The sequence below is a fragment of the Pelodiscus sinensis genome, chromosome 2, assembly GCF_049634645.1.
Source record: "Pelodiscus sinensis isolate JC-2024 chromosome 2, ASM4963464v1, whole genome shotgun sequence".
Classification (NCBI taxonomy): Eukaryota; Metazoa; Chordata; order Testudines; family Trionychidae; genus Pelodiscus; species Pelodiscus sinensis.
This window is the reverse complement of record NC_134712.1, coordinates 150,518,997-150,640,892: the sequence shown is the minus strand read 5'-3', so window position 1 is coordinate 150,640,892 and position 121,896 is coordinate 150,518,997. Positions and strand designations below refer to the sequence as shown.

At 45.6% G+C, this 121,896-nt stretch overlaps 2 protein-coding genes across 9 annotated transcripts; one reads left to right on the top strand and one right to left on the bottom strand.

Moving 5' to 3' along the window:
- Nucleotides 1-9,859: 9,859 nt before the first annotated feature.
- Nucleotides 9,860-19,618, bottom strand: CCDC127 (coiled-coil domain containing 127). Of its 5 annotated transcripts, none has more exons than XM_006114218.4 (4): nt 19,444-19,583; nt 17,693-17,759; nt 16,430-16,558; nt 9,860-14,125 (listed from the first exon to the last, which is right to left on the bottom strand). In XM_006114218.4, the coding sequence occupies exons 2-4, from the start codon at nt 17,706-17,708 to the stop codon at nt 13,455-13,457; spliced, it is 816 nt and encodes a 271-aa protein (XP_006114280.1). In that variant the 5' UTR covers nt 17,709-17,759; nt 19,444-19,583; the 3' UTR covers nt 9,860-13,454. The 5 variants fall into 5 exon arrangements, with proteins under 5 accessions (XP_006114280.1, XP_006114282.1, XP_006114281.1 ...); XM_006114220.4 differs by having other exon boundaries at nt 19,395-19,458; XM_006114219.4 differs by lacking the exon at nt 19,444-19,583 and adding an exon at nt 18,904-19,437.
- LOC102455030 (succinate dehydrogenase [ubiquinone] flavoprotein subunit, mitochondrial) lies at nt 19,607-62,199 on the top strand. Of its 4 annotated transcripts, none has more exons than XM_075921635.1 (15): nt 19,607-19,742; nt 31,522-31,608; nt 32,014-32,175; nt 32,774-32,917; nt 33,163-33,327; nt 37,869-38,017; nt 39,845-39,969; nt 45,282-45,450; nt 46,371-46,566; nt 48,206-48,377; nt 52,235-52,353; nt 58,157-58,268; nt 59,743-59,873; nt 60,527-60,640; nt 61,791-62,199. In XM_075921635.1, exons 1-15 carry the CDS (start codon nt 19,683-19,685, stop codon nt 61,875-61,877), a joined length of 1,992 nt encoding a protein of 663 aa, XP_075777750.1. In that variant the 5' UTR covers nt 19,607-19,682; the 3' UTR covers nt 61,878-62,199. The 4 variants fall into 4 exon arrangements, with proteins under 4 accessions (XP_075777750.1, XP_075777749.1, XP_075777747.1 ...); XM_075921634.1 differs by having other exon boundaries at nt 19,620-19,751; XM_075921632.1 differs by having other exon boundaries at nt 19,649-19,751; nt 31,498-31,608.
- The last annotated feature ends 59,697 nt before the right edge of the window (nt 62,200-121,896 follow it).

Below are 121,896 nucleotides of genomic sequence, written 5' to 3'. Positions count from 1 at the left end.
TAATGGCATTTCTGTAAATAGAGTTCCCACCTAGCTTTAGAATGCATTATTAAAGAAGGAATTCAGTCTATTTCTGACTTAAAATTTTAAGGCCCAATTATATCCCCAGTTATTTATGTCCAGCTTCCTTTGCTGGAAGTTAAAGTTGTTCCTGTGTAACTCGGCGAAGAATTGAGCCCTTAGTTGCTCATGCTTCTGTTGGAGAAGACCAATACAGATAAAGGCAGCAACTGTGAGACTAAGGGTCTAAGTTGGAACAGAGAGGAGCCATAGAAGGGATTGTGCCTCTTCCACACAACACAGCATGCCATTGTGCAGAGCAACTGTATAAGCTGATTGATCCCCATGTGTGGACTGCCCACTCTGCCGGCTGGTGCAGAATAGAGGCTCTGGTGCCACCACCTTCCCGCCTGTTCTTGGGTCAATGTGGACTCTGGGAGCACACTTGGGGTTAGGGTTACCAGGTGTCTGGTATTCTACCAGACAGTCCAGTTTTTGCACCCTCTGTCCAGTAAAAAAAAAAATCAGAAAATACCGGACGTGTGCAATGTCCGGAATTTTCTGTTTTTCCAGCTGGGTGCTGGACGGAAGCCTGGTGGGGGGGGGGGGGGGGCGGGAGTGGCTGGGAGGCGGGGCTGCAATCGGCACTGGGAGCCTGTGTTAGCATGCAAAAGCCTGGTGGGAGTTGGGGGAGTGGCTGGTACTCCCAGCCACTCCCCCCATCCAGCTTCTGCATGCCACCCAGCGCCGATCGCGGCCCCACCTCCCAGCTAGGAGCCTGTGGTTGTGTGCAGAAGCTGGGCGGGGGGAGCGGCTGGGGGCTGCCAAGCTTCTGCATGCAACCAGAGGGAGTCCCAGGCTGGGAGATGGGGCGCAATCGGCACTGGCAGCCCTCAGCTGATTGTGTCTGAGGAGGAGTGATGCCTTGGGGAGGAGGAGACGCCCTGTCCCTGCTCCTGAGCACTGATCAAGCGCATTGTGGCGCCGTAGTCCAGGAGAGGAGCCCACAGATGGTTTGTAGTTGCGTTTAGGCGTCTTCCGTGGGCTCTCAACCAAAACTGACTGGGGTGGAATTTCTGCTTCTTCCCGCTGGGACACCCAAAGACTTGGCTATGGGGGAGTCACCCTCCGCCCTGCCATTGTGTTGCCCGGGGGTCTGCCTCTCTCTGCTTTGGGTAGCAGGCGGCTGCTTTGCAGAGCAGGCTCTGCTGCCTTCCCCTTTGTTCCCAGCTTGGTAGTAGCCGCACAGGATGTGTGTTCGGTGTGGGTGGGCTTTTTTTCTTTTTTGCTCGACAAATTTTTAGCCCGTGTATTTGGTAATTTTTGTGAGACCATCTGGCAATCCTACTTGGGGGCCAGATTTAGTTCCCAGCTGAAAATGGGATCTTTCCAATGAGTGGCAGCCCTCAACCTTACCAATGCTGAGTATGGTATAGCTAACATTGTGTCATGTTTATTTTTAGTAAAAGTCACATACAGGTCATGAGCAATAAACAAAAATTAATGGAAGTCCATGATCCATCTGTACCTTTTACTAAAAAAAAACCCACCCACGGGGAGGGGCACTGATAGTTATTGGGGTCTGAAGCCTAAGCCCTGGAAGGTGGGGACTGACAGACAAACCCCACCATCTCAGGGGAGCTCTAGCCTCACCATAGCCAAGAGGCCTCACAGCCCCAGTCCCTGCCTCAACTGTGAGAGATCACAGCTACAGCCCTGTGGCAGGAGTTGAAGCCAAAGAAATCATTATGAATCCATTACTTCCATGATTAAATCATATCCTTAAGTATTGCCAACCTGAGCTATTCACAAACCATTTGTCAAAACCTCAAAATCATGAACATTTCTTATGTTCCTTCTGCTGCATGAGCCTTTAGGAAATACTGTTTTCATTTTCAACCTTTCCTCTGCAACCACAAGTGCTAGGAAACTACTGATTTGTAAAAAAATGAATCTCTCATAATCCCATGATTCCAATAGCTGAAGTTTTTGGGAAAGCACCAAATATTGCAAGATTTACAATAAAATCACACCACACTGTTTAGTAATACAGGCAGCAGCATTTCTGCTTAGTTATTTTCATAGGGATTTAAAATGCAAAGTCAGAGTTAGTGATATGTACAATTAAAAGCCTTTTAAAAGCTGGAATATATAAAGTGAAGAAGCATAATAAAAACCAAAACAATTTCAGTAATATGAGAAGTTTGACAATGATTAACTTTTAATTATTTTCAAAACATGTAAATAATATTTTGATTCAGCAGCTGAAAATGGGAACATTATAACTCACTTGAAGTTATACCTTTCTTCTTAGCTGCCCTTCACAATAAATATGTTGTAGCTTTTTATATAGTCCAATGACAGTATTACATACAACACATTAAAAAATAAAAAATAAACAAATACATTTAAATTAAACACATTTTATGTACAAAACATATTCTGACAAAAAAAAAAAAAAAACCAAAAACAAAACCCCTGTACTGATCAAGTCCAGAACGCTTATTGCAATTTTAGAAGTAGTTGTTATGCCAAGATCTCAGGCTCATGCTACATTAATATATCAGACTGCCACCTACTGGAACTGGATTTAACTCACACTGGAAATTTGACTTGAAATTTGGCCAGATACCCTGGTCAATTCCTGTTCACCTCACCTAAAAGTGAGTATTGTCATTGATATCAACGCAATTTTCCATGGGTACAAAGCAAGTAGGATTTGACATCAAGTATGCAACGTTTCTGAAAATGTCTGTCATACTGCAAATATTTAAAAAGGTGAAACTAAAACAACCATATCATTCAAGGGTGACAAAATAAATCATTAAAAAACACTATCGCAGTGGCATTTAAAATTGTGGCTGGACAGATTCATCCACTCAAAACCTTAAAAGAATGGAAATAAGTTCAAAGAAAATATTTGTGCATTTTTTTCCACTTTCACATGGCCTACAACAGCACTGTCAATAGAACATATTCACGCTCCACAAAGCTTTCTTTTCCATCCTCCAATGGGTACCAAAAAGCAATACATACTCCAGGTTACTCATACCTGCCCTCTATTGCAAAATCTCAGTATGCTTTCACATCAGTTCTATCAGCAGATATCTGAACGTCACACATTCCATGCACTTGGTAAGCTAGTCTACCTGAGGTTATGGTCATATTTCCTGTCATGGCTAAAAGTTATAAAACGTTAAATATATTAAACATTGCCTATGTGTAAATGATATTCTAAGCTATCAGCGTATGAGAAGCAACAGTGTGTCCAAAGGATGCCTAGGGTGTTAAAAATCTTGCAAAGGAGTTACAAAGAAAAGTGAGATAATCCAGTGAAAATTTGTCAAAAGAGTGCATGTCCGTTTGGGAAATCTATCAATATTCAATTATGAATTCTATTTGATACCGGGGGGGGCTCTTACTTTATATCATTGTCACACTATAAAGTCTATTTTGAATTTTTCCTGTCTCTGTTGTCTTTTTCACCCAGGTTGCACTGTAGCTCGAGCAGGTAGTGACACAGGACTCACAAGAAAGTGATAAGGGCGCTCTAGTTGAAATAGAACTGCCCCAAGAGAAGAGGCTTGTTCCTACCTAGGAGAACTGTTTTGTTAGGAGAGAAGTTGTCTGGCAACAAAGCTATCTGTCTGTGGTCACATGCTGAGACTGACCAGGAGATCACATGACAGAGGAGAGGGGATGGTTATACAGTACAAGAGCTATGCTCTTCTTTTGCTTTTTGGCTATTTTCACTAGCTCAAGGTGAGGGAAGCTGCTGCAGGAGTCTAATAAGGCTGGAGAAACCCTGCCTACCTAAACTCTGCTGGATCCCTCAGGAATTTCCAGGTGAAGGGTGGACCAAAGTAAGGGGCATACATTCAGAGTGGGTTTTGTTTTCTAATTGACATGTACTCTGTTGTGCTTCATCTTTCATTAGAGAATATCTGAACTGGAAAGTTTTTGCTAAGCCTGGGTCTGTTTGCTTTCACCAGCATCTACCACTGAAGCAGTAACCCCATTTGCGGGATTCTGGGATAGGAGCAAGAGCTGCTCAGAAGACTTGGAGGACATAGCAAAGTTTCAGGAGCCAGATTATTGGACTCAGGCGTTCATGGCCCAGAGGGTGACAGATACAAGATCTGTAGCTGGACTGCATGCCTAGAGGCCCTAAGCCAGGACAGTGCCTAGATCTCTAGCTGGCAACAGCAAACAAAAGGCAAATGGAATTCAGCTTTTGGATTCATTGTGCTCTGGAGAGTCTTCATCAGGGAGACCTTACCAGAAGTGTGGCAGAGTGGTTTCTTAACTTGTATTAGTTTCTGGGTATTAATTCATTTTTCATTATAGCTGTGAAAAATTCAAAATGTGATAAGATTTTATAGTCACTGTCAATTTTTTGGTTTTTGCCATTTCAATGAGGTTTTTACAAAAACAAGGTTTAGCGCTTCTATTAAAATTTACATAAGCTTAAAGCTGCACCATAACCATAGTCACAGCAATGTAGAAAAGGTATGTCTAGACTACATGCCTTTGCTGACAGAGGCATGTAGATTAGGCTACTCAGCACAGGAAAATGAAGTGGCGATTTAAATAATCGCTGCTTCATTTAAATTTAAATGGCTGCCGCGCTGAGCCGATCAGCTGTTTGTCGGCTCAGCACGGTAGTCTGGACGCTCCGCGGTCGACATCAAAGGTATTTGTCGACCTACCAGGTATGCCTCCTGGGATGAGGTTTACCTGGGAGGTCGACAAATGCCTTTGATGTTGACCGCAAAGCGTCCAGACTACTGTACTGAGCCAACAAACAGCTGATCGGCTCAGAGCGGCAGCCATTTAAATTTAAATGAAGCGGCGATTATTTAAATCGCCGCTTCATTTTCTTATGCCGAGTAGCCTAATCTACATGCCTCTGTTGCCAGAGGCATGTAGTCGAGACTTAGGGATAAGAATAACTGTGCAGACATTCATGTTTGGACTCTGAAACCCATCCCACAACCTGGGCTTCAAAACCTGAGTTCTAGCCAGAACCTGGACATCTACACCGCTGTTTTTAGCACTGTATCATGAACCCTATGAGCCCAACTCAGCAGATCAGGACTTTGAGACTTCCTGCCATGTTTTTTTTGTTTTTGCGGGTAGACATGCCTTGTGGTGGGCATCCCCAACCTTTGTGTACCTGTAAAACTTGTGCTGAGTTTGTAAGGGGAATTTTCTGTTCCCCGGAGTACATTATTCCCATATACAAAGTATAGTATTCCATATACTTAGTCATTGTACAGGGGGCTGAAAATTTCACTCTACTTGCTTATCTCTTAGAAAAATCATGACTTGGCCAGGGAGGGACATTAATAAAATTCTTCCATGGGTCTTACATTTACTTTGTAAAGAAATCCATGACTATGGAAAAGTATTTGCATTTAAAGTACTTTATGCAAAATCTGAAATGCTAGCTATCTATATATTTGCCAGACACTGAAAAGTAATTCCTCTAGAAAACAATACATTTTATGAAATGCTTGAAAGACAAGGTGGATAACTTATTTGGACTAACTTCTGTTGGTAAAAGAGACAAGCTTTCAAGCTTACACAGCGCTCTGCTTCAGCTTCTCTCTCTTACCAACAGAACCAGTAAAAGATATTACCTCACCAAGCTTATCTTTTCTAATATCCTGGGACCAATATGGCTACAACTACATTACAAACACAAAATACTATGGAATTCAGACCTCAAAAAACACAGAAATGCTCTACGACTGAAATGTCAGATCACTACTTATGCAAATAATAAAAAGAACATTTTTTTATCAAAGATACCTTTTTTGTTTCAAAATCTTTGTGATCATCCCAAATAAAATCCTAGCAGGATTACAGATGATGATGTTAGAATTAATATGGACTAAGAAAAAGTCCAAGAAAGAATGAGTGGTATTTTGCCTGATTCATGAAAAAAGGTGGGGATCGGCTGTTCCAAATATGCTGTGGTACTGGCAAGTCAGGTACCTCAAAACACAAATGGATTGCAGGCACACTAACTCAGCCAAGTGTTTGTCTTTATTAAACACAAAAATTGTGGCAGCGTAAACATTGCTAGGTGATGAAGTAATTAAAAAAAGAAAGAAAAAATAAAACATACCCTCAAGAAATGTATACATACCTTTTAGGAAAGGCTATTCTATGGATTTAGGATAGAACTACAGGCAGTCCCCGGGTTACGTACAAGATAGGGACTGTAGGTTTGTTCTTAAGTTGAATTTGTATGTAAGTCGGAACTGGTACATATTGTAGGGGAAACTCTAGCCAAACATTTTTTTTAGTTTTGGATTGCATAGGGAAAGGTTAACTCCCCTCTAATGTTTGTTTTGCTGTCTGTTCCCCTGTTCAGAAGATTTCACATCTATTTCTGTCCCTGTGACAAACTCAGGACTAAAGGAGTAACTCATCAAATACCAAACAGCTCTGCACCATGCTTTGAGCTAATAGCTTTATTTCCACACACCACCCAGGGTTCTAGGAGGAGGGTCCTTTTTTTGCTAACACAATGAGGCCAGCACTTTGTTTGTTTTGGTGGAGTCTTTGTTTGCCCAGGGAGCCCAGCATGTATAGGGGGAGGAGGGGCGGAGAGGCTGCTTTTGTTTGCTGTTCCGCAGCCTGTTGCTCAGGGGAGGGGGCAGCCTGTTGCTGGCAGGGGGGGAGGGGGGAGGCGTGCAGGATGCGAGGCCGCGGGGGTGGGGGGGCAGCGGGCGTGGGGAGGCACTTTTCCTCTGCCCGGCAGCTCTGCGGGATCCCTGTCCCTGTGGCCAGCTGCTGCAGGCAGAGGCCAGTTGGAGCCGGCCGAAGAGGAGGAGGAGGTGGATTCTAGGACCCAGGTGCAGCAGCAGCCCGGAATGTATAGAGGGGAGGAGGGGCAGAGAGGCTGCTTTTGTCTGTTCGGCAGCCTGTTGCTCAGGGGAGGGGGCAGCCTGTTGCTGGCAGGGGGGTGGGGGGAGGCACTTTTCCTCTGCCCGGCAGCTCTGCGGGACCCCAGTCGGAGCCGGCCCGAGGAGGAGGAGGATCCTAGGACCCAGGTGAGCGAGCCCTGGGAATGCTGCTGCGCATGTGCGGGAGTTGCCTCACCCCGTTCGTATCTAGGGATCCGACGTTAGTCGGATCCACGTAAGTCGGGGACTGTCTGTATAGGTAAAATACATTATTTTCTCTCACCAAATTACATTCATTTAAATAATCCAGCTCTGATCCCTTATCACAACTCATCTTTAAAAATTGGGATGGTTGGGCAGCTATTCAGTAAATATTTTTCTGACTTATTTAGAGATCAAAGCTAAGTTTAATTAGCCCATTCTCCTATGCCACAAGTACTTTCAATTGGGCATTATTTTTCTCAAATTTCTAGAAAAACAGAAATACAGAAAACTACATTTTATAGAAACAAAGGCGTCTAGTCACATAGGAAACAACTGTATTACCAATTCATATCAATCTTTGCAGACAACTTTCCTAACCAAAATATGTCCATGTATGATATGCTGGAAAAAGGATCTGCACCGATACATTACCTGGTAAGAATGGTACAGGCAGTCCCCGAGTTACGCGGATCCGACTTACGTCGGATCTGCAGTTACGAACGGGGCTTTTCTCGCCCCGGAGGATGGGAGCAGCGGGACACCCAGATGCGCCGCGGTCCGCCGTCCCCGTCCTCCAGGGCGAGAAAAGCTGCTCCCCGTCTCCCTGGTCTGCAGGAAGACAGGGAGCAAAGCCTTGGAGCACACCCGCAGTGGGACAGCCCGGGCGCGCTTGAGCTGTCCCCCTGCGGGCGTGCTCCGCGGCTTTGCTCCCCGTCTCCCGACCAGCAGACCAGGGAGATGGGGAGCAAAGCCTCGGAGCACGCCCGCAGTGGGACAGCCGTGGCGCGCCTGGGCTGTCCCGCTGCGGGCGTGCTCCGCGGCTTTGCTCCCCGTCTCCCTGCAGATCAGGGAGACGGGGAGCAAAGCCGCGGAGCTCGCCCGCAGGGGGACAGCCCAAGAGCGCCTGGGCTGTCCTGCTGCGGGCATGCTCCGCGGCTTTGCTCCCCGTCTCCCTGGTCTGACCAGCAGACCAGGGAAATGGAGAGCAAAGCCTTGGAGCACACCAGCAGTGGGACAGCCGCGGCACGCCTGAACTGTCCTGCTGCGCGCGTGCTCCAAGGCTTTGCTCCACGTCTCCCAGGTCAGCAGACCAGGGAGACGGAGCAAAGCCGTGGAGGACTTGGGCGGTCCCGCCACCCCCGCCTCCCTGGTCTGCTGGGGGGGGTGCAGCTAGTGGCCCCCCCCCAGCAGACCAGGCTTTTCTTGCCTACCCCTGTGGTAGAGCAGCTGGGGGCTGCCGGGTTGGTCAGTTTCAGCAGCAGCTGAATCAGGACGCCTGGGGCAGAGCAGCTGGGGTGCTGCTGGGTTGCTCCAGTAGCGCCGAGGAGCCGCGCTACTGGAGCAACCCAGAAGCACCCCAGCTGTTCTGCCCCAGGCGTCCCCAATTCAGCCGCTGCTGAAACTGACCAGTGGCTGACTACAGGAAGCCCGAGGCAGAGTTGCTCTGCCCCAGGCTTCCTGGAATCAGCCGCTGATCAATTTCAGCAGCAGCTGACTTGGGGACGCCTGGGTTTCTTAAGTTGAATCTGTATGTAAGTCAGAACTGGCGTCCAGATTCAGCCACGGTTGAAACTGATCAGTTTCAGCAGCGGCTGACGCCAGTTCCGACTTACATACAGATTCAATTTAAGAACAAACCTACAGTCCCTATCTTGTACGTAACCCGGGGACTGCCTGTACTTGATCTGGAAAAGAGGACTACAAAGCCAGTCTGTAGCATAATAATGAAAAATGAATTTAAGATGTTATTTCAATGATACCTTATGCCAATTAAGTAAAAAAATAGAGAGATTAAATGAGGATAAATGCTGGAGAAATTATGGTGAACGAGGAGATTTTATGCATATAAGCTGGATCTATCTAGTAATTAGAGTCTATTGGGATGAAATCTGTAACCAATATCACAAACTGTTGGATGTTTATTACCAAATGATCATTTGGTATTCTTTGGGATTTTCTAGAAGAAATGGTCACACAAAAGGAAATGGAGGCTTTATCTCTTATCTGCTAGTAGCTGCTCAGTTACTGATAGCCTTTTCCTGGAAAAAAAAATTACTCCAACCTCAGAGAAATGGTTCAAAAATATGTGAGGCAGTTGTGATGGGATAATTAACAGATCAATTATGTACCCGGTAAAATAAAAGACAGATACTTAGTTGTTTACCCTTTATTCAATACTAAAAGTGCATTCACCTGCCAAAAATAAGGCAGTACACCTGTCTAATTTTTTAAAATACGAGGAGTTATACAGGTAAATAAAGTAAACAATAAGTAACAGAGGAATATTAATATGCCACTGTTAAACCAACAGTGAGGGAATGGACGGGCCCCCCAGGGAGCCTCTGAACACTGGACTGGGATGATGTGAGGTTCCATGGGAGGGGAATATTGGATATTGGGAACTAAGGTATGTGGAGAAGCTGAATGGGAAGGAAGCACGAGGGAAGGCAAGCAATGTTATCTAATAAATACACTAACTGGGTGGCTGAGGTGTTTCTCTCTCATGACAGCTGATGTGTCTATTTAAATACAAGCTCCACTGTCAGCGATCAATTTGGTGACCATTATTTGTTATTTCTTTTTCTTAAAAGAAAAAATTCTTAAGAGTTTCCAAAGTGCATGAGACCTCAGACTAAATTATGCAAGTGTCAATTTGGAATGTAATGATCTGTCCTACACCAAAATATCAGCCACCCAAATTGTTCTGCAAACAAACCAACTAGAGGAAACAGCGCAGCAAAATTTAATTTTTTATTAATAGTTATTTGAAAACAGTAGCTTATGGTACCTCTATATAGCAGCATTATTTCGAAATAACAAAATGTGCATTTACGCAAGCCATTATTTTAAAATAATGTCGAGCTGGAGGACTTCTTACACTGACATTTCATGAGGGCTACATCTACACTGGCATGAATTTCCTAAAATGCTTTTAATGGAAAAGTTTTCTGTTCAAAGCATTTTCGGAAAAGCACGTCTAGATTGGCAGGATGCTTTTCCGCAAAAGCACTTTTTCACGATTGGGGCTTTTTTGCAGAAAACAGTAATATGCTGTCTACACTGGCCCTTTTGTGCAAAAGTCTTTCGGAAAAAGAATTTTGCCCGAACGGGAGCAGCATAGTTTTTCCGGCAAAGCACTGATGATTTTACATGAGATCATCAGTGCTTTTCCAGAAATTCAAGCGGCCAGTGTAGACAGCTGGCAAGTTTTTCCGCAAAAGCAGATGATTTTGCGGAAAAACTTGCCCGTCTAGACACAGCCGAGGAGTAAGGGAAGTCAAAGGAAGAGTGTTCTTCCTTCGACTTCCTGCTGTGTGGACAGCACCAAAAGCCAAATTAAGCTATTTCAACTTCACCTACACAATTGACATAGCAGAAGTTGCATATCTTAATTCAACTTTTGCCCTGCAGTGTAGACATACCCTAATTATAGAGATAATATTCTGAAACAGATCCTTATACCATACTAGGTAGGGGCTTACGTCCTCTGCTTACTACATTCACCTACTCCCCTCTCTCTGGCCGCTTTCACTTCACTGAGAGAGCCTGTTGATATTGATGACCCTGATGACATTACAACATCATTCTGTTGTCCAGCAGGAAAAACTTTTTAGATAGACAGACAGACAGACAGATATTATATAGGGACACTGCAAATCAATCTTTTACCTAGATCAAAATTTGAAGAGCCAGAGACAAAATAAAGCATACAGCACAACTTCCAACACAGTCTTATTTATTACGAGAGTTACGAAAGAGCCTAAGAGATTTAGGAGCACAAGTCCCATTGAAAGTCAGTTGGAGTTGTACTCCTAAATCTATTATGTGCTTCTGGACTTCAAGTCACTGCCATGCCACCATTAACTAAACCTAATGTTACACAAATGTAACCTCAAAGAATCTTATTTTTACAAAAATAACTCTACTAATTGGTATTTAGATACACTGATTAATTACAACATTGTATTAGGAATAAAACAAACAGTGCCACAATTTAAATATTAATATAAACTGAAAAATATTTTTCCCTCTTATCTCTGTGCCATCTTTGTAAATATTTTTGAGTTGATATCAGTGACAAACTATAGAAAAATGTAAGTCAAGATGACAAATAATTTTGGTATTTTTCAAAGAGATAATACAAATTTACAACATTTTAGTAGGTGTACTGGGTATATATTTCTTTCATTTCTATCAACATAAAAACCTGCTTCTTCAGATGAACTTTTGCTCACAAAAATTTAATCAAATTAAAACAAAAATGAAAAAAAAAAAACCACCCACTGCCTGAGTACTTCAGTGGAAATACAAAGGAGACACTGATACAGTGCAAAAGTCTTTTGTATTTGTTCTGTCCCTTAGGAGGCAGCCGGCTACTACAGTGATGCACACAGTTATAAGAATACAGACATAACCTTCGATACTGAAAAATATCCATGGATACTCTTCTGTTGATCTTAGTTTTTGTAAATGATAGTTGTTACAAAAAACTCTATCATGGACCAAATTTAGCCCAAGTTTGTCACTTTAGCGTATTTAATTTTCTTTCTGTTCGACATATTATAATAGCATCCTAGAGATCAGTAAAATTAATTCTGAAATAATCAGTTATTCCCCTTCTGGCTGTAATGTAAACAATTTTTAATAGAAATTGACAATTACAAACATCTACATAAATCAATTTAAATACAGATTTACATTACTTCCCACTAAGGGTATGTCTAGACTACAGGCTTTTGTCAAAAGAATTTTTGTTGACAGATACTGTCGACAAAGCTTCTGTCGGCAAAGAGCAACTAGACTACATCCAGTTCTGTTGACAAAGCAATCTGCTTTGTCGAAATGACAGTGTAGATGCAAAGGACAGTATACATGCAATAATGCCTTCTGTCGACAGAAGGCATTATTCCTCGTAGAATGAGGTTTACAGCCGTCGACAAAACTGCTGAGTCTACAAAACTCAGCGCCAGTGTAGACGCAGGTATAGTTTTGTCGACAAAAGTCCACTTTTGTCGACAAAACCTTGTAGTCTAGACACACCCATATTGTATATCCATTTTCCTTTTGCTTCTCTTTTATCCTTTGGCAGAAAAAACCAAACTTGTCAAGAGGCACTTTACATAGGATAGATTTGAAAAATGAAAGGGTTTTTTTTTTTTTATCCTCTGTTGTTTTTACTTATGAATAAGTAACTGCTTCTTTTTAATTCTACAATAAGGTCAGAATCCTGGGCTAATTACCCCACCATGACTAAAATATCTAGAAGAGAGGCATCAAAGAGGAAAATTCAATGAGAATTCCTTTTCTCTGTTACTTCCCCAAAATCAATCCAGGGGATAATTTTGCTCCCCACCTATCTTCTCACTGTACATGAGCCAAGGTCCCACTTTTGATCTGGAGGGACTACATATAAGGATAAGAGAGTTGTTTGTCTTTACCTCCAGTCAATCCTTGAAATCTCTGTTGAATGCGATGATGGCTTTTATGATGTGGACATCTGTCTACTAAGGATGGGCTTAAAATAATCAATCTGTTACAGATCAATCAGTCAAAACAATAGGGCCTTCGGCACTACCATGGTGGACAAAATCCAAATTGGTAACCTAGATCTAAAAGGCAAAGTAAGTGATTAAATGTTTTACTTTTCCATTGTATGAATACCCCTTAAAGTGACAACTTTTAGATTAAAACTCATACGCAATCCTGATTAAGAAACAATCATGCCCTCATTATCATTAACTTCAGTAGGCATGAGACTGAAGTCTTTGCATTTATTTTCCGTCTGTATTATTTTAAATATCATCTGCAGTCTTTATATGTCATGCAAATATTTTATGCATAAGGTAGTGTAAAGTAGCATTTGCACACCAAACCTGGAAGACAAGGCAAATCTAATTTGAAAACTTGATTGCACACTTTTTTCACTGGTACAGAAAAAGTCTCTCACACCTAAATATAACAAAAACAATTTCACTGTTAGTACAGTCACCTCCAAGTGTTTTCCTGAGTTCCACAAAAAGATGTTGCACTGCCATGCAGGAAATCAGGAGTTGGGAGCACACTCAGCTATCCTCACTATGAATACAAAGTGTATCTTTCAGCTGACACAGTCTTAAAGTAAACTGCACTGCTTTAATGCACATTTATTGTTGGCACATCCATGGAAAAGCACCAACAGTAGACACACTTGCCTGGATAGCTGTAAATGTGGCTGCAAGGAGGAAGTGAAAACAGATGAATGTACTATAGGAAATTAGTAGTTTCAGAATACCAGTGAGTCATTGTATACTACACATGCCATTGTGCTTGAAATGCCACTACTTTTCTCATACATCACTTTTCCAATATGGCCTTTTCTACTCTCTTGAACTTTTTTAATTCAACTGTTAGTTCCCAATATCTGAGATAAAGCCACATTAGTCTTCCATTTTGACGTTTGTTTGTGTTCAACACATTACCACAATATGTATCATATTTAAAAATATCTTTTAAACCACTTTCAATTTCTAGATCCATAGCAACAGGATCAGTTGCTGCTCTAATTAGCAATTTTTTCTCTATTTCTAGTCGCTGGTTTCTGGGCAGCACAAAACTACAGTAGATGTCTTGTCTTTCTAAAAGTGCTTCTTCAAATTCTTTTATTACAATATTAGCTCTCTTTTGCCACTGTGCTTCCTTTTCAAGATAATTATGATACAAGGCACCTGCTGCCCCTGAGCGCAGCAGAACCTGTTTTTCTTGTTCTAACTTTTCATGTTCTTGTTCTAGAATTCTTCTTTCTTCTACTAATTTGCGACTCTGGGAGACTAGGGCTTCACGATAGCTTAGGCTTCTTTTTTGTTCCTTTTCAAGCTCCAACTCCAAGCGAGCAACTGTGTGACGATTTTCTGTGATTATGTCACGATATTTTGATTCAAGATCTCTTCGTACAGATGTTAATTTTCTATAATAATCTCTTTTTTCTTTTTCTATCTCTTTCTGAGACTCTCTGGTCCAGATCCATCCTGTCATACATAAAACAAATTTCATGTGTAAACAAAACATGTTAACATGGATAATCAAAAATATTTAAGTACTTCATTAAGAAGTTTCTGTGGCCACTATTATTAGTAGTAATTTTTTTCTTCACAAAGACAAAGGGTACGTCTGGACTACATTCCTCTGGCGACAGAGGCATGTAGATTAGACTACCCGGCATAGGAAAATGAAGTGGTGATTTAAATAATCGGCACTTCATTTAAATGTACATGGCTGCCGCGCTGAACCGATCAGCTGTTTGTCGGCTCAGCACAGTAGTCTGGACATTCCGCGGTCAACATCAAAGGCATCTGTCGACCTCCAAGGTCGACCTCCTGGGAGGTTGACAAATGCCTTTGATGTCGACCGCGGAGCATCCCGACTACCGCGCTGAGCCGACAAACAGCTGATCGGCTCAGCGCGGCAGCCATGTAAATTAAAATGACGTGCCGATTATTTAAATCGCCGCTTTATTTTCCTATGCCGGGTAGTCTAATCTACATGCCTCTGTCGCCAGAGGCATGTAGTCTAGACATACCCAAAGAGTTGAACTTCTCTTCAGTTCACATATCATACAAAACTGAGAAGTTGTATGGTCTGTATTATACAGAAGATCAGACTTGATGATCATAACAGTCTCTTCTAGCCTTAAAGTCTATGAATCTACAGTTTTAAAACATAAAGAATGGCCATACTGGGTCAGACCAATGGTCCATCTAGCTGAATCTTCTGACAGTGGCTGATGCCAGATGCTTTAGAGGGAATGAATGCAACAGAGCAATATATAAAGTAATCCATCTATCCTCTCCCATCATCCACTCCCATCTTCTCGCAATCAGAGGTTTAGGTACACAAAGACCCTTTTTCCCCTACTATCTTGGCTAATAGTGACTGATGGATCTTTCCTCAACAAATTTATCTAATTCATTTTTGAACTCAGCTATACTTTTTGTCTTCACAACATCCCCTGGCAACAAGTTCCACAGGTTGAGCGTAAGTTGTGTGAAGAAATATTTCTTTATGTTCATTTTAAATCTGCCTCCTATTAATTTTCTTAGGTGACTGCTGGTTCGTAAATAACAATACTGTATTTACTTTCTCCACACCATTCATGATTTTATAGACCTCCAGAGTCACCTGTTTTTTAAACGGAATAGTCTCAGTCTTTTCAGTTTCTCTGCACGTGGAAGCTGTTTTATACTGCCATACTGGGTCAGACCAAAGGTCCATCTAGCCCAGTAGCCTGTCTTCTGGCAGTGGCCAATGCCAGATGCCCCAGAGGGAGTGAACAGAAACAGGTAATCATCAAGTGATCCCTCTCCTGCCATTCGTTTCCATCCCCAGTCAAACAAAGGCTAGGGACACCATTCCTATCCATTTTGGCTAATAAGTATTGATGGACTTAACCTCCATGAATTTATCTAGTTCTATCTAGTCTACAATAGCCACCCTTCTAACGACACAGTACATTGAAGTCTTGCATACAACGGGGACATGCACCTTGAACTTTACAAAATCAGGTGGTAAAAAATCGACCTTAATAAATTCAGCCTTATCTCTCCATGTAGGCAAGGCCTATCTGTTATCTGATGATAATAATGAATAGTGAGGTTAAATGACTTTCCCAGGACCATTCAGTCTATGGCAGAATTAGGAACAGAACAAAGGTCTCCTTCCTCCAATTAGCATGCTTCAACCATAAACCTTTCCAATTCCCTGAATGGAGGCAAACTGTGGAGGAGTAGAATGGATGAGTGAAAAAAGGATACTTTGCACCGGCTTACATATTTCCCCCCCAAAAAAGATATGGTAAGTTAACTTGTGTAGAAAAACATGTATATTAGTATTTGAATGTATTGGCCTCCCTAAATACATATCCCTTCCCTGCCAAGTTTGACCTCATGACATTTTCTTGGAATTACATCCTGCTCTCAAGTCTGGGGCACATTATGTGTTATGGAATATTTATACTTGGACAGTGTGATTTTACTTTCGCCAAATAAAGTTATTCACCAAATTCTCTCCTTTTCTGATATGCTGAAATGACCCCCTTCCTGACCTTCTAGCCAGTAAAGACGGTTGCAATTGACTTTCCCCTGGATTGTGGAAATGTCACTCCAATCAGCTGGGTAGAAGGGGGGTTCTTGGAGCAATCTAATGCCACATTTTGGTTCAGAAAAGTCAGCAGTCAGTTCTGACATTCTCCACCCCCCACGCATAGCAAAACATTGTATTTCCATTAGAATGCTGGGGCTGGTCAGAAAAATCTGATTACTGAAAATATTACTTACGAAATGCAGCCAATCCCAGCATTGGAACCAATAAAGCATAATTCCATTTGTTTCCATCACCACCATTATCCCTTGGATTAGGCTGGATATTCCAGTTTGGAGGATCATTTAAATTATTCATGGAGTCACCTTTAGAATCATAGAGGAAAAAGAAGTCATGTCAGTGATACCAGTAATTGAGGGAGGGTGCTGATGTACCCATCAAAAACACATCCGTTACTTTATTCAGTATTTCTATTTTAAATGCTTGATCAAATTGGAAATATAGAGGGGGATTTTTAATGGTTACATGACTATTCAATAGTGCTCGAGGCAGGGCCAGCAGCCAGTTGAAAAAACAGCTCTCCGTACAGATCAGCTGCCTGCTGCCTCGCACTGCTGCCTTTGATACAGAAGCAGCAGCATGGGGTGGTAACAGAACCTGTCCGTGGGGGGTCCAAGCTCCCCATGGACAGAGGCTGCTCTGTGAGGTGCCCACTATGAAGAGAGACTGCTTCGCGGCAGCCACTGCTGCCTCTGATAAAGACAGTAGTGTGGGGGGGCACCTCCAAGCCGGTGTTGGGGGGGAACTTGCTTTTAAGCTGGCTCCCTCCAGCATTGGCTCCTGCTCCCCTCCTTGCTGCCTCTGATACTAATTGGAAAATTTATTTAAAACATGGCTGCATTTGGCTCTCCATGGCATTGCCATTCTTTTAATCAGTCACACAAAAGAGGGCCTGTGGAAGCAATGAGGTCCTAGCTGCTGCATCTACCATGCGCCATCAATCTGTTGGTACAGAGACGTCTGGTACAAAGGTAAATACAATTTAAAGTAGAATAGCGTAGTAGGAACTGCTTATACATCTGAAGACGACTTGTGAAAGATGTGATCTCAGTGGGAATCAATAGACAAGTCTTTTGCAAGCATGGAACAGGTGAGTTTTGGGCAGTGGCAGTGTGAGTTGCTCCCTCTCACCCCCACACCAACCATCAATCCAATATGTTCATTACATTGTATAGAATTATCAAGGGGAGAGAGAAGTTCATCTCCATGCTATTTCAGACGTGTGTCTGTGGAGACTGTCAACATAGATCACAACTATTATTTGTATGACTATAGCACCTAGGAGCCCTAGCCTTGGACTGCACTATATTAGGTACTATATTGACACACCAAAATCATCTCAGTCCCAAAGTCCATACAATCTAAAATTTGCTGTCAATATGTTCACTGAGAACTGGATGCAAATGTCCATATCTGAAAAAAGATATGCAGTTACCCACCTCCACTCCTGTGCATTACACAAATATAATGAGCTGTCGCTCTCTCACAAAGATGCCAAAACAAGTACTGTTAAAAAAGCAAATAAATTTTCAGAGTTTCAGGGTTTTTCAAATGTGTTTAAGCAAGTGTTTACAATACAACTCCATTACCAAATACATATTAACATTTTATTATATCAGAAAGTTAATATTTTTCATTTTTAAGGATTGTTCAAGACAAGCAATTCCCAACCGCCGGGCCGTGGAAGTTCTGGGGGTCAGGGCAGGGGTACACCACTCTCACCATGGCAGTTGGAAGAGGCAGATCCTGCCCTGCCTCTCAGCCAACCAGCTCCAGGCAGGGGTGGGGTCTCCTCCCAGCTGCAGAAGAGCGCTTCCCTATGCAGCGGTAGGGCCACATGGAGCCGCTTGGCACAGCCCTCCTGCCACGCAAAGAAGTGCTCTTCCATGGCTGGAGACCCTGTCCCTGCCCAGCACTGGCTGGTTGAGAGGCAGGACAGGACACGCCTCTCCCAATAGCCACAGCAGGAGGGGGGGTGCTGGGTGGTGTGCCCCAGCCCCCAGAGCTGTCGTGACATGGGCAACATCGCAGGGCTAAGTGAGGGGAACCTGGCAGGCACTGGGGGCTCCAGAAGCGGGTCTAGGGGGACTTGGGAGACAGAGCTAGTTGGGGGAGAGGTTATGGAGGGAGGGCTGGACTGGGGGATGCTGGGGGGGGAGGGTTGGGTGCAGGGGTGCTCAAAATAGGAGGCTGGTCTTGCGGGATCTGGTGAGGGGGCATGGGACTGGCACTGAGTTTGGAATGGGGGCCTGGCATTGGGGGGCTCAGTGTGGGAGGCTGGCACTGGGGGGGGGGGTTCAGTACAGGGGACTCTGGGATCTGTGGCTGGCGCTAGGACTAGTGGAAAGGTGCACTGGGTTAGGGCTGGCACTGGGAGCTCTGAGGGCTGGGCTTTTGGCAGACCGGTAATGTTTTAGTTGCATATTCATTATTTACATAACGAATATGCATAATTTATATGAATATGCAACTAAAATGTTACCCCTCTGCTGACAGTTTGTGAATGGGCTTGGGATCCACTGTTCTAGACCATGATGGTTTGTAAACGGGAAGCGCAAACGCAGACTATATTTTTTCTGCCATTCAGGCCAGTAGGAAGCGAAACGTCATCCAATGAAGTGCTTATACTGCTCTGGTCCCACGCACTGACCTGCACGGACACGTCTTTTCCAGTTAGTGCATGCGAGGAACCCAAGGAGCCCCCGGCGCGTTTCCAGCAGCAGCGCGCTGTGGCAGCTGCGCGCGATCACGGCGGACGGGGCGAGGGAGCCGCTCTACAGCCGGGCGCGCCTCGGCGCCCGCAGACACGTCAGACTCCCCGAGGGGCGCAGCACGGGGCCTGCGCAGGGTGACCGCCCCCCCCCCCGAGTGGGAGCGGCCCGTAGCGGGAGGCGCTGTAAGCGGGGCGCTGCCCGGAGCATGTTTCGCTGCGGCGCCCCCCAGCGCTCGGGGCCGGTGCTGCGGCAGCGGGGACGTTGGGCCCTTGGCGGAACCCGGGGCCAGTGACGCGGTTGCACCGGCCGCGCGCTCGGAGTCCCATCGCGGCCAGACCGATCCGCGCGCGGGGCCCTACAGGGCCGGACAGTCCCTAGGTCCCGGCACCCCCCAGACTCGCGCTGGGGGGCGGGGCTGGAGACTCACCCTCCGACCCCCAAGGGCCAAGCTGAGAGTAGCCGACACGATCACTCACCTGCCAGCAGGCCCAGCCCCCGCCTCTCCGGACGAGCCCATTGAAAGGGGGAGAGAAGTAACAGCATCCGTTTGAGGGTCAGACTTTCCCCCACTCCCTGTACTGCGTAAGCCTAAACGCACGTCACGCTATCCTCCCCCCACCAGTTGGTCTTTCCCGGAGGCTCGCGCCGGTAACGGCGTGGGCAGGCCCGCCTCCACGCATGCGCAGTCAACCCGTGGCTGTCTGGGGAGGTCGAAATGGCGGTGTCAACCGGCGTCGCGTCGCGGGGGCTCGTGAAGCGATTGTTCCGACACCCGGTGGGAGTGGTGAGCGCGCGCCCCGCCTCGCGTGCAGCTGCGGGGGGGGGGGGGGGTCTGGATCCGCGTCTCCCCGGACGGGAGCTGGTCAACCCGCGTGCGGGGGATGGGCGCTCGGGCTTGTGTAACCGCTCGCTCGGCGCGCGCATGCGGGGGGGGGGGGGGGGTGGAGGCAACCGCCCCTTTTCTCCCGCTCCGGGCGGGAGGCCGCTGACTTGGCCCCTCCGCGTCTTGGCTGTGCGGGGCGGCTGCCGCACGTGCCTCGTCCTGAGCTAACCCGGCGCCGCCGGTGGGACCCGGGATGTTATAGCCCCGGGCAGAGTAGGCACGAGCAAGGAGAAGAACGGGGGTGCAGGGAAGCGAGGCGCTGCGGGGTGAAGTGACTTGCCCAAGGTCACTCCGCTGGCGGGAGGCAGCGAGCGCCAGGTACAGAACCCAGCCCTGCTTGCCCGCTGGTCCCTGCTCTCTCCCCAGCGGCCCCTTTCGCTTCTGTGTTAACTTGGAATGGCTTGTGTGTCTGTACAATTTGTAGCTCCTCGGGGTTTGTCCTCAAGGTATCAGGGATTTCACCTGCTGCAGGAGAAGCAACGTCTTTTTTTCGTGACCTTATTTTAAAAAAGTGAGCAAAATATAGCAGTCATGATGGTGTATTAGCAGAAAGGTTTTCAAAGGAAACTTCTGTATTCTATAGCAGACCAATGTGGTCTGGCAATTTTAAATACCCTGGTATTGTATTAAACAAAAAGGCAATGTGTATGAGGTTTTGTTGAGAGAACATCTAATCACTTGCTTTAAATGAATTGATAGTATTCCTCTATAAGCAGATATATGAAAATTACATACATCTAAAGTGAGACGGGGTTGTTAATAATTTAAAGTATTTCATGTTTTGGTCTGAGTGGATAAAGCAAGGAATTGTATATGAAAACAAATAATGTGCATCCGGCTTCCCCTGAAACTATCCTTGATCCTTCCTGTTCCCCTTCATTTTTTCCCCTCCACCTGCAATGATCCTGGTTCTTATTTTTACTCCATTGTTACATGGAAATTAACAAAGGCAGGGTAACTAGCCCTTTAATTGTGTCTCTTAAATGAAGAGTTAAGCACAAACTTTTGTGATGAATGACCTCAAGACTACTGTTTGTGTATTACAGTAGTAACAGGAGGCTCTAAGCAGGATTGGTACCCCATTATGTGGTAGGAACAGTAGCAAAATGACAGTCCCTTCCAAGACAGATTAACAGGATGGTAGAGGCACAAAGAAGAGCAATATCATGTTTCACTGGTTAACTTAACTAAATGGGCTTTTACAGAGTAACATGGCTTCCCTTCTGATAGTTAAAGCATAAGATAATTGTTGTGTAAATGTTTTAAAACTTAGGCCTGGTCTACATTACAAAGTTAGGTAGATGTTAAGACAGTAGGGATGTAAGAGTGTAGCCATTTAAATGGGTAGCTGATAAGCATGAGCTTATGGGTTACCCAAACAGTTCCACACACCTCTTGGTTTGGCTCCTGGGGAGCCTGCTGCTGCCCCACACTGTTGCTTCTGTACCAGGGACAGCAGCTAGTTCCCTTGGGAGAGGGGTGAAATGTGGGCCCCAGTATACAGAGAGTTAGCTTCTGTTTGAGGCAGCAGCACAGGACAGCAGGCGGGAGCTGGTACATGTAGAGAGCTGGCTTAAAAGCTCTTTCCTGATGCTCACCGGCTCCCTGGGAATTGGCTGCTGCCCCTCTTTGTGATTGTGTGTAAATGCTGAAATGTTCTGCAGTTGCACCGTTAGCCAATTACCCACATTTTAACATCCCTAAAGACCTAACTATGTAAACATATACACTAAAATTTTGCTCCTGACAACCTAACTCACCTGCTACTCTGCCTTAACTCCACCTCTGAGAAGAAGTCAGTGTACTTTTAGCTCAGGATAGATTTTGCTTTATTTGCATCCGCTGTTACTAGCTTTCAGAAGCCACAATGACTGTATGATCAGTGAAAATGATCTTGGTGAGCATGCACACCACTGGTAAAAGCAAAGTATAGATAAGCACGGGCAATGCAATTGTCATGGTGGATGTATGTATGGGTGTAAATTAGGTTGACTTAATTGTGTACTGTAGAAGTACGTAGTTACTGTATTATGTAGCAAAGTGTTTCTGTAAAATAAGGATATTGAAGTTTTCAGAACTGCACAGTATTACGGGTTTTTCTTGGTCTGAATCCTGATGATCATCTCCAGCCTCCCATACAGTTCCATGTTGGATATTATGTTGTCAGCTAAGACCCTGATTCTATGGCAGAATGTTGTGTTGGGATGTCATATAGTTACAGTTTGGCTTTGATTTTAAAATCTGTAAAAGGAGGAAAGTAGGTCCCATAACTTCCTCCTGCATTTTAGAGTGTTAATGTGTTGGAAGACTACAAAAATAATTGCAGGTCACCTTTGTAAAACAAAGCAAAAAATAAACTGCTTGGAATGGTTTGATTGCCAGTTATGAGTTTTCTTTCTGCACAATAAAGCTGTGCTATCAATCACACTGAGCCATAAAAGTAAAGTTATGTTACCTTTCACTAAGCAAATAAAAGTACATAGATATTATTGTTGCAGTATATCCATTATATTTAACTATCTGGAACGAGGTTTTGGTGCCATGCAAACTGCTGCTGTATGCATTTCCCACTAAGAGATAGGGAAAGGGTAAAAGAAGGGATTTAACATCTTTTTTTGGACTAGCTTTGTTCTGTGACTGCATGGGTGTTAACAACCCACTTATGTTGCCTGAAACCAGGGCTTTGGAGCGGAGTCCGGAGCTGGAGCGCAGAGCAGTGGAGCTGCGGATTTTTACTTGGAGCTGGAGCAGAGTCTGCACAGAAAATATTGACTGCTCCACTGCTCCATTTTCTTTTTCATTTTCAATCCAGAATGAATGATATTTTAGCAAGAAAGTCCTAAAGGTGCCAAAAAGTTTCAGATTGTATAACAATTGATATTAACATCTACTTTACCACTTTACGTAATATATCACAGTTATTCTCACTTTGGCTGAAATCAAGATTTAATGTACAGATACAAAATTACAAAGTTTTTCAGAGATATGTTTTATTACAGAATCAGATAATTATCAGACAACCGGCAACACTGCAGACTGTTCCCACCCTTGTGCCAAGGTTAGGCGAGTACGTACTCACATAGATTAGTTAGTTAGATTAGTATGTGTTTATTTTCAACCTTGTAACATATAGCCTTGTTACTTCCTGTAGCCAAACAGGAACCCCCCCGTAACATCCATTTTTTTCTTGCCTGGGGGGCACAGAGCAGTAAGCCTTGAACAGAAGGCCTGGATGTGCAGGCTGCTGTGTAACCCTGGATAGCTGTAAACAGAGATACACCAATTGCTGACCAAAAGCCTGCCAAGGAGTGCCCTTTACTGAAACCCATATTAATACAAATACACAGCCGTCTGCGGGGGAAGGAATCTCTCGCCCAGTAAAAAAAATAAAATAAAGCAGAGTACTTCCAATTTATCTCTTACAAGTGTAAATTAAGTTCACAACTTGCTTGTAAAAACTGGCGTCACAAAAACGGACCAGTACAATTTGGCATCTTGGATAAGACAGAGGATACGGGCCCCTATAGGTATAAAGATGGGTCCAGCAGCACATTTACTTTGTCGGGTTAGGTGTTTGACCTCCCGAGGTTCCACGGGGACGCCCACCTCGTATTCATCTTTCCTAGGAATTGAGGGACCGGCCCTGGCCTGACATGCTGGAGTCGGGAGACACAGACGGGGGTAAAAATTGTACCTGGATGTGGTCCTTTGTCTTAAATGTACACATAGACTTAGAGCTCTTTAAAGATTAAGCTGTCACTTGGTACCATTATTTCTATTTTCTATCTTTATTTTCTTTGTAACCATTTTTAAGATCTATATTTGCTAGCAGTTAAGAAATAGAGCAATAGCCATTGTAACCATATGATTTATAAGCTTCTTGAATAAACCTGTAACTGTTTAAGCTTGAACCTGACTCCTTCAGTTGCTGTAACAGAACCAAGCACAATTTTAAAAAACTTCAGCCGGTCATAAGGAACAGGTATAGGAAAAGCTTGGGCGTTTTGGATCATATCACTCCTAGGTGACAGATCTGTTGGGGCATCTCTGTCTTCCCTAGACTGCCTGCTGTGAAGAAATCGTGTATACTAGCAGCTAAAATCTAAAATGTAATAAGCTCTTCCTATAAACTCTGGGGCGTCTGTCAGCCTATTGGCTGCCCTCCGTGAAGGGATCCTGATCCTAACGGACAAAGACACGGACGTTAAACTTCTCGGGGCCTTGTGTCCCTGCAGTTAAGGACTCGGGTGTCACACACACACACTGCCCTAACCATCGGCTGACACTTCTCAACAATTAATATTGTAGAACAGCGATAGCACGTACTAACGCTATGGCATATACCAAATTTCATTGATATATCTATATTAAAGCATTTTTTAGATTAATTAAAAACTTGAATATTTTTGAATATTTTTATTGAAAAATTTCATAAACTAACTTGCAATTTATAAATAAAAATTTATATTATGTTAAAAATATTGTTAAAAATAAAAAACTGCGAGAAACATGTTAAAGTATATTTTAATATTTTAATAATAATATTGTGTAAAAAGAAAATATCGTCACTTTTGTCCAGAAGATCCAAAATAAATTCAAAATACCTTAAGTGGTTAAGATATCACAAGCAGGTACATTATAAAAAAAGTAATGCTTTTGTTCATTGCTTTTTGAAGATCATAACGAGACATTTGGATGCAGTAGCAGCACAAGAAGATTTGGCCATGGCTTGAACAAAAAAATCAAATCTGCCCCCCATGATTGATAGCCGATTTACAGAAAAGGAGCTCAGCAACATCTTTACTTTTTAATTTGAAAAGCCCAAATTTGGACTTTTGGGAAAAGCAAAGAAGAAATTGGCAACGTGAACGGTGGAAAAGGAAGTGAATGGTGAGCTCAAACCATGTAGCTTCAAGACAAGTGAAGCAAGTGCTGTGAAAAGTTTCAACTTTTGGCGGCATGTAAAACGTAACCATCCTGAAAACTATGCAGCTCTGGTTACAAGAAGATGAGGCAAAACAGAAAGCTGAAGCGGCTAAATGACGTTCATTTGTGTCTTTGAAAACTCCTGGAGAAAAGATTTTTTTTTTTTTTTTTTTTTTTTTGCGGAGCTTCATCTGAAAAGAAACCCAAAATTGAGCAAACAAAACTTGACTCATATTTGAAGTCCTCAAAGGTTATAGTCACCATGGATGCCAATACTTTCCGTGAAGGGCTGATGGAAATGGTTTGCTTGAGTTCAACGCTGCTTACTACCTTCAGGCTAAAGAACAAAGAATTTCAAAAAATTGCAGGTGAAATGGGTCGGCAGCTTGGGGTTTTGACGGGGCACGATGCGGTTCGTCATTTAGTTGTCAGCACAGCTCAATCTGGTCGCAAAGAACTCAAGAAAGCTTTGGAACAAAAATTGTGTACCTGAAAATGGATGCAGTAACCCGTGGAAACAGAAATTTCCTTGTAATCAATGCTCAGTACTATGAAAAAACCTTGGACATAATCGACACTGAAGGGCGTCACAATTCTTCCTATGTGAAAAGTCAAGTAAAAGCTATTTTAGAAAAATTTGGGATAAGTGAAATGCAAGTGCTGAGCATCTGCGTTGACAATGCAGCAAACATGACATATGCTGTAAAAAATTTCAGCAAGGACAATGAAACCATTTCTACCTCTGACAACAGGAATGTGGACAGAACGAAAGCTATTTTGCCTGATGAAGGAACTAAAGGAATGGATGAAATCAAACTCAACATGGATGCTGCGGTGGAATGGGTTAATGACCCTTGCTTCATACTTCCAACATGGCTTCATGAGGGTGACTTGAAAGTCCAACTGATGAGGTGTGGTATTCACACTCTTCAGTTGGCAATCTGTGATAGAGTGAACAAAACATGAGAAGAAATTTCTGGTAAACATTCGACAAGTTGTCAAACTACAAACCCTAAGTATTCGAAGTGTTATGCTTGATCTACATGGAGTAACTCAATCATTGGATACTGTGACTCACTGGGGTTCAACATTTGCGATGATTGATCGGCTTCTCGTTTTTTCAGTTTTACTGTACACAAGTGGCTGCTACTGGAACAAGAGAACTCAAGTTAACAAAAGCTGAATGGGACGAAGTGAAAAACCTGTGAGACCCCTTGGCAAAGCCAAACCAAACAACCGTGAATCTTCAAGCTGTCAATGTAACACCGCGTGTTTTAATGAAGGAATGTTGAAAACTGTCAAAATTCTTGCAAATAAATGGGGGACAAATTGCAGAAGGAATTCTATCCTCCATGCAGAAACGTGAAGAGAAGCTTTTTGACAATATTCATTTCCTTGCTGGAGTTTGTTGACCCACGGTATTGGATTCTTCTTACTTCAAGGGAAGTACCAAAGGCAAAGGAAGGGCTCCTTGATATTGCTCGACGACTTTTAAAAACAAAATCTATTGCTACATTTGAACTTGGCGAAAGAGGCTGAAGAAAACAAAACACAACAAAAGGAGTCGTCAACCATCGAATTTGCGGTTTTGGAAAGTTCACATCCTTCAGAAATAGCAGGCTGTTCTCAAACTTCCATCTCCACTCTTAACTTGTTTGAGCATCCATCCCTGAGACATCTTCAACCATCACAGGGAAATGGAGATAATTCAAGCACCAATTCTTCAGAAAATGATGACTTCAAAAAGGAATTGGACAAACAAGCAAGACGCCGGTGAGTTTCTGTGATTCATAATTGTAATGAAGCATTATTCGAGAGAAACTTTTGGGAAGATTGTGAGGCAGTGGAGTCTATTGGTAGGCTAAAAGCTTCAAAAACAGACAACCATTCACAGCTACCCACGCCACATTCAGGCTGCCTGTAGAATTGCTTCGAGCATGCCAACAACTCAAGCTAGTATAGAGCGACTGTTTTCGGCTTTAAAGTTAATTTTAAATGATCTGCGGCAGGCTATGAAAGAAGACTTGATTGCTGCAATAATTGTTTACAGATTGAATTATGAATGATTCTAGTTTGTATTGTTGATGGCATTTAGTTTGTTTTAAAACTCTGAATAAAAATAGTGTCTTTTCAAAATTACAGTATGCACTTTTTTATTTAGCTAAAAATTAATTTGAGGCTAAGTGGAGTCGGAGCAGAGCTGGAGCAGTCACTATTGGTGCCGGAGTGGAGCTGGAGCAGAGCAATTAAAAAACTTGATTGCTCCAAACCCCTGCCCGAAACAATTTAAAATTGAATTAACTCCTTATGCTTAACTATCTACCACACTATATTTCACTTCACGGGTAGCCATGTTAGTCTGCAACTTCTAAAATGAGTAGTCCTGTGGCACCTTAAAGATTAACAAAAAATATATAGAATCCTTGTAGTTAGCTTTGAGAATCTGAAGTCTGGAGAGATTAAACTGTCATTGTGAGATGGCTTCATTAAAGTGCTAATGCCAGTGCAGCATTTTTACTATACATTTGCCCGAGTACCTTTCCCAGAGATAGGGCTTGTTTTCACCTACAGTGACGCAGTCGTGCTATTGTAACACTTCAGTGAAGATGCTTCTTTGCAGATGTGAGAGCTTCTCTCAGTGGTATAGTTAATCTACATCCCTGAAAGATGGTATTTATGTTGACAGAAGCTTTCCCACTGATCTATACAGAGTATCCTCCATATCTCTGAGCAACATATTTATACCAACATAGGTCTGTAGTGTAGATGTAGCCCTGAAGAACACTGTGTGGCTTGAAGGCTTGTCTGTTTCAGTAATTGAAGTGGGTCCAATAAGAGATTCTCACCCACCATATACGTCTCATATTCTGGGTCCAACACAACTACAATAATACTGGAAAACAATTTACAGTGTGTCCTGTGTGCTTAACATCTGTACTAAAAGACAGTGATTAATGGGAGAAATGCATAGTGACTAATTATTGAACAGCTCTTCTTGCGTTGGAGACCAGGATGCAAATTCTTCCTTAAGCTTCCAGTGAATTTGATCTCACCCTGTTTTGCAATGGAATCTAGTCCACATTATAAAACTTTTTCATGGTTGTTACTAGGGATGTGACCGTGTACCCTTTTACATGATTAACCCATGCGCCTGAGCTTATGGGTTAATGCTTACAGTTATACACAGCTTCCCCTTGCTGCCTCTATATCAGAGGCAGGTGGGAGCTGGTGTTTGTCAGCTCCCCACAATTACCAGCTCCCACAGAGCTACCTGCCCCTTCCTGCTATCTCTGATATGGCAGTGCAGGGATGGGGCGGGGAGCAGGCGGGAGCCCGCTTAAAAGCTGGCTCCCCATGAGCATCAGCTCTCACCCAGTCCCCCATGTGTAAATGTGTAACTGTGGCAAATTTATAGCAGTTACTTTTTTTTGTAAACATGTATCATCCCTAATTGTTACTGACATGATTTGACTTCTAGTTGGTTTCAGTCTTTGTTCAAGATACTAGATATTTGTGTTATTCTTTTTCTCTGGTTTAATAAAGCTCATTTTAGTTGCTTTACTCTTCCACACCTAAATGATTGAATCTTGTAGTCAAGGGACTAGAAACTTCTTATGTAATTCATTAACATAGAATAGAATACTAGAACTGGAAGGGACCTTGAGAAGTCATCAAGTCTAGTCCCCTGTACTCATGGCAGGACAAAGCACCAGCTAGATCTTGGAGTGGGCCTCTGTCAAAAATCATTGCCCACCCCTGACTTTGGAAAGTGGTCGAGAGCTATGCTGTTCCATGGCATTAATGGAAGAGATGAGGGGTGTGAGATGGAGGTTGGGTGCAGAAGGGAGCTTGGGGTAAGGGATTGGGGTGCAGGAGAGAAACTGGAGCCTGGGAGGGAGTTTGGGTGAAGGAGGCGGTTGTCACCTAGGGCAGGGGACTGGAGTGGGGTTTGGGATAGGACCTAGGATAGAAGGGGATTGTGATCTGGGGCAGAGGAATGGGATACCATATCTGGGAGGGAGCATGGGTGCAAGAGGGGGACAGAGGGTTTGAGTATGTTGAGTGGGAGGCAGAGGGCTGGAGCTGGGAGGGACTGGGGTGCCAGAGATGGGCTGTGGCTAGGAGACTTACTAGCCAGCAGCCAAATCAACCAGCCTGCCTGGCTGCAGAACTAAAGGTTGCAGAGCTTAAAACGTTTCCCTGCCTGCCTGTTTGCCTCGCCATGTGCTTCAGTGAATAACTGAGCCGAGGAGAGGGGGCATGGTTCTTCTTGACTGCCTGTTATTCAAATAAGCATCTCCCATTGGCTGGGGGTAAGGCAGCTTCTGACGCTTCCCCCATTTCCGCCACTTTTGAAATAAATGAAACCTGGCAGCCACGTTTCTGCACAGGGAAGCAAGGGAGCCTGCTTGGGGCTCCCCAATGCCTCTGTGGGCTAGATCCGACCCGTGGGCCGTATTTTGCCCAGGCCTGATCTAGATCATCCCTGATATGTCTATCTAACCTTCTCTTAAATATCTCCAGAGATGGAGATTCTATAACATCCCTAGGCAATTTATTTCAGTGTTTAACCATCCTGACAGGAAGTTTTTCCTAATGTCCAGCCTAAGCCTCCCTTCCTGTAATTTAAACCCATTGCTTCTTGTCCTATTATCAGTGGTCAAGGAGAACAATTTTTCCCTCCTTGTTGTAACACCCTTTTAGATACTTGAAAACTGCTATAATTGGCTGGTTCCTTTTTCCCTTTTCCTTTCTAAACCAAACAAACCCAATTCTTTCAGTCTCCCCTCATATGTCACATTTTCTAGATCTTTAATCCCTTTTGTTGCTCTTCTCTGGACCTCCAATTTCTCCACATCTTTCTTGAAATGTGATTCCCAGAGCTGGACACAGTACTCCAACTGAAACTTAATTAGCACAGAGTAGAGTGGAAGAATGACTTCTCGTGTCTTGCTCACAATACTTCTGTTAATGTATCCCAGAATCCTGTTTGCTTTTTTTTGTGACAGTGTCACACTGTTGGCTCATATTTAGCTTGTGGTCTACTATGACCCCTAGGTCTCTTTCTGCAGTACTCCTTCCTAGACAATCACTTCCCATTCTATATGTGTGAAACTGATTGTTCCTTCCTGAGTGGAGTACTTTGTATTTGTCCTTATTAAACTTCATCATATTTACCTCAGATCATTTCTCTAGTTTGTCCAGATCATTTTGAATTTTGACCCTATCCTCCAAAGCACTTGCAACCTCTCCCATCTTGATATTGTCTGCAAACCTAATAAGTGTCCTCTCTATGCCATTATCTACTCAACTTTGGAAGCCCCGGGGGTCACAGTGATACTCCCAGCACATGCTGAGGGCCATAACTTTAGTGTGGTTGCATGAACAGGCAAATATATATGCAGATAGGTTCTTTCGCTCTAATAGGTATGAATACAAAGATTAAAGCAAGACTACACAACACGCATGCCCCATTTAAGTTAGTTCTGCTGATATTAATAAAATGCAATATTTACCTCATTTCCACCCAGTTGACAGCACTTTTAATGAGTCCAGGAATTTAACTACTAAAACACATATCAACAGAAGGCTATTATATTGACCATTATGGAGGCCACGTTCAAAGGATCCCACCCATGGGCCACGTGTTGAGCCCTGTGTAAACCCAAACTGTTTGTGGCCCACAGAGCAAACAGGTATGATTTGTGTTGAAGCCCTGATCTAAGTTGTTGATGAAGATATTGAATAGAACTGATTCCAAAACAGGCTCCTGCAGAACTCCACTTATTATGCCCTTCTAGCCTGTTTGTGAACGGTTAATAACTACTCTCTGAGAATGGTTATCCAGCTATTTATGCACCCACCTTATAGTAGCCCCATGTAGGTTGTAGTTCCCTAGTTTATTGACAAGGTCATACAAGACCATTTCGTATAGCTATGACTAAGGGGAGCGTTCCAAAGTTCATTACCATAAAATCTTTTTTCTAAATGCCTTTTGATGGCCTTGAATCTTCTTTAATAAATATTTCATTTATGTTTCTTACCTCTAGTATCAGTACCTCCTGGTATGGGATGCATGTTATAGTAGCATGGGAGCACTCCTATGGTTAAGGTTACGTCATGACATCTATTTAAAGGTCAACCATTTAAATAATTTTACAATGTCAATCAAAATCTGTGGTGTATTGTACTTCCTGCAACTCTAATCACTTCAGTTTACATTGTAGATTGGTTCTGTCTTCCTTTGTGTGCACTTCTTCACAAGTTTGTATTATTTGCAGATTTGGAAAGTGCAGAATTTCCCATAAAGGAAATACCTGATAGATCTGGTGACTGTATACAATGTACAGGAGTTTGGTTACTCAAAAATACTACTTCTAGAAGGTGGATACAACAGAAATCTGAGCAGAGCTACAGAGAGCAGGGAGCATTACTGCTTGAAAATCTGAAATGCTTCACCTTGTAACAAAAGCAGATTTGTAATTATTGATGACATCTCCTACACTTGTCTATTTTTAAAATCTCGGGTAGATTTTTTTTGTCACATCCTGTCTTTAGAAACAAGTAGGACTGTTCCCCTAAAATTATCTTAAAAGTATTTTTAGCAGCATATTCTAACAGATTAGTCAGAAGTAGAGCATATTTGTTTTAGACACCCTGAATTTCCAATTACACAATGTCTGGCTCATAAAACATTTCTAAAGTAGAATATTTATTTTAGATAATTTTGAACATGTTTCAACAGTGGCCAGCAGCTTGCCAGACTCTTGCACGTAACTTTCACTTCACGGTCTATGGAAAGAAGAATGCATCTGCTAAAGTTTCTGATTCGGTAAGTTAATGTTTATCTTTGAGGTGGTCGTCTTTCCTCAGTGTATAATTGTAATGTTTCTGGAATTTGAAAGAAGAGCATAGACCTGCATTATCAGAGGTTTTTTTGTGGGGAGGGGAGGTTGTTTTTGTTTGGAAGAAAATTTCAGTATGGGCTATGAATTGTTAAATGGAGCATGCATTGACTTTAGTAATACTGCATTGACTAGAAACTTCTTACATGATATATTCTCACTATATTAAGCTTGTGATACAGGTAAAATCAGTGATGTGCACAGTACCAGAAACTTAACATGTATACTGGATGATATAAACTAAAATAAGTGTATTTTGTAGTTAAACGGACACGCAGTTTGAGAGAGAATTGTTTGACTTACTGTCTTAATACGGTAATCTTTCTCCTCAGATTTCTACACAATATCCCGTAGTGGACCATGAATTTGATGCTGTTGTTGTGGGCGCTGGTGGGGCGGGCTTGCGGGCTGCATTTGGTTTGTCAGAGGCTGGATTTAATACAGCATGTGTTACAAAGCTGTTCCCAACCAGATCCCATACTGTTGCTGCACAGGTAAGAATTTAAATACAATTAGTTTGACATTAAATGTTCTGATATTTTCATATCAGAGTTGGTGTATGTAGCATTATGATTCGTAAGTTGTCTGAATTTCAGTCCCATTTCCATTAGTAAAAATGGATATTAGGATCTAAGTAAAACAGTCTAGGGAAATTGTATATGTTTGACTCATATTCCGTGTCTTAAAACAGAAAATATATTAACATGCCACTTCATTGTATGCATGAGTGTCTATATTGTTGTAATGAAACATTCTCCTATACAAAATGTTTTAGCCTAAAAGGAATGAGATGTTAACCATTGTGTAGTTGATTATCATAATTTCTACTGTATAAATGAAAGATAATGTGGGCTAAGTAATATCTCTTATTGAACTAAAATCTTTTGGTGAGGGAGACATGCTTTTGAGCTTAGAATTTTTTCAGGTTTGCATGCTGTATGAGATGAGACATAAATTTAACTTGAAAATAATTTGTCCATTATCCTAAATGCTATTTAATATTGTGTGTTTTAATGGGATTGAGGACTGGATTGGCTTTTAAGATTATGCGATTTAAGTGTCACTTTGGGGAGATACATATTTCATTTTCAGGGAGGGATCAATGCTGCTTTGGGAAACATGGAAGAAGATAACTGGAGATGGCACTTCTATGACACTGTGAAAGGATCTGACTGGTTGGGGGATCAGGATGCTATTCATTACATGACAGAGGAAGCACCTGCTGCAGTTGTAGAGGTAAAGCTATTCATACTGAGATTGATTTCAATGATCTGCAACACAAATCAGTATCCACACGGATGTTTTAATGATACAGAGATTAGACTGGAATAGCAAACTTTGTATAAAGAGAAACTCCTTCTTTGGCTCCTTTCTTGAGGGTGGATGATAGATTTGTTAGTGTTACAAAGCAGCCGTAACAGTAACTTGCCTATTGTTGAAGTCCACAGCTATATCTCTAATACTTTGTTTGTACTCACCAGCTGGAAAATTATGGAATGCCATTTAGCAGAACAGAAGAAGGGAAGATCTATCAACGTGCCTTTGGTGGACAGAGCCTCCAGTTTGGGAAAGGGGGACAGGCTCATCGATGTTGTTGTGTCGCGGACAGGACAGGACACTCACTGTTGCACACCTTGTATGGCAGGGTAAGAGGCTATGAAATGGGGGAGAAAAGTTTGACTTTTGTTTAACTAGTGGGAACTGTAGGCGTTTAAAAAGCAATGCTATTGATTCTAACAATTACTTATGGGCTCTATTTTACTAGAGTTTAGAGTCAACAGGGAATCCAGGAGAACTCCTAATCTTCATTCCAGGCCCCCTTTTTCTTCCTGTGGCATGCCTCTGCCTGATATCAGCATGACAAACAGAAGAAGCCTGAGAAAAGAATGTGCTTCTCCAGCATGTCTTCCTAGGGAAAATGCATAGATAGTAAGGTCTACTCATTACACTGCTCTACAGCCAAAATGCTTCTGAAATAAATATAGTCAAACTTTACTAGTTCTGGGTCACTGAGAACGAAAATGATGCTTAAAATTGTTGATTGGCTCTAGTTTTCAAGATATGCTATTGGGTCACTATATACGACCCTTGACTTGCGAATGGCGGAGGATAAGTGAGTTATAAAGGGAAGGGATCTCAATTTAAACCAGAAATGACTAAAATACATCTTTGACTGGATCTATGAATAAATCTATGACTGGGTTTGGACAGTACTTGCTTTTTAGGCAAAACAATGAATGATGCAATCTGAAGCTGGTATTGCATCATACATTCTAGGAATAACATGATGCAATTCATATAAGTCATGGATGATGCAATCATAACGAAGCTTACATCACTCTGCTGAACAAATTGCCCTATATCAGCTCTAGAAATCATACAGTCTCATGCTATCTTATTTGTCAGTGTTTGATTTTTGCAAAGGGACACATTTCTGTTTAGCCAAAGTGAGCAGAGATGCCTCATACTTGTGTGAACAGTGCAGATAACTTCTGCTACATTTGTGGTGAAGTGACTTTTGCATCACAAAAGCTCAGTATAACCACTATGGTTAAGAGAGCCTATCACCTTTATTTTGGCTGCAAAATTGGAGATCAGGACAAGAGGTGGGCCCCACACATCCTGCAACAGTTGTGCAACAAATCTTTGCCAGTGGTTGTACAGGAAAGGGAAATCTATACCTTTTGGCAGTGCCAATGATTTGGAGAAAGCCAACAGATCATACCAGCAATTGTTACTTCTGCATGGTGCCTCCAGTTGGGAAAGGTGTGTCAAAGAAGAAAAAGTGGACTGTGCATTATCCAAACATTCCATCAGCTATACACCCAGTACCCCACTGAAAAGGACTGCTGGTTCCTGATGCACCAGAATCATTCTCACTTGAGTCAGACAGGAAGAGGATGAAACTTCTGGTCCTGAACCATCAATGTCACAGGACCCACATTTTCTCCCATCCTCCTCCTCTGAACCCCACCTCATAACACAAGGTGAACTGAATGACCTTGTCAGGGATTTGGAACTACTCATGAATAAGGCAGAGCTGTTGGGTTCCAGACTACAGCAGTGGAATCTCCTGGCAGGTGATGTTAGGGTTTCCATGTTCCGTGACCGTCAAAAGGATCTTGTCCCATTCTTCTTCATGGAAGGTGATCTTGTAGCCTGCAACAACATCCATGGTATGATGGCAGCCCTCAACATCGTTCACGATCTAAATGAGTGGAGACAGTTCATTGATTCATCGAAGACGAGTCTTAAAGCTGTTTTGCTGCATAATGGCAATGTTTTGCCATCAATTCCAGTTGGTCATGCAGTCCATATGAAGTAAACCTATGACAACATGAAACAACTTTTGAGGTTCATAAACTATGACCAATGTCAGTGGCAGCTTTGTGGCGATTTGAAGGTTGTTGCTCTCTTGCTTGGTCTGCAGACTGGATACACAAAGTACTGCTGTTTTCTCTGCGAATGGGATAGTCATGCAAGAGAGTCCCACTACATCAAGATAGATTGGCCACTCAGTCATTGGAGCCTGGGAGGAGAAGTGTTCAGCATCCACCACTTGTTGAATCAAGGAAGATTTTGTTACCACCCTTACACATCAAGCTGGGTCTGATAAAGAACTTTGTCAAGGCCATGGACAGAACACAAGCAGCTTTCAAGTACCTCCGGGGAAAATTTCCAAGGTTAAGTGAAGCTAAGATAAAGGAAGGTGTCTTTGTTGGTCCTCAGATTCGTGAACTTCTTCGAGATGATGCATTTGACCATGCACTACGTGGCAAGGAAAAGATGGCATGGAAAGCCTTCCAGTTAGTGGCAATAAATTTTCTCGGAAACAACAAGGCAGACAACTGCAGGTTGTTGGTGGAAAACCTCCTCAATGCATACAAAAGCCTTGGTTGCAACATGTCACTAAATATACATTTTTTGCACACTCATCTAGATTTTTTTTTTCCCCCACCGAACTGCGGAGCAGTTCGCGACGAGCACGGCGAGCGATTTCACCAGAACATGGCAACAATGGAGAAACGCTATCAGGGCAAATGGAGCCCATCAGTGCTTGCAGACTATTGCTGGACAGTGACAAGAGATGCTCCATTTAATAATACAAGAGACAATCCAAGAAGTTCCGAGTAGACACTGAATAGGCTTAAACTATGTACATAGTAGTTTTTTGCCTTTTGTTTCATAATTTTTATTTATATAACCCGTTTTCTGATTTTTAAAGTGTTACATAAACCGGACAGGTGAAATATTATCATGTAAAGCAACCATAAACACATGAAAAGACCTAGGTTTACAATTTGATTAAAACTCTATCTACACAATATACATAGACGTAAAATGTAAAAACTTAAATATCTTTGAAACAGTAGCCAATCAGTTGTTTTAATTGTCATATTTGAATTCAGCACATCAAAAAACATAATAAATAGCACATTTTATCTCTGAAGCAGACGGCGTCTAAAAAATTGTAGACCGGTGTTGTGTCCAGAGAAAGCTACTGTTTCTTCCTTTTGCTGCTGTCATGATACACTCGCCTACTGCTGCTCTCTCACACACTCACGCACTCACTCTCTCTCCTACCCTGGCAACTCAGAAGGAGAGCTTCAGAGGGTAGCCGAGTTAGTCTGTTACAGAAAAAAAAAACAAATAATGGTCTGGTAACACTTTATACACTAACAAAACATGTAGATGGTATCATGAGCTTTCGTGGGCACAGCCCACTTCTTCAGATGACTGGAGTTTTGTGTTTGGGATGTGAACACTCGGAGGGAGGAGGAGAGGGAGAGTGTGTGTGTGTGTGTGTGTGTGTGTGTGTGTGTGTGTGTGTGTGTGTGTCAGTAAGTATCTGGAGAATGGGTACTTAAACCTAAGCAGATAAAAATCACGGTTGATAGATCGATTCCTATGTCAGGAAGGACTGACTTTGATTTTTATCTGCTTATGTTTAAGTATCCATTCTCCAGATACTTACTGATCTGTCTCCCAGCCCCTCCCTTATTCCTCCTCCCCCTCTTCCCTGCTCCTATTTATTTCGAGTGTTCACATCCCAAACTCATAACTCCGGTCATCCGAAGAAGTGGGCTTTGCCCACGAAAGCTCATGATACCATTTACATATTTTGTTAGTCTATAAACTGCTGCCAGACCATTTGTTGGTTGGTGGGGTTTTTTGTTTTTTTTTTAAATCAGAGTTCATCTTGATCTTTTCATGGGTCAAGTAGAGTGGCAGGACACCCCAACAAGGAAGTATCAAGTAAAACTAGCCTCCACGATCACAGCAAGAAAAATGGGCAATTACAGTAAGCGTGATTCTGACAATGAAAAAATGCTACCACCACGCTGCTGTGCAAGGCCATAAAAAAGAACAAATACCCAGCATACCATTAAGAACTAGTAAATGGCTTCTAGACCTAATTTAACAGCCCATGTACTTCATGCATTGTTTACTGAGCCTTAGCTAATTGTTCCTCTCAATCTTGAATGAAGTCTGTATGTGGAACCATAATACAGAGAAATAGTATGGGGGTGGGTGAGGGAAGGTGAAGAGAGATCAGAAACCTGCTTCAATTTGCTATCTGGTTCTTTCAGAAATGAAGGGAGCTCCAGGGATCCACTTATTGCTGGCACTCTGTATCCTCAAAGTGGCATTTGAAATGCAAAATCTCAAAAGCCAGTCCATTCCTCAGTCCCATTAAAACACACACCATTAACACCCCCTTATAGTGCTTGAAGTGTAAAGTGAAGTTTCCCCTTGGTAAATTGAGGGATAACATGCTAGTAGTGTATGGGATAGAAACAGATCACCTAAAAAGAGAGATTCACCATATACTAGGTATTGTCAAACACACAAAGTAGAATGAAAAATGTATTTTTTTTTCTCACCTAACTTCATGTTGATAGGTTAAACATTTTCAGACAAGTTTGATGTGAGACTGTATTCCTTTAAATGGTTTGGTAATTAAATGTGACCTCTTCAATCTAAAAGTTTTTTATATTCTAGAATACAATCATCCTAAAAGAGCCGCAGACTTTCTGCATACAGGCTTATCTGGAAAATAGTTTCCATGAAAACGGAGTCTGATTTTATTCTTATGTTAACTAAGCCCTTTAATGAGACATTGAAAAAGTGGGGTGGCTTTAACTTTTGCACATTCCTTAACTGTTACAAATGTTTTCTTTTCTAGTCTCTACGATATGATACCAGCTACTTTGTTGAGTATTTTGCCTTGGATCTCCTGATGGAAAATGGTGAATGTTGTGGGGTCATTGCACTTTGCATAGAAGATGGATCGATACATCGTTTAAGAGCAAAGAACACTGTTATTGCCACTGGGTAATGTAATGGAAAAATGTTTTATAATGTGAGGTAGCATAATCTAGAAGCTAGAGGAGAAAAATACGGTTGTAGGCAAGGGTTCGAGTTCAAATTATGCTATTGGAACACTGTGACCTAGCACAATACGTATTACTTCATATTTCTTCATTTCCCTATCTGTTAAATGAGAATAATACTGCCTGTAGTTCAGTGGTTCCCAACCTTTTCTAGATGGGGACCCATTTTGACAATTCAGGAAGACTTGGTGACCCAAGGCAATTCAAAAACGGGGTGAGTAGGGAGGGCAGAACTACCTGGGGGAGACACTTGGCGATCCTTTTGAAATGTAATGGCGACCCATATTTGGGTCCCGACCCATAGGTTGGGAAACCCTGCTCTAGTTAAATCACTTTTTATCTTTTGGGTAAAAAAACAGAATACATGCAATTTAATTACTCTAATTAGTTTTAGTTCCATGCTTTAATATACTGCATTGATTGAAGTTTGAATTTTAAGGTTGAGTAATTTAAAAGGCTTTAAGTTATGAAGCTAGAGTCTGTGGAGGCAGTTAATGTAGTCTGTGAAGTGAAGGATAATCTTTAAATATTTTAGTTACATTGTACTTTCTTCTTTTACTTAAAATGCTAGATGTAAACTGGCTATGGCAGGAAAACATATATGTAGGGCCTACTGCAGGCCTGGGCAGAATATGGCCCATGGGCTGGATCCGTTTCGCCAAGCCACTGGCTCCGGCCCATGAACGCTGCGAGGAGTGCCAGGCAGGCTTCCTGCTTGCCTCGCCTCACCCACACAAACTGCTCAGAAATGCAGCTGTGGGGCAGTTTTTCTTTAAGCTTCAGGAGTTGCTTCTACCCCCAGCACAATGCCATTGACTGGTTTCTAGCCAGAAACTGGCCAATGGGAGCTGCCCATTTAAATAATGGGCAGCCATGAAGCACAAGGTGCTCCAGAGCACATGGCTGCAGCCTGTGCAGGGGCGGAGCAGGCAGGGAGGATGATTCGGGAACTGCTGCTGGCTGGTAAGTCTCCTGACAGAGCCTACCTCTGGCACCCCAATCCCTCCCTTCCCCAACCCTCTGCCCCCCTCCTATATCCATATTACCTCCCAGATCTGGCGCCCCAGTCCCCTGCCCCAGATCAGTCCCCTCCTGCCCTAGCTCACAACTCAAATTTCTGCATCCTTTCCTGTACCCCGATTCCCTCCACTAGGTCACAATCCAGCCCCCTCCACCCGTGTCCAGTGGATTCTATTGACAGTTTATGGATTCTATTGACAGTTTATGAAAAGAACTCTGGTTAGAAATTGTGAAGAAAGGGTAGTGCTATTGCTCTGCCACCTGCTGGTCTCAAGTTATTTCTCAGATACTAATTGAGCTAGATCAGCAGTTCCCAACCTTTTCCAGATGGGCACCCATTTTGACAATTCAGGAAGATTTGGTGGCACAGGGCAATTCAAAAAATGTGTGAATGGTTCCTTAAGAGCCACCTGGGGACCCTTTTGAAATGTAAAGGCCACCCATAGTTTGGGAAACCCTGCGCTAGATGATGCTCTCTGTGGTCAAGTTACATAGCAGATAATCTATCAGTTTTGTTCACCGTTGATTCAATTTAAATGTGTGAATATCTTAATTGTGTGATAAATGATTACAGTGGCTGACTGAATGCTGTGTTGAAATTATCCTCTGCTTTAGTTGAATTATAAATCTGCATTGCACAAAGTGCAGTGAATAAGCTGAATATCCTAATGATATCTGACTGCTTCTCTACTGATTTCTTAAGGAGACTATTGCAGACAAATTTTAATTTTTGAAATGTTTTCTCTAGTGGATATGGCCGCACCTTCTTCAGTTGCACATCTGCTCATACCAGCACAGGTGATGGCACAGCTCTGGTCACACGAGCTGGCCTTCCTTGCCAGGACCTAGAATTTGTACAGTTCCATCCTACAGGTACAATATAACATTGGCTCTCAACCTTTCCAGACTACTGTATCCCTTTCAGGAGTCTGATTTGGTGTGCATACACCTACGTTACATCTCACTTGAAAACAATTAGTTTACAAAATCAGATATAAAAATATATGTGTCACTGCACACTATTACTCAAATTGTATACTTTCTGACTTTTACCATATAAAGCTATTGGAATATAAATATTGTACTTTTCAGTATATAGAGAAGTATGAATAGATAATTGTATGAAATTTTAGTTCTATCTTTGATAGTGCTTTTTGTGTAGATGATTGTTAAATCTAGAGAAAAATTTAGATGAGTTGATGTACAGTACCCAGGAAGGTCCCTATGTTCTCCCCTAGGGTATGTGTGTCCCTGGTTGAGAACCACTTGATTACAAGTCTAGGAAGGCAATCTTTGTTTTCCAGGAACTTAAAATATTCAGAAAGAACATCTCTGAAATATTAAGCCTCACAGTTTTACATTATTAAGATCTGTAGTGTTAAACAGCTTAAAAGCTTTACCACTTACCCTTACCACCTCTTTTCAGGCTACAGATTCTCATGCAGAAGTTAACATTGTAAGCAACTAAATGGAGCAAAGAATTTCCATTCATTGAAATTGTTTAGATGTTTTTGATATCTGCAATTGTTGTAGGAGAAATATAGATCCCTCAATTCAGGAGTCTTATGAAGTAAAGTGGGAGAAACTTTTACAATTGCATAGAAATGTACTTACGTACTTTTGGTACTTGCATTCCATTAATTTTGGGCTTCAAATACTGTAACAAATCTCTCTCTATATAGTAAAGTTTTTTCCTGCGGGACAACAGGGTGATGTCATCACGTCACTCTGCATCCTGCCTCCTCCTTCCCCCAGCTGAAGCTTGACCTCGCTGCTTCCTCTCACCACTTGCAATTGTTTCTTTAAACCAAGCACCTACTCACCTTCCTCTATCCCACCCCATAGGTTTTTCAGTGACAAGAAACATGGCACATTGCAGCTGTGATAGACCGGGGTGGGAGTGTTTGTGCAGTGCTTGGGACAGCAGCCTGGTGACAAGTACTAAGAGTAAGGCTCCTCTGCCACCAGGCTCTTGGGGAGCTGGAGCGTGGTGCCCGACTTCCTGGAATCCATCTACCCCCATGGAGACTGACCCCCTCTCCAGCAGCTGCACTTGCCGCAGCTGACAAAGCACCCGAGCCATCCGGGGAGCCATCACACTGGCCTGTAGGCTCTTTCCCTTCTGCTCTCGGTGGGTGGATGGCAACCCTGGGCTCTGTGGGTAGGGATAGGGCAGTGAGCAGCACAGGCAGGACTTCATGGGGAAGAGGTCGGGACAGTGGCCCTCACGCTGCTGCTTTTCCCACCTCAGCTGGCTGCAGTGCCCCAAAGCACTGTGTGTGCACAGCACTACCTGTGCCTCCCTGGCCACCAGGGTTAGACCTGAGCCTGGCACACACCGCAGCTGGGAGAGGCGAGGTGGGGGGGAGGCATGGGGGAGAGAAGGGGCCTGGGCTGGCTGGGGAGTGGGGGGAGGGAGAAAGGGCCCAGGCTAGCTTGGCGGGGGGGAGGGGAGAGGGATGGAAAAGAGGTCCAGGCTCGCGGGGGGCAGGGGCCTGGACCATCAGAGGGAAGGGAGAAGAGAAGGGGCCTGGGTTAGCGGAGCCACAGCCCAACCTCCCCGGTGGCTGTGGGGAGAGTTGGGTTTGCCTAACCCCCACAAGAAGGGGGATTGGTGAGCATGGGGCGCAGCCCCCTAGTAATAATTTTATACATCAATTTATATTCACCTTTCAGAATTGTAATTTATTGCCTCCATTTGAGTCTTTCTTTAAAATAACAAATGAATTCTTCTTTTCATGTTTTAAATTTTAGATTGTACACTTTAATCTTATTTCTTTAGGAATTATCAACTGATTTCTTGACACTAATGCTTCCCAGAATTAAGAAACAAATTAATCAATACTGTATTTTTGAACTTTAAAGACATCCTAATAACTGAAGTCAGGGTTTTCATAGTTCAGGCCCCTGCACGTTTGCCTTTGTATTTTCCATGTTACGTCCATTTCATTCATCAAGTATTCTGGAGGAAGTTTTAAGTATTAATATACATTATTTTCACAGTTGTGGGAAATTAAAGGGAATTTTGGGATTAGAGCAGGGCTGCAGGGGGCTCTCTCCATGGCCAAGGGGTTAGACGCACCCAGACAGAAGTTGTAGGAGACTCTGGTCCTGGTCTGGGGAAGAGAGATCCTTGGCCAGGGATGTTAAGGAGAGTGATGAACCCCCAGTTGTAGAGAAGGCCACACAGCTGCTGAAAGGGTCTTCCTTTGACAGTCCCAGTGCCCTCCAGTGAGTGAGCAGGCTTTGACCAGTGTTCCCTCTAAGCCCATGGTCACCAACCAGTAGATTGAGCTCTACTGATAGATCTTAGAGCCTCTGACAGGTGATCGTGACTGGCTGGCTAAGAGGCTATCAAGCACAGCACTTGAGCTGCACTCCCCCCACTGCCATGCTGCTCCTGCCCTCTGCCCTTGGAGCTCTCCCCTCCGCCCTCCCACCCAGAGCCTCCTGCTTGTAGTGCAGAGGAGGGGCACTGATGTCAGGGTGCCCCTTCCCACCATGTATTCTATCCCCACAGAACGGATGGGGGGCACAATAGGGCTTGGGCTGTAGGGAGTTTGCTAGCTGCTTTTGAGAGTGGGGCAGGGCAGGGGTGAGCCTACCTTAGCCCCACTGCACCACCACCCAGGAGCCACAAGAGGTATGAACCCCCTTCTGCACCCTAAACTCCTGTCCTAGTCCTGAGCCCCCTGGACTCAAACTCTTACACATTCTGTAACCTGAACCCTTTCCTGCACCCCCAACTCTGTGGTCAAGGCTCCGCTCAAAGCCCCTGACGCTCCAAATCCCTTAGTCCAAGACCAGAGCCTGTGCCCAAACCCATCTGCCCCTACCTGGTGAAAGGGAGGGAGGATGGAGTGAGCAGGGGCAGGACCTCGGAGAGGAGAGGCATGAAGGAGGAAGAGCAAGGGTATTTGGGTTTGAGCTATATCCTGGGTTGCATTTACATTCAAAAAGTGATCTTGGGCTTAAAAAGGTTGGAAACTGCTGCTCTAAGCTGTGTGGTGGCACCAGCTTCCCAGGGCTCCTTGCATGGAGCTGACTGACTAATTAATCACCTGTGAAGCTCTGCTGCCAGGCAGCTTAGAGAAAACACTGACTGGATCCTTGCAGGTGCAAGGTATGGAGAAAACTCTGGTGATGGCAGAGAGAGCAGAAGCAGTTGGTGAGGGCCATGATGACTAACCCACAGCCATAGGGAAGTCCAACCCAGCTGCTTAGTGGATTCTGTCTGAAAGCAGCCTCTGTGCTCCTAGCAGTTAGCAAGTGGAATCATAACATCAGGACTGTAAAAATTGCCTATATGATTGCAGGGCCTACAACATGAATTCCTGTGGGTGCTATGTGAGAGGGAGGATGTGTTTGAGACTGTCATCTATTTATTTTCCATTAATTTCTATTAGGAGAAGCCCACCTTTATGGACAACTATCAATTTAAATTGCATCCTGCCAGGCCTGTCATAAGTTTATTGTTGTGCAGTTTGTGTGATTTCAGAAGGTGTGGGGACATAATTACCAAGTAAATTGGCTAGATATCTGAATTGTAGTGAGAGTGGGAAGGGGAAGATGTATTGAAATATCATGACGTCTTCCAGCAATTGTTCATTTTTAGGGTAGGTGGAAATCTGTTGGACTGCTTCTTATATTGTAATTATAAAAATGTTTATGGAAGCTAAGAAACTAGGTGTTGTACAGTGTGTCTTTCGGATTATCCTTGTTATTTGTAGTAAAGAACCTGTATTTAACGTAGGGGTAATGAAGGCTAATGGTCCACATTGAAAAGTGAATGAGATATGGTTACTTGATCTTTGAATTTCTTAACTGTCAAAGGTGTTATAACTACAATTTTCTGACTATTTCATTGTGTGGTGGTACATATAATATATATACACATGTATAACATTAAGATTTTTTTGGTCAAAGAATGTTAATTAAGCTTTTGAATTATCAAAACCAGTATTCCTTTAAATTTTGTAAATCAGTCAACACTGTCACTTCCCAGGATCACCCAGAGGAATGAAGAGGGTCTTGCTAAATTTGAGGGAAGAGAAGATAATACTGAGCTAAGTCTTTACTCCCTGGGTGATCCAGGGAGCCACAGAAGCATATCTGTTGCACTCCTCCTCCTTCCTTTTAGCTGTAAGGAGTAGAGCAGCAATGATGTGGAATTGCAGACTGTCATAAAATCAGTCCAAGGGTGGAATATAATAGAAAGCAATTTAAAATATTAACTTTATAATATTCAGAGGTGTAACAGTTCTCGTGGTAGCCAGTACTGTGAGTGACCTTATTATTCCCTGCTTCTGGGAAAAGGGACTGTCTTTTATTGTGCTGGGTGTCAGGTTTCTGACACCTTCAGCCTTTCAAACACATAAGCATTCTTCTCTGGGCTATGTCAGCCCTGTATTTACCTTGCTTGAACAGGTCATCACTAAGACACAATACCCCATGACTAATTTTTACTCCAAGTCCATAAAGCATACTTTCAGAATAAATACATTTTCAGTAAATATTACTTTTGTATACATCTCACAAGTATTGAGTCTTAACAAGTCAAACATTTCTGTAGATACCTTAGGGTACATCTAGACTACATGCCTCTGTGGACGGAGCCATGTAAACTAGTTTACCCAGCATAGTCAATGAAGTGGGGATTGAAATAATCCCAGCTTCATTAAAATAAAAATGGCCACCATGCTGTGCTGACGATCAGCTCATCCGGCACAGCGCGGTAGTCTAGATGCGGCATGGTCGACAAGGGAAGCCTTTGTTGACTGCTCTAGTATGCCTCGTGAAACGCTGCTGTGCTGTGCCAGATCACCTGATCGTTGGCACAGCGCAGTGGCCATTTTTATTTTAATGAAGCGAGGATTACTTAAATCCCTGCTTCATTGACTATGCCGGGTAAACTAGTTTACATGGTTTTGTCGACGGAGCCATGTAGTCTAGACGTACCCTTACATTTTACTGTTTTATAGATAAACATCCTATAAGATATTTTTGTCCGTCTGAAGTGAGAGCAGTTTGCAAAGAACAGGGGACCTTTTGCCAAGAGATCTGTGTCACTTTTGTCTTATGGAATCCTCCGTATCTTTTAAATTAAATACTTTTGTTTTTACAATAACTTGATTACAAAATTATCTTGTAAGTATTTCATAACATTGCTGCTTCTTGCTTTGCAGGCATCTATGGTGCTGGCTGTCTTATTACAGAAGGTTGTCGTGGTGAAGGAGGTATTCTTATTAACAGTGAAGGTGAAAGATTTATGGAGAGATATGCGCCTGTTGCAAAGGACCTTGCTTCCAGAGATGTTGTGTCTCGTTCTATGACGATTGAAATCCGCGAAGGAAGGTTTGTTTAATTTTTCAGTGACATAAGTTTTTGTATTTGGTAAAAGCAGATAGGGAGTTGCAATAGTTCATGGAAGATTTTGGATCATCTCGAGCAGCCATGTTAAACTGGTAGAAGGCTGAAGATTTTACATATATTTTAGGCAAAAATCTTGATTTTTGAAATCTAGTTCCCTTTTAAAAGGGTAATCAGAAAAGTTCTCTAGTCTTTTTTGTTTTAGTAAAATTAAAGCTTTAAGCCAGATTTTCAAAAACACTCAGAACGCATCAGCTCTCATTGGAGACAGCAAGAGCTGCTGTGCTCTTGAAAATCTGGCCCATACCTGTTTGATATTTTTCTGAAGTCAAAAGATACCACAGATGTTCTTAACATTCACCTGATGATTCACTAGATAATTTCTAAATGGTCTGATAACTGTAATCTACAAATTGTAAATTGCTGTAACATCAACATCTTTGCAGGACACTAGGAGACTTCATATTAAAGTTGTTTTAGAAATTCATTTAAAATACAGGAATTTCATAATTATGGTAGGAAAGACAGTAGAATGGGGAACATTTTACGTGTACTAAGGTTGGGGAAGGAGGTCAGTTATTGATGCTCTTCTGTGCTTCCAGATGCATGTTTTCTAAATAGGATGCATCTGTAAGCGCACACACACACACACACATTTGGTTGTGAATATCTGTTTTGAACTCCCAAATGATTATTCAAAGCAGAAATAAAATGACTTAAATTCTGTTTTTCTGGTGTTTTTTGTGGTTCATGTTACCATGCAGATGACTGGATAAAATTGAAGTCTTTATATATAGTGTCTAGATAATATGGTCAAGATACTTTAGAAATGAGTGCTTTTATATAGGGGAAATTCTGTGGAGAGCAGTATTCCAACCTTTCACTCCTATTTCCTTTCACATTAGGGGTTGTGGCCCTGAGAAAGATCATGTATATTTGCAGTTGCACCATTTACCACCACAACAGCTAGCAATGCGCCTCCCTGGAATTTCAGAAACAGCTATGATATTTGCTGGTGTGGATGTCACAAAAGAACCTATTCCTGTTCTTCCTACTGTGCATTACAATATGGGAGGTATTCCTACTAACTACAAAGGGCAGGTAACTATCATAGATCAGTATCGTGAAATCTTGTTTTCTCTAGTAGAAATGAAATATTGGGTTCCTTATAAAATTAGTCTGAAGTGAGCTTGCTACTAAATTTATATGTACAAGTATGTTAAATGATATAATATTAAGATAACTTGAAAAAGTTATAACTTTGTTTGTCTTGTAAACAAGTTGTCACAGCATTCTTGGGATGTTTGCATAGGGATGGAACTCCAGAGACAATATGCAAAATATGAAATGTAGTCTTTTCAATATGCATTAAGTATACAGGCGTTCTTTAAACTGTCCATGTGAAAGTTTATTCAGACGAGGGTAATACTGTATAGTTAAAAATGGCTGTATAGATGGGCTTGAACTATAAATCATTAAAGGTTTAGGTGATATGGATTATTAGCTCCATTACTGCATTCTCTGCACTAAAATTGGTAACTTAAGTTCACTGCTGTGTAAATACCAATTTTAATGGCAACCAGTCCCTGTGTCAGGCTAAGCAAATCTGAGAATTTACCAGTCTGATTTCTTGGATTAGTTTATTTAGATCAGTTTTTAAAATAAATATAAAATTCTGCCTTGTCAACATGGTCTGGCATTATAGAGTCCAATTTTCTTCCCACTCTGCTCTGAATTTTACTACAAAAATATTTTGGTGAGCCATGCTGCTTTGTCTCACATTGATGCCGGTAAAACATCATAATTAACAAGGCTCGACAAATCACTGTTTCTACTCGCCCATGGTGAGTAGATTTCATCCGGTCACCCCGTTCACCAGCGGCGTGCGCATGCACAATGCGGGTCTTGCGCATCTGCAGCACGGAGCTGGCTAGTAGATTTCGCCCCGTTTGTCAAGCCCTGATAATTAAATTGCATAAAAGAATGTGATATTTTCAGTTAATAAATTATTTTCATGGTGTTCCCTTTCCCACCTTTAAATTGGTTGCTTACTATTTGAACTGACTTTGTGCTTTCAAGATAAATAACTGATATTCAAATACAATGAAACTTTGATGCTGTACTACAAATCTGTTACATATTTTGAAGAGTGAGTTTCTGGATTTATTAGTGCCAAATAGTCATACTTCATGCTTTCCTACAGATACCAAATTTTTCATAAAATCCTGCCACTTAAATTTGCTGAATGCACTACTTTTTACACCAGAATATGCTGAGTGAAAGATTTAAATAATTATTTTGTTTTCCATCAGAAAAAAGTCCTGGCTATTATGAGTAGAGTTCATCAAAATATTTGCTAACAAAATTAACATTGAGTCACCTATTCTACTGTAATTTTAGTGCAAAGAAAAGTTTTACTGTTGCAAATCACAAAATAATTCAAATTAATTACAGAAAGAGTAATGAAAGCTTTACAGGTTTCTGATTTCAAATTTACTATATATGGTAAATCAATAAAATGAATCTTTGAAGTTGAATTTTGCAGGATTTCAAAACTCTTTTACCTCTTGCAAGTACATGAATAAAATTTTCTATTACGTATATTTAATTTCTTGAACTTTCCTATGTTAATTTAGGCAATAAGATTTTGCCCAGACAAAAACGGGCCTCATCTGCTAGTGATCCTTATTTTACAGATGGTTTTGCAAACATGTTGAGTGAATTTCTTTTGAAATTACAGGTAATTACACATGTGAATGGCAAAGATCAAGTTGTTCCAGGCTTGTATGCTTGTGGTGAAGCAGCTTCTGCATCTGTTCATGGTGCTAATCGACTTGGAGCAAACTCTCTCTTGGACTTGGTGGTCTTCGGTCGTGCTTGTGCCCTTACTATTGCAGAATTATGCAAGCCTGGTAAGACTGTTCAAGTTTAACTCCTTAAATATTGTCAGAACAAATTGTTATCAATTCCCATCCTCTAAAAGGCATTCTATTACTTTATATCTTTACATCTTAGCAAGTAATTATAGGGTTAATAGCTAGACTATTGAAAATATAAAGCTATTGCAATTTTCTATTGTTGCTGTACATAATGTGCAGTGTTACTAACGTCAAGAATTCACCATACTGCATTAGGGATGTTAAATTTAGATGAATAAACTAATCAAATTGTTGATGGGATTTCCATCAACTATTGCTCTACAAGAGCGCCTCCGCCTTTGAACTGTAGCAAGAGTCCTTCTGAACTCTTGCTACAGTTCAAAAGTGGAAGCCGTGCAGGGAATTCAGGGCTTCCTTTAGAAATGGGGCTCTTGTACATTTCAATAGCAGAATTGCAGCAGAAGCAGTGTGAGCAGAGACTGCTTCAGTCCCCACTCATGCCATTCCCTGCTGTGACTCTACCTACCCTGCCCTCCGCAGAGATGGTGCTGGGGGGAACTGGCTTTTAAGCCGGATCTCCCCCACACCAGCTCCGGCTTCTCTCCTCCCTCCCCCTCTTCCCCCCCATTGCTGTCTCTCTCTGATAGAGGCAGCAAAGTGGGGGGGTGGGAAGTGACTCATCACACAAACTTCTGCTTATCGGATAGTCGGCTAGTCTCATACGTCCCTATATTGTATCTAATTGTAGGGCAATATAATTCTGACAAAGCAATTGGACGATGTGATTGAGAGGATTTTCTTCCATACCAGAACAATTTAATACTACTGATGCTATCATGAGTTTTAAGAAACAAGGTCTTGGAGTGTACTACATTTTAAGATGGAAGATACAGTGCAAACTCACCTTATACTATTTGTTCTTACTTGAAACAAGTCTGAGATGATGACATTTGCTGCAGCCTTGCACGTATAACATGTTACATTTTAAAATTTTAACATAAAATTAATTCCTTTAGGTGCATGTCAGATGGCAACATATCTGATACTTTAGAAAGCAGTTTACAGAATGACTTAATACTTAGATCTTTCCACTGTAACTTCTGTTGTTCTACTTTTATATAAAAACATGAGCTCATTCTAAAACGGTTACCGTGGGTTTTGATTTTAATAACTTCTGATTTTTATGGATCAGAAGAACACTTTATTTTAGTTTATTTAAAAAGGTTAGCATAATGCCCCTCATTTCTGGTTAGTTTACATGTATAAATAAAATCTGTATCTAAAGCAACATCCACTTACCTCTCCTCTTCAGCCCTGTCCCACTAGGTATGTGGGCCAAGATATAGAAGGAATGTACTCTCAAACTAGGAATCTTAGTTGGATTAACTCTTTTATTAGAGAGGCTTTATTAATATTAGCCAGGGAGAAGAAATGGGATTTAAATATTGTATGATAGGCTCACTTCCTATGCCTTTCTGAAATTGGGAACAATATATAGTCATGAAACTCTAAGCATTAAGGTTGAGATAACTTAAATCATAATAGAACACTTTACATTTTCAACCAAAAAACAGATCTCTTATATCTAAATTAAATCAGAGATTCCTGTTCCCATGACCAGCGCTGACCTTAACTCTTGCCACTCATCCTCCCCATTGATAATTCTTCAGTACAAATATACATATTTCTCTGAGAACTGTGAGTCTGTCTACTAGGTATAGGCTTGAGATCTTTTCCCCACATCTTTCTTGTCAACAACGATAATCACTGCATTTTCTCTGTATATGGAGTAGATGTGACACTCCATCCTTATTTACCACTTCAGTTGGGCTGTACCACTCTTGTTCCCTCAGTATGAGTTTGAGTCTACACACATCATTTAAATGCTACAGATCAGTTTGTGCCCAAATATGCTTGTGTGTGTCCTGTAGCCTACATTAACGTCTACAGCAGCGGTGGCCAATAACTTTTGATGGGGGGCCACTCCAAGATTTTGAAAAGTGGTCAAGGATTGCACTCTTCCATGATATTCATGGAGACATGGGTTTTGGAATGGAGGTTGGGTGCAAAAGGGAGCTTTGGGTAAGGGACTGGGGTGCAGGAGGGAGATTGGAGTCTGGGAGGGAATTGGGATGAAGCAGGCAGTTGTGACCTAGGGCAGGAGACGGGAATGCAGGGGTTTGGGATGTGACCTAGGGTGGTAGGAGATTGGGGTGCCAGGTCTGGGAGGGGGTATGGGTGTGAGAGGGGGACAGAGGGTTTGGGTATGTTGGGGGGGGCAGAGAGTTGGGGCAGGAAAGGGCTGGGGTGCCAGAAGCAGGCTGTGGCCAAGAGACTTACTTGTTAGCTGCCAAACTAGCCTGCCTGCCTGCCTGCCTGCCTACAGAGCTTAAAATGTTTCCCAGCCTGCTTGACTGGCCATGTGCTTCATGACTGTCTGAGCCCAGGAGAGGGGGCATGGTTCTTCTTAGCTGCCTGTTATTCTAACAAGCAAGTTGCATTGGCTGATTTCTGCTAGAAACCGGCCAATGGGAATGTGCTGGGGGCGGGGCAGATCCTAAAACTGCTCCGCTGCTCTCCAGTTTCAAAACAGAAACAGAGCCCTGCAACTACTTTTCTGCATGGCACGCGGGGCAAGCAGGAGGTCCTGTCTCTGTGGGCCGGATCCAGTAGCTTGGTGGGCCGGATGCGGCCCGCGGGCCGTACTTTGCCCAGGCCTGTTCTACACCCTGGGATTATCAACTGTAGATCCCCCTTGGGACCTAATACAGAATGTAAATGGATAGATATTTGGCATAGGATAGCATACTTCCATAGTATTGATAAAACTTGGTTTCCTCTTTGGTTACAGCCACTTCCTGAGTTACGACCACCTCCACTTATGACCAAAGTAGTCGTAAATGCGGATCCGAGTTATGAACAGCAATCCGCACTTACGAACTGCGCGGTCTCTATGTAACTCTATGGGATCCGAGTTACGAACACTTCGAGTTACGGACCAAGTGTTGGTCCATAACTTGTTCGTAACTCGGGGAGCGGCTGTATTGATGAGGTCTTCTTTGACACAGTGTGAAGTGTTATCAAGGATAGTGTGAGTAAAGGCTGGAATTTTTACTGTTGTCTTACTTCTGAGCTTAACTATCTTAACATTCTATTTACACTTTTATTTAAGTTAAATATATTTTCAGAATTACAGTAGAATTAACACTAACATTTAAACCATTTTCAAGCTGTAAAACACTGCATACTTAATGGTAGTGTGGAAAGTCTGTTCTGAAATGTTTTGGTTCAACTATGCATCCTGACTTACCGCCCGCCTGTGATGCAAAACATACAAAAATGTATGTTCGACAGCATAGTTAATATATTGCACTCTGGTTCCTTTAATCCCAGAGTTCTCTGTAAACATAAATGAACTGAATATACCCATCCCCATGAAGCAGGTAAGTAGTAGCTGCACTTTCCGGATGAGGAAACTGAAGCATAGTACTGTTAGGCTGTAACTTGACTGAAGTCACATGAAGTTAGTGGCAGACAGGAATGGAACATGGGTGATCTCATTTTATACTCTCTCTAGCCACTAAACATGCTTCTAACAAGTTCCGGTGGAGAATAAACACAGAGAATTGATGAATCCTGAACTCATGTTTTCATATAAGCATCCCACATAATACAAGAAAAAGTACATGTGTCTTGCTTCATAAAAGTGTATTTTATCACTTTCCAGGTTCTATTGTTTATTGATAGACTTTTACTTTGATGTATTAAAATGAAGAAAAAACACTTAAAATAATTATTGCTTTGTAAGATTGTGAAAGCCTGAGGATCGTTAAATCTTGATCTTATTGAAATAATTGAATAAGAAAAATGAAGATATTTACCCTTCATAGGAGAATCAGTTCCCTCAATTAAACCAAATGCTGGAGAAGAATCTGTTGCAAATCTTGACAAACTACGATTTGCCAATGGAAACATAAGAACATCAGAATTGAGACTTAATATGCAGAAGGTAAGGACCTCAGTACCAGTGACTGGAGCATAATATCTTGAGTTGAGGTTGATATTTAAGATATACTGTGGATATTTATGAAAGCTAAGTTGATATTTAGTAAAATGAAGCTCAGGCTTTGGAAAACTGAAGTTTATCAATATCAGCCTTTTTTCTACACAAAGATCTTTCTGCTTGAATCACCTGCCCAAAAGATCACCCTTGTCCTTTAAATTAGGAAAAAGAAATGCCACTTGAAATCTCCAATGTTCCCTCAATTTACTCTATACCTAGATGGAAAAAAAATGTGCATTGAGGCATGAGCAGATGTGCACCTTCAATAGAATCAGAGCTGTGGGCGCTCTACTAATGAACTGAGCGGCATTTTAATCTGACTTGGGCAGCTGTCCAAGGGCTCAGATTATAGGGAATTCTATTCCTGTCTATTTGAAACAGTCATCCTCTTTTGATCTACTTTTTGTCTGATCTGATCAGATGCACCTTTCCCAATGAAATATTTTCATACTCACCAATGAAAATGCTCTGTTCTTGCTCTTTGGTCTATGCTTTAAGCTCAGCATCTGATAAATCATAGCGCACACAAATTCTGAGATGTTGGGCATATATAAGGACTAGAGAGGAGGGTTGGGTTAAGGTACACAATTCCAGCTATGTAAAATACATAGCTGGAGTTGGCTTACCTTAAGATGTGCTTGGTGCCATCTTCACAGAAGGAAGACGACAGGAGTAAATGTTCCCATCACTTCCCTTCTCATGACTGGGACTGAGGGCATTGCTGACTGGAGCTGCCCTCAGCATTTGATTTATGGGTTTTAACTAGGCTTGCTAAACCATATGCCAGATTATCGGTCTCTAGCACAGCAAGTGAAAATGTGGCCTTTAATCTGTTTTCCAGAAGCCAAATCTATAACTATGTTTTTATAAGTGTTTAGACAAGACTTAAGTGATTAGTTTGCAAATCATTATATATGGATCTGATTGGTAGCCAAGATTACTTCCTGAAGGAAACACCTAGCTGTAAAAGTGAAATATAAACAAGGTGAATGAGGTAATATCTTTGATTAGACCAAGAAAAATATTGCATTGCCAACCTCATCTCTCTAGTATCCTGAGGCTAACATGGCTATAACTACACTTCATGCATGAAGTGAAATGTAGTAAGACAGCCACTTCAACAGTTTTAGGAACACGGGAGCTGATACTAGATGTGACTTGTGGTCCATTTAGTCCTGTATTCACTTCCAACCATATTTTATCATTTAGAGGAAGATACAAGAACCTTGCAGTAAACATGTGATGTAATTTCTACCTACATTAGGCCTTGCCATGATCTCTACTAAAGATTGGATTAAAACCTGAAGCGTAAGATTTAATCTCTTCCAAATGTTTTTATAAGTGGATATTCTTGTTATCAATACATATGTCCTTTCCCTTTCGGAATTTTGCTCACTATTACAATGTGCTGTAATAGTGAGTTCCACAATATAATTATATGTTGTATTAAAAAAAAAAATCCTTCTTACCTGTGTTGAATACCCCCTTTTTTAATTTCATGCAATGCCTTCATTTAATTTTCTTATTAATTATAGCAAAATCTAGAGAATTGATGCTGAACACAACATGAAGCTAAACTTCCAAGAACTTTAATCCACCTTAACTAACAGCCTAGAGATCATTCCATGTTGAACTTGTAGAGAGAGGGTATCCAGTTACAAGCAAAAATGTGGGCCAAGTGAGTTTAAGCCCTTTTAGAAATAATTTAGGCTATAGTCATAACTTTAATGAGTCATTTTAAAGTGCTTCTGAACCTCACTCAGCACAGAATTGACTTATACTCGAAATACAACAGTTCTTTTTGTAAGTTGAGTTCACTGTGATTCAGAAACTTTCATTGATTTAGTCAGGACCTCTTGAAAATTCTGAACATCACAAATTAATAATTGGAGATTGCAAATGCATCAAGCTTTATTTGATTCCAGTCAGGGGTTATAGCAAAACAGGTGACTTTTGCACCTAGAATCAGTATATGCTGTTCAGGGATCCAGTTTTGTGTATAAAGTGTTGGTACTTTACCCAAACCCTACCCACAATCTTAGAATAATTGGAGTTTTCTGTCATTCAGTTCTGCTCTTCCTAGTTAAACTCCTTTATAGTCTTCCCTATTACATTGTGGAATCCTGGTAGCTTTTACATTTTAGGACAGTAGTCCCCCAAGCTTTTCGGGCTTGTGCCCCCCTCCCTTTTCTTCCCAGAACTGAGAATAGAGACATGAGACCAGGGGAAAATGCAGACATGGATAAGGGGGCTGAGGGCCAGGTCTGGAGCCAGACTTCAGTTGGGGGCAGAGGCTTCGGAAAGGTTTGGAGCAGAGCTGGGAGTAGAGTGGTGCTGTGTGGTTCTACTTTCCTACTGGTCCAGGCCCTACTCATAGAATCATAGAGCTGGAAGAGACCTCAGAAGGTCATCAAGTCCAGCCCCCTGCTCTAGGCAGGACCAATCCCAACTAAATCAACCCAGCCAGGGCTTTGTCAAGCCGAGACTTAAACACCTCTAGGGATGGAGACTCCACTACTTCCCTAGGTAACCCATTCCAGTGCTTCACTACCCTCCTAATGAAATAGTTTTTCCTAATATCCAACCTGGACCTCTTCCACCTCGACTTGAAACCATTGCTCCTTGTTCTGCCATCTGTCACTACTGAGAACAGCCTCTCTCCATCCTCTTTGGAACCTCCCTTCAGGAAGTTGAAGGCTATCAAATCCCCCCTCACTCTTCGCTTCTGCAGACTAAACAGACCCAACTCCCTCAGCCTCTCCTCATAAGTCATATGCTCCAGCCCCCTAATCATTTTGGTTGCCCTCCGCTGGACCCTCTCCAGTGTGTCCACATCCTTTTTGTAGTGGGGGGCCCAGAACTGGACACACTACTCCAGATGTGGCCTCACCAGAGCCGAATAAAGGGGAATAATGACATCTCTGGATCTGCTGGCAATGCTCCTCTTAATGCAACCTAATATGCCATTAGCCTTCTTGGCTACAAGGGCACACTGTTGACTCATATCCAGCTTCTCATCCACTGTAACCCCCGGGTCCTTTTCTGCAGAACTACTACTTAACTGGTTGGTCCCCAGCTTGTAACTATGCTTGGGATTCTTCCGTCCCAAGTGCAGGACTCTGCCCTTGTCCTTGTTGAACCTCATGAGATTTCTTGTGGCCCAATCCTCCAATTTGTCTAAGTCACTCTGGACCCTATCTCTGCCCTCAAGCATATCTACCTCTCCCCCTAGCTTAGTGTCATCCGCAAACTTGCTGAGGGTGCAATCCATCCCCTCATCCAGGTCATTAATAAAGATATTGAACAAAACCGGTCCTAGAACCGAACCTTGGGGCACTCCGCTAGAAACCGACCGCCATCCTGACATCGAACCCTTGATCACTACCCGCTGGGCCTGGCCTTCTAGCCATCTTTCTATCCATCTTACCGTCTATTTATCCAAACCACATTCCCTTAACTTGCTGGCAAGAATATTGTGGGAGACCATATCAAAAGCCTTGCTAAAATCAAGGTATATCACATCCACTGACTTTCCCAGGCCCACAGAGCCAGTTACCTCATCATAGAACCTAATCAGATGAGTCAGGCACGACTTGCCCTTTGTGAATCCATGCTGACTATTCCTATTCACTTTCCTCTCTTTTAAGTGCCTCAAAATGGATTCCTTAAGGATCCCTTCCATGATTTTTCCAGGAACCGAGGTAAGACTGACCGGGCTATAGTTTCCTGGATCGTCCTTCTTCCCCTTTCTGAAGATGGGCACTACATTTGCCCTTTTCCAATCATACGGGATTTCTCCTGATCTCCACAACTTTTCAAAGATAATGGCCAAAGGCTCCTCAATGACATTTGCCAACTCCCTCAGTACTCTCGGATGCATTAAGTCCAGACCCATGGATTTGTGTACGTTTTGCTTTTTTAAATAGTTCCTAACCTGTTCTTTACCTACCAAGGGCTGTCCATCTTCATCCTATCTTGCGTCACTTAGCGTAGTAGTCTGGGAGCCCACCTTGTCCGTGAATACGGAAGCAAAGAAAGCATTGAGTACTTCAGCTTTCCCCACGTCATCTTTCACTAGGTTACCTCCTTCATCTAGTAGGGGCTGCACACCCTCTCTGATCACCACCTTCTTGTTAACATGCCTGTAGAAACCTTTCTTGTTATCCTTCACATCCTTAGCCAGTCGTAATTCCATTGTCGCCTTCCTGATAACCCCCGGCATCCTCGAGCTATACATTTAAACCCCTCTCTGGTCATTTGTCCAAGTTTCCACTTTTTGTAAGCTTCCTTTTTGTGCTTAAGTTCACCAAGGATTTCCCCCGTAAGCCAATCCGGTCTCCTACCATGTTTGCCTCTCTTGCTACGCGTCAGGATGGTTTCTTTCTGTGCCTTCAATAAGGCTTCTTTAAAATACTGCCAGCTGTCCTGGACTCCTTTCCCCTTCATGTTAGCATTCCAGGGGATTCTGCCCATCAGATCTCTGAGAGAGTCAAAGTCTGCTTTTTTGAAGTCCAAGGTGTATATTTTACTACTCTTTTCTTCCTTTGGTCAGGATCCTGAAATCTACCATCTCATGATCACTGCTTCCCAGGTTGTCACCCACCTCCACACTTCCCCTATTAGTCCCTCCCTGTTTGTGAGCAGAAGGTCAAGCTGCGCACGGCCCCTGTTGTATCCTTCAGCACTTGTCAAGAAGTTATCCCCAACATTGTCCAAAAACTTCCTGGATTGCCTGTGTACTGCCATATTGGTTTCCCAACAGATGTCAGGGTGATTAAAGTCCCCCACGAGAACCAGGGCCTGCGATCTGGAAGCTTCTCTTGGTTGTCCAAAGAAAGCTTCATCTACCTGATTCAGTGGCCTGTAGCAGACACCAACCACAACATCACTGCTGTTGTTTGTGCCTTTAAACTTAACCCATAGACTCTCAACAGGTTTTTTTCCCTCTTTATACTGGAGTTCAGAGCAATCGTAGTGCTCTCTTACATATAGTGCAACTCCTCCCTCCTTTTCTCCCCTGCCTGTTCTTCCTGAACAGTCTATACCCTTCCATGACAGTGCTCCAGTCATGCGAGTCATTCCACCAAGTCTCTGTTATCCCAATTAAATCATATTTCTTGGACTGGGCCAGTTCCTCCTGTTTGTTGCCCAGACTTCTCACATTAGTGTACAAAAACCTCAGGTAACCAGTTGATCACCCTATCTTCTCCATTTGAAACAGGGGTCCTCCTTTCTTGCTAGTTCCTCTCTGCATTTCTTCCCGGTATCCGACTTTCCCATTCCCCTCAGGGTTTTGGTCACCGTCCCCCGACGAACCTAGTTTAAAGCCTTCGTCACTAGGATTGTAAGCCTGCCCGTGAAGATGCTCCTTCCTCTCTTGGTTAGATGGATCCCATCTCTTCCTAGCAATCCTTGTGCCCGGAACAGAGTCCCATGATCGAAGAAACCAAATCCCTCTCTGCGACTCCACCTGCGCAACCACGCATTTATGTCCTCAATTCGACGATCCCTGCATAAATATGTGGGGGATTGTTTGGCCCTTAGAACTTTTTCAGATTTCCTATTCAGGATGGAATCGTTGCATTATTTCACATACAGAATGGGTTTGCAACCACAATGACGGGAAATTATAAAAGAAAGCTTAATTCTGTAGAAACTGAGATTACAAAAGACATTCTAATGCCTTCCTTGAAACTTCTTACAGGTTTTGGAAGTATACTATTTTTTAAAACATTTTGGTGTCTTGTAGACAATGCAAAGCCATGCTGCAGTGTTCCGAACAGGTTCTGTACTACAGGAAGGCTGTGAGAAACTTGGCCACATTTATCGTGATTTGGATGACCTGAAGACATTTGACAGAGGTACAGTTCTACAGTAGCTTGTGTGTTCATTTTGTTACCTGTGGGTGTACGTGTGTTTACCTCTACATTTCAAAGGTATTTTCAGTTACAATGAAGAGTTAATATAAAAATCAACTGACTTGAGCTGCAGTTTCAAAACTATTGTTGTAGTTGTCTTGACATTTGTGAATTTGCATGGAAACATTTTAAAGAGGTTCTGTTTGAATGTTTTATAGAATGCAAATGTAGATTAGAAAAAATCAGACATGTGTAAATGTTAGTTAACTTACACAAACTAGAAAAAAACCTAACACTTTTCAATATAAGGAAAATATTATTCCTTCCCAGAAAACTTGTGTGTGTTCACCTCAAATATGCAGAAGGATATTAGTCTTAATTTATTATAAACAAATCCTGAAAATAGTATAATGTGTAAAGGTTAATCTATTCTTAACAGTGTTCTGGTATATGTTTATTTGGGGAAAAAAGATACACAAATCCAGCTTTACTAAGCTCTCTAAGGAGGGTGTACACCTTTTCCTTTAAAAATAGGATACAACTCAAGAGTTTCTTAAATAATCGGTAAATTATTTTTTTCCTTTCCGCAACTTTTCTTTTTGTAGCTACTTGTAGAGATGGGCTTTGAACTGAACATTCTAAAAGAGGCTGTGTTACAGGCTGTAGTGATTGTTAGACACCAAGTTGAGGAAAAGCCTGTCATACAATTTAAGATCTTATGGATGAATGACATATCAGCGTATTGGTGATCCCTGCAATTGGATTATACAGTTTCTTAAAAACGTAGCCTGTATCCACTGGATACCAGTAAAATTCTGCTGGAAAAGCTTTTTTGCCCAGCTAGTTCCAAAGATTTTTTTTTAAGTGACCTCATTTAAATTTGGAGCCAAGTTTTGTAAGCTGAAACAAACGCTGCTTGAGTATGAGGACAAAATTGTGTTTTGATGCATTACATGCAAGATTCAATCTCATTTTGGGCACATTTAGTCTTTAATAATTATTTTTGACTCTGATAATTAAGTTTGATTTCACAATTGTCTCTAGTAGTGGCAGGCACATGCCTCAAAACCAAAATATGCTACTTTTGCACAGTTAATCAGTATTATCAGACATGTTGCCTGTAAACCGTGCACTTGTGTGGCTGCTTAGGAGAGATTCCAGCAACAGCCAGTGATCAGCAGAAAGCTTGGTTTTCTCTTTCTGCTAGGGGCGCACACTTGCACATGCCTCAGTGCGCACACAGTTTATTCTGCACATGGATGGAAAAGAGGGAAAATTGATTGTCAGCTTATGAAAGATGCAAGACTGGCGAGAGATGTCTGCATGCTATGATGGAGATGCACTTTTTGCATAGGAAAACATGTGTTGTGACTACAGTACTGTCTTCTAAGTACAGTACCAGCAAACAAAAGAGATTGATGAGAAGTACTTACACTTGTTGCTAAACATACTTCAATGTAGTGTAATGTCTTGCTAGGTATGGTGTGGAATACTGACTTAGTGGAGACCTTGGAACTGCAAAATTTGATGATTTGTGCTATGCAAACTATTTATGGTGCTGAGGCTCGCAAAGAATCTCGTGGTGCTCATGCCAGAGAGGACTACAAGGTGCTTGTGTACTTTAAACATGTTTCATAAATAGGGTTTTCATACATATGGGACAACTTTTCTTGGCAAACATATCTTGGTTTTAAATCACATATACTTGAGGTTGGGAGAAGGGTGAGGTTTCAGTTTGCATTGCTTATTCCTAAAACTCTAAAATTGATTTAAGATGCTTGAAAAAGTGTTCCTGATATTGACTTCAAGCTTGTAAACTGATTTGTGGCCTCAATGGTTTAAGTAAATCTAAATGACCCTTTCACACCCATTGATCAGTATCTCAGTAACCAGAATCAGCTGGGTATTGATGCAATAAACACAGCTTCTAATCAGTCCCATTGAATCTTACTTTTAAAATATTGATAAAAAGAATAGCTATGATATGGTCACTGGATAGCAATAAAAAGATTGAAAACAGTGTACGCATTATATGAAGATAATGCACTCTAGAATTTCCACACAGTTACAATCCTACTTAACTTGCTGAAATTCTGCACTAATTTTGAAATAAAAACAGGAATTAACATAAAATGTAGAACAAAACTTAATCTGGTATTACAGCAGTATAATTAGAAGTGACCTAATCTTGTTGGTAGTTAAATTCATTTGGAAAATGCAGTTTGTGATCTACTGCATAATACTTTCTTTTTACTGCTTAGGTAAGGGTAGATGAATATGACTTTTCCAAGCCAATACAAGGGCAACAGAAAAGACCCTTTGAAGAGCATTGGAGAAAACACACCCTTTCTTTTATGGATGCCAAGACTGGGAAGGTATGTTGATTCTGGGGTTGGGGGGGCTTTTGTCCCATCCTGTTTTTCAAGTGGAAATTGCATTAATGTAATGGAAGTTAGTTGAAATTTCTTTATGAAGTACCTCATTTAGTTAAATACAGTAAAACTCCAATAGTCTGGTGTCCAGTTGTCTGGTACTCCCAATAGTCGGGCAGTAACTGGAACGCGGAAGTGCTTCAGTCAGCCGCTCTCACGGCCGGGCCACTATAAACCGCATGCACACTCCCATCATGCGCCATTCCGCTCACAGTCCCCAGTGCACACAGCGTCCAGCCTGCACTTGTTAGCAGTTGGCTGCTGAGCATAGGGAGCTGCCTTGGAACCCAGACATAAGGTTGGGGCAGAAGAGAGACTGGGTTACAGCAGGGAGGGGAGGTGAGGTGAGAGAAGGGGGATTGGGTTGGGAGTATGCTCCTTTATAGTACCTCCAGGCACTCGGACATATCCGGTAATACAGCACCACCTGGGTCCCAAAGGTGCCAGATTAGCGGAAGTCTACTGTACAGTAGTATAATTTAGGAGTATAAGAACTAAATGTGCAAGATGAGAGCCATTCCTGAATTGCTTTGTAGAAAATTGATTTTGTACTTGGCTGGGAACTGGAATAGTTTTTCATCTTACAACAGGCTAGTTCATAATTCTTATTACACAGATGTGTGTGGTGATGCTTAGTATAAATAATTTACAGCTTTAAAAATCTCTGCTCTTACAACCCCCTCCCTATATGCACACTCCCCCTGCAAGGTGATCTACAGTACAGCTCTAATACGAAGTACTCAGGATCACCTCCCCTTCCAGGTGATTAACCTCCTTAAGTGCCAGAAGGGTTATTTGTTGAGTGACATGAGGCATTTTATTCCCTTGAATACAGACTGTGCCTTCAAATGCTTCAAGATGTTACTGGTAGGGAAGCAAGAAGGAACTTAGAAATAAATCTTACTTAGATCTGGTGGTTTTTTTTTCCCATTTGAGATGCTTTTGACTTAATGTTGCTTTTTGCAAGTTTTTTTTGTCAATTTTCTAATTCTGAATATTGTGATGGAGCAGTAGTTGCCAGTATTTTCTATGACATAATTTGTGATTTCTTGCTCTTGTTTGCTTTAGTTAATACTGTCTTTTGTATCTTTAGGTTACTTTAAAATACAGACCTGTAATTGACAAAACTTTAAATGAAGAAGACTGCGCAACAGTTCCACCTGCTATTCGTTCCTACTAATAATGGTTAGCTATGTAAATCATGTAATAATGTATGTCTGCCAGATCTTAATGATATATGTAAACATAAGTATTCTCATTGAGAAAGCTACTGTCATATTAATGATGGCATTTGTCACTGATATAATAGGGATATGCTGGCCATTGAGCAAAGTGCACACTGGTTCTCTTCCGTGCCTCTCAAAACATTTGAAGCGAAGATACAAAACTAATGCCAAAATAAAATCTAAACCAGCCCTATTTGTTACAGTATTTAGCTTTTGTGATCTCTTGTTTTTCTTCGTTGTGGAGCCTCTCTCATGGAAATAAACTCAATGCACTTATTTTGAATGTGTAATCTGTTTTTCTTAAAATGAAACAAATGGTCATCTGTAATGTGCTGTTTGAGACATGTATTTTGTGATTGGGGGATGAGATTTAAAGTTATGAGATTTAAAGTTAAGCTTCCAGAACAGTAACTGTGCCCTATTAATCATTACTTACTTAGATTGTATTATAGTTACTGTGGGAAGTGTAGCTTTGAGTTTCTAGATCTAAGATTTAAAGCATCAATTACGATGTTTCATTAGTGTACAATAGGCTTTTATTTACTTGAACACTAGGTGGAGGATCTTTACCCAAAGAGCAAGTATGCCTTGTAGTAAAAATCAAAGATTAAAGAAACTCAACATTTTCTTAGTCAACTCAAAACTGTTAGAAATATTTAAAGGCTTACAGATTACTCCTGTAGTCTACCATGTTCCTGATGAGGATGGATAAATTAGAGAGTTCACAAAAAAAGGATGTTTTCTTCCTTTTCCTTCCAAGAAATAAATCAGATTTATAAAACAGGATTCATCCAAGCTTAACATTGTTACAGGACATACACTGCTGACAAAGCAGTGTAAAATGAATAGCACACATTACATAATTTCATTTGTGCACAATACTTCTTGCATGCTAAGGGAGGAGAGATATCAAATGAATATTTAATTTAATATTGTTGAGTTACATATATTTGCATGAAAAATCTACTAAAGTTATGAAATGCTCCTTTACTTTTGATACCCAGCACACATCTTATACATAACTATCTGCAAAGCACTGATCAAGCAGAAGGGCCATGCTCAATGGTAGGCAGGGCTAAAGGACTAAAACTCCAAATCCTGGGCTCAAATCCTCTCCTTCCCCAATGAACAATCCCTCTCCAGGGACATGCTGTAATGGATGCTTTTCTTCTCCCACAATACACCAACCGTACATCCTAAGGGCTAAGGGAAAGCCCACGGGTGCGGAGGAGCACTTGGATCCTACACCGACATCTCTTAGGGGAGGCTCTATTCATGCAGAGTCTCTACGGTCTAGTAAGAAAGACAGGATGGAAGATGAGAGGGTGTGGGTAAGAGCAGATGAGAAACAAAACAGAGGCTAACACCTCTGCAAGTGGCAGACAGATCAGGAGGGACACTTTTCAAGTGCTTCTACACAAACGTTAGACGTCTAAATATTCAGCGGGTGAACCAGACTGCCTCGTATCAAAGAAGGATAGCGATACAATAGGCACCACGGAAACTTGGTGGAATGAGGACGATCAATGGGACACAGCCATACCCCGGGCAGGGATGCGAAGGACACAACAGGTCGTGCTGGTGGGGGAGCGGCACTATCCGTGAAAGAAAATGCAGAATCGAGTCAAGTAAACACCTTAAATGAACCTAAATATGCCACGCAATATTTGTGGGTAGCCATCTCCTGCTCCAAGAAGAAGAAGAGGATAGCCCTAGGGAACTATTATCCTCCACCTGACAAGGACAGCGACAGTGACTACGAAACGCTAAGGGAGATTAGCGAGGCTATCACCATAAAAACCTCAGTAATAATAGTTGAAATGCCCCGCTATCCCCATATTGACTGGCTACACCTCACCTCAGGACGGGATGCACAGAGAACATTTCTTCATACCTTAAAAAGATTGATCCTTGGGCTACCTGGTTCCGGAATCCACAAGGGGAGAGGCAATTCTTGACTTGGTCCCAAGTGGAGCACAGGATCTGATCCGAGAGCTCAATAGAAACCGACTGCTTGGAAGTGGTGACCATAATGTCATCCAGTTTGACATCCCAGTGGCACTGAATTTCGGAAAGGGGAACTACACAGAAATGAGGAAGTTGCTTAAGCAGAAATCAAACCGGTACGGTGACAAAAGTCAAATCCCTGCAAGCTGCCCGGACACTTTTCAAAGACGCTGGAAGAGAGGCCCAACAACTTAAATGCGTCCGCCACATTAAAAACCACTCTAGCAGAACCACCAAGAAAAAGCAGCAGCGAGAGAAAGAGGCATCGTTCCAAAAAGAAGTGCAAGTTCAATCCTACTGAGCAAAGCAGAAAGGAGCATAAATGGTCCAATTACGTGTAAAAATAGAAGACGAAAAGCCAAAAGGAGTTTGAACAACAGCTAGCCAAGAGGCCAAAGAAAGAAATTGGGAAAAAAAAAAAAAAAAAAAAAACCAACTCACACATTTGGCTAAGTACATCAGAAGCAGGAAGCCTGCTAAACAGTCAGCCAGCCAGCCAGCGGGGCCATTTGACCATCCAAATGCTGAAGGAGCACTCCGAGACCATGAGGTGCTCAGAGAAACTAAAGGAATTCTTCGCTTTCGTCTTCACAGCTGAGGATAGAGTGAGGGAGATTCCCAAAGCCGAGCAAATCTTTCGAGCTGACAAATCTGAGCCATTGTCCCTGACTGTTCCGAAACCTCCTCTAGTGACACCTCAAGCTGATCAAACTTCACGGTAACAAGTCAGCGGGACCAGACGCCATTCACCCAAGAGTTCCCAAAGAAGAAGAAGTCTAATGTGAAACTGCACAAGTCTTCACTGGGGTTGGTAACCTAGCCTTTAAATCAAGCTTCTGTACCTAATGACTGGGAAGACAGCCAACGGGACCCACCCCTAGTTTTAAAAGGGCTCTAGAGGGCATTCTGGCAATTACACACGGTAAGTCTAACGTCGGTACTGGGCAAATTACTTGGACCCATGCTCAAGCATAAAATTGTCAGATGAACAGAATTTGTTCTGGGGGGAGGGCCGAGTGGAAATCAACATGGTTTCTGGAAAGGGAAGTCATGCCTTGCTGGAGAGTTCTTTCAGGGGGAGGGGTCAACAGACATGCGGACAAGAGGGGGAAGCCAGCCGCTTTAGTGTACTAGAAGGATTTCCAGAAAGCCTTTGACAAGGTCCCTCGCCAAAGGCTCTCCCATCAAGTATGTTATCATAGGATAAGAGGGAAGATCCTCTCGTGGATTGATAACTGGGGGGGAAAAAAAATTCAGAGGGGTAGCCGAGTTAGTCTGTACCAGGAAAACCTTAAAAACAACCAATAGTCCGGAAGCACTTGAAAGACTACTCAAATACGTAGATGGTCTCGTGAGCTTTCGTGGGCTGTGCCCACAAAGATCATGGTTAAAATCAGACAGGAAACAAAGGGAAGGAATCCATGGTCAGTTTTCAGAATGGAGAGAGGTGTCCCGTTTCCTCCCCACCCCCCAAGGGTCCGCACCGGGACCGATCCAATTCAACCTATTTATAAAAGGTCTGGAGAAAAGGGGTCAACAGTGAGCTGGCAAAATTTGCAGGTGATGCTCAACTGCTCAAGATAGCTAAGAACCAAGCAGACTGCAAAGAGCTTGAAAAAGATCACACACAACTAAGTCAGTGAGCAGCAAAGTGGCAACGGAAAGTTCACATCGTTGAATGGAAAGGAACGGACATGAGGAAAAGAGAATCCCCGAGTACAAGTACACAACCATGGGGACTAATTTAGCTCTAACCACTCAGGAGAGAGACAGAGCACTCGCTCTTGGAGTCATTGGGGGAGTTCTCTGAAAACATTCATCCACTCAATGCGAAGCAGCAGTCAAAAAGCACACACAACCTGAGGAATCCTTTCAAAAGGAGAGAGAGAGAGAGAAGACAACCGAGAATCTCTTATCGCCCCTCTCTGAAGACACGGTACGCCCACACCTTGCATCCGGCGTACAGACGTCGGTGCCTCATCTCCAAACAGATACACCAGGTATTGAAAAAGGTTCAGAGAAGGGCCACCAAAACGACGAGGGCTTCGCAACGGGTCCCGTGTGAAGAGAGATTAAAAAGACTGGGACTTTTCACAGCTTAGAAAAAGAGGGGGAGACGACAGAGGTCTATACAATCGTGACTGGGGCGGAAAAGGTGAATAAGGACAAGTGATTTACTTCTTCCCATAAGAACGAGGGGTCGCCAAATAAAATTAATAGGTAGCAGGTTGAACACAAAAAAGGAAGTTGTTCCTTCACGCAGCGTGCAGTCAACCCGCGGAACCCCTTGCCACAGGAGCTTGAGAAGACCAGGACTTGAATAGGGCTCCAAAAAAGGAACTAGATCCATTCATGAAGGTCAGGTCCATCTATGGCGTCCCTAGCCTCTGGAAACCGACGACAGGAGAGGGATCGCTTCGTTCCCGTCTGGTCACTCCCTCTGGGGCAGCTGGCACCGGCCACTGTTGGAAGACAGGATACTGGGCTACACGGGCATCTGGTCTGACCCACTATGGCCGTTCTTAACGCAACCCCCCAAAAGCCACGCTTACCCGAGCTCCACTTGGACCTTCCCAAGGGAAACTCCCCTCTTGGCTGCTCACTCCGTTCGCTCCGGCTGCCGGCTTCAAGCCTTCCCTCCGAGCCCAATCCCCCCCTCAAGGTCCCCACCTGCAACCAAGCACTCTCAACTGCCAAACACATGGTGTCTCACTCCCTGCAATAGGCACCAGTTAGAGAAATCAGACAGACACTCGATACTCATCCCACCTCCCCTCAACAAACCCTCCGCCCCAACCACCTCCCCAAAAAGAGCCACACTTACCCGAGAGCTCCTCTCGGACCTTTCCCAGGCTAACTCTGAAACGCTTCCGCTTCCACACGCAGGACCAGGTAGGCAGGCAGGCAGCACTTCAGTCTCCAAGCGTGGACGAGACCATGGTGTAGACTGGAGGGATTTAAGCTTTATCAGGAACAGTGGGGGGGGGGGGGGGGGGAGAGAAGAGGAGCCTTGGGGAAAGGGAGAGCCTATACAGGAAGGATGGGTTCCACCTAAACCAAAATGGTACCCCGCTGCCGGCACTTCACATTAAAAAGGTCGTAGAGCAGGTTTGAAACTAAGGGCTAAGGGAAAGCCCACGGGTGCGGAGGAGCACTTGGATCCTACACAGACATCTCTTAGGGGAGGCTCTATTCATGCAGAGTCTCTACGGTCTAGTAAGAAAGACAGGATGGAAGATGAGAGGGTATGGGTAAGAGCAGATGAGAAACAAAACAGAGGCTAACACCTCTGCAAGTGGCAGACAGATCAGGAGGGACACTTTTCAAGTGCTTCTACACAAACGCTAGACGTCTAAATATTCAGCGGGTGAACCAGACTGCCTCGTATCAAAGAAGGATAACGATACAATAGGCACCACGGAAACTTGGTGGAATGAGGACGATCAATGGGACACAGCCATACCCCGGGCAGGGATGCGAAGGACACAACAGGTCGTGCTGGTGGGGGAGCGGCACTATCCGTGAAAGAAAATGCAGAATCGAGTCAAGTAAACACCTTAAATGAACCTAAATATGCCACGCAATATTTGTGGGTAGCCATCTCCTGCTCCAAGAAGAAGAAGAGGATAGCCCTAGGGAACTATTATCCTCCACCTGACAAGGACAGCGACAGTGACTACGAAACGCTAAGGGAGATTAGCGAGGCTATCACCATAAAAACCTCAGTAATAATAGTTGAAATGCCCCGCTATCCCCATATTGACTGGCTACACCTCACCTCAGGACGGGATGCACAGAGAACATTTCTTCATACCTTAAAAAGATTGATCCTTGGGCTACCTGGTTCCGGAATCCACAAGGGGAGAGGCAATTCTTGACTTGGTCCCAAGTGGAGCACAGGATCTGATCCGAGAGCTCAATAGAAACCGACTGCTTGGAAGTGGTGACCATAATGTCATCCAGTTTGACATCCCAGTGGCACTGAATTTCGGAAAGGGGAACTACACAGAAATGAGGAAGTTGCTTAAGCAGAAATCAAACCGGTACGGTGACAAAAGTCAAATCCCTGCAAGCTGCCCGGACACTTTTCAAAGACGCTGGAAGAGAGGCCCAACAACTTAAATGCGTCCGCCACATTAAAAACCACTCTAGCAGAACCACCAAGAAAAAGCAGCAGCGAGAGAAAGAGGCATCGTTCCAAAAAGAAGTGCAAGTTCAATCCTACTGAGCAAAGCAGAAAGGAGCATAAATGGTCCAATTACGTGTAAAAATAGAAGACGAAAAGCCAAAAGGAGTTTGAACAACAGCTAGCCAAGCAGCCAAAGAAAGAAATTGGGAAAAAAAAAAAAAAAACCAACTCACACATTTGGCTAAGTACATCAGAAGCAGGAAGCCTGCTAAACAGCCAGCCAGCCAGCCAGCGGGGCCATTTGACCATCCAAATGCTGAAGGAGCACTCCGAGACCATGAGGTGCTCAGAGAAACTAAAGGAATTCTTCGCTTTCGTCTTCACAGCTGAGGATAGAGTGAGGGAGATTCCCAAAGCCGAGCAAATCTTTTGAGCTGACAAATCTGAGCCATTGTCCCTGACTGTTCCGAAACCTCCTCTAGTGACACCTCAAGCTGATCAAACTTCACGGTAACAAGTCAGCGGGACCAGACGCCATTCACCCAAGAGTTCCCAAAGAAGAAGAAGTCTAATGTGAAACTGCGCAAGTCTTCACTGGGGTTGGTAACCTAGCCTTTAAATCAAGCTTCTGTACCTAATGACTGGGAAGACAGCCAACGGGACCCACCCCTAGTTTTAAAAGGGCTCTAGAGGGCATTCTGGCAATTACACACGGTAAGTCTAACGTCGGTACCGGGCAAATTACTTGGACCCATGCTCAAGCATAAAATTGTCAGATGAACAGAATTTGTTCTGGGGGGAGGGCCGAGTGGAAATCAACATGGTTTCTGGAAAGGGAAGTCATGCCTTGCTGGAGAGTTCTTTCAGGGGGAGGGGTCAACAGACATGCGGACAAGAGGGGGAAGCCAGCCGCTTTAGTGTACTAGAAGGATTTCCAGAAAGCCTTTGACAAGGTCCCTCGCCAAAGGCTCTCCCATCAAGTATGTTATCATAGGATAAGAGGGAAGATCCTCTCGTGGATTGATAACTGGGGGGAAAAAAAAATTCAGAGGGGTAGCCGAGTTAGTCTGTACCAGGAAAACCTTAAAAACAACCAATAGTCCGGAAGCACTTGAAAGACTACTCAAATACGTAGATGGTCTCGTGAGCTTTCGTGGGCTGTGCCCACAAAGATCATGGTTAAAATCAGACAGGAAACAAAGGGAAGGAATCCATGGTCAGTTTTCAGAATGGAGAGAGGTGTCCCGTTTCCTCCCCACCCCCCAAGGTTCCGCACCGGGACCGATCCAATTCAACCTATTTATAAAAGGTCTGGAGAAAAGGGGTCAACAGTGAGCTGGCAAAATTTGCAGGTGATGCTCAACTGCTCAAGATAGCTAAGAACCAAGCAGACTGCAAAGAGCTTGAAAAAGATCACACACAACTAAGTCAGTGAGCAGCAAAGTGGCAACGGAAAGTTCACATCGTTGAATGGAAAGGAACGGACATGAGGAAAAGAGAATCCCCGAGTACAAGTACACAACCATGGGGACTAATTTAGCTCTAACCACTCAGGAGAGAGACAGAGCACTCGCTCTTGGAGTCATTGGGGGAGTTCTCTGAAAACATTCATCCACTCAATGCGAAGCAGCAGTCAAAAAGCACACACAACCTGAGGAATCCTTTCAAAAGGAGAGAGAGAGAGAGAGAAGACAACCGAGAATCTCTTATCGCCCCTCTCTGAAGACACGGTACGCCCACACCTTGCATCCGGCGTACAGACGTCGGTGCCTCATCTCCAAACAGATACACCAGGTATTGAAAAAGGTTCAGAGAAGGGCCACCAAAACGACGAGGGCTTCGCAACGGGTCCCGTGTGAAGAGAGATTAAAAAGACTGGGACTTTTCACAGCTTAGAAAAAGAGGGGGAGACGACAGAGGTCTATACAATCGTGACTGGGGCGGAAAAGGTGAATAAGGACAAGTGATTTACTTCTTCCCATAAGAACGAGGGGTCGCCAAATAAAATTAATAGGTAGCAGGTTGAACACAAAAAAGGAAGTTGTTCCTTCACGCAGCGTGCAGTCAACCCGCGGAACCCCTTGCCACAGGAGCTTGAGAAGACCAGGACTTGAATAGGGCTCCAAAAAAGGAACTAGATCCATTCATGAAGGTCAGGTCCATCTATGGCGTCCCTAGCCTCTGGAAACCGACGACAGGAGAGGGATCGCTTCGTTCCCGTCTGGTCACTCCCTCTGGGGCAGCTGGCACCGGCCACTGTTGGAAGACAGGATACTGGGCTACACGGGCATCTGGTCTGACCCACTATGGCCGTTCTTAACGCAACCCCCCAAAAGCCACGCTTACCCGAGCTCCACTTGGACCTTCCCAAGGGAAACTCCCCTCTTGGCTGCTCACTCCGTTCGCTCCGGCTGCCGGCTTCAAGCCTTCCCTCCGAGCCCAATCCCCCCCTCAAGGTCCCCACCTGCAACCAAGCACTCTCAACTGCCAAACACATGGTGTCTCACTCCCTGCAACAGGCACCAGTTAGAGAAATCAGACAGACACTCGATACTCATCCCACCTCCCCTCAACAAACCCTCCGCCCCGACCACCTCCCCAAAAAGAGCCACACTTACCCGAGAGCTCCTCTCGGACCTTTCCCAGGCTAACTCTGAAACGCTTCCGCTTCCACACGCAGGACCAGGTAGGCAGGCAGGCAGCACTTCAGTCTCCAAGCGTGGACGAGACCATGGTGTAGACTGGAGGGATTTAAGCTTTATCAGGAACAGTGGGGGGGGGGGAGAGAAGAGGAGCCTTGGGGAAAGGGAGAGCCTATACAGGAAGGATGGGTTCCACCTAAACCAAAATGGTACCCCGCTGCCGGCACTTCACATTAAAAAGGTCGTAGAGCAGGTTTGAAACTAAGGGCTAAGGGAAAGCCCACGGGTGCGGAGGAGCACTTGGATCCTACACAGACATCTCTTAGGGGAGGCTCTATTCATGCAGAGTCTCTACGGTCTAGTAAGAAAGACAGGATGGAAGATGAGAGGGTATGGGTAAGAGCAGATGAGAAACAAAACAGAGGCTAACACCTCTGCAAGTGGCAGACAGATCAGGAGGGACACTTTTCAAGTGCTTCTACACAAACGCTAGACGTCTAAATATTCAGCGGGTGAACCAGACTGCCTCGTATCAAAGAAGGATAGCGATACAATAGGCACCACGGAAACTTGGTGGAATGAGGACGATCAATGGGACACAGCCATACCCCGGGCAGGGATGCGAAGGACACAACAGGTCGTGCTGGTGGGGGAGCGGCACTATCCGTGAAAGAAAATGCAGAATCGAGTCAAGTAAACACCTTAAATGAACCTAAATATGCCACGCAATATTTGTGGGTAGCCATCTCCTGCTCCAAGAAGAAGAAGAGGATAGCCCTAGGGAACTATTATCCTCCACCTGACAAGGACAGCGACAGTGACTACGAAACGCTAAGGGAGATTAGCGAGGCTATCACCATAAAAACCTCAGTAATAATAGTTGAAATGCCCCGCTATCCCCATATTGACTGGCTACACCTCACCTCAGGACGGGATGCACAGAGAACATTTCTTCATACCTTAAAAAGATTGATCCTTGGGCTACCTGGTTCCGGAATCCACAAGGGGAGAGGCAATTCTTGACTTGGTCCCAAGTGGAGCACAGGATCTGATCCGAGAGCTCAATAGAAACCGACTGCTTGGAAGTGGTGACCATAATGTCATCCAGTTTGACATCCCAGTGGCACTGAATTTCGGAAAGGGGAACTACACAGAAATGAGGAAGTTGCTTAAGCAGAAATCAAACCGGTACGGTGACAAAAGTCAAATCCCTGCAAGCTGCCCGGACACTTTTCAAAGACGCTGGAAGAGAGGCCCAACAACTTAAATGCGTCCGCCACATTAAAAACCACTCTAGCAGAACCACCAAGAAAAAGCAGCAGCGAGAGAAAGAGGCATCGTTCCAAAAAGAAGTGCAAGTTCAATCCTACTGAGCAAAGCAGAAAGGAGCATAAATGGTCCAATTACGTGTAAAAATAGAAGACGAAAAGCCAAAAGGAGTTTGAACAACAGCTAGCCAAGCAGCCAAAGAAAGAAATTGGGAAAAAAAAAAAAAAAAAAAAAACCCAACTCACACATTTGGCTAAGTACATCAGAAGCAGGAAGCCTGCTAAACAGCCAGCCAGCCAGCGGGGCCATTTGACCATCCAAATGCTGAAGGAGCACTCCGAGACCATGAGGTGCTCAGAGAAACTAAAGGAATTCTTCGCTTTCGTCTTCACAGCTGAGGATAGAGTGAGGGAGATTCCCAAAGCCGAGCAAATCTTTCGAGCTGACAAATCTGAGCCATTGTCCCTGACTGTTCCGAAACCTCCTCTAGTGACACCTCAAGCTGATCAAACTTCACGGTAACAAGTCAGCGGGACCAGACGCCATTCACCCAAGAGTTCCCAAAGAAGAAGAAGTCTAATGTGAAACTGCGCAAGTCTTCACTGGGGTTGGTAACCTAGCCTTTAAATCAAGCTTCTGTACCTAATGACTGGGAAGACAGCCAACGGGACCCACCCCTAGTTTTAAAAGGGCTCTAGAGGGCATTCTGGCAATTACACACGGTAAGTCTAACGTCGGTACCGGGCAAATTACTTGGACCCATGCTCAAGCATAAAATTGTCAGATGAACAGAATTTGTTCTGGGGGGAGGGCCGAGTGGAAATCAACATGGTTTCTGGAAAGGGAAGTCATGCCTTGCTGGAGAGTTCTTTCAGGGGGAGGGGTCAACAGACATGCGGACAAGAGGGGGAAGCCAGCCGCTTTAGTGTACTAGAAGGATTTCCAGAAAGCCTTTGACAAGGTCCCTCGCCAAAGGCTCTCCCATCAAGTATGTTATCATAGGATAAGAGGGAAGATCCTCTCGTGGATTGATAACTGGGGGGAAAAAAAAATTCAGAGGGGTAGCCGAGTTAGTCTGTACCAGGAAAACCTTAAAAACAACCAATAGTCCGGAAGCACTTGAAAGACTACTCAAATACGTAGATGGTCTCGTGAGCTTTCGTGGGCTGTGCCCACAAAGATCATGGTTAAAATCAGACAGGAAACAAAGGGAAGGAATCCATGGTCAGTTTTCAGAATGGAGAGAGGTGTCCCGTTTCCTCCCCACCCCCCAAGGTTCCGCACCGGGACCGATCCAATTCAACCTATTTATAAAAGGTCTGGAGAAAAGGGGTCAACAGTGAGCTGGCAAAATTTGCAGGTGATGCTCAACTGCTCAAGATAGCTAAGAACCAAGCAGACTGCAAAGAGCTTGAAAAAGATCACACACAACTAAGTCAGTGAGCAGCAAAGTGGCAAAGGAAAGTTCACATCGTTGAATGGAAAGGAACGGACATGAGGAAAAGAGAATCCCCGAGTACAAGTACACAACCATGGGGACTAATTTAGCTCTAACCACTCAGGAGAGAGACAGAGCACTCGCTCTTGGAGTCATTGGGGGAGTTCTCTGAAAACATTCATCCACTCAATGCGAAGCAGCAGTCAAAAAGCACACACAACCTGAGGAATCCTTTCAAAAGGAGAGAGAGAGAGAGAGAAGACAACCGAGAATCTCTTATCGCCCCTCTCTGAAGACACGGTACGCCCACACCTTGCATCCGGCGTACAGACGTCGGTGCCTCATCTCCAAACAGATACACCAGGTATTGAAAAAGGTTCAGAGAAGGGCCACCAAAACGACGAGGGCTTCGCAACGGGTCCCGTGTGAAGAGAGATTAAAAAGACTGGGACTTTTCACAGCTTAGAAAAAGAGGGGGAGACGACAGAGGTCTATACAATCGTGACTGGGGCGGAAAAGGTGAATAAGGACAAGTGATTTACTTCTTCCCATAAGAACGAGGGGTCGCCAAATAAAATTAATAGGTAGCAGGTTGAACACAAAAAAGGAAGTTGTTCCTTCACGCAGCGTGCAGTCAACCCGCGGAACCCCTTGCCACAGGAGCTTGAGAAGACCAGGACTTGAATAGGGCTCCAAAAAAGGAACTAGATCCATTCATGAAGGTCAGGTCCATCTATGGCGTCCCTAGCCTCTGGAAACCGACGACAGGAGAGGGATCGCTTCGTTCCCGTCTGGTCACTCCCTCTGGGGCAGCTGGCACCGGCCACTGTTGGAAGACAGGATACTGGGCTACACGGGCATCTGGTCTGACCCACTATGGCCGTTCTTAACGCAACCCCCCAAAAGCCACGCTTACCCGAGCTCCACTTGGACCTTCCCAAGGGAAACTCCCCTCTTGGCTGCTCACTCCGTTCGCTCCGGCTGCCGGCTTCAAGCCTTCCCTCCGAGCCCAATCCCCCCCTCAAGGTCCCCACCTGCAACCAAGCACTCTCAACTGCCAAACACATGGTGTCTCACTCCCTGCAACAGGCACCAGTTAGAGAAATCAGACAGACACTCGATACTCATCCCACCTCCCCTCAACAAACCCTCCGCCCCAACCACCTCCCCAAAAAGAGCCACACTTACCCGAGAGCTCCTCTCGGACCTTTCCCAGGCTAACTCTGAAACGCTTCCGCTTCCACACGCAGGACCAGGTAGGCAGGCAGCACTTCAGTCTCCAAGCGTGGACGAGACCATGGTGTAGACTGGAGGGATTTAAGCTTTATCAGGAACAGTGGGGGGGGGGGGGAGAAGAGGAGCCTTGGGGAAAGGGAGAGCCTATACAGGAAGGATGGGTTCCACCTAAACCAAAATGGTACCCCGCTGCCGGCACTTCACATTAAAAAGGTCGTAGAGCAGGTTTGAAACTAAGGGCTAAGGGAAAGCCCACGGGTGCGGAGGAGCACTTGGATCCTACACAGACATCTCTTAGGGGAGGCTCTATTCATGCAGAGTCTCTACGGTCTAGTAAGAAAGACAGGATGGAAGATGAGAGGGTGTGGGTAAGAGCAGATGAGAAACAAAACAGAGGCTAACACCTCTGCAAGTGGCAGACAGATCAGGAGGGACACTTTTCAAGTGCTTCTACACAAACGCTAGACGTCTAAATATTCAGCGGGTGAACCAGACTGCCTCGTATCAAAGAAGGATAGCGATACAATAGGCACCACGGAAACTTGGTGGAATGAGGACGATCAATGGGACACAGCCATACCCCGGGCAGGGATGCGAAGGACACAACAGGTCGTGCTGGTGGGGGAGCGGCACTATCCGTGAAAGAAAATGCAGAATCGAGTCAAGTAAACACCTTAAATGAACCTAAATATGCCACGCAATATTTGTGGGTAGCCATCTCCTGCTCCAAGAAGAAGAAGAGGATAGCCCTAGGGAACTATTATCCTCCACCTGACAAGGACAGCGACAGTGACTACGAAACGCTAAGGGAGATTAGCGAGGCTATCACCATAAAAACCTCAGTAATAATAGTTGAAATGCCCCGCTATCCCCATATTGACTGGCTACACCTCACCTCAGGACGGGATGCACAGAGAACATTTCTTCATACCTTAAAAAGATTGATCCTTGGGCTACCTGGTTCCGGAATCCACAAGGGGAGAGGCAATTCTTGACTTGGTCCCAAGTGGAGCACAGGATCTGATCCGAGAGCTCAATAGAAACCGACTGCTTGGAAGTGGTGACCATAATGTCATCCAGTTTGACATCCCAGTGGCACTGAATTTCGGAAAGGGGAACTACACAGAAATGAGGAAGTTGCTTAAGCAGAAATCAAACCGGTACGGTGACAAAAGTCAAATCCCTGCAAGCTGCCCGGACACTTTTCAAAGACGCTGGAAGAGAGGCCCAACAACTTAAATGCGTCCGCCACATTAAAAACCACTCTAGCAGAACCACCAAGAAAAAGCAGCAGCGAGAGAAAGAGGCATCGTTCCAAAAAGAAGTGCAAGTTCAATCCTACTGAGCAAAGCAGAAAGGAGCATAAATGGTCCAATTACGTGTAAAAATAGAAGACGAAAAGCCAAAAGGAGTTTGAACAACAGCTAGCCAAGAGGCCAAAGAAAGAAATTGGGAAAAAAAAAAAAAAAAAAAAACCAACTCACACATTTGGCTAAGTACATCAGAAGCAGGAAGCCTGCTAAACAGTCAGCCAGCCAGCCAGCGGGGCCATTTGACCATCCAAATGCTGAAGGAGCACTCCGAGACCATGAGGTGCTCAGAGAAACTAAAGGAATTCTTCGCTTTCGTCTTCACAGCTGAGGATAGAGTGAGGGAGATTCCCAAAGCCGAGCAAATCTTTCGAGCTGACAAATCTGAGCCATTGTCCCTGACTGTTCCGAAACCTCCTCTAGTGACACCTCAAGCTGATCAAACTTCACGGTAACAAGTCAGCGGGACCAGACGCCATTCACCCAAGAGTTCCCAAAGAAGAAGAAGTCTAATGTGAAACTGCACAAGTCTTCACTGGGGTTGGTAACCTAGCCTTTAAATCAAGCTTCTGTACCTAATGACTGGGAAGACAGCCAACGGGACCCACCCCTAGTTTTAAAAGGGCTCTAGAGGGCATTCTGGCAATTACACACGGTAAGTCTAACGTCGGTACTGGGCAAATTACTTGGACCCATGCTCAAGCATAAAATTGTCAGATGAACAGAATTTGTTCTGGGGGGAGGGCCGAGTGGAAATCAACATGGTTTCTGGAAAGGGAAGTCATGCCTTGCTGGAGAGTTCTTTCAGGGGGAGGGGTCAACAGACATGCGGACAAGAGGGGGAAGCCAGCCGCTTTAGTGTACTAGAAGGATTTCCAGAAAGCCTTTGACAAGGTCCCTCGCCAAAGGCTCTCCCATCAAGTATGTTATCATAGGATAAGAGGGAAGATCCTCTCGTGGATTGATAACTGGGGGGGAAAAAAAATTCAGAGGGGTAGCCGAGTTAGTCTGTACCAGGAAAACCTTAAAAACAACCAATAGTCCGGAAGCACTTGAAAGACTACTCAAATACGTAGATGGTCTCGTGAGCTTTCGTGGGCTGTGCCCACAAAGATCATGGTTAAAATCAGACAGGAAACAAAGGGAAGGAATCCATGGTCAGTTTTCAGAATGGAGAGAGGTGTCCCGTTTCCTCCCCACCCCCCAAGGGTCCGCACCGGGACCGATCCAATTCAACCTATTTATAAAAGGTCTGGAGAAAAGGGGTCAACAGTGAGCTGGCAAAATTTGCAGGTGATGCTCAACTGCTCAAGATAGCTAAGAACCAAGCAGACTGCAAAGAGCTTGAAAAAGATCACACACAACTAAGTCAGTGAGCAGCAAAGTGGCAACGGAAAGTTCACATCGTTGAATGGAAAGGAACGGACATGAGGAAAAGAGAATCCCCGAGTACAAGTACACAACCATGGGGACTAATTTAGCTCTAACCACTCAGGAGAGAGACAGAGCACTCGCTCTTGGAGTCATTGGGGGAGTTCTCTGAAAACATTCATCCACTCAATGCGAAGCAGCAGTCAAAAAGCACACACAACCTGAGGAATCCTTTCAAAAGGAGAGAGAGAGAGAGAAGACAACCGAGAATCTCTTATCGCCCCTCTCTGAAGACACGGTACGCCCACACCTTGCATCCGGCGTACAGACGTCGGTGCCTCATCTCCAAACAGATACACCAGGTATTGAAAAAGGTTCAGAGAAGGGCCACCAAAACGACGAGGGCTTCGCAACGGGTCCCGTGTGAAGAGAGATTAAAAAGACTGGGACTTTTCACAGCTTAGAAAAAGAGGGGGAGACGACAGAGGTCTATACAATCGTGACTGGGGCGGAAAAGGTGAATAAGGACAAGTGATTTACTTCTTCCCATAAGAACGAGGGGTCGCCAAATAAAATTAATAGGTAGCAGGTTGAACACAAAAAAGGAAGTTGTTCCTTCACGCAGCGTGCAGTCAACCCGCGGAACTCCTTGCCACAGGAGCTTGAGAAGACCAGGACTTGAATAGGGCTCCAAAAAAGGAACTAGATCCATTCATGAAGGTCAGGTCCATCTATGGCGTCCCTAGCCTCTGGAAACCGACGACAGGAGAGGGATCGCTTCGTTCCCGTCTGGTCACTCCCTCTGGGGCAGCTGGCACCGGCCACTGTTGGAAGACAGGATACTGGGCTACACGGGCATCTGGTCTGACCCACTATGGCCGTTCTTAACGCAACCCCCCAAAAGCCACGCTTACCCGAGCTCCACTTGGACCTTCCCAAGGGAAACTCCCCTCTTGGCTGCTCACTCCGTTCGCTCCGGCTGCCGGCTTCAAGCCTTCCCTCCGAGCCCAATCCCCCCCTCAAGGTCCCCACCTGCAACCAAGCACTCTCAACTGCCAAACACATGGTGTCTCACTCCCTGCAACAGGCACCAGTTAGAGAAATCAGACAGACACTCGATACTCATCCCACCTCCCCTCAACAAACCCTCCGCCCCGACCACCTCCCCAAAAAGAGCCACACTTACCCGAGAGCTCCTCTCGGACCTTTCCCAGGCTAAGTCTGAAACGCTTCCGCTTCCACACGCAGGACCAGGTAGGCAGGCAGCACTTCAGTCTCCAAGCGTGGACGAGACCATGGTGTAGACTGGAGGGATTTAAGCTTTATCAGGAACAGTGAGGGGGGGGGGGGAGGAGAAGAGGAGCCTTGGGGAAAGGGAGAGCCTATACAGGAAGGATGGGTTCCACCTAAACCAAAATGGTACCCCGCTGCCGGCACTTCACATTAAAAAGGTCGTAGAGCAGGTTTGAAACTAAGGGCTAAGGGAAAGCCCACGGGTGCGGAGGAGCACTTGGATCCTACACAGACATCTCTTAGGGGAGGCTCTATTCATGCAGAGTCTCTACGGTCTAGTAAGAAAGACAGGATGGAAGATGAGAGGGTATGGGTAAGAGCAGATGAGAAACAAAACAGAGGCTAACACCTCTGCAAGTGGCAGACAGATCAGGAGGGACACTTTTCAAGTGCTTCTACACAAACGCTAGACGTCTAAATATTCAGCGGGTGAACCAGACTGCCTCGTATCAAAGAAGGATAACAATACAATAGGCACCACGGAAACTTGGTGGAATGAGGACGATCAATGGGACACAGCCATACCCCGGGCAGGGATGCGAAGGACACAACAGGTCGTGCTGGTGGGGGAGCGGCACTATCCGTGAAAGAAAATGCAGAATCGAGTCAAGTAAACACCTTAAATGAACCTAAATATGCCACGCAATATTTGTGGGTAGCCATCTCCTGCTCCAAGAAGAAGAAGAGGATAGCCCTAGGGAACTATTATCCTCCACCTGACAAGGACAGCGACAGTGACTACGAAACGCTAAGGGAGATTAGCGAGGCTATCACCATAAAAACCTCAGTAATAATAGTTGAAATGCCCCGCTATCCCCATATTGACTGGCTACACCTCACCTCAGGACGGGATGCACAGAGAACATTTCTTCATACCTTAAAAAGATTGATCCTTGGGCTACCTGGTTCCGGAATCCACAAGGGGAGAGGCAATTCTTGACTTGGTCCCAAGTGGAGCACAGGATCTGATCCGAGAGCTCAATAGAAACCGACTGCTTGGAAGTGGTGACCATAATGTCATCCAGTTTGACATCCCAGTGGCACTGAATTTCGGAAAGGGGAACTACACAGAAATGAGGAAGTTGCTTAAGCAGAAATCAAACCGGTACGGTGACAAAAGTCAAATCCCTGCAAGCTGCCCGGACACTTTTCAAAGACGCTGGAAGAGAGGCCCAACAACTTAAATGCGTCCGCCACATTAAAAACCACTCTAGCAGAACCACCAAGAAAAAGCAGCAGCGAGAGAAAGAGGCATCGTTCCAAAAAGAAGTGCAAGTTCAATCCTACTGAGCAAAGCAGAAAGGAGCATAAATGGTCCAATTACGTGTAAAAATAGAAGACGAAAAGCCAAAAGGAGTTTGAACAACAGCTAGCCAAGCAGCCAAAGAAAGAAATTGGGGGAAAAAAAAAAAAAAAAAAAAAACCAACTCACATATTTGGCTAAGTACATCAGAAGCAGGAAGCCTGCTAAACAGCCAGCCAGCCAGCGGGGCCATTTGACCATCCAAATGCTGAAGGAGCACTCCGAGACCATGAGGTGCTCAGAGAAACTAAAGGAATTCTTCGCTTTCGTCTTCACAGCTGAGGATAGAGTGAGGGAGATTCCCAAAGCCGAGCAAATCTTTTGAGCTGACAAATCTGAGCCATTGTCCCTGACTGTTCCGAAACCTCCTCTAGTGACACCTCAAGCTGATCAAACTTCACGGTAACAAGTCAGCGGGACCAGACGCCATTCACCCAAGAGTTCCCAAAGAAGAAGAAGTCTAATGTGAAACTGTGCAAGTCTTCACTGGGGTTGGTAACCTAGCCTTTAAATCAAGCTTCTGTACCTAATGACTGGGAAGACAGCCAACGGGACCCACCCCTAGTTTTAAAAGGGCTCTAGAGGGCATTCTGGCAATTACACACGGTAAGTCTAACGTCGGTACCGGGCAAATTACTTGGACCCATGCTCAAGCATAAAATTGTCAGATGAACAGAATTTGTTCTGGGGGGAGGGCCGAGTGGAAATCAACATGGTTTCTGGAAAGGGAAGTCATGCCTTGCTGGAGAGTTCTTTCAGGGGGAGGGGTCAACAGACATGCGGACAAGAGGGGGAAGCCAGCCGCTTTAGTGTACTAGAAGGATTTCCAGAAAGCCTTTGACAAGGTCCCTCGCCAAAGGCTCTCCCATCAAGTATGTTATCATAGGATAAGAGGGAAGATCCTCTCGTGGATTGATAACTGGGGGGAAAAAAAAAATTCAGAGGGGTAGCCGAGTTAGTCTGTACCAGGAAAACCTTAAAAACAACCAATAGTCCGGAAGCACTTGAAAGACTACTCAAATACGTAGATGGTCTCGTGAGCTTTCGTGGGCTGTGCCCACAAAGATCATGGTTAAAATCAGACAGGAAACAAAGGGAAGGAATCCATGGTCAGTTTTCAGAATGGAGAGAGGTGTCCCGTTTCCTCCCCACCCCCCAAGGGTCCGCACCGGGACCGATCCAATTCAACCTATTTATAAAAGGTCTGGAGAAAAGGGGTCAACAGTGAGCTGGCAAAATTTGCAGGTGATGCTCAACTGCTCAAGATAGCTAAGAACCAAGCAGACTGCAAAGAGCTTGAAAAAGATCACACACAACTAAGTCAGTGAGCAGCAAAGTGGCAAAGGAAAGTTCACATCGTTGAATGGAAAGGAACGGACATGAGGAAAAGAGAATCCCCGAGTACAAGTACACAACCATGGGGACTAATTTAGCTCTAACCACTCAGGAGAGAGACAGAGCACTCGCTCTTGGAGTCATTGGGGGAGTTCTCTGAAAACATTCATCCACTCAATGCGAAGCAGCAGTCAAAAAGCACACACAACCTGAGGAATCCTTTCAAAAGGAGAGAGAGAGAGAGAAGACAACCGAGAATCTCTTATCGCCCCTCTCTGAAGACACGGTACGCCCACACCTTGCATCCGGCGTACAGACGTCGGTGCCTCATCTCCAAACAGATACACCAGGTATTGAAAAAGGTTCAGAGAAGGGCCACCAAAACGACGAGGGCTTCGCAACGGGTCCCGTGTGAAGAGAGATTAAAAAGACTGGGACTTTTCACAGCTTAGAAAAAGAGGGGGAGACGACAGAGGTCTATACAATCGTGACTGGGGCGGAAAAGGTGAATAAGGACAAGTGATTTACTTCTTCCCATAAGAACGAGGGGTCGCCAAATAAAATTAATAGGTAGCAGGTTGAACACAAAAAAGGAAGTTGTTCCTTCACGCAGCGTGCAGTCAACCCGCGGAACCCCTTGCCACAGGAGCTTGAGAAGACCAGGACTTGAATAGGGCTCCAAAAAAGGAACTAGATCCATTCATGAAGGTCAGGTCCATCTATGGCGTCCCTAGCCTCTGGAAACCGACGACAGGAGAGGGATCGCTTCGTTCCCGTCTGGTCACTCCCTCTGGGGCAGCTGGCACCGGCCACTGTTGGAAGACAGGATACTGGGCTACACGGGCATCTGGTCTGACCCACTATGGCCGTTCTTAACGCAACCCCCCAAAAGCCACGCTTACCCGAGCTCCACTTGGACCTTCCCAAGGGAAACTCCCCTCTTGGCTGCTCACTCCGTTCGCTCCGGCTGCCGGCTTCAAGCCTTCCCTCCGAGCCCAATCCCCCCCTCAAGGTCCCCACCTGCAACCAAGCACTCTCAACTGCCAAACACATGGTGTCTCACTCCCTGCAATAGGCACCAGTTAGAGAAATCAGACAGACACTCGATACTCATCCCACCTCCCCTCAACAAACCCTCCGCCCCAACCACCTCCCCAAAAAGAGCCACACTTACCCGAGAGCTCCTCTCGGACCTTTCCCAGGCTAACTCTGAAACGCTTCCGCTTCCACACGCAGGACCAGGTAGGCAGGCAGGCAGCACTTCAGTCTCCAAGCGTGGACGAGACCATGGTGTAGACTGGAGGGATTTAAGCTTTATCAGGAACAGTGGGGGGGGGGGGGGGGGAGAGAAGAGGAGCCTTGGGGAAAGGGAGAGCCTATACAGGAAGGATGGGTTCCACCTAAACCAAAATGGTACCCCGCTGCCGGCACTTCACATTAAAAAGGTCGTAGAGCAGGTTTGAAACTAAGGGCTAAGGGAAAGCCCACGGGTGCGGAGGAGCACTTGGATCCTACACAGACATCTCTTAGGGGAGGCTCTATTCATGCAGAGTCTCTACGGTCTAGTAAGAAAGACAGGATGGAAGATGAGAGGGTATGGGTAAGAGCAGATGAGAAACAAAACAGAGGCTAACACCTCTGCAAGTGGCAGACAGATCAGGAGGGACACTTTTCAAGTGCTTCTACACAAACGCTAGACGTCTAAATATTCAGCGGGTGAACCAGACTGCCTCGTATCAAAGAAGGATAGCGATACAATAGGCACCACGGAAACTTGGTGGAATGAGGACGATCAATGGGACACAGCCATACCCCGGGCAGGGATGCGAAGGACACAACAGGTCGTGCTGGTGGGGGAGCGGCACTATCCGTGAAAGAAAATGCAGAATCGAGTCAAGTAAACACCTTAAATGAACCTAAATATGCCACGCAATATTTGTGGGTAGCCATCTCCTGCTCCAAGAAGAAGAAGAGGATAGCCCTAGGGAACTATTATCCTCCACCTGACAAGGACAGCGACAGTGACTACGAAACGCTAAGGGAGATTAGCGAGGCTATCACCATAAAAACCTCAGTAATAATAGTTGAAATGCCCCGCTATCCCCATATTGACTGGCTACACCTCACCTCAGGACGGGATGCACAGAGAACATTTCTTCATACCTTAAAAAGATTGATCCTTGGGCTACCTGGTTCCGGAATCCACAAGGGGAGAGGCAATTCTTGACTTGGTCCCAAGTGGAGCACAGGATCTGATCCGAGAGCTCAATAGAAACCGACTGCTTGGAAGTGGTGACCATAATGTCATCCAGTTTGACATCCCAGTGGCACTGAATTTCGGAAAGGGGAACTACACAGAAATGAGGAAGTTGCTTAAGCAGAAATCAAACCGGTACGGTGACAAAAGTCAAATCCCTGCAAGCTGCCCGGACACTTTTCAAAGACGCTGGAAGAGAGGCCCAACAACTTAAATGCGTCCGCCACATTAAAAACCACTCTAGCAGAACCACCAAGAAAAAGCAGCAGCGAGAGAAAGAGGCATCGTTCCAAAAAGAAGTGCAAGTTCAATCCTACTGAGCAAAGCAGAAAGGAGCATAAATGGTCCAATTACGTGTAAAAATAGAAGACGAAAAGCCAAAAGGAGTTTGAACAACAGCTAGCCAAGAGGCCAAAGAAAGAAATTGGGAAAAAAAAAAAAAAAAAAAAACCAACTCACACATTTGGCTAAGTACATCAGAAGCAGGAAGCCTGCTAAACAGTCAGCCAGCCAGCCAGCGGGGCCATTTGACCATCCAAATGCTGAAGGAGCACTCCGAGACCATGAGGTGCTCAGAGAAACTAAAGGAATTCTTCGCTTTCGTCTTCACAGCTGAGGATAGAGTGAGGGAGATTCCCAAAGCCGAGCAAATCTTTTGAGCTGACAAATCTGAGCCATTGTCCCTGACTGTTCCGAAACCTCCTCTAGTGACACCTCAAGCTGATCAAACTTCACGGTAACAAGTCAGCGGGACCAGACGCCATTCACCCAAGAGTTCCCAAAGAAGAAGAAGTCTAATGTGAAACTGCGCAAGTCTTCACTGGGGTTGGTAACCTAGCCTTTAAATCAAGCTTCTGTACCTAATGACTGGGAAGACAGCCAACGGGACCCACCCCTAGTTTTAAAAGGGCTCTAGAGGGCATTCTGGCAATTACACACGGTAAGTCTAACGTCGGTACCGGGCAAATTACTTGGACCCATGCTCAAGCATAAAATTGTCAGATGAACAGAATTTGTTCTGGGGGGAGGGCCGAGTGGAAATCAACATGGTTTCTGGAAAGGGAAGTCATGCCTTGCTGGAGAGTTCTTTCAGGGGGAGGGGTCAACAGACATGCGGACAAGAGGGGGAAGCCAGCCGCTTTAGTGTACTAGAAGGATTTCCAGAAAGCCTTTGACAAGGTCCCTCGCCAAAGGCTCTCCCATCAAGTATGTTATCATAGGATAAGAGGGAAGATCCTCTCGTGGATTGATAACTGGGGGGGAAAAAAAATTCAGAGGGGTAGCCGAGTTAGTCTGTACCAGGAAAACCTTAAAAACAACCAATAGTCCGGAAGCACTTGAAAGACTACTCAAATACGTAGATGGTCTCGTGAGCTTTCGTGGGCTGTGCCCACAAAGATCATGGTTAAAATCAGACAGGAAACAAAGGGAAGGAATCCATGGTCAGTTTTCAGAATGGAGAGAGGTGTCCCGTTTCCTCCCCACCCCCCAAGGGTCCGCACCGGGACCGATCCAATTCAACCTATTTATAAAAGGTCTGGAGAAAAGGGGTCAACAGTGAGCTGGCAAAATTTGCAGGTGATGCTCAACTGCTCAAGATAGCTAAGAACCAAGCAGACTGCAAAGAGCTTGAAAAAGATCACACACAACTAAGTCAGTGAGCAGCAAAGTGGCAACGGAAAGTTCACATCGTTGAATGGAAAGGAACGGACATGAGGAAAAGAGAATCCCCGAGTACAAGTACACAACCATGGGGACTAATTTAGCTCTAACCACTCAGGAGAGAGACAGAGCACTCGCTCTTGGAGTCATTGGGGGAGTTCTCTGAAAACATTCATCCACTCAATGCGAAGCAGCAGTCAAAAAGCACACACAACCTGAGGAATCCTTTCAAAAGGAGAGAGAGAGAGAGAGAGAGAGAGAGAAGACAACCGAGAATCTCTTATCGCCCCTCTCTGAAGACACGGTACGCCCACACCTTGCATCCGGCGTACAGACGTCGGTGCCTCATCTCCAAACAGATACACCAGGTATTGAAAAAGGTTCAGAGAAGGGCCACCAAAACGACGAGGGCTTCGCAACGGGTCCCGTGTGAAGAGAGATTAAAAAGACTGGGACTTTTCACAGCTTAGAAAAAGAGGGGGAGACGACAGAGGTCTATACAATCGTGACTGGGGCGGAAAAGGTGAATAAGGACAAGTGATTTACTTCTTCCCATAAGAACGAGGGGTCGCCAAATAAAATTAATAGGTAGCAGGTTGAACACAAAAAAGGAAGTTGTTCCTTCACGCAGCGCGCAGTCAACCCGCGGAACTCCTTGCCACAGGAGCTTGAGAAGACCAGGACTTGAATAGGGCTCCAAAAAAGGAACTAGATCCATTCATGAAGGTCAGGTCCATCTATGGCGTCCCTAGCCTCTGGAAACCGACGACAGGAGAGGGATCGCTTCGTTCCCGTCTGGTCACTCCCTCTGGGGCAGCTGGCACCGGCCACTGTTGGAAGACAGGATACTGGGCTACACGGGCATCTGGTCTGACCCACTATGGCCGTTCTTAACGCAACCCCCCAAAAGCCACGCTTACCCGAGCTCCACTTGGACCTTCCCAAGGGAAACTCCCCTCTTGGCTGCTCACTCCGTTCGCTCCGGCTGCCGGCTTCAAGCCTTCCCTCCGAGCCCAATCCCCCCCTCAAGGTCCCCACCTGCAACCAAGCACTCTCAACTGCCAAACACATGGTGTCTCACTCCCTGCAACAGGCACCAGTTAGAGAAATCAGACAGACACTCGATACTCATCCCACCTCCCCTCAACAAACCCTCCGCCCCGACCACCTCCCCAAAAAGAGCCACACTTACCCGAGAGCTCCTCTCGGACCTTTCCCAGGCTAACTCTGAAACGCTTCCGCTTCCACACGCAGGACCAGGTAGGCAGGCAGGCAGCACTTCAGTCTCCAAGCGTGGACGAGACCATGGTGTAGACTGGAGGGATTTAAGCTTTATCAGGAACAGTGGGGGGGGGGGAGAGAAGAGGAGCCTTGGGGAAAGGGAGAGCCTATACAGGAAGGATGGGTTCCACCTAAACCAAAATGGTACCCCGCTGCCGGCACTTCACATTAAAAAGGTCGTAGAGCAGGTTTGAAACTAAGGGCTAAGGGAAAGCCCACGGGTGCGGAGGAGCACTTGGATCCTACACAGACATCTCTTAGGGGAGGCTCTATTCATGCAGAGTCTCTACGGTCTAGTAAGAAAGACAGGATGGAAGATGAGAGGGTATGGGTAAGAGCAGATGAGAAACAAAACAGAGGCTAACACCTCTGCAAGTGGCAGACAGATCAGGAGGGACACTTTTCAAGTGCTTCTACACAAACGCTAGACGTCTAAATATTCAGCGGGTGAACCAGACTGCCTCGTATCAAAGAAGGATAGCGATACAATAGGCACCACGGAAACTTGGTGGAATGAGGACGATCAATGGGACACAGCCATACCCCGGGCAGGGATGCGAAGGACACAACAGGTCGTGCTGGTGGGGGAGCGGCACTATCCGTGAAAGAAAATGCAGAATCGAGTCAAGTAAACACCTTAAATGAACCTAAATATGCCACGCAATATTTGTGGGTAGCCATCTCCTGCTCCAAGAAGAAGAAGAGGATAGCCCTAGGGAACTATTATCCTCCACCTGACAAGGACAGCGACAGTGACTACGAAACGCTAAGGGAGATTAGCGAGGCTATCACCATAAAAACCTCAGTAATAATAGTTGAAATGCCCCGCTATCCCCATATTGACTGGCTACACCTCACCTCAGGACGGGATGCACAGAGAACATTTCTTCATACCTTAAAAAGATTGATCCTTGGGCTACCTGGTTCCGGAATCCACAAGGGGAGAGGCAATTCTTGACTTGGTCCCAAGTGGAGCACAGGATCTGATCCGAGAGCTCAATAGAAACCGACTGCTTGGAAGTGGTGACCATAATGTCATCCAGTTTGACATCCCAGTGGCACTGAATTTCGGAAAGGGGAACTACACAGAAATGAGGAAGTTGCTTAAGCAGAAATCAAACCGGTACGGTGACAAAAGTCAAATCCCTGCAAGCTGCCCGGACACTTTTCAAAGACGCTGGAAGAGAGGCCCAACAACTTAAATGCGTCCGCCACATTAAAAACCACTCTAGCAGAACCACCAAGAAAAAGCAGCAGCGAGAGAAAGAGGCATCGTTCCAAAAAGAAGTGCAAGTTCAATCCTACTGAGCAAAGCAGAAAGGAGCATAAATGGTCCAATTACGTGTAAAAATAGAAGACAAAAAGCCAAAAGGAGTTTGAACAACAGCTAGCCAAGCAGCCAAAGAAAGAAATTGGGAAAAAAAAAAAAAAAAAAAAACCAACTCACACATTTGGCTAAGTACATCAGAAGCAGGAAGCCTGCTAAACAGCCAGCCAGCCAGCGGGGCCATTTGACCATCCAAATGCTGAAGGAGCACTCCGAGACCATGAGGTGCTCAGAGAAACTAAAGGAATTCTTCGCTTTCGTCTTCACAGCTGAGGATAGAGTGAGGGAGATTCCCAAAGCCGAGCAAATCTTTCGAGCTGACAAATCTGAGCCATTGTCCCTGACTGTTCCGAAACCTCCTCTAGTGACACCTCAAGCTGATCAAACTTCACGGTAACAAGTCAGCGGGACCAGACGCCATTCACCCAAGAGTTCCCAAAGAAGAAGAAGTCTAATGTGAAACTGCGCAAGTCTTCACTGGGGTTGGTAACCTAGCCTTTAAATCAAGCTTCTGTACCTAATGACTGGGAAGACAGCCAACGGGACCCACCCCTAGTTTTAAAAGGGCTCTAGAGGGCATTCTGGCAATTACACACGGTAAGTCTAACGTCGGTACCGGGCAAATTACTTGGACCCATGCTCAAGCATAAAATTGTCAGATGAACAGAATTTGTTCTGGGGGGAGGGCCGAGTGGAAATCAACATGGTTTCTGGAAAGGGAAGTCATGCCTTGCTGGAGAGTTCTTTCAGGGGGAGGGGTCAACAGACATGCGGACAAGAGGGGGAAGCCAGCCGCTTTAGTGTACTAGAAGGATTTCCAGAAAGCCTTTGACAAGGTCCCTCGCCAAAGGCTCTCCCATCAAGTATGTTATCATAGGATAAGAGGGAAGATCCTCTCGTGGATTGATAACTGGGGGGAAAAAAAAAATTCAGAGGGGTAGCCGAGTTAGTCTGTACCAGGAAAACCTTAAAAACAACCAATAGTCCGGAAGCACTTGAAAGACTACTCAAATACGTAGATGGTCTCGTGAGCTTTCGTGGGCTGTGCCCACAAAGATCATGGTTAAAATCAGACAGGAAACAAAGGGAAGGAATCCATGGTCAGTTTTCAGAATGGAGAGAGGTGTCCCGTTTCCTCCCCACCCCCCAAGGGTCCGCACCGGGACCGATCCAATTCAACCTATTTATAAAAGGTCTGGAGAAAAGGGGTCAACAGTGAGCTGGCAAAATTTGCAGGTGATGCTCAACTGCTCAAGATAGCTAAGAACCAAGCAGACTGCAAAGAGCTTGAAAAAGATCACACACAACTAAGTCAGTGAGCAGCAAAGTGGCAACGGAAAGTTCACATCGTTGAATGGAAAGGAACGGACATGAGGAAAAGAGAATCCCCGAGTACAAGTACACAACCATGGGGACTAATTTAGCTCTAACCACTCAGGAGAGAGACAGAGCACTCGCTCTTGGAGTCATTGGGGGAGTTCTCTGAAAACATTCATCCACTCAATGCGAAGCAGCAGTCAAAAAGCACACACAACCTGAGGAATCCTTTCAAAAGGAGAGAGAGAGAGAGAGAGAGAGAGAGAGAAGACAACCGAGAATCTCTTATCGCCCCTCTCTGAAGACACGGTACGCCCACACCTTGCATCCGGCGTACAGACGTCGGTGCCTCATCTCCAAACAGATACACCAGGTATTGAAAAAGGTTCAGAGAAGGGCCACCAAACCGACGAGGGCTTCGCAACGGGTCCCGTGTGAAGAGAGATTAAAAAGACTGGGACTTTTCACAGCTTAGAAAAAGAGGGGGAGACGACAGAGGTCTATACAATCGTGACTGGGGCGGAAAAGGTGAATAAGGACAAGTGATTTACTTCTTCCCATAAGAACGAGGGGTCGCCAAATAAAATTAATAGGTAGCAGGTTGAACACAAAAAAGGAAGTTGTTCCTTCACGCAGCGCGCAGTCAACCCGCGGAACTCCTTGCCACAGGAGCTTGAGAAGACCAGGACTTGAATAGGGCTCCAAAAAAGGAACTAGATCCATTCATGAAGGTCAGGTCCATCTATGGCGTCCCTAGCCTCTGGAAACCGACGACAGGAGAGGGATCGCTTCGTTCCCGTCTGGTCACTCCCTCTGGGGCAGCTGGCACCGGCCACTGTTGGAAGACAGGATACTGGGCTACACGGGCATCTGGTCTGACCCACTATGGCCGTTCTTAACGCAACCCCCCAAAAGCCACGCTTACCCGAGCTCCACTTGGACCTTCCCAAGGGAAACTCCCCTCTTGGCTGCTCACTCCGTTCGCTCCGGCTGCCGGCTTCAAGCCTTCCCTCCGAGCCCAATCCCCCCCTCAAGGTCCCCACCTGCAACCAAGCACTCTCAACTGCCAAACACATGGTGTCTCACTCCCTGCAACAGGCACCAGTTAGAGAAATCAGACAGACACTCGATACTCATCCCACCTCCCCTCAACAAACCCTCCGCCCCGACCACCTCCCCAAAAAGAGCCACACTTACCCGAGAGCTCCTCTCGGACCTTTCCCAGGCTAAGTCTGAAACGCTTCCGCTTCCACACGCAGGACCAGGTAGGCAGGCAGCACTTCAGTCTCCAAGCGTGGACGAGACCATGGTGTAGACTGGAGGGATTTAAGCTTTATCAGGAACAGTGAGGGGGGGGGGGGAGGAGAAGAGGAGCCTTGGGGAAAGGGAGAGCCTATACAGGAAGGATGGGTTCCACCTAAACCAAAATGGTACCCCGCTGCCGGCACTTCACATTAAAAAGGTCGTAGAGCAGGTTTGAAACTAAGGGCTAAGGGAAAGCCCACGGGTGCGGAGGAGCACTTGGATCCTACACAGACATCTCTTAGGGGAGGCTCTATTCATGCAGAGTCTCTACGGTCTAGTAAGAAAGACAGGATGGAAGATGAGAGGGTATGGGTAAGAGCAGATGAGAAACAAAACAGAGGCTAACACCTCTGCAAGTGGCAGACAGATCAGGAGGGACACTTTTCAAGTGCTTCTACACAAACGCTAGACGTCTAAATATTCAGCGGGTGAACCAGACTGCCTCGTATCAAAGAAGGATAACGATACAATAGGCACCACGGAAACTTGGTGGAATGAGGACGATCAATGGGACACAGCCATACCCCGGGCAGGGATGCGAAGGACACAACAGGTCGTGCTGGTGGGGGAGCGGCACTATCCGTGAAAGAAAATGCAGAATCGAGTCAAGTAAACACCTTAAATGAACCTAAATATGCCACGCAATATTTGTGGGTAGCCATCTCCTGCTCCAAGAAGAAGAAGAGGATAGCCCTAGGGAACTATTATCCTCCACCTGACAAGGACAGCGACAGTGACTACGAAACGCTAAGGGAGATTAGCGAGGCTATCACCATAAAAACCTCAGTAATAATAGTTGAAATGCCCCGCTATCCCCATATTGACTGGCTACACCTCACCTCAGGACGGGATGCACAGAGAACATTTCTTCATACCTTAAAAAGATTGATCCTTGGGCTACCTGGTTCCGGAATCCACAAGGGGAGAGGCAATTCTTGACTTGGTCCCAAGTGGAGCACAGGATCTGATCCGAGAGCTCAATAGAAACCGACTGCTTGGAAGTGGTGACCATAATGTCATCCAGTTTGACATCCCAGTGGCACTGAATTTCGGAAAGGGGAACTACACAGAAATGAGGAAGTTGCTTAAGCAGAAATCAAACCGGTACGGTGACAAAAGTCAAATCCCTGCAAGCTGCCCGGACACTTTTCAAAGACGCTGGAAGAGAGGCCCAACAACTTAAATGCGTCCGCCACATTAAAAACCACTCTAGCAGAACCACCAAGAAAAAGCAGCAGCGAGAGAAAGAGGCATCGTTCCAAAAAGAAGTGCAAGTTCAATCCTACTGAGCAAAGCAGAAAGGAGCATAAATGGTCCAATTACGTGTAAAAATAGAAGACGAAAAGCCAAAAGGAGTTTGAACAACAGCTAGCCAAGCAGCCAAAGAAAGATATTGGGGGAAAAAAAAAAAAAAAAAAAAAACCAACTCACACATTTGGCTAAGTACATCAGAAGCAGGAAGCCTGCTAAACAGCCAGCCAGCCAGCGGGGCCATTTGACCATCCAAATGCTGAAGGAGCACTCCGAGACCATGAGGTGCTCAGAGAAACTAAAGGAATTCTTCGCTTTCGTCTTCACAGCTGAGGATAGAGTGAGGGAGATTCCCAAAGCCGAGCAAATCTTTCGAGCTGACAAATCTGAGCCATTGTCCCTGACTGTTCCGAAACCTCCTCTAGTGACACCTCAAGCTGATCAAACTTCACGGTAACAAGTCAGCGGGACCAGACGCCATTCACCCAAGAGTTCCCAAAGAAGAAGAAGTCTAATGTGAAACTGCGCAAGTCTTCACTGGGGTTGGTAACCTAGCCTTTAAATCAAGCTTCTGTACCTAATGACTGGGAAGACAGCCAACGGGACCCACCCCTAGTTTTAAAAGGGCTCTAGAGGGCATTCTGGCAATTACACACGGTAAGTCTAACGTCGGTACCGGGCAAATTACTTGGACCCATGCTCAAGCATAAAATTGTCAGATGAACAGAATTTGTTCTGGGGGGAGGGCCGAGTGGAAATCAACATGGTTTCTGGAAAGGGAAGTCATGCCTTGCTGGAGAGTTCTTTCAGGGGGAGGGGTCAACAGACATGCGGACAAGAGGGGGAAGCCAGCCGCTTTAGTGTACTAGAAGGATTTCCAGAAAGCCTTTGACAAGGTCCCTCGCCAAAGGCTCTCCCATCAAGTATGTTATCATAGGATAAGAGGGAAGATCCTCTCGTGGATTGATAACTGGGGGGAAAAAAAAATTCAGAGGGGTAGCCGAGTTAGTCTGTACCAGGAAAACCTTAAAAACAACCAATAGTCCGGAAGCACTTGAAAGACTACTCAAATACGTAGATGGTCTCGTGAGCTTTCGTGGGCTGTGCCCACAAAGATCATGGTTAAAATCAGACAGGAAACAAAGGGAAGGAATCCATGGTCAGTTTTCAGAATGGAGAGAGGTGTCCCGTTTCCTCCCCACCCCCCAAGGTTCCGCACCAGGACCGATCCAATTCAACCTATTTATAAAAGGTCTGGAGAAAAGGGGTCAACAGTGAGCTGGCAAAATTTGCAGGTGATGCTCAACTGCTCAAGATAGCTAAGAACCAAGCAGACTGCAAAGAGCTTGAAAAAGATCACACACAACTAAGTCAGTGAGCAGCAAAGTGGCAAAGGAAAGTTCACATCGTTGAATGGAAAGGAACGGACATGAGGAAAAGAGAATCCCCGAGTACAAGTACACAACCATGGGGACTAATTTAGCTCTAACCACTCAGGAGAGAGACAGAGCACTCGCTCTTGGAGTCATTGGGGGAGTTCTCTGAAAACATTCATCCACTCAATGCGAAGCAGCAGTCAAAAAGCACACACAACCTGAGGAATCCTTTCAAAAGGAGAGAGAGAGAGAGAAGACAACCGAGAATCTCTTATCGCCCCTCTCTGAAGACACGGTACGCCCACACCTTGCATCCGGCGTACAGACGTCGGTGCCTCATCTCCAAACAGATACACCAGGTATTGAAAAAGGTTCAGAGAAGGGCCACCAAAACGACGAGGGCTTCGCAACGGGTCCCGTGTGAAGAGAGATTAAAAAGACTGGGACTTTTCACAGCTTAGAAAAAGAGGGGGAGACGACAGAGGTCTATACAATCGTGACTGGGGCGGAAAAGGTGAATAAGGACAAGTGATTTACTTCTTCCCATAAGAACGAGGGGTCGCCAAATAAAATTAATAGGTAGCAGGTTGAACACAAAAAAGGAAGTTGTTCCTTCACGCAGCGTGCAGTCAACCCGCGGAACCCCTTGCCACAGGAGCTTGAGAAGACCAGGACTTGAATAGGGCTCCAAAAAAGGAACTAGATCCATTCATGAAGGTCAGGTCCATCTATGGAAACCGACGACAGGAGAGGGATCGCTTCGTTCCCGTCTGGTCACTCCCTCTGGGGCAGCTGGCACCGGCCACTGTTGGAAGACAGGATACTGGGCTACACGGGCATCTGGTCTGACCCACTATGGCCGTTCTTAACGCAACCCCCCAAAAGCCACGCTTACCCGAGCTCCACTTGGACCTTCCCAAGGGAAACTCCCCTCTTGGCTGCTCACTCCGTTCGCTCCGGCTGCCGGCTTCAAGCCTTCCCTCCGAGCCCAATCCCCCCCTCAAGGTCCCCACCTGCAACCAAGCACTCTCAACTGCCAAACACATGGTGTCTCACTCCCTGCAATAGGCACCAGTTAGAGAAATCAGACAGACACTCGATACTCATCCCACCTCCCCTCAACAAACCCTCCGCCCCAACCACCTCCCCAAAAAGAGCCACACTTACCCGAGAGCTCCTCTCGGACCTTTCCCAGGCTAACTCTGAAACGCTTCCGCTTCCACACGCAGGACCAGGTAGGCAGGCAGGCAGCACTTCAGTCTCCAAGCGTGGACGAGACCATGGTGTAGACTGGAGGGATTTAAGCTTTATCAGGAACAGTGGGGGGGGGGGGGGGGAGAGAAGAGGAGCCTTGGGGAAAGGGAGAGCCTATACAGGAAGGATGGGTTCCACCTAAACCAAAATGGTACCCCGCTGCCGGCACTTCACATTAAAAAGGTCGTAGAGCAGGTTTGAAACTAAGGGCTAAGGGAAAGCCCACAGGTGCGGAGGAGCACTTGGATCCTACACAGACATCTCTTAGGGGAGGCTCTATTCATGCAGAGTCTCTACGGTCTAGTAAGAAAGACAGGATGGAAGATGAGAGGGTATGGGTAAGAGCAGATGAGAAACAAAACAGAGGCTAACACCTCTGCAAGTGGCAGACAGATCAGGAGGGACACTTTTCAAGTGCTTCTACACAAACGCTAGACGTCTAAATATTCAGCGGGTGAACCAGACTGCCTCGTATCAAAGAAGGATAACGATACAATAGGCACCACGGAAACTTGGTGGAATGAGGACGATCAATGGGACACAGCCATACCCCGGGCAGGGATGCGAAGGACACAACAGGTCGTGCTGGTGGGGGAGCGGCACTATCCGTGAAAGAAAATGCAGAATCGAGTCAAGTAAACACCTTAAATGAACCTAAATATGCCACGCAATATTTGTGGGTAGCCATCTCCTGCTCCAAGAAGAAGAAGAGGATAGCCCTAGGGAACTATTATTCTCCACCTGACAAGGACAGCGACAGTGACTACGAAACGCTAAGGGAGATTAGCGAGGCTATCACCATAAAAACCTCAGTAATAATAGTTGAAATGCCCCGCTATCCCCATATTGACTGGCTACACCTCACCTCAGGACGGGATGCACAGAGAACATTTCTTCATACCTTAAAAAGATTGATCCTTGGGCTACCTGGTTCCGGAATCCACAAGGGGAGAGGCAATTCTTGACTTGGTCCCAAGTGGAGCACAGGATCTGATCCGAGAGCTCAATAGAAACCGACTGCTTGGAAGTGGTGACCATAATGTCATCCAGTTTGACATCCCAGTGGCACTGAATTTCGGAAAGGGGAACTACACAGAAATGAGGAAGTTGCTTAAGCAGAAATCAAACCGGTACGGTGACAAAAGTCAAATCCCTGCAAGCTGCCCGGACACTTTTCAAAGACGCTGGAAGAGAGGCCCAACAACTTAAATGCGTCCGCCACATTAAAAACCACTCTAGCAGAACCACCAAGAAAAAGCAGCAGCGAGAGAAAGAGGCATCGTTCCAAAAAGAAGTGCAAGTTCAATCCTACTGAGCAAAGCAGAAAGGAGCATAAATGGTCCAATTACGTGTAAAAATAGAAGACGAAAAGCCAAAAGGAGTTTGAACAACAGCTAGCCAAGAGGCCAAAGAAAGAAATTGGGAAAAAAAAAAAAAAAAAAAAACCAACTCACACATTTGGCTAAGTACATCAGAAGCAGGAAGCCTGCTAAACAGTCAGCCAGCCAGCCAGCGGGGCCATTTGACCATCCAAATGCTGAAGGAGCACTCCGAGACCATGAGGTGCTCAGAGAAACTAAAGGAATTCTTCGCTTTCGTCTTCACAGCTGAGGATAGAGTGAGGGAGATTCCCAAAGCCGAGCAAATCTTTTGAGCTGACAAATCTGAGCCATTGTCCCTGACTGTTCCGAAACCTCCTCTAGTGACACCTCAAGCTGATCAAACTTCACGGTAACAAGTCAGCGGGACCAGACGCCATTCACCCAAGAGTTCCCAAAGAAGAAGAAGTCTAATGTGAAACTGCGCAAGTCTTCACTGGGGTTGGTAACCTAGCCTTTAAATCAAGCTTCTGTACCTAATGACTGGGAAGACAGCCAACGGGACCCACCCCTAGTTTTAAAAGGGCTCTAGAGGGCATTCTGGCAATTACACACGGTAAGTCTAACGTCGGTACCGGGCAAATTACTTGGACCCATGCTCAAGCATAAAATTGTCAGATGAACAGAATTTGTTCTGGGGGGAGGGCCGAGTGGAAATCAACATGGTTTCTGGAAAGGGAAGTCATGCCTTGCTGGAGAGTTCTTTCAGGGGGAGGGGTCAACAGACATGCGGACAAGAGGGGGAAGCCAGCCGCTTTAGTGTACTAGAAGGATTTCCAGAAAGCCTTTGACAAGGTCCCTCGCCAAAGGCTCTCCCATCAAGTATGTTATCATAGGATAAGAGGGAAGATCCTCTCGTGGATTGATAACTGGGGGGAAAAAAAAATTCAGAGGGGTAGCCGAGTTAGTCTGTACCAGGAAAACCTTAAAAACAACCAATAGTCCGGAAGCACTTGAAAGACTACTCAAATACGTAGATGGTCTCGTGAGCTTTCGTGGGCTGTGCCCACAAAGATCATGGTTAAAATCAGACAGGAAACAAAGGGAAGGAATCCATGGTCAGTTTTCAGAATGGAGAGAGGTGTCCCGTTTCCTCCCCACCCCCCAAGGGTCCGCACCGGGACCGATCCAATTCAACCTATTTATAAAAGGTCTGGAGAAAAGGGGTCAACAGTGAGCTGGCAAAATTTGCAGGTGATGCTCAACTGCTCAAGATAGCTAAGAACCAAGCAGACTGCAAAGAGCTTGAAAAAGATCACACACAACTAAGTCAGTGAGCAGCAAAGTGGCAACGGAAAGTTCACATCGTTGAATGGAAAGGAACGGACATGAGGAAAAGAGAATCCCCGAGTACAAGTACACAACCATGGGGACTAATTTAGCTCTAACCACTCAGGAGAGAGACAGAGCACTCGCTCTTGGAGTCATTGGGGGAGTTCTCTGAAAACATTCATCCACTCAATGCGAAGCAGCAGTCAAAAAGCACACACAACCTGAGGAATCCTTTCAAAAGGAGAGAGAGAGAGAGAGAGAGAGAGAAGACAACCGAGAATCTCTTATCGCCCCTCTCTGAAGACACGGTACGCCCACACCTTGCATCCGGCGTACAGACGTCGGTGCCTCATCTCCAAACAGATACACCAGGTATTGAAAAAGGTTCAGAGAAGGGCCACCAAAACGACGAGGGCTTCGCAACGGGTCCCGTGTGAAGAGAGATTAAAAAGACTGGGACTTTTCACAGCTTAGAAAAAGAGGGGGAGACGACAGAGGTCTATACAATCGTGACTGGGGCGGAAAAGGTGAATAAGGACAAGTGATTTACTTCTTCCCATAAGAACGAGGGGTCGCCAAATAAAATTAATAGGTAGCAGGTTGAACACAAAAAAGGAAGTTGTTCCTTCACGCAGCGCGCAGTCAACCCGCGGAACTCCTTGCCACAGGAGCTTGAGAAGACCAGGACTTGAATAGGGCTCCAAAAAAGGAACTAGATCCATTCATGAAGGTCAGGTCCATCTATGGCGTCCCTAGCCTCTGGAAACCGACGACAGGAGAGGGATCGCTTCGTTCCCGTCTGGTCACTCCCTCTGGGGCAGCTGGCACCGGCCACTGTTGGAAGACAGGATACTGGGCTACACGGGTATCTGGTCTGACCCACTATGGCCGTTTTAACGCAACCCCCCAAAAGCCACGCTTACCCGAGCTCCACTTGGACCTTCCCAAGGGAAACTCCCCTCTTGGCTGCTCACTCCGTTCGCTCCGGCTGCCGGCTTCAAGCCTTCCCTCCGAGCCCAATCCCCCCCTCAAGGTCCCCACCTGCAACCAAGCACTCTCAACTGCCAAACACATGGTGTCTCACTCCCTGCAACAGGCACCAGTTAGAGAAATCAGACAGACACTCGATACTCATCCCACCTCCCCTCAACAAACCCTCCGCCCCGACCACCTCCCCAAAAAGAGCCACACTTACCCGAGAGCTCCTCTCGGACCTTTCCCAGGCTAACTCTGAAACGCTTCCGCTTCCACACGCAGGACCAGGTAGGCAGGCAGGCAGCACTTCAGTCTCCAAGCGTGGACGAGACCATGGTGTAGACTGGAGGGATTTAAGCTTTATCAGGAACAGTGGGGGGGGGGGGGAGAGAAGAGGAGCCTTGGGGAAAGGGAGAGCCTATACAGGAAGGATGGGTTCCACCTAAACCAAAATGGTACCCCGCTGCCGGCACTTCACATTAAAAAGGTCGTAGAGCAGGTTTGAAACTAAGGGCTAAGGGAAAGCCCACGGGTGCGGAGGAGCACTTGGATCCTACACAGACATCTCTTAGGGGAGGCTCTATTCATGCAGAGTCTCTACGGTCTAGTAAGAAAGACAGGATGGAAGATGAGAGGGTATGGGTAAGAGCAGATGAGAAACAAAACAGAGGCTAACACCTCTGCAAGTGGCAGACAGATCAGGAGGGACACTTTTCAAGTGCTTCTACACAAACGCTAGACGTCTAAATATTCAGCGGGTGAACCAGACTGCCTCGTATCAAAGAAGGATAGCGATACAATAGGCACCACGGAAACTTGGTGGAATGAGGACGATCAATGGGACACAGCCATACCCCGGGCAGGGATGCGAAGGACACAACAGGTCGTGCTGGTGGGGGAGCGGCACTATCCGTGAAAGAAAATGCAGAATCGAGTCAAGTAAACACCTTAAATGAACCTAAATATGCCACGCAATATTTGTGGGTAGCCATCTCCTGCTCCAAGAAGAAGAAGAGGATAGCCCTAGGGAACTATTATCCTCCACCTGACAAGGACAGCGACAGTGACTACGAAACGCTAAGGGAGATTAGCGAGGCTATCACCATAAAAACCTCAGTAATAATAGTTGAAATGCCCCGCTATCCCCATATTGACTGGCTACACCTCACCTCAGGACGGGATGCACAGAGAACATTTCTTCATACCTTAAAAAGATTGATCCTTGGGCTACCTGGTTCCGGAATCCACAAGGGGAGAGGCAATTCTTGACTTGGTCCCAAGTGGAGCACAGGATCTGATCCGAGAGCTCAATAGAAACCGACTGCTTGGAAGTGGTGACCATAATGTCATCCAGTTTGACATCCCAGTGGCACTGAATTTCGGAAAGGGGAACTACACAGAAATGAGGAAGTTGCTTAAGCAGAAATCAAACCGGTACGGTGACAAAAGTCAAATCCCTGCAAGCTGCCCGGACACTTTTCAAAGACGCTGGAAGAGAGGCCCAACAACTTAAATGCGTCCGCCACATTAAAAACCACTCTAGCAGAACCACCAAGAAAAAGCAGCAGCGAGAGAAAGAGGCATCGTTCCAAAAAGAAGTGCAAGTTCAATCCTACTGAGCAAAGCAGAAAGGAGCATAAATGGTCCAATTACGTGTAAAAATAGAAGACGAAAAGCCAAAAGGAGTTTGAACAACAGCTAGCCAAGCAGCCAAAGAAAGAAATTGGGAAAAAAAAAAAAAAAAAAAAAAACCAACTCACACATTTGGCTAAGTACATCAGAAGCAGGAAGCCTGCTAAACAGCCAGCCAGCCAGCCAGCGGGGCCATTTGACCATCCAAATGCTGAAGGAGCACTCCGAGACCATGAGGTGCTCAGAGAAACTAAAGGAATTCTTCGCTTTCGTCTTCACAGCTGAGGATAGAGTGAGGGAGATTCCCAAAGCCGAGCAAATCTTTTGAGCTGACAAATCTGAGCCATTGTCCCTGACTGTTCCGAAACCTCCTCTAGTGACACCTCAAGCTGATCAAACTTCACGGTAACAAGTCAGCGGGACCAGACGCCATTCACCCAAGAGTTCCCAAAGAAGAAGAAGTCTAATGTGAAACTGCGCAAGTCTTCACTGGGGTTGGTAACCTAGCCTTTAAATCAAGCTTCTGTACCTAATGACTGGGAAGACAGCCAACGGGACCCACCCCTAGTTTTAAAAGGGCTCTAGAGGGCATTCTGGCAATTACAAACGGTAAGTCTAACGTCGGTACCGGGCAAATTACTTGGACCCATGCTCAAGCATAAAATTGTCAGATGAACAGAATTTGTTCTGGGGGGAGGGCCGAGTGGAAATCAACATGGTTTCTGGAAAGGGAAGTCATGCCTTGCTGGAGAGTTCTTTCAGGGGGAGGGGTCAACAGACATGCGGACAAGAGGGGGAAGCCAGCCGCTTTAGTGTACTAGAAGGATTTCCAGAAAGCCTTTGACAAGGTCCCTCGCCAAAGGCTCTCCCATCAAGTATGTTATCATAGGATAAGAGGGAAGATCCTCTCGTGGATTGATAACTGGGGGGAAAAAAAAATTCAGAGGGGTAGCCGAGTTAGTCTGTACCAGGAAAACCTTAAAAACAACCAATAGTCCGGAAGCACTTGAAAGACTACTCAAATACGTAGATGGTCTCGTGAGCTTTCGTGGGCTGTGCCCACAAAGATCATGGTTAAAATCAGACAGGAAACAAAGGGAAGGAATCCATGGTCAGTTTTCAGAATGGAGAGAGGTGTCCCGTTTCCTCCCCACCCCCCAAGGGTCCGCACCGGGACCGATCCAATTCAACCTATTTATAAAAGGTCTGGAGAAAAGGGGTCAACAGTGAGCTGGCAAAATTTGCAGGTGATGCTCAACTGCTCAAGATAGCTAAGAACCAAGCAGACTGCAAAGAGCTTGAAAAAGATCACACACAACTAAGTCAGTGAGCAGCAAAGTGGCAAAGGAAAGTTCACATCGTTGAATGGAAAGGAACGGACATGAGGAAAAGAGAATCCCCGAGTACAAGTACACAACCATGGGGACTAATTTAGCTCTAACCACTCAGGAGAGAGACAGAGCACTCGCTCTTGGAGTCATTGGGGGAGTTCTCTGAAAACATTCATCGACTCAATGCGAAGCAGCAGTCAAAAAGCACACACAACCTGAGGAATCCTTTCAAAAGAGGAGAGAGAGAGAGAGAGAGAGAGAGAAGACAACCGAGAATCTCTTATCGCCCCTCTCTGAAGACACGGTACGCCCACACCTTGCATCCGGCGTACAGACGTCGGTGCCTCATCTCCAAACAGATACACCAGGTATTGAAAAAGGTTCAGAGAAGGGCCACCAAAACGACGAGGGATTCGCAACGGGTCCCGTGTGAAGAGAGATTAAAAAGACTGGGACTTTTCACAGCTTAGAAAAAGAGGGGGAGACGACAGAGGTCTATACAATCGTGACTGGGGCGGAAAAGGTGAATAAGGACAAGTGATTTACTTCTTCCCATAAGAACGAGGGGTCGCCAAATAAAATTAATAGGTAGCAGGTTGAACACAAAAAAGGAAGTTGTTCCTTCACGCAGCGCGCAGTCAACCCGCGGAACCCCTTGCCACAGGAGCTTGAGAAGACCAGGACTTGAATAGGGCTCCAAAAAAGGAACTAGATCCATTCATGAAGGTCAGGTCCATCTATGGCGTCCCTAGCCTCTGGAAACCGACGACAGGAGAGGGATCGCTTCGTTCCCGTCTGGTCACTCCCTCTGGGGCAGCTGGCACCGGCCACTGTTGGAAGACAGGATACTGGGCTACACGGGTATCTGGTCTGACCCACTATGGCCGTTTTAACGCAACCCCCCAAAAGCCACGCTTACCCGAGCTCCACTTGGACCTTCCCAAGGGAAACTCCCCTCTTGGCTGCTCACTCCGTTCGCTCCGGCTGCCGGCTTCAAGCCTTCCCTCCGAGCCCAATCCCCCCCTCAAGGTCCCCACCTGCAACCAAGCACTCTCAACTGCCAAACACATGGTGTCTCACTCCCTGCAACAGGCACCAGTTAGAGAAATCAGACAGACACTCGATACTCATCCCACCTCCCCTCAACAAACCCTCCGCCCCGACCACCTCCCCAAAAAGAGCCACACTTACCCGAGAGCTCCTCTCGGACCTTTCCCAGGCTAAGTCTGAAACGCTTCCGCTTCCACACGCAGGACCAGGTAGGCAGGCAGCACTTCAGTCTCCAAGCGTGGACGAGACCATGGTGTAGACTGGAGGGATTTAAGCTTTATCAGGAACAGTGAGGGTGGGGGGGAGGAGAAGAGGAGCCTTGGGGAAAGGGAGAGCCTATACAGGAAGGATGGGTTCCACCTAAACCAAAATGGTACCCCGCTGCCGGCACTTCACATTAAAAAGGTCGTAGAGCAGGTTTGAAACTAAGGGCTAAGGGAAAGCCCACGGGTGCGGAGGAGCACTTGGATCCTACACAGACATCTCTTAGGGGAGGCTCTATTCATGCAGAGTCTCTACGGTCTAGTAAGAAAGACAGGATGGAAGATGAGAGGGTATGGGTAAGAGCAGATGAGAAACAAAACAGAGGCTAACACCTCTGCAAGTGGCAGACAGATCAGGAGGGACACTTTTCAAGTGCTTCTACACAAACGCTAGACGTCTAAATATTCAGCGGGTGAACCAGACTGCCTCGTATCAAAGAAGGATAACGATACAATAGGCACCACGGAAACTTGGTGGAATGAGGACGATCAATGGGACACAGCCATACCCCGGGCAGGGATGCGAAGGACACAACAGGTCGTGCTGGTGGGGGAGCGGCACTATCCGTGAAAGAAAATGCAGAATCGAGTCAAGTAAACACCTTAAATGAACCTAAATATGCCACGCAATATTTGTGGGTAGCCATCTCCTGCTCCAAGAAGAAGAAGAGGATAGCCCTAGGGAACTATTATCCTCCACCTGACAAGGACAGCGACAGTGACTACGAAACGCTAAGGGAGATTAGCGAGGCTATCACCATAAAAACCTCAGTAATAATAGTTGAAATGCCCCGCTATCCCCATATTGACTGGCTACACCTCACCTCAGGACGGGATGCACAGAGAACATTTCTTCATACCTTAAAAAGATTGATCCTTGGGCTACCTGGTTCCGGAATCCACAAGGGGAGAGGCAATTCTTGACTTGGTCCCAAGTGGAGCACAGGATCTGATCCGAGAGCTCAATAGAAACCGACTGCTTGGAAGTGGTGACCATAATGTCATCCAGTTTGACATCCCAGTGGCACTGAATTTCGGAAAGGGGAACTACACAGAAATGAGGAAGTTGCTTAAGCAGAAATCAAACCGGTACGGTGACAAAAGTCAAATCCCTGCAAGCTGCCCGGACACTTTTCAAAGACGCTGGAAGAGAGGCCCAACAACTTAAATGCGTCCGCCACATTAAAAACCACTCTAGCAGAACCACCAAGAAAAAGCAGCAGCGAGAGAAAGAGGCATCGTTCCAAAAAGAAGTGCAAGTTCAATCCTACTGAGCAAAGCAGAAAGGAGCATAAATGGTCCAATTACGTGTAAAAATAGAAGACGAAAAGCCAAAAGGAGTTTGAACAACAGCTAGCCAAGCAGCCAAAGAAAGAAATTGGGGGAAAAAAAAAAAAAAAAAAAAACCAACTCACATATTTGGCTAAGTACATCAGAAGCAGGAAGCCTGCTAAACAGCCAGCCAGCCAGCGGGGCCATTTGACCATCCAAATGCTGAAGGAGCACTCCGAGACCATGAGGTGCTCAGAGAAACTAAAGGAATTCTTCGCTTTCGTCTTCACAGCTGAGGATAGAGTGAGGGAGATTCCCAAAGCCGAGCAAATCTTTTGAGCTGACAAATCTGAGCCATTGTCCCTGACTGTTCCGAAACCTCCTCTAGTGACACCTCAAGCTGATCAAACTTCACGGTAACAAGTCAGCGGGACCAGACGCCATTCACCCAAGAGTTCCCAAAGAAGAAGAAGTCTAATGTGAAACTGCGCAAGTCTTCACTGGGGTTGGTAACCTAGCCTTTAAATCAAGCTTCTGTACCTAATGACTGGGAAGACAGCCAACGGGACCCACCCCTAGTTTTAAAAGGGCTCTAGAGGGCATTCTGGCAATTACACACGGTAAGTCTAACGTCGGTACCGGGCAAATTACTTGGACCCATGCTCAAGCATAAAATTGTCAGATGAACAGAATTTGTTCTGGGGGGAGGGCCGAGTGGAAATCAACATGGTTTCTGGAAAGGGAAGTCATGCCTTGCTGGAGAGTTCTTTCAGGGGGAGGGGTCAACAGACATGCGGACAAGAGGGGGAAGCCAGCCGCTTTAGTGTACTAGAAGGATTTCCAGAAAGCCTTTGACAAGGTCCCTCGCCAAAGGCTCTCCCATCAAGTATGTTATCATAGGATAAGAGGGAAGATCCTCTCGTGGATTGATAACTGGGGGGAAAAAAAAAATTCAGAGGGGTAGCCGAGTTAGTCTGTACCAGGAAAACCTTAAAAACAACCAATAGTCCGGAAGCACTTGAAAGACTACTCAAATACGTAGATGGTCTCGTGAGCTTTCGTGGGCTGTGCCCACAAAGATCATGGTTAAAATCAGACAGGAAACAAAGGGAAGGAATCCATGGTCAGTTTTCAGAATGGAGAGAGGTGTCCCGTTTCCTCCCCACCCCCCAAGGGTCCGCACCGGGACCGATCCAATTCAACCTATTTATAAAAGGTCTGGAGAAAAGGGGTCAACAGTGAGCTGGCAAAATTTGCAGGTGATGCTCAACTGCTCAAGATAGCTAAGAACCAAGCAGACTGCAAAGAGCTTGAAAAAGATCACACACAACTAAGTCAGTGAGCAGCAAAGTGGCAAAGGAAAGTTCACATCGTTGAATGGAAAGGAACGGACATGAGGAAAAGAGAATCCCCGAGTACAAGTACACAACCATGGGGACTAATTTAGCTCTAACCACTCAGGAGAGAGACAGAGCACTCGCTCTTGGAGTCATTGGGGGAGTTCTCTGAAAACATTCATCCACTCAATGCGAAGCAGCAGTCAAAAAGCACACACAACCTGAGGAATCCTTTCAAAAGGAGAGAGAGAGAGAGAAGACAACCGAGAATCTCTTATCGCCCCTCTCTGAAGACACGGTACGCCCACACCTTGCATCCGGCGTACAGACGTCGGTGCCTCATCTCCAAACAGATACACCAGGTATTGAAAAAGGTTCAGAGAAGGGCCACCAAACCGACGAGGGCTTCGCAACGGGTCCCGTGTGAAGAGAGATTAAAAAGACTGGGACTTTTCACAGCTTAGAAAAAGAGGGGGAGACGACAGAGGTCTATACAATCGTGACTGGGGCGGAAAAGGTGAATAAGGACAAGTGATTTACTTCTTCCCATAAGAACGAGGGGTCGCCAAATAAAATTAATAGGTAGCAGGTTGAACACAAAAAAGGAAGTTGTTCCTTCACGCAGCGTGCAGTCAACCCGCGGAACCCCTTGCCACAGGAGCTTGAGAAGACCAGGACTTGAATAGGGCTCCAAAAAAGGAACTAGATCCATTCATGAAGGTCAGGTCCATCTATGGCGTCCCTAGCCTCTGGAAACCGACGACAGGAGAGGGATCGCTTCGTTCCCGTCTGGTCACTCCCTCTGGGGCAGCTGGCACCGGCCACTGTTGGAAGACAGGATACTGGGCTACACGGGCATCTGGTCTGACCCACTATGGCCGTTCTTAACGCAACCCCCCAAAAGCCACGCTTACCCGAGCTCCACTTGGACCTTCCCAAGGGAAACTCCCCTCTTGGCTGCTCACTCCGTTCGCTCCGGCTGCCGGCTTCAAGCCTTCCCTCCGAGCCCAATCCCCCCCTCAAGGTCCCCACCTGCAACCAAGCACTCTCAACTGCCAAACACATGGTGTCTCACTCCCTGCAACAGGCACCAGTTAGAGAAATCAGACAGACACTCGATACTCATCCCACCTCCCCTCAACAAACCCTCCGCCCCAACCACCTCCCCAAAAAGAGCCACACTTACCCGAGAGCTCCTCTCGGACCTTTCCCAGGCTAACTCTGAAACGCTTCCGCTTCCACACGCAGGACCAGGTAGGCAGGCAGCACTTCAGTCTCCAAGCGTGGACGAGACCATGGTGTAGACTGGAGGGATTTAAGCTTTATCAGGAACAGTGGGGGGGGGGGGGGGGAGAAGAGGAGCCTTGGGGAAAGGGAGAGCCTATACAGGAAGGATGGGTTCCACCTAAACCAAAATGGTACCCCGCTGCCGGCACTTCACATTAAAAAGGTCGTAGAGCAGGTTTGAAACTAAGGGCTAAGGGAAAGCCCACGGGTGCGGAGGAGCACTTGGATCCTACACAGACATCTCTTAGGGGAGGCTCTATTCATGCAGAGTCTCTACGGTCTAGTAAGAAAGACAGGATGGAAGATGAGAGGGTATGGGTAAGAGCAGATGAGAAACAAAACAGAGGCTAACACCTCTGCAAGTGGCAGACAGATCAGGAGGGACACTTTTCAAGTGCTTCTACACAAACGCTAGACGTCTAAATATTCAGCGGGTGAACCAGACTGCCTCGTATCAAAGAAGGATAACGATACAATAGGCACCACGGAAACTTGGTGGAATGAGGACGATCAATGGGACACAGCCATACCCCGGGCAGGGATGCGAAGGACACAACAGGTCGTGCTGGTGGGGGAGCGGCACTATCCGTGAAAGAAAATGCAGAATCGAGTCAAGTAAACACCTTAAATGAACCTAAATATGCCACGCAATATTTGTGGGTAGCCATCTCCTGCTCCAAGAAGAAGAAGAGGATAGCCCTAGGGAACTATTATCCTCCACCTGACAAGGACAGCGACAGTGACTACGAAACGCTAAGGGAGATTAGCGAGGCTATCACCATAAAAACCTCAGTAATAATAGTTGAAATGCCCCGCTATCCCCATATTGACTGGCTACACCTCACCTCAGGACGGGATGCACAGAGAACATTTCTTCATACCTTAAAAAGATTGATCCTTGGGCTACCTGGTTCCGGAATCCACAAGGGGAGAGGCAATTCTTGACTTGGTCCCAAGTGGAGCACAGGATCTGATCCGAGAGCTCAATAGAAACCGACTGCTTGGAAGTGGTGACCATAATGTCATCCAGTTTGACATCCCAGTGGCACTGAATTTCGGAAAGGGGAACTACACAGAAATGAGGAAGTTGCTTAAGCAGAAATCAAACCGGTACGGTGACAAAAGTAAAATCCCTGCAAGCTGCCCGGACACTTTTCAAAGACGCTGGAAGAGGGGCCCAACAACTTAAATGCGTCCGCCACATTAAAAACCACTCTAGCAGAACCACCAAGAAAAAGCAGCAGCGAGAGAAAGAGGCATCGTTCCAAAAAGAAGTGCAAGTTCAATCCTACTGAGCAAAGCAGAAAGGAGCATAAATGGTCCAATTACGTGTAAAAATAGAAGACGAAAAGCCAAAAGGAGTTTGAACAACAGCTAGCCAAGCAGCCAAAGAAAGAAATTGGGGAAAAAAAAAAAAAAAAAAAAAACCCAACTCACACATTTGGCTAAGTACATCAGAAGCAGGAAGCCTGCTAAACAGCCAGCCAGCCAGCGGGGCCATTTGACCATCCAAATGCTGAAGGAGCACTCCGAGACCATGAGGTGCTCAGAGAAACTAAAGGAATTCTTCGCTTTCGTCTTCACAGCTGAGGATAGAGTGAGGGAGATTCCCAAAGCCGAGCAAATCTTTCGAGCTGACAAATCTGAGCCATTGTCCCTGACTGTTCCGAAACCTCCTCTAGTGACACCTCAAGCTGATCAAACTTCACGGTAACAAGTCAGCGGGACCAGACGCCATTCACCCAAGAGTTCCCAAAGAAGAAGAAGTCTAATGTGAAACTGCGCAAGTCTTCACTGGGGTTGGTAACCTAGCCTTTAAATCAAGCTTCTGTACCTAATGACTGGGAAGACAGCCAACGGGACCCACCCCTAGTTTTAAAAGGGCTCTAGAGGGCATTCTGGCAATTACACACGGTAAGTCTAACGTCGGTACCGGGCAAATTACTTGGACCCATGCTCAAGCATAAAATTGTCAGATGAACAGAATTTGTTCTGGGGGGAGGGCCGAGTGGAAATCAACATGGTTTCTGGAAAGGGAAGTCATGCCTTGCTGGAGAGTTCTTTCAGGGGGAGGGGTCAACAGACATGCGGACAAGAGGGGGAAGCCAGCCGCTTTAGTGTACTAGAAGGATTTCCAGAAAGCCTTTGACAAGGTCCCTCGCCAAAGGCTCTCCCATCAAGTATGTTATCATAGGATAAGAGGGAAGATCCTCTCGTGGATTGATAACTGGGGGGAAAAAAAAAATTCAGAGGGGTAGCCGAGTTAGTCTGTACCAGGAAAACCTTAAAAACAACCAATAGTCCGGAAGCACTTGAAAGACTACTCAAATACGTAGATGGTCTCGTGAGCTTTCGTGGGCTGTGCCCACAAAGATCATGGTTAAAATCAGACAGGAAACAAAGGGAAGGAATCCATGGTCAGTTTTCAGAATGGAGAGAGGTGTCCCGTTTCCTCCCCACCCCCCAAGGGTCCGCACCGGGACCGATCCAATTCAACCTATTTATAAAAGGTCTGGAGAAAAGGGGTCAACAGTGAGCTGGCAAAATTTGCAGGTGATGCTCAACTGCTCAAGATAGCTAAGAACCAAGCAGACTGCAAAGAGCTTGAAAAAGATCACACACAACTAAGTCAGTGAGCAGCAAAGTGGCAAAGGAAAGTTCACATCGTTGAATGGAAAGGAACGGACATGAGGAAAAGAGAATCCCCGAGTACAAGTACACAACCATGGGGACTAATTTAGCTCTAACCACTCAGGAGAGAGACAGAGCACTCGCTCTTGGAGTCATTGGGGGAGTTCTCTGAAAACATTCATCCACTCAATGCGAAGCAGCAGTCAAAAAGCACACACAACCTGAGGAATCCTTTCAAAAGGAGAGAGAGAGAGAGAAGACAACCGAGAATCTCTTATCGCCCCTCTCTGAAGACACGGTACGCCCACACCTTGCATCCGGCGTACAGACGTCGGTGCCTCATCTCCAAACAGATACACCAGGTATTGAAAAAGGTTCAGAGAAGGGCCACCAAACCGACGAGGGCTTCGCAACGGGTCCCGTGTGAAGAGAGATTAAAAAGACTGGGACTTTTCACAGCTTAGAAAAAGAGGGGGAGACGACAGAGGTCTATACAATCGTGACTGGGGCGGAAAAGGTGAATAAGGACAAGTGATTTACTTCTTCCCATAAGAACGAGGGGTCGCCAAATAAAATTAATAGGTAGCAGGTTGAACACAAAAAAGGAAGTTGTTCCTTCACGCAGCGTGCAGTCAACCCGCGGAACCCCTTGCCACAGGAGCTTGAGAAGACCAGGACTTGAATAGGGCTCCAAAAAAGGAACTAGATCCATTCATGAAGGTCAGGTCCATCTATGGCGTCCCTAGCCTCTGGAAACCGACGACAGGAGAGGGATCGCTTCGTTCCCGTCTGGTCACTCCCTCTGGGGCAGCTGGCACCGGCCACTGTTGGAAGACAGGATACTGGGCTACACGGGCATCTGGTCTGACCCACTATGGCCGTTCTTAACGCAACCCCCCAAAAGCCACGCTTACCCGAGCTCCACTTGGACCTTCCCAAGGGAAACTCCCCTCTTGGCTGCTCACTCCGTTCGCTCCGGCTGCCGGCTTCAAGCCTTCCCTCCGAGCCCAATCCCCCCCTCAAGGTCCCCACCTGCAACCAAGCACTCTCAACTGCCAAACACATGGTGTCTCACTCCCTGCAACAGGCACCAGTTAGAGAAATCAGACAGACACTCGATACTCATCCCACCTCCCCTCAACAAACCCTCCGCCCCAACCACCTCCCCAAAAAGAGCCACACTTACCCGAGAGCTCCTCTCGGACCTTTCCCAGGCTAACTCTGAAACGCTTCCGCTTCCACACGCAGGACCAGGTAGGCAGGCAGCACTTCAGTCTCCAAGCGTGGACGAGACCATGGTGTAGACTGGAGGGATTTAAGCTTTATCAGGAACAGTGGGGGGGGGGGGGGAGAAGAGGAGCCTTGGGGAAAGGGAGAGCCTATACAGGAAGGATGGGTTCCACCTAAACCAAAATGGTACCCCGCTGCCGGCACTTCACATTAAAAAGGTCGTAGAGCAGGTTTGAAACTAAGGGCTAAGGGAAAGCCCACGGGTGCGGAGGAGCACTTGGATCCTACACAGACATCTCTTAGGGGAGGCTCTATTCATGCAGAGTCTCTACGGTCTAGTAAGAAAGACAGGATGGAAGATGAGAGGGTATGGGTAAGAGCAGATGAGAAACAAAACAGAGGCTAACACCTCTGCAAGTGGCAGACAGATCAGGAGGGACACTTTTCAAGTGCTTCTACACAAACGCTAGACGTCTAAATATTCAGCGGGTGAACCAGACTGCCTCGTATCAAAGAAGGATAACGATACAATAGGCACCACGGAAACTTGGTGGAATGAGGACGATCAATGGGACACAGCCATACCCCGGGCAGGGATGCGAAGGACACAACAGGTCGTGCTGCTGGGGGAGCGGCACTATCCGTGAAAGAAAATGCAGAATCGAGTCAAGTAAACACCTTAAATGAACCTAAATATGCCACGCAATATTTGTGGGTAGCCATCTCCTGCTCCAAGAAGAAGAAGAGGATAGCCCTAGGGAACTATTATCCTCCACCTGACAAGGACAGCGACAGTGACTACGAAACGCTAAGGGAGATTAGCGAGGCTATCACCATAAAAACCTCAGTAATAATAGTTGAAATGCCCCGCTATCCCCATATTGACTGGCTACACCTCACCTCAGGACGGGATGCACAGAGAACATTTCTTCATACCTTAAAAAGATTGATCCTTGGGCTACCTGGTTCCGGAATCCACAAGGGGAGAGGCAATTCTTGACTTGGTCCCAAGTGGAGCACAGGATCTGATCCGAGAGCTCAATAGAAACCGACTGCTTGGAAGTGGTGACCATAATGTCATCCAGTTTGACATCCCAGTGGCACTGAATTTCGGAAAGGGGAACTACACAGAAATGAGGAAGTTGCTTAAGCAGAAATCAAACCGGTACGGTGACAAAAGTCAAATCCCTGCAAGCTGCCCGGACACTTTTCAAAGACGCTGGAAGAGGGGCCCAACAACTTAAATGCGTCCGCCACATTAAAAACCACTCTAGCAGAACCACCAAGAAAAAGCAGCAGCGAGAGAAAGAGGCATCGTTCCAAAAAGAAGTGCAAGTTCAATCCTACTGAGCAAAGCAGAAAGGAGCATAAATGGTCCAATTACGTGTAAAAATAGAAGACGAAAAGCCAAAAGGAGTTTGAACAACAGCTAGCCAAGCAGCCAAAGAAAGAAATTGGGAAAAAAAAAAAAAAAAAAAACCAACTCACACATTTGGCTAAGTACATCAGAAGCAGGAAGCCTGCTAAACAGCCAGCCAGCCAGCGGGGCCATTTGACCATCCAAATGCTGAAGGAGCACTCCGAGACCATGAGGTGCTCAGAGAAACTAAAGGAATTCTTCGCTTTCGTCTTCACAGCTGAGGATAGAGTGAGGGAGATTCCCAAAGCCGAGCAAATCTTTTGAGCTGACAAATCTGAGCCATTGTCCCTGACTGTTCCGAAACCTCCTCTAGTGACACCTCAAGCTGATCAAACTTCACGGTAACAAGTCAGCGGGACCAGACGCCATTCACCCAAGAGTTCCCAAAGAAGAAGAAGTCTAATGTGAAACTGCGCAAGTCTTCACTGGGGTTGGTAACCTAGCCTTTAAATCAAGCTTCTGTACCTAATGACTGGGAAGACAGCCAACGGGACCCACCCCTAGTTTTAAAAGGGCTCTAGAGGGCATTCTGGCAATTACACACGGTAAGTCTAACGTCGGTACCGGGCAAATTACTTGGACCCATGCTCAAGCATAAAATTGTCAGATGAACAGAATTTGTTCTGGGGGGAGGGCCGAGTGGAAATCAACATGGTTTCTGGAAAGGGAAGTCATGCCTTGCTGGAGAGTTCTTTCAGGGGGAGGGGTCAACAGACATGCGGACAAGAGGGGGAAGCCAGCCGCTTTAGTGTACTAGAAGGATTTCCAGAAAGCCTTTGACAAGGTCCCTCGCCAAAGGCTCTCCCATCAAGTATGTTATCATAGGATAAGAGGGAAGATCCTCTCGTGGATTGATAACTGGGGGGAAAAAAAAATTCAGAGGGGTAGCCGAGTTAGTCTGTACCAGGAAAACCTTAAAAACAACCAATAGTCCGGAAGCACTTGAAAGACTACTCAAATACGTAGATGGTCTCGTGAGCTTTCGTGGGCTGTGCCCACAAAGATCATGGTTAAAATCAGACAGGAAACAAAGGGAAGGAATCCATGGTCAGTTTTCAGAATGGAGAGAGGTGTCCCGTTTCCTCCCCACCCCCCAAGGGTCCGCACCGGGACCGATCCAATTCAACCTATTTATAAAAGGTCTGGAGAAAAGGGGTCAACAGTGAGCTGGCAAAATTTGCAGGTGATGCTCAACTGCTCAAGATAGCTAAGAACCAAGCAGACTGCAAAGAGCTTGAAAAAGATCACACACAACTAAGTCAGTGAGCAGCAAAGTGGCAACGGAAAGTTCACATCGTTGAATGGAAAGGAACGGACATGAGGAAAAGAGAATCCCCGAGTACAAGTACACAACCATGGGGACTAATTTAGCTCTAACCACTCAGGAGAGAGACAGAGCACTCGCTCTTGGAGTCATTGGGGGAGTTCTCTGAAAACATTCATCCACTCAATGCGAAGCAGCAGTCAAAAAGCACACACAACCTGAGGAATCCTTTCAAAAGGAGAGAGAGAGAGAGAGAGAGAGAGAGAGAGAAGACAACCGAGACTCTCTTATCGCCCCTCTCTGAAGACACGGTACGCCCACACCTTGCATCCGGCGTACAGACGTCGGTGCCTCATCTCCAAACAGATACACCAGGTATTGAAAAAGGTTCAGAGAAGGGCCACCAAACCGACGAGGGCTTCGCAACGGGTCCCGTGTGAAGAGAGATTAAAAAGACTGGGACTTTTCACAGCTTAGAAAAAGAGGGGGAGACGACAGAGGTCTATACAATCGTGACTGGGGCGGAAAAGGTGAATAAGGACAAGTGATTTACTTCTTCCCATAAGAACGAGGGGTCGCCAAATAAAATTAATAGGTAGCAGGTTGAACACAAAAAAGGAAGTTGTTCCTTCACGCAGCGTGCAGTCAACCCGCGGAACCCCTTGCCACAGGAGCTTGAGAAGACCAGGACTTGAATAGGGCTCCAAAAAAGGAACTAGATCCATTCATGAAGGTCAGGTCCATCTATGGCGTCCCTAGCCTCTGGAAACCGACGACAGGAGAGGGATCGCTTCTTTCCCGTCTGGTCACTCCCTCTGGGGCAGCTGGCACCGGCCACTGTTGGAAGACAGGATACTGGGCTACACGGGCATCTGGTCTGACCCACTATGGCCGTTCTTAACGCAACCCCCCAAAAGCCACGCTTACCCGAGCTCCACTTGGACCCTCCTACGGGAAACTCCCCTCTTGGCTGCTCACTCAGTTCTCTCCGGCTGCTGGCTTCAAGCCTTCCCTCCAAGCCCAATTTCCCCTCAAGGTCCCCACCTGCAACAGAGCACTCTCAACTGCCAAACACATGACGTCTCACTCCCTGCAACTAGCACCAGTTAGGGCAAACATTTTCTCTATATAGCTAAAATCCACATCAATCGTGACTGGCTTCACGTTGCTCTATTTGAACCAATAACACAATCCTGCCGACTACGCCAATGCTCTCAGCCGATGGTCAGGGCAGTGTGTGTTTGTGTGTTACACCCAAGTCTTTAACTGCTGAGACGCAAGGTCCCATCACAGTGGGCAGCCTGGGAGGCTGAAGGGCCCCCCAAGGAGTTTAACGTCCGTGTCTTTGTCCGCTAGGATCGGGATCCCTTCGCGGAGGGCAGCCAAGAGGCCGACAGATGCCCCAGAGTTTACAGGGAGAGCTTATTACATCTCAGACTTTGACTGCTAGGATACAGGATCCCTTCGCAGCGGGCAGCCTAGGGAAGACTGAGAGATGCCCCTACGGATCTGTCCTCTGGAAGCGACACGATCCAAATGCCCAAGCTCTCCCTATACCTGTCCCTTATGACCGGCTGGAGTTTTTAAATTGTGCTTGGTTCTGTTACAGCAACTGAAGGAGTCAGGTTTAAGCTTAAACAGTTACAGGTTTATTAAAGAAGCTTATAAATCATATGGTTATAATGGCTATTGCTCTATTTCTTAACTGCTAGCAAATATAGATCTTAAAAATGGTTACAAAGAAAATTAAGATAGAAAATAGAAATAATGGTACCAAGTAACAGCTTAATCTTTAGAGAGCTGTAAGTCTACGTGTACACTTAAGACAGACAAAGGACCACATCCAGGTACAATTTTTACCCCCTTCTGTGCCTCTCTACTCCAGCGTATCAGGCCAGAGCCAGTCCCTCAATTCCTAGGAAAGACGAATACGAGGTGGGCATCTCCGTGGAACCTCGGGAGGTCAAACACCTAACCCGACCTGCAGATAGATGGTAGATTGACACTCAGAGTAAATGTGGTGCTGGACCCATCTTTATACCCATAGGGGCCCGTATCCTCTTTCTTATCTAAGATTCCAAATTGTGCTGGTCTGTCTGTGACGCCAGTTCTTACAAAGGAGTTTCAACTTAATTTACACTTGTAAGAGAGAGAACTAAATTGTGAGTACTGGACATTCTTTACTGGGCGAGAGATTCCTCCCCCCACGGACAGCTGTGTGTTCATATCAATATAGGTGCCAGCCAAGGCAGTTTTCGCAGCCTCAAGGTCAACAATTGGCCTATCTCTGTCTACAGCCATCCAGGGTCACTTATGAGCTGGCATATCTGGGCCTCCTGTCCAGGCTTTCAAAGACTATGCTGTTTTACTGCTCTGTGTTGCCTGCATGCTTCCAGGCAAGCAAAGATGGATGTTACAAGGGGGTTTCCTGTCTGGCTACACAGACACTCGATACTCATCCCACCTCCCCTCAACAAACCCTCCGCCCCGACCACCTCCCCAAAAAGAGCCACACTTACCCGAGCGCTCCTCTCGGACCTTTCCCAGGCTTCCGCTTCCACACGCAGGACCAGGTAGGCAGGCAGCACTTCAGTCTCCATGCGTGGAGGAGACGGTGGTGTTGACAGGAGGGATTTAGCTTTATCAGGCAGGGGGGAGCTTTGGGGAAAGGGGGAGCCTATACAGGAAGGATGGGCTCCATCTAAACTAAAACGGTACCCCGCTAACCTCTCTGTAGCACTTAATTTCGGAAAGGGGAACTACACAGAAATGAGTAAGTTGCTTAAACAGAAATCAAAAAGGTACAGTGAGAGAAGTATAACCCCGGATGATTTTCAAAGGCACTGAAAGAGAGGCCGAACTTATATGTGTCCTCCATAGTAAAAACCATACTAGGAGAACCCCCAAGCAAAAGAAGCAATTGTAATTTACTGGGCAATTTACTTGGAACCATGGTCAAGCACAAAATTGTGCGAGATGTAATTTGTTGGGGGCAGGGGAGAACAGTTTCTGTAAAGCCAAGTCATGCCCTCCTGGAGAGTTCGAGTGGGAAAGGGTTAACAGACCTGTGGAGAAGGGGGAAGCCAGCCTCTTTATTGGACTACAACAATTTCCAGGAAGACTTTGGCAAGATCCCTCATCAAAAGCTCTCCCGTCAAGTAGGTTGTCATGGTATAAGAGGGAGGACCCTCAAATGGATTGATAACATGTCATTGAATGTAAGTTTGCAGACGGGAGGAAAAAAATTCCCGACTAGAAATACAAAACCATGGGGATTAATTTAGCTGTAACCACTCAGAAATGCCCATATTTTTAAAAGGGCTCTAGAGACCATACTTTGGCTGGTCCCTTTCAGAAGGAAGCCCAGCTAAAGGCCCTTTGTCCTATCTTATCGCCCTTTACACACAATTCAAACGGCTCAAAACTCAGCCCAACAGTCTGTGCAACCAGCACCAGTGAAGGAACATAAGCAGACACTAAGCGTCTTGGATTCCTAGCCCAGCCAAGCGACAAAGCCCCCACAAAGACCACACTTACCCAAGCTCCCAGCAGATCTCTCCAAAGTGACCCTGTTGGCTGCTTCCTCCGTTTTTCCTCTGCTCTTGGTGTAAGACTGGTGGCTCTAAAAAGGAGGCCCAGCCCAAAGACTTGCCTGAAAAAAATCTCACCCCTTGTAGACCCACCTGTAACAGAGCACTCTCATTAGGCACAATAAAACTGCTCAAAGCATGGCCAGACTGCGCAACCAGCACCAACGAAGAAAAATCACTTGACACGAAGATTCGTGGATACTTAGCCCACCAACTACGACACAGCACCCTCACCCCCAAAATTGCCACACTTACCCAAACTCCCATCAGATATTTTGCAAGTGCCTCACTTGGCTGCTCATTCAGTTTTCTCTCTGCTGGCCTTTGGTGCAAGGATGGAGGATCTAAGAAGGAGGCCCATCTCAAAGCCTTTCCTCCAATTATATCGCCCCTTGCAGACTCACCTGTAACAAACCACTCCCAATAGAAACAATTCATACTACTCAACATACCACCAAACAGTCTGTGCAACCAGCACCAGTGAAGGATCACCACCAAACACTAAGACTCTTGGATACCTAGCCCAGCCACCAAACGACAAAGGCCCCACGAACACCATACTTACTTCAAGCTCCCATCAGATCTTTCGAAAACAACCCTGTTGGCTGTTCCCTCCGATTTTGCTCTGCCGTTGGCATAAGGCTGGTGGCTCTAAAAAGGAGGCCCAGCTCAAAGCCTTGCCTCAAAAATCTATCCCTTGTACACCCAACTGTAACAAAGCACTCCCATTATACACAATTCAAATGGCTCAACATATGAGAAAATAGTCCAGGAATGGGAACCAGTAAAAGAAAATGACCAGACAGACTACTGACCAGTTAACCCACACAGTTCACGACAACCCACAGCCCAAACCCTCCCGCCCAAACACCACACTTACCTGAGCTCCAGTCAGGTCTTTGGTAAGCACCCCTCTTGACTGCTCCTATAGCTTTCTCTCAGGCAAGGATGGTGGCTCTAAAAAGGAGGCCCAGCTCACAGCCTTGCCTCCAATTCTATTGCCCCTTGTCCATCCACCTGAAACAAAGCACTCTCATTAGGCACAATTCAACTGTTCAAACCATGTCTCGACAGTCTGTGCAACCGGCACCAGTGACATAAAATCACCATACACAGAGACTAGTGGATACTGAGTGCAGCCAACTAAACACACAGACCGCCTTGCCCCCAAAATGACCACACTTACCGAAACTCCCACCAGATCTTTGGCAAGCTCCTCAATTGGCTGCTCCTTGTGTTTGCTCTCTGTCTGCCTTTCCTACAAGGATGGTGGCTCTAAAAAGGAGGCCCAGCTCACAGCCTTGCCTCCAATTCTATTGCCCCTTGTCCATCCACCTGAAACAAAACAGTCCCATTAGGCACAATTCAACTGTTCAAACCATGTCTCGACAGTCTGTGCAACCGGCACCAGTGACATAAAATCACCAAACACTGTGACTAGTGGATACTTAGTGCAGCTAACTAACGACACAGACCGCCTTGCCCCCAAAATGACCACACTCACCCAAGCTCCCATCAGATCTTTGGCAAACTCCTCAGTTGGATGCTCCTTCACTTTTCTCTCTGCAAAGATGGTGGCCCTAAAAAGGAGGCCCAGCTCACAGCCTTGCCTCCAAATCTATTGCCACTTGTCGATACACCTGAAACAAAGCAGTCCCATTAGGCAAAATTCAACCGTTCAAACCATGTCCACACAGTCTGTGCAACCGGCACCAGTGACATAAAATCACCAGACACTGAGACTAGTGGATACTGAGTGCAGCCAACTAACGACAGACCGCCTTGCCCCCAAAATGACCACACTCACCCAAGCTCCGATCAGATCTTTGGGAAATTCTTCAGTCGGCTGCTCCTTCACTTTTCTGTCTGCAAAGATGTTGGCTCTAAAAAGGAGGCCCAGCTCACAGCCTTGCCTCCATATCTATTGCCACTTGTCGATCCACCTGTAACAAAGCACTCCCAGTTCATTCAATTCCAACTGCTCAAAGCATGTCCAGACAGGCTGTGCAACCGGCACCAGTGACATAAAAATCACCAGACACAGAGACTAGTGGATACTTAGTCCAGCCAACTAACAACACAGACCGCCTTGCTCCCAAAATGACCACACTCACCCAAGCTCCCATCAGCTCTTTGGCAAGCTCCTCAGCTGGCTGCTCCTTCCGTTTGCTCTCTGCCTGTCTTTCCTACAAGGATGGTGGCTCTAAAAAGGAGGCCCAGCTCACAGCCTTGCCTCCAATTCTATTGCCCCTTGTCGATCCACCTGAAACAAAGCACTCCCATTAGGCACAATTCAACTGTTCAAACCATGTCCCGACAGTCTGTGCAACCGGCAACAGTGACATAAAATCACCAAACACTGTGACTAGTGGATACTTAGTGCAGCTAACTAAAAACACAGACCGCCTTGCCCCCGAAATGACCACACTTACCAAAACTCCCACCAGATCTTTGGCAAGCTCCTCAATTGGCTGCTCCTTCACTTTTCTGTCTGCAAAGATGTCTGCTCTAAAAAGGAGGCCCAGCTCACAGCCTTGCCTCCAATTCTATTGCCCCTTGTCGATCCACCTGAAACAAAGCACTCCCATTAGGCACAATTCAACTGTTCAAACCATGTCCCGACAGTCTGTGCAACCGGCAACAGTGACATAAAATCACCAAACACTGTGACTAGTGGATACTTAGTGCAGCTAACTAAAAACACAGACCGCCTTGCCCCCGAAATGACCACACTCACCCAAACTCCCATCAGATCTTTGGGAAACTACTCAGTTGGCTGCTCCTTCACTTTTCTCTCTGCAAAGATGGTGGCTCTAAAAAGGAGGCCCAGCTCACAGCCTTGCCTCCAAATCTATTGCCACTTGTCGATACACCTGTAACAAAGCACTCCCATTAAGCAAAATTCAACTGTTCAAACCATGTCCACACAGTCTGTGCAACCGGCTCCAGTGACATAAAATCACCAGATACTGAGACTAGGGGATCCTGAGTGCAGCCAACTAAAAACACAGACCGCCTTGCCCTCAAAATGACCACACTCACCCAAGCTCCCATGAGATATTTGGGAAATTCCTCACTTGGCTGCTCCTTCACTTTTCTGTCTGCAAAGATGGTGGTTCTAAAAAGGAGGCCCAGCTCACAGCTTTGCCTCTAGTTCTATTGCCCCTTGTCCATCCACCTGAAACAATGCAGTCCCATTAGGCACAATTCAACTGTTCAAACCATGTCCAGACAGTCTGTGCAACCGGCACCAGTGACATAAAATCACCAGACACTGAGGCTGGTGGATACTGAGTGCAGCCAACTAAACACACAGACCGCCTTGCCCCCAAAATGACCACACTTACCAAAACTCCCACAAGATCTTTGGCAAACTCCTTAATTGGCTGCTCCTTGCGTTTGCTCTCTGCCTGCCTTTCCTACAAGGATGGTGGCTCTAAAAAGGAGGCCCAGCTCACAGCCTTGCCTCCAATTCTATTGCCCCTTGTCCATCCACCTGAAACAAAGCAGTCCCATTAGGCACAATTCAACTGTTCAAACCATGTCTCGACAGTCTGTGCAACCGGTACCACTGATATAAAATCACCAGACACTGAGACTAGTGGATCCTGAGTGCAGCCAACTAAAGACTCAGACCGTCTTGCCCCCCAAATGACCACACTCACCCAAGCTCCCATCAGATCTTTGGGAAACTCCTCAGTTGGATGCTCCTTCACTTTTCTCTCTGCCAAGATGGTGGCCCTAAAAAGGAGGCCCAGCTCACAGCCTTGCCTCCAATTCTATTGCCCCTTGTCCATCCACCTGAAACAAAGCACTCTCATTAGGCACAATTCAACTGTTCAAACCATGTCTCGACAGTCTGTGCAACCGGCACCAGTGATATAAAATCACCAAACACTGTGACTAGTGGATACTGAGTGCAGCTAACTAACGACACAGACCGCCTTGCCCCCAAAATGGCCACACTCACCCAAGCTCCCATCAGATCTTTGGCAAACTCCTCAATTGGCTGCTCCTTGTGATTGCTCTCTGTCTGCCTTTCCTACAAGGATGGTGGCTCTAAAAAGGAGGCCCAGCTCACAGCCTTGCCTCCAAATCTATTGCCCCTTGTCCATCCACCTGAAACAAAGAAGTCCCATTAGGCACAATTCAACTGTTCAAACCACGTCTCGACAGTCTGTGCAACCGGCACCAGTGACATAAAATCACCAAACACTGACTAGTGGATACTTAGTGCAGCTAACTAAAAACACAGACCGCCTTGCCCCCGAAATGACCACACTTACCAAAACTCCCATCAGATCTTTGGCAAGCTCCTCAGCTGGCTGCTCCTTCCGTTTGCTCTCTGCCTGTCTTTCCTACAAGGATGGTGGCTCTAAAAAGGAGGCCCAGCTCACAGCCTTGCCTCCAAATCTATTGCCACTTGTTGATACACCTGTAACAAAGCACTCCCATTAGGCACAATTCAACTGTTCAAACCATGTCCAGACAGTCTGTGCAAACGGCACCAGTGACATAAAATCACCAGACACAGAGACTAGTGGATACTTAGTCCAGCCAACTAACAACACAGACCGCCTTGCTCCCAAAATGACCACACTCACCCAAGCTCCCATCAGATCTTTGGCAAGCTCCTCAGCTGGCTGCTCCTTCCGTTTGCTCTCTGCCTGTCTTTCCTACAAGGATGGTGGCTCTAAAAAGGAGGCCCAGCTCACAGCCTTGCCTCCAAATCTATTGCCACTTGTTGATACACCTGTAACAAAGCACTCCCATTAGGCACAATTCAACTGTTCAAACCATGTCCCGACAGTCTGTGCAACCGGCACCAGTGACATAAAATCACCAAACACTGTGACTAGTGGATACTTAGTGCAGCTAACTAAAAACACAGACCGCCTTGCCCCCGAAATGACCACACTTACCAAAACTCCCACCAGATCTTTGGCAAGCTCCTTAATTGGCTGCTCCTTGCGTTTGCTCTCTGCCTGCCTTTCCTACAAGGATGGTGGCTCTAAAAAGGAGGCCCAGCTCACAGCCTTGCCTCCAATTCTATTGCCCCTTGTCCATCCACCTGAAACAAAGCAGTCCCATTAGGCACAATTCAACTGTTCAAACCATGTCTAGACAGTCTGTGCAACCGGTACCACTGATATAAAATCACCAGACACTGAGACTAGTGGATCCTGAGTGCAGCCAACTAAAGACTCAGACCGTCTTGCCCCCCAAATGACCACACTCACCCAAGCTCCCATCAGATCTTTGGGAAACTCCTCAGTTGGATGCTCCTTCACTTTTCTCTCTGCCAAGATGGTGGCCCTAAAAAGGAGGCCCAGCTCACAGCCTTGCCTCCAATTCTATTGCCCCTTGTCCATCCACCTGAAACAAAGCAGTCCCATTAGGCACAATTCAACTGTTCAAACCATGTCCACACAGTCTGTGCAACCGGCACCACTGACATAAAATCACCAGACACTGAGACTAGTGGATACTGAGTGCAGCCAACTAAACACACAGACAGCCTTGCCCCCAAAATGGCCACACTCACCCAAGCTCCCATCAGATCTTTGGGAAACTACTCAGTTGGCTGCTCCTTCACTTTTCTCTCTGCAAAGATGGTGGCTCTAAAAAGGAGCCTAGCTCACAGCTTTGCCTCCATATCTATTGCCCCTGTCCATCC

Excerpts from the sequence above, each read along its gene's own strand:
- CCDC127 (XM_006114217.4), bottom strand. The coding sequence starts at position 19,510 with ATGCTGTTACTTCTCTCCCCCTTTCAATGGGCTCGTCCGGAGAGGCGG. Across the intron at positions 16,559-19,443 it reads GGGGCTGGGCCTGCTGGCAG|GTGACTCCATGAATAATTTA; the intron begins GTGAGTGATCGT and ends ATGATTCTAAAG. Across the intron at positions 14,126-16,429 it reads GCTGGGATTGGCTGCATTTC|GATGGATCTGGACCAGAGAG; the intron begins GTAAGTAATATT and ends TATGTATGACAG.
- LOC102455030 (XM_075921632.1), top strand. The coding sequence starts at position 19,683 with ATGGCGGTGTCAACCGGCGTCGCGTCGCGGGGGCTCGTGAAGCGATTG. Across the intron at positions 52,354-58,156 it reads TGAGACTTAATATGCAGAAG|ACAATGCAAAGCCATGCTGC; the intron begins GTAAGGACCTCA and ends GGTGTCTTGTAG. Across the intron at positions 58,269-59,742 it reads CCTGAAGACATTTGACAGAG|GTATGGTGTGGAATACTGAC; the intron begins GTACAGTTCTAC and ends ATGTCTTGCTAG.